This window comes from Erpetoichthys calabaricus, chromosome 5, assembly GCF_900747795.2.
Source record: "Erpetoichthys calabaricus chromosome 5, fErpCal1.3, whole genome shotgun sequence".
Classification (NCBI taxonomy): Eukaryota; Metazoa; Chordata; class Cladistia; order Polypteriformes; family Polypteridae; genus Erpetoichthys; species Erpetoichthys calabaricus.
In genome coordinates, this window is record NC_041398.2 from 19,369,518 (window position 1) to 19,513,696 (window position 144,179).

The window sequence follows — 144,179 nt, forward strand, 5'->3', positions numbered from 1 at the left end:
GTTTTAGCTGTCTCTCTACTGCCATCTAGTGCTGCTTCTTCTAATTCATTCGCGGACAAACAAAGATCAAGATCCAAATGAAGATTATATATAGAGATGGTAAGAAGATTTGGTCGTGATTGTGGTCAGTTTCATGAAATTTAATACACTCGGGTCCTTAAGTATTTGGACGGTGACACCATTGTCATAATTTTGGCTCTGTGTGCCACTACAATGGATTTGAAATGAAGAAATCGAGACGGGATTGGAGTGCAGACTTTCAGGTTTAATTTAAGGGATTCGACAAAAACAGTGTATGAGATGTTTAGAAAAGACAAGCCATTTTTATACATGGCCCCTTTATTTTCAGGGGCTCAGAAGTGTTTGGACAAGCTAACCGAATCCTAAATATAACGCTCATTGTCCATACTTGGTTGAAAGTCCTTTCCAGTCAATGACCACCTGAAGTCTGAACCCCTTGGCATCTCCAGTGCTGATGCTCTGCCAGGCCTTTACTGCCCGCTGTCTTCAGGTGCTGTTTGTTTGTTGGACTTTCTGCCTTCAGTTTTGTGTTCTGTAAGTGATCTGCATGTCCAGTTGTGTTGAGGTCAGTTGACTGACTTGGCCATTGATGAATATTCCACTACTTTGCGTTGTAAAGCCCCTGGTTTGCTGTCCCAGTGTGTTTTATCTCCTTGCCCGTCCGTACTGTGAAGTGTCGTCCTCTCAGTTTTGTAGCATTTGGCTGACTCCGAGCAGACAGTATAGCGCCCTCTACATTTCAGAATTCATCCTGCGACTTCTGCCAGCAGTCACATGATCAATAAACACCAGTGAGCGACTTCCATTGGCAGTCATGCTTGATCAGGTCATAACATGGCCTCCGCCATGTCTCACAGGTGATGTGGTGTTCATCAGATCGTGAGCCGTTTCTTCTCTTCTCTTTCCATAATTCTGGTCCATATTGATCTTAATTTCATTTGTCCAAAGAAAAGTGTCACAGAACTGGACAGGCTTTTAAAAATGTTTCTTGTCAAACACCAATCTGTCCTTCCCACGTTTGAGGCTCACCAGTGGTCTGCACCTTGTGGTAAACACTTTACTGTCATGTACAGTCGTGGGCAGATGTTTGGCGAATGACCCAAGTGTTGGTTTTCACACAGTTGGCTGCTTCAGTGTTTAGAGATCTTTGTTTCAGATGTTTCTCTGGTACACTGAAATAGAATGACGAGCCGTTCAGAAGTTTCAAAGGCTTTTATTGACAATTCCATGAAGTTTATTTGCAGTGTTGGAAATTCTTCCCTTTTTCAAGACCTCTGCAATTCACCCCGGCAGGCTGGCAATCAACTTCTGGGCCCAATCCTGACTGATGGCAGCTGCCCATTCTTGATAATCAGAATTGGTGGGATTGTGTTTGTCCACCCGCCTCTTGAGGACTGACCACAAGTTCTCAGGGGGGAGTTTCCTGGCCATGGACCCCAAAATTCGATGTTTTGTTCCCCGAGCCACTTTAGTTGTCACTTTTGCTCCACCATGCTGGACTGCATTGTTGGGTCACCAAACTGTTCTTGGGTGGTTGGGAGAATAATTAACCAATTTTCCTCCTTTGCAAAGTTCACCTCCATAATCATCAAGGATAACGGTGCCCCATCATGCTGGATTGTTCATTGTTGGTCACCAGACGGTTGGGAGAAGTTGCTCTCAGAAGAGGTTTTGGTCCCATTCTTTATTTAAGGTTCAGGACCGGGTGGTTTCACCACCCAGCTTTGCTCAGGAATGGCAGCAGGCAGGTGGGAGGGAGATGAAGACTTGTGGAGGATGGCCTGGTGGGTGTCAAGAAGGGCAGCCAAGAAGAACATCAGGGGCAGATTGATATTCTGAGATTGGACTGCTGGGGTCAAGTCATCTTTTCGGATGAATCCCCTTTCTGATTGGGAAAAAAGAAGAGTGGCACTACCATCAGTCCTGTGTGCCAACAGTAAAGCATCCTGAGACCATCCATCTCCGCCAATGCAGTGGGCTCACTAAGAACAGCAGCCATGGATAAAGAATGGGACCACAACCTCCTCCGAGAGCAACTTCTCCCAACCGTCTGGTGACCAACAATGAACAATCCAACATGATGGGGCACCGTTATCCTTGATGATTATGGAGGTGAACTTTGCAAAGGAGGAAAATTAAGACCTTCAGAGAAGCTTTCTTTCTTTTTATTTTGATCTAATGAATGAGCAGAACAAACTCTCTAAGTCCTTAGACCTTCTTCTGGGCTGACTGGTATGACACGACTCAGATTTGCCTTCTCTCTGCTCTGAAATGACTGCTTTGTGACTTAAATTAACTGAACAAGATGACCAAGCCAGAGGGGGCAATTGTAGAATACTGGATATTCCTTCAAACCCCGAGATGGGCAACATACTGTATGGTCTCAGTGGTCGCTCTGTGTCCCTCCCACCTTCTTAATTTCAAGCTCGAGGTCACGATGCCCACCGTATTATTAATAATTAAGTCCCCTGGGACTGTACAGTTTTCAAGGTGTTCTGACCCAACTGGTTGTTCCATAAGTGTATTATTGAAGGTCTCAAGATTGTGTTCTTTCTCAATTGTGGTACTAAAGTGATGTCCTAAAGCCATTAAGTCGGCAGTCAGACTTTTCCCATAAATCATGACAAAGTCCTCTTAACGACCACCGGCTACAGCAGCACATCTTCTATGGAGGTCCTCTGTACCTTCTCCTCGACTGGTACCTGACCCATACTACTGGCTAACACTTTCAGAACACCTCACTTTTTCTTCAAATTTCATCATTTGGAATGACCTGAAATGGTGAAAAGGCAGCAGTAAGCGGCCAGAGGTTTCAGATCTAAAGTTGGTTTGGAATGAGCAGGGCATTGGGATCCACAATCAGACCAACATCTCCTCCGGCAGCAGCAACCCCAAGCTTTTCCTAGATGGTCTCCCTGGCCAGGACTGACCTTACTTAGCTTCAGGTAAGATGACCTGTTCTGAAGTGCAGGTGCTATGGCTTCTGGCTGAAGTGTGTGTGTGTGTCTACATAGATGGACTGGCTGTGTAAGCCCGGGCTCCTGGAAACACTTCAAAGTGTCAGGAAAAAAACCGGAAATGTCGCGATGTCGGGTAATTAAAAGGAACTCCTCAGGGCGTCTCTCTCTGTCCTCGGAGGATTCATGTTGCTGATGTGCTCACCTCGCTCGTCTATCAGCGGCTAAGCGAGTTTGTCTTTCCTCTGCGGTTTCACTTTGGTGACTGAGTCTTTCAGCTTCATGCTGTAGCCTCGCACTTCCCAGACAGACAGGTGCAGACATTTTTCTATAAGACCAGCTGTGTAAGCCCCTGCTGTAAAAAGCCCGGGCTCCTAGACACTATTGAAATCATTGGAAAATAAAACTGAAATGCGGAGTCGGTGGTTTGGTTTTGTCGAATGTGCTTGCCTTGCTTGTATATTAGCGGCTAAGCGTGTTTGTCTTTTCTCGGCGGTTTCACTTTGGTTTCATGCTGTAGCCTTGCACTTCCAGGCCAGACAGACAGACTGACTGACTTCCTTCCACGCGTAAATGTTTATATATCACACTAGCTGTGTAAGCCCGTGCTGTAAAAAGCCTGGGCTCCTGGAAACTATTCGAATCATCAGAAAATAAAATTGAAATGCAGAGTCAGTAGTTTCGCTTTGCTGATTTGCTCGCCCCCCTCGTCTATCAGTGGCTAAGTGAGTTTGTCTTTCCTCAGCGGTTTCACTTTGGTGACTGAGTTGCTTTCTTTCAGCTTCATGCTGTAGCCTCACACTTCCCAGACAGACAGACACACAGACAGGTGCAGACGTTTTTATGTAAGACCAGCTGTGTAAGCCCCTGCTGTAAAAAGCCCGGGCTCCTAGACACTATTGAAATCATCAGAAAATAAAACTGAAATGCAGTCTCGGTGGTTTGGTTTTGTCGAGTGTGCTCGCCTTGCTTGTATATTAGCGGCTAAGCGTGTTTCACTTTGGTGACTGAGTTGGTTTCATGCTGTAGCCTTGCACTTCCAGGCCTGACTGACTGACTTACTGACTGACTGACTTACTTACTTCCACGCGTAGACATTTATATACAAGACCAGCTGTGTAAGCCCCTGCTGTAAAAAGCCTGGGGTCCTAGACCCTATTGAAATCATCAGAAAATAAAATTGAAATGCAGAGTCGGCAGTTGCGCTTTGCTGATGTGTTCACTTCGCTTGTCTATCAGCGGCTAAGCGAGTTTTGTCTTTCCTCGGCGGTTTCGCTTTGACAACAGAGTCGCTTTCTTTCAGCTTCATGCTGTAGCCTCGCACTTCCCAGACAGATGGGTGCAGACATTTTTATATAAGACTAGCTGTGTAAGCCCCTGCTGTAAAAAGCCTGGGCTCCTAGACACTATTGAAATCATCTATATAATAAAAGCCCAGCGCGGTGTCCGTGTCCGAGTCCGGGTTCCCTTTGGCTGTATAGCCGCCCCGTAGAAACGTGGTGTATGCAGGTTATGAGGTGTGATGCTAATTAACGCCCGTACTACAACAGATTATATTGTTGATATACTATTAACTATTTACAGGGATCAACTCTTTTGGGGAAGTTCATAACAAAAAAAAAAAATAATAATAAAATTATAAATAACATTTACACTTTGCTACATGTGCACTTCAGTATTTCGAGCCCCGTGTCTGAGTCTGTACGGAGGAGACCTTATCGAACAATGCCGAAACGAAAGGCAACTGAACCTGCTGCTGCGAGAGAGGACACATTACAGCGTGATCACAAAGCAAAGAGGCAAAGGCGTGCCAGTCGCTCGCAAGAAACGGACACTCAGCATTCACACAGATTAGCTCAACGACGCGTCTCTGCCGCACAACGAAAGGCAACTGAAACCCCTACAGAGAGAGATAAGACAGATTACGCCGTGATCACTAAAGCGTGCCAATGAGACACCCGACGAGAGGTCCTTACGATTGCAAAACAATCGTAATGTGTGATGAAGGACCCAGTTCACGACTGCCAGGCGCGTTTAAACAGGGAGTCCTTCAACTGTGGTCATCCAATGCGCAGCGTAGCGCGTGCCAAGTCGCTAGTTGGGAAATAAAATTGAAATGCAGAGTCGGCAGTTTCACTTTGCTGATGTGCTTGCCTTGCTTGTATATTAGTGGCTAAGCGTGTTCATCTTTTCTCGGCGGTTTCACTTTGGTGACTGAGTCGCTTTCTTTCAGCTTCATGCTGTAGCCTCGCACTTCCCAGACAGACAGAGAGGCAGACAGACGTTTTTATGTAAGACCAGCTGTGTAAGCCCCTGCTCCTAGACAATGTTGAAATCATCGGAAAATAAAATTGAAATGCAGAGTCGGCAGTTTTGCTTTGCTGATGTGCTCACCTCGCTTGTCTATCAGCGGCTAAGTGAGTTTGTCTTTCCTCTGCGGTTTCGCTTTGACAACAGAGTCACTTTCTTTCAGCTTCATGCTGTAGCCTCACACTTCCAGGCCGGCCAGACAGACTTCCACACGTAGACATTTATATATCACACCAGCTGTGTAAGCCTGGGCTCCTAGACACTATTGAAATCATCGGAAAATAAAACTGAAATGTAGAGTCAGGGGGTTTGGTTTTGTCGAATGTGCTTGCCTTGCTTGTATATTTGCGGCTAAGCGTGTTTGTCTTTTCTCGGCGGTTTCACTTTGGTTTCATGCTGTAGCCTTGCACTTCCAGGCCAGACAGACAGACTGACTGACTGACTGACTGACTGACTGACTGACTTCCTTCCACGCGTAAACGTTTATATATCACACTAGCTGTGTAAGCCCGTGCTGTAAAAAGCCTGGGCTCCTGGAAACTATTCAAATCATCAGAAAATAAAATTGAAATGCAGAGTCAATAGTTTCGCTTTGCTGATCTGCTCGCCCCCCTCGTCTATCAGCGGCTAAGCGAGTTTGTCTTTCCTCAGCGGTTTCACTTTGGTGACTGAGTCGCTTTCTTTCAGCTTCATGCTGTAGCCTCGCACTTCCCAGACAGACAGACACACAGACAGGTGCAGACGTTTTTATGTAAGACCAGCTGTGTAAGCCCCTGCTGTAAAAAGCCTGGGCTCCTAGACACTATTGAAATCATCGGAAAATAAAACTGAAATGCAGAGTCGGTGGTTTGGTTTTGTCGAATGTGCTTGCCTTGCTTGTATATTAGCGGCTAAGCGTGTTTGTCTTTTCTCGGCGGTTTCACTTTGGTGACTGAGTCGGTTTCATGCTGTAGCCTTGCACTTCCAGGACTGACTGACTGACTGACTTCCTTCCACGCGTAGACATTTATATAGAAGACCAGCCTTGTAAGCCTCTGCTGTAAAAAGCCCAGGCTCCTGGAAACTATTCAAATCATCAGAAAATAAAATTGAAATGCAGAGTCGGCCGTTTTGCTTTGCCGATGAGTTCGCCTCGCTTGTGTATCAGCGGCTAAGCGAGTTTCTCTCTCCTCAGAGGTTTCGCTTTGCCGATGTGCTCACCCCCCTCGTCTGTCAGCGGCTCAGCGAGTTTTGTCTCCGACTTGTTAATTTGGGGCCACCTTGCCGGCTCTTTGAGCTTCATTTCTGTAGCCTCGGACTGGAGAGACACACACACCCACACACTTCCACGCATAGACATTTTATATATATATATATATATATATATATATATATATATATATATAATTATTATTATTGTTATTTTTATATATTTTAAGCCCTTATAAACTCTCCCACACTCTTATAAACATTTCCCGCACAGTTATACAGCATAAACCCTTTATATTCTCTTAGATATTAGGTAAGATTTGTTGAAATTATGCGTGTAAACACACTGTATATATTATGATTTTTCCTTTAGTATTAGTATCATATTTCTAAAATACGAACACTGCAGTCATGTGCCATTTGCATTCTGGTAATGTTTACATTCTCAGCTGATTTCGGTTGGTAACATCCACACTACCGCCTTATTACATCCACTTACAACTCATTTCACGCCCTGGTTACTGCGGCCGTAGATCTTATTCTTTTCCTCCTTCTTATTATAATGAACTGTGGACTCATTGATGCCGTAATGGCGTCCCACAGCGGTGTAGCTGTTCCCTTCCTTCAACATATCCAAACCTTTTACCTTTTCGGCAATCGTTAGCATCTTCCATTGGCACTTGGGCACAGCCCTGAAGCAGTAGCAGATCGTTTTGGAGTCATAATGAAGCGCTTGACTACACACAATGATAAACACAAAGAGCACAAAAGTTAAGTCTTTACACAGCGAAACACGTTGATGCTGAATGAGCGAGATGAGATGCTGGCTAACGCAAAGCGGAATTGACTGCTGCTCTCCGTCAGTGAGCCAATCAACACCCAGGAACTTAACCGCGTGCTCTGATTGGGTAGCTTCTCAGCCATCCACCAATAGCTTCCCTTGTATGAAATCAACTGGGTAAACCAACTGAGGAAGCACGTGCCAGAAATAAAAAGACCTATTGTCCGCAGAAATCCGCGAACCAGCGAAAAATCTGCGATAGAGTGAAGCTGCGAAAGTCGAAGTGAGATATAGCGAGGGATTACTGTGTGTATATATATATATATATATATATATGAAAGAGAGAGAGAGCGTCTACCACCTCTGAAGATGAGGTGACTAGACATGTATAGCTGTTGTGACAATTAAGAGTCCAAGACATCATAAAGGTTTGGGGCAGCCACCCGTATATTGTTTTTCCCAGCTGCAAAAAGGTTTTAAATCAGAAGCACGATGTGCATATCACATCATAGTCCAAAACAGAACTGACTATAGCAGCCCAAGATGGAGGCTTTAAACGTCTGGAGAAGAACTTCTCATCAAAATGGCCGGAACCAGAAGTGATGTCAGTAAAGGGGCTGGCTTCGGAAATGATGTCAGCAAAGGGGCCGGCTTGGGAAGTGACATCAGAAAAGGGGCCAGCTTGGGAAGTGACATCAGAAAAGGGGCCGGCTTGAGAAGTGACGTCATCAAAGGGGCTGGCTTCGGGAGTGATGTCAGCAAAGGGGCCAGCTTTGGGAGTGATGTCAGCAAAGGGGCCGGCTTGGGAAGTGACATCAGAAAAGGGGCCGGCTTCAGGAGTGATGTCAGCAAAGGGGCCGGCTTGGGAAGTGACATCAGAAAAGGGGCCAGCTTGGGAAGTGACATCAGAAAAGGGGCCGGCTTGGGAAGTGACATCATCAAAGGGGCTGGCTTGGAAAGTGACGTCATCTAAGGGGCCGGCTTCGGGAGTGATGTCAGCAAAGGGGCCGGCTTGGGAAGTGACATCAGAAAAGGGGCCGGCTTCGGGAGTGATGTCAGCAAAGGGGCCGGCTTGGGAAGTGACATCAGAAAAGGGGCCGGCTTCGGGAGTGATGTCAGCAAAGAGGCTGGCTTGGGAAGTGATGTCAGAAAAGGGGCCGGCTTCGGGAGTGACATCTTCTGAGGCGCCAGAACCTTGCAGGATTTCCCAGGAATGGTGTGTAGGGAACTGAGAAAGACAGTCCGCGCACTCCGCCACCCCCTGGTCGGATGTTTTATTACACTTACTCAGACCCTTTAGCTGCCTCCTACTCGCACGTGTGTGACACTATGTATGAGTCCTAGTTGGCTGTGTCAAAGCTTCCCGGTGTCCATCCCGTTTGTCAGTTCCTACAATGGAGAAGCAATGATCGTACAGGGCTTTGTTATTAGAGGGGGCAGACACACAGCTAAGCTTCATTGACAGGGAGTCTCTTATGGTATGTTGCCTTCCTGGTGAAGAGGTGGGAGACAAATTCAAATTTAAGGAATTAGAGGCCAATAAAGGTGGTCTGAAATCTGCCTTTGCAATATGCCAGACCAGACAAGACTAGAGAGATCAGGTTTAATGTGTGGTGTAAAACAGAGTGGTGAAGGTTTATAGCAGTTTGGAGGAGATGGAGGTGGGCCTGCATATGAACCAGAGAGACCCTGATGTGTTGTGAAGGTGCATGGAGAGGCTAATCCACTTGAAAATGACAAGCCTGTAGGTAATACGCCAAATTAAACTCAGCCATACACTAAAATGTCTTCCTTCAAATCTAAAGGTATTGAAACACAAGCACAAAATACAATATTTACAAAAGACAAGTTGGCTATTTACTGCGGTGGGTTGGCACCCTGCCCGGGATTGGTTCCTGCCTTGTGCCCTGTGTTGGCTGGGATTGGCTCCACCAGACCCCCGTGACACTGTGTTCGGATTCAGCGGGTTGGAAAATGGATGGATGGATGGAAGTTGGCTATTTAAATAGGAGTCTACTTCAAACAGGAGCCACATCTTTAGAAGGATGTTGAGACTGGACTATAAATACAAAGGACATAGGCTGATATTGGAAGTGTTTAACACAGCCTTAGCACACGTGTACAAACGGTGATATGCGACATTTAATGCGATCAAAAAAGGAAGGGGAATGGAGAGCTTGGGAAATCCACGTGGTAAAGGAGCACATGGAGAGGATCCGATAGATGCAGACTCTGTTTTATACGCTGTATGCTGTAGGAGAAGCCTTTTCCCATTTTGGCATTTAGTAAAAACTCAAGATAGAAAAATAAGGGTAGATGTAAATGATCTTAATCAATAACAGTCACCACAGTTGGTGATTTGATATATTAAAACTAAAAAGTGCTACATTTCACTTTAGCAAGTTACATTTTCAACAAATGTTGCAAAGTCTAAAAGAAACAAGCTGGGTCGACCTGGTAAGACAGGAGATGCCCAAGATGCAAAGCAGTAGATATTAAAAGTAGATTACATATGATGGACAAGTTCGTCGTCGCATTTGTCATCAGTAGGAAATTTAAGAGAAACCATAGTGGATAAAAACGGAGCTCAGAGAGAAGTTACAAAAGAAACAGAAACACCCGAGCGTCAATGGCAGGAGGAACTGTAAGCGTTTGGATAACAAGAGGCAAAAAAACAAAACAAAAAAACAAGAGGAGTGTTAAAAGGTGTCTGACCTTGCTGGCAGCATTCTTCAATCCCTTCGTTTAGCAGTCGTGGTTTTCGGCTCCATGCGACTTTCTCGTATTTCCTTTCTGCGCTGTTGTTTTGCAAATTCTGTGTCTTTTGCCATGGCGAGTTTTTTACATGGTGGGAGAAGTGGGTTATTGGGTAATACCACTTAGGAACGATAGCTGGTTTGTTCAGGAACCGTCTCCAGTGGCTTCTTTACCATATCTTTACAGTTAGATAGATAGATAGATGGACAGATAGAACTGCAAGGCACTATATAATAGATAAATGTGGAAGGCACTATATGCTAGATAGATAGATAGATAGACAGATAGAACTGCAAGGCACTATATAATAGATAAATGTGGAAGGCACTATATGCTAGATAGATAGATAGATAGATAGATAGATAGATAGATAGATAGATAGATAGATAGATAGATAGATAGATAGATAGATAGATAGATAGATATGGAAGGCACTATATGATAGATAGATAGAACTGTAAGGCACTATATAATAGATAGATAGATGTGGAAGGCACTATATGCTAGATAGATAGATAGATAGATAGATAGATAGATAGATAGATAGATAGATAGATAGATAGATAGATAGATAGATAGATAGATAGATAGATAGATACTTTATTAATCCCATACTCCAGCAGCAGCATAGTGATACAAAAAAACAATATTAAATTAAAGAGTAATAAAAATGCAGGTAAAAACAGACAATAATTTTGAATAATGTTAACGTTTAGCCCCGGGTGGAATTGAATAGTTTGGGGGAGGAACGATCTTCTCAGTCTGTCAGTGGAGCAGGACGGTGACAGCAGTCTGTCTATAATAGCAGTTAGCCCTATCCTGGGGGTAGGGTGTTGCGATTTAATTTCACGACCTGCTCACATGGAGTGAGGCTTTCTAAAACACCCGGTGATGTGGGCCTTCAGAATCCCACCACCCTGCCCACTATGGCGGCATAGCTTCCACTTGAAGGCATAGCTTCCACTTGGCATACACTGGGCACAGCTCTCTCAAAGTTATCCTCAGTAATGTCCTAAAATGCAGAAAGAAGGCGTCACAAGAGAGAGGATAACCGTAAAACCCCTGGCTTTTACAGAGCAAGGCTACAGGAAATCTTTACAAAGGAGGATTTATTGAAAGAAAAGAAAACAAAAGGTTCAAAAGAGTATAAAAAGGAGTTGCTAAAGGCAAAACAATTAATAATAATAATCAATAAAACACCAAGCTGAATAAATGAGAAATTGTAAAAACGACACAACTTTCCAGACTTGAGCACATTGGAAATGAACCACAAACCCCCAGCTAGGGGGTGGTCCCTTAATGGTGATGGACAGGTGGCCCCGCCTCTTGAGAAGTCCCACACAAAACGCAGCAGGATAACAAATCGAACAATAAATAAACGGAAATTAAAAGTCAACACAAGTGAACAAAACAGGACAGTATTATCAAAATGGAAAACGATAATGTGAATAAACGAGATGAGGAGTCGGGGAGAAACGTTAAGACGCAAACGCCCGGGCCAGTGGGCACCTTCACGGTAGCAGCAGTTTGTCTCTTACCTCTCAGCGCCGGCTCTTTAGTTTGTTCTTCAAGTTTTGCCGATTCTTCCTCTCTCTGGGTGGTCCTGTCCACTGTTGTGAAGTCCATTGGACGTTTCTGGTTCTGCTGTATCTCCATTATGGTGTACAGGGGCTTTTTTTTATGAGCAAGAAATCCAAACCCGTTCAATGAAGGGCCAGTTCTGAGCTCAGTTTACTGCACAGTTCCCCCCCCCCCCCCCCAACTCTATTTATAAGCCATCATTTATCAGAAGGTCCTCTGTAGGCCAACTGAGGACTATCTGAACATCACCAACAGAAGCACGTCGGCCCACTCGTTTGACTCCCACGTTGTCCGCCATCTTTGTATGCCCTCCGCATCTGAACGTCCGGTAAACGCAGTCAGACTTGTAAGAGTTAAGCAGCCCCTGCCTCCGGTTCAGAACGTCCCATCATGGACAAGCAAACATCAACATTCCCTCACCTGCACCTGTCGTGTTTTACGGCTCGGGTTCACGTGCCGATTTCTGTGCCGATGAGGTCCAGGAGCTCCTTCGTCATTTCCCTGCATTCGTCGCCCTCTACTTCTCCTCGTCCCTGGCTGAGTTGCTCATTTGCGAGTCTGTGGAGTTTCCCTTTTCTCATTTAGACCAATCAAAAAATCATTGGGTTGGTATTGGCGATTTGGGGGCAGATGTTTCTGGAGTATTGGCTCCAGCAGACCCCCGTGACCCTGTAGTTAGGATATGGCGGGTTGGAGAATGGATGGATAGTTCTGGAGTTTGCCTGCTTTTGTGAAACTCCCACAGTTGCTCTCAAGGTCCACTTTTCAGGTACATTTTGGGGGTTTACTTTTGAATTTCTGTTCAAACGGCTCCATGTCCCCTGTTTGGAATCCAGCTGGCTAGAGTTGCTGCTGCTGCTGCTTTCACAACACAAAGTCCTCCTCTTCATCACAGGCCTTACTGCTCTCGTACCTGCTGGATTGGACTTCGTTTTTTGTATTGACCTCTTGGATTCCTCCTTTGTTACTCTAATCTCTCCTGACTTATTGCTTTCCATCTTTAACTAAAGAAACGTTAGGTTTGCAGCCGTCATCTAAGCCAGTCTGGGACTCGGCATTAACCTTCTGAGATTCCGATTGTGTCCAAAGCCTTGCTGGAGAATTTGGGATCTGCTGGGTAAAAAGTAGCAGAACATCATCTCTTCTAACTTCAGTTGACCACTGGAGTGAACACTTAGGTCGGGTTTAGATTTCACGGGACGCCAGTGGACGCTACTGGGCCGGGTTTAGACTTTAAACCCAGCCCAGTATCGTCCACTGGCGTACCATAGACTTCACAGGACGCCAGTGGACGCTACTGGGCCAGGTTTAGACTTTATGGTACGCCAGTGGACGCTACTGGGCCAGGTTTAGACTTCACAGGACGCCAGTGGACGCTACTGGGCCGGGTTTAGACTTTATGGTACGCCAGTGGACGATACTGGGCCAGGTTTAGACTTCACAGGACACCTGTGGACGCTACTGGGCTGGGTTTAGACTTAATGGTACGCCAGTGGACACTACTGGGCTGGGTTTAGACTTCACAGGACACCTGTGGACTCTACTCGGCCGAGTTTATACTTCATGGGACGCCAGTGGACGCTACTGGGCTGGGTTTAGACTTCACAGGACGCCAGTGGACGCTACTGGGCTGGGTTTAGACTTCACAGGACGCCAGTGGACGCTACTGGGCTGGGTTTAGACTTCACGGGACGCCAGTGGATGCTACTGGGCCGGGTTTAGACTTTATGGTATGCCAGTGGACGATACTGGGCCAGGTTTAGACTTCACAGGACGCCAGTGAACACTACTGGGCCAGGTTTAGACTTTAAGCAATGTGACGCATGCTCCTGCTATGCAAGTGTTGCACTGTTTACACTTGCACGCGTACTTTACGTAAATCTGGAAGAATCCACCAGGTGGCAGTGTGAGATATTATGACTGTGAGAACTGGTTCGGCTTTGCTGTGTTGTGAATTGTCTGGACCTGCCATTAAATTCCAAGGACACCTTACCACAATATCTCTGAAAAGGAAAAGATGTCATCCATCAAACTGGGGACCCACCTATTCCAGCAAGCAATCCCTGGACGGGGCATCAGCTCATCGTAAGGCGAATACAAGCACACACACACACACACACACACACACACACACACACACACACACACACACACGCACACCGCTTGCATCATTTTAGTGTCACCAAATCCCCAAACCTTCATATCTTTGTAAGGAAACCCAGCAGGAAAACATGCAAACTCCAGGTAGGGAACAGCAGGGATGCGACTCCCTACTGCGAGACAGTAAAGCCACCATGTGTGATTATTAACAATATTCATTATTTAAATGAAGTGAACGATTGATCTGTAAAATGTCACATACTTAAACGCATTTCATCATGAAAGTGATACCAAGTATAAATCTAAGGATTCTAAATATGCACAGAGCTGGAATATCACAAATGTAACGTGTTCTGTGTGGCAATCGCTTCCTACTGCTGCTGTTAGGTCAGGAGGAAGTCCCAGAAGCACACAGCGATTAACAACTGGGCCAGTTTTAAGATGACGTTTACGACGGTCTGCTTTAATCATAAACTACGAGGTTAAAGTGGACATTTCGAGATTAAAGCTGCAATTTCCACTGAAATCACAAATTAGGCCTTTCCATGGCGTCTCTAATTTTTTTCTCTGTGGCTCAAATATGCTGCCCTACATTCTGATGAAAAAACAAAGACGGCACAGAAGACGGTACATGTGAGACTTTTAAAATGTGTCATTACGTTGGGGAATATGCGACGCTTGAATATAAAAGCACCACGAATGCATTTGTATGGCAGCATTTTGCTTCACTACGTCAAACATCGCAGCACCGCACATTGACTTTCTGTCACGTGTCGATAGTAAAGAGAGACTCTGACGTCACGTTCCGACTTTTATCGCACTGTGCCCCCTCCTGACCTTTTCCCGGTACTGCAACTCGTCGCGTTCATTTCTGAGCACCCGTCAAATGACCGCTGAGAACGCATGGCAGCTGTGATTGTGCGCGTGAAGTATAAACCGACCCTTAATTTCTTGCACGAGGTAAGCTGATGTGGTGTTGTCTGTTCCATCACGGTGGGATTGGCGCCACTGCCCATCTGGACTGACATCGCTTTGGAGGTCTTGATCTGAAGATTGCTGGCACCATCACCTACCACAGCGCTGATGCAAAGGGTGTGCTCCTTTTATTCTGAGATAACTGTAATTTCAAACTAAGAAAGCAGTTTTGCATTGATGAGGTTTAGTTTAGAAATTATTGAACAAAGCCCACCACATGAAGGGAGCCCCCCATGACTTGAGCAACTAGGCAGGTGACTTTGACTCATTCTCCATCATCCCCTCTCTACTGTACGCCTCAAGGCTTCAATTCTCCTTAGAATCTATGAAGCCCATATAAAAATGAGAATCCTTTATCAAATCCAGCAATTACGTTTTCCCTGCTGTGTGTATTTTTGTATGTTTGCGAAAAGTGCTATTATGGGAAAAGCTTTTGCCACACACAGAGCAGCAATATGGCTTTTCTCCAGTATGCACTCGAGTGTGCTGTTTGAAATTGCTACTGTCAGAGAATTGTTTGCCACAGGCAGAACAGCTATACGGTTTTTCTCCAGTGTGGATTCTTTTGTGGCTCCGAAGATTGCTTAGTTGTGAAAATCGTTTGCCACACTCCAAGCAGCTATATGGCTTCTCTCCGGTATGAATGCGTATGTGCTGCCTGAGAGCGCTACTTTTAAAGAAGTGTTTGCCACATTCAGAACAGCAGTACGGGTTGTCGCCAGTGTGAACCCGTGTGTGCTGCTGGAGAGCGCTACTGTCAAAGAATCTCTGACCACATTCGGAACAGCAATACGGCTTTTCTCCAGTGTGGATTCTTTGGTGGCTCTGAAGATTGCTTACTTGTGAGAATTTTTTGCCACACTGAGAACAAGAGTATGGTTTCTCTCCAGTATGAATTCGTATATGCTTCTGAAGAGTGTTACTACGGGAGAAGCGTTTGCCACATTCAGAACACCCATATGGTCTTTCTCCAGTGTGGATTCTTTGGTGGGTGTAAAGATTGCTTATTCGTAAGAATCGTTTACCACATTCTAGACAGCAATGGGGTTTCTCTCCGGTATGAAGTATCACGTGAATGTTAAGGCTGGTGCTGTCTAAGAAACACTTGCCACATTCAGAACAGCAGTAAGGCTTTTCTCCAGTGTGGATTCTTGTATGACTCTGGAGATTGTGCTTTAGCGAAAATTGTTTGCCACATTCAGAACAGCAATATGGTTTCTCTCCAGTGTGGATTCTTGTGTGCCTCTGAAGATGGCTTACTCGTGAGAACTGTTTGCCACATTCTAAACAACAGTGGGGTTTCTCGGCACTGTGAATTCGGATGTGCTGATGCGCTTGTTGATCAGGGCTGATGGCTTCCCTCCTTCCAAGTTTGACATCAGAAAAAGAACCACACTGCAAAGAGGCTGCTGTCAAATTCTGCGACCCTTTTCTCAACTTCTTCACCCTCGCCTTGTCTTGTTTGTGTTGCAGTCTGCACTGGAAAGAAGTCCCCGCCGATGAAGATGTGGAGAAACTGCCCATGTCCAGTGAATCTGCAACAGCACAGACAGATTAGTTATGTCATTAAAGGGTATGTTTACTACTTTTCTAGTCAAAGTTACTTCTTCACAATCACCAAATAAATTTATTTGCCACATAAAATCTAAAGTGAAGCTTTTTTTTTTTTTTACACATTCAAAAATTCCTTGTCTATTCTTTATACTTACATAGGGATGAAGGGCACACAGATCCATAGGTGAATGAAAACACCTTACAACTTACAAAATAGGTCCACTTTGATGTGGCAAATGTTTCAATTTAAGAAGGCAAGCCTTCTGTGTTTATGAATGAAATTAGAGGTAATTATTTGATCACAGAGCCTTGGAACGGCCTTTCTTCAGGTAATACACTTCCCACTCGCTCGTCTTCTCACAGTTATGGCAACCTCAACAATCACCCAAGCACCAAGCTTTATTCTGTCTATTGTTCTAATCTAAACTCTTGCAGCTTTTATGTTCTGCCATGGCTTGTAATAAGAGGACGAGCAGCAGAGTGAAGTGCACAAGCAGGTGGTCTCCTTTAAAAAAGCAAATAACAATCCATACAATCAAAAGTCAAACTTGACAAAAACCAAAATTCAACCCCCACCACAAAAGAAAGGAGAGCCCGCCGACAAAGCAAACCTTTGAAGCAACAAGGAAGGAAGGAAGGAAGGAAGGAAGGAAGGAAGGAAGAGGGTCCTTATCCCCCCAGATATAGAAGCTAATTCTAAAATGTCATTGATTTGTTAAAACCTGGCAGGATCTAGAGTTTTGCACAGATCCTCTAAGTGACAATTTGATTTTTTCCAAATTCAGACAGTATAGAACAGGGGGTCCCCAACTCTGGTCCTGGAGGGCCACAGTGGCTGCAAGATTTCATTCTAACCCTTTTCTTAATTAGTGACCTGATTTTGCTGCTAATTGTACCAGTAATGGGATGTCAGGGCCAAAAGGGTTAATATCTAGGGGGTAAACGTCCCAAGCGAATATAAAGCTCTTTTTCAACAGAATTTTGCTGTCTGCACGGAAAAAATGAAACAAGATGTGAACGGCTGGACCACCCTCAGGTAGAACCAACACTGTTATGGTGATTCTCCATCCCAAGCTTCTTTTTCTGTTTCAAACCATCCCCATATACATTAACACGTCATTTTTTAAGAAATTAGATTCAATTGTAACCTCATTTATTTGGAATTCTAAACATACACCCATCCAACGGGCGACCCTACAAGGCCCTAAATCAGAAGGTGGCACAGCACTACCTGCCTGTCAGTTTAATTACTGGGCGGCAAACACACAGGGGGTCTCCAACTCCAGTCCTGGAGGGCCGCAGTGGCTGCAGGTTTTCATTCTAACCCTTTTCTTAATCAGTGACCCGATTTTGCTGCTAATAAACTCTTTGCCTTAATTTTAATTGATGCACATCTTAAGACATTTCTTTTATCCCTTAATTAGCAACCCAACAATATTAAGACACAAAATGAACCAACGCATTAACAACAACCTGCATCCATCACACAATAGCTGAAAATCAAGGATGGTGAAGGCCTCCTCAGTAGTGTTGATCTGCTCAGGTCCACAAAACATTTGGACAGCCAGCGCTGCTAAAAAAGAAAATCAACAGTTTTGGAAATGTTTGCCATGGCAGAATGAGCACCATGGACATAAATAACGGGTTTAATTAACAGCAACAAGAAATTGGCTTCAAACGGAGAAACCGAGTGAAGTGAAGTTGGTTGGAGTTTGAGGCCCCAAATTAGTTGCTCATCTGTTTGCTCACTTCACATCAAATTTATGGGAAAAGTCAATTAAAATAAAGAGAAATAGTTAATTAGCAGCAAAAAGATACCAGCTGTTTGTAGTGATGTACCTTATGGAGCCTGTTACAGATCTAAATAAGTAAAGGGACTTTCTGGATCCTTCATGTAGATGGGTCCTTTGGGGACCAAAAATGGTTCCCCTATGTCACTGTTCTGGAGGACCACTGTGGAACCTTTCATTTTAAGAGTGTGGAGGAGACCTCTGGGACAGTCCAACTTAGACTGTCGGCTGTGTGGGGTCAATGATCGTAGTTTAGTCTAAAAACACAACATGTGTTCTCATTTCAAATATCAATGGAATTTACTAAATAAAAGTCATTGAGCAACAGGCAATCTGTCATAAAAAACATCTGTTACTTAAAGACAGCAAACCCAGAGCCCTTAATAATAGGATGAAAGTCTGTCTGGGGACAAATAAAGTTCTATATATCGATAGATAGATGTGAAAGGTGTGATAGATAGATAGATAGATAGATAGATAGATAGATAGATAGATAGATAGATAGATAGATAGATAGATAGATAGATAGATAGATAGATAGATAGATAGATAGATAGATAGATAGATAGATAGATAGATAGATAGATAGATAGAGGCACTATATGAGATAGAGATAGAAAAGGCACTATATGACATACATACAGTGGTGTGAAAAACTATTTGCCCCCTTCCTGATTTCTTATTCTTTTGCATGTTTGTCACACAAAATGTTTCTGATCATCAAACACATTTAACCATTAGTCAAATATAACACAAGTAAACACAAAATGCAGTTTGTAAATGGTGGTTTTTATTATTTAGGGAGAAAAAAAAATCCAAACCTACATGGCCCTGTGTGAAAAAGTAATTGCCCCCTGAACCTAATAACTGGTTGGGCCACCCTTAGCAGCAATAACTGCAATCAAGCGTTTGCGATAACTTGCAATGAGTCTTTTACAGCGCTCTGAAGGAATTTTGGCCCACTCATCTTTGCAAAATTGTTGTAATTCAGCTTTATTTGAGGGTTTTCTAGCATGAACCGCCTTTTTAAGGTCATGCCATAGCATCTCAATTGGATTCAGGTCAGGACTTTGACTTGGCCACTCCAAAGTCTTCATTTTGTTTTTCTTCAGCCATTCAGAGGTGGATTTGCTGGTGTGTTTTGGGTCATTGTCCTGTTGCAGCACCCAAGATCGCTTCAGCTTGAGTTGACGAACAGATGGCCGGACATTCTCCTTCAGGATTTTTTGGTAGACAGTAGAATTCATGGTTCCATCTATCACAGCAAGCCTTCCAGGTCCTGAAGCAGCAAAACAACCCCAGACCATCACACTACCACCACCATATTTTACTGTTGGTATGATGTTCTTTTTCTGAAATGCTGTGTTCCTTTTACGCCAGATGTAACGGGACATTTGCCTTCCAAAAAGTTCAACTTTTGTCTCATCAGTCCACAAGGTATTTTCCCAAAAGTCTTGGCAATCATTGAGATGTTTCTTAGCAAAATTGAGACGAGCCCTAATGTTCTTTTTGCTTAACAGTGGTTTGCGTCTTGGAAATCTGCCATGCAGGCCGTTTTTGCCCAGTCTCTTTCTTATGGTGGAGTCGTGAACACTGACCTTAATTGAGGCAAGTGAGGCCTGCAGTTCTTTAGACGTTGTCCTGGGGTCTTTTGTGACCTCTCGGATGAGTCGTCTCTGCGCTCTTGGGGTAATTTTGGTCGGCCGGCCACTCCTGGGAAGGTTCACCACTGTTCCAAGTTTTTGCCATTTGTGGATAATGGCTCTCACTGTGGTTCGCTGGAGTCCCAAAGCTTTAGAAATGGCTTTATAACCTTTACCAGACTGATAGATCTCAATTACTTCTGTTCTCATTTGTTCCTGAATTTCTTTGGATCTTGGCATGATGTCTAGCGTTTGAGGTGCTTTTGGTCTACTTCTCTGTGTCAGGCAGCTCCTATTTAAGTGATTTCTTGATTGAAACAGGTGTGGCAGTAATCAGGCCTGGGGGTGGCTACGGAAATTGAACTCAGGTGTGATACACCACAGTTAGGTTATTTTTTAACAAGGGGGCAATTACTTTTTCACACAGGGCCATGTAGGTTTGGATTTTTTTTCTCCCTAAATAATAAAAACCATCATTTAAAAACTGCATTTTGTGTTTACTTGTGTTATATTTGACTAATGGTTAAATGTGTTTGATGATCAGAAACATGTTGTGTGACAAACATGCAAAAGAATAAGAAATCAGGAAGGGGGCAAATAGTTTTTCACACCACTGTAGATAGAGATAGAAAAGGCACTATATGAGCAGCATACTGATAAAGAAACAATAAATAGAAAACCTGCAGCCACTGTGACCAACAATGAACAATCCAGCATGATGGAGCACCAGGCCATAAGGCAAAAGTGACAACTAAGTGGCTCAGGGAGCAAAACATTGGAAATTTGGGGTCCATGGCCAGGAAACTCCCCATTGAGAACTTGTGGTCAATCCTCAAACAAAAACCTACCAATTCTGTCAAACTCCAAGCATTGATGATCAAGAATTGGCAGCTGCCATCAGTCAGGATTGGGCCCAGAATTTGATTGCCAGCTTGCCAGGGTGAATTGCAGAGGTCTGGAAAATGAAAGAAGGCCCAACACTGCAAATATTGACTCTATGCATAAACTTCATGGAATTGTCAATAAAAGCCTTTGAAACCTCTGAACTGCTCCCCATTCTACTTCAGTGTACCAGAGAAACATCTGACACAAAGATCTCAAAACACTGAAGCAGCATACTTGGTGAACACCAACATTTGGGTCATTCTCAGAACTGTGGGCCACGACTGTACTAAAAGAAAAGCAAACTGGGCATGGAGAGAACATTCAGAGTCCATGTGGACAATGAGTGGATGGAGGGTTAGACCCCAGGACATGGGCACCGTACAGCAACTGTGCTAACCACAACACCACCCTAATGCCAACACCACATTGTTATACCCTGTGCTCCAGTTTACTATGCAAGTGACGTATCAATAAGATTTCACTTAAACAAACGTTTGATTTTTACTTTTTCAATGAACATTCTTGCTTGTTTTGTGTCTCCCGTCCTTTTTAGGGAATCGGGATCTCAGACAGGTTTGTGAATTTGTTTGCCAATGGAAACCAATGGAGTGCTGTCTCTGAGGCTGTAAATCACCAGAAGTGACTCTGCTCTGCTCCTTTGGGCCCTTAACGTGCGATTCCTTTGTCCTGGGTGTGACGTTAATTTGCATCCAGCAGGTCCTCCAGTTTACAGGATTGGCACCCACCAGTAAGCACTACCAGATTTTCAACAGATAACTGGACTCGAAATGAATTGGAATACAAGGTGTGCTCTTTGGTGAAAACCAACACTTGGGTCATTCTCCGAACTTTTAGTCACTTGCATAAATAATCTGGAAAACAGTGTATAGACATACGAGGGGTTGGCATTAGGGTGGTGCTCTGGTTAGCACAGTTGCTCTACGGTGCCCGTGTCCTGGGGTCTAACCCTGCACACACTCATTGTCCGCGTGGACTCTGAATGTTCTCACCGTGCCCAGTTTGCTTTTCCTCAGTAGATTGTGGGTCTTCTCTCACTGTAAACTGGCCCGGTGTGGGTGGATGTACCCTGAGGTGGTCCGGCCTGGTGTCGGCCCCTTTTAAATGCTCAACTCTGCTGGGAGAGGTTCTGCTCTCCTTAACGTGACCATGGATTGGAGATCATGCAGAATTTCTGAACCTTCCCCTCACATTCTGTATGTGCCTCTTTACATCACGATCAGCGCATGGGAAGGACTGTGGATATGGATCTGCAAGTTCAGGAATCTGTGATATACAGTGCATCCAGAAAGTATTCACAGCGCATCACTTTCTCCACATTTTGTTATGTTACAGCCTTATTCCAAAATGGATTGAATTCATTTTTTTCCTCAGAATTCTACACACAACACCCCATAATGACAACGTGAAAAAAGTTTACTTGAGGTTTTTGCAAATTTATTAAAAATAAAAACATTGAGAAATCCCATGTCCATAAGTATTCACAGCCTTTGCTCAATACTTTGTCGATGCCCCTTTGGCAGCAATTCCAGCCTCAAGTCTTGTTCAATATGATGCCACAAGCTTGGCACACCTATCCTTGGCCAGTTTCGCCCATTCCTCTTTGCAGCACCTCTCAAGCTCCATCAGGTTGGATGCGAAGCGTCGGTGCACAGCCATTTTAAGATCTCTCCAGAGATGTTCAATCAGATTCAAGTCTGGGCTCTGGCTGGGCCACTCAAGGACATTCACAGAGTTGTCCTGAAGCCACTCCTTTGATATCTTGGCTGTGTGCTTAGGGTCGTTGTCCTGCTGAAAGATGAACCGTTGCCCCAGTCTGAGGTCAAGAGCGCTCTGGAGCAGGTTTTCATCCAGGATGTCTCTGTACATTGCTGCAGTCATCTTTCTCTTTATCCTGACTAGTCTCCCAGTCCCTGCCGCTGAAAAACATCCCCACAGCATGATGCTGTCACCACCATGCTTCACTGTAGGGATGGTATTGGCCTGGTGATGAGCGGTGCCTGGTTTCCTCCAAACGTGATGCCTGGCATTCACACCAAAGAGTTCAATCTTTGTCTCATCAGACCAGAGAATTTTCTTTCTCATGGTCCGAGAGTCCTTCAGGTGCCTTTTGGTAAACTCCAGGCGGGCTGCCATGTGCCTTTTACTAAGGAGTGGCTTCCGTCTGGCCACTCTACCATACAGGCCTGATTGGTGGATTGCTGCAGAGATGGTTGTCCTTCTGGAAGGTTCTCCTCTCTCCACAGAGGACCTCTGGAGCTCTGACAGAGTGACCATCGGGTTCTTGGTCACCTCCCTGACTAAGGCCCTTCTCCCCCGATTGCTCAGTTTAGATGGCCGGCCAGTTCTAGGAAGAGACCTGGTGGTTTTGAACTTCTTCCACTTACGGATGATGGAGGCCACTGTGCTCATTGGGACCTTCAAAGCAGCAGAAATTTTTCTGTAACCTTCCCCAGATTTGTGTCTCGAGACAATCCTGTCTCGGAGGTCTACAGACAATTCCTTTGACTTCATGCTTGGTTTGTGCTCTGACATGAACTGTCAACTGTGGGACCTTCTATAGACAGGTGTGTGCCTTTCCAAATCAGGTCCAGTCAACTGAATTTACCACAGGTGGACTCCAATGAAGCTGCAGAAACATCTCAAGGATGATCAGGAGAAACGGGATGCACCTGAGCTCAATTTGGACCTTCATGGCAAAGGCTGTGAATACTTATGTACATGTGCTTTCTCAATTTTTTTATTTTTAATAAATTTGTAAAAACCTCAAGTAAACTTTTTTCACGTTGTCATTATGGGGTGTTGTGTGTAGAATTCTGAGGAAAAAAAATGAATTTAATCCATTTTGGAATAAGGCTGTAACATAACAAAATGTGGAAAAAGTGATGCGCTGTGAATACTTTACGGATGCACTGTAGGACCCTAAAAGCGAGTCTCGCCATCCAAGGGCATCGCGGCACAGCACTGAAAATGACAGAAGTCGGCTGATTTGGGAATGAAAACACTCTCGTGGATTTTCGTTTTCTTGTGCACGTTCAGGCCTTACCTGGCGCTCCTCTCAACACAATAGGACTCTTGCTTCCCATTAAATAGAATACGACATTTCATTGCTAAAACTCACAACTTTATCTGGTGAGGGTCATTTTTTTTTGCGGGGTAGGGGGGATCACTAAAACCTTTTTGAATTCAGGTCAGTTATTCTTCGTCGTCTTTGTGCACCGGTGATCTTTACTTAACTTCATATCCTGTGGTGTCATCGACTGTTGAGTTCTGCTCTGTACTTGTAATATTTCTATTTCTATATTGTATTGAGGATTACTTCTGTTCTGTGTATTGTATTGACCCTTTTTTTTTTTTTTTTTTTGACACCCCCACCTACCCGGAAAGGGGTCTCTCTTTGAATTGCCTTTCCCAAGGTTACTTCTGTTTTATTTTTGAGAGTTTTTCTTGTCTTCTTAGAGAGTCAAGGCTGGTTTGGGGGGGCTGTCAAAATGCAGGGGCTGTTAAAAGCCCACTGTGGCACTCCTTGTGTGATTTTGGGGCTATACAAACAAATTGTAATGTACTGTAAATTAAATCAAATGCGTACCCCACATTTATTTCCACTGCAACACAACCACCATTAGAACTTGTGCTAAGTTTGACTTTCACCTTTGTCACAGGAGGCTGGGGGACAGACCCAGCCGGGACGCCTGGAAGGACCGGGAGGTGGCGTTTAACGTCCTCCGGGTCAGGAGGGGGCAACCGCCCTGGATCTGGAGAGGACCACGGGAGAGGAGCAAGGAGACTCCTCCTCACTTCCGCCACACCTAGGAAGATGGAAGAAGAGCCTTCCAGGGGACACCTGGAGTGCTTCCGGGTGCAAGAGCAACACTAGCACCACACCAGGAAGTGCTGCCAGAAGAGCGTCATCGAGCACCTCCAGGTGAACATAAAAAGGGGTCCGGCTTCATACAGTCGGGGAGCAGGACAAAGCTCCTGTGGAGGGAGGAAAAGGCGGCCCACGGACAGTGAGAGCAAGGCCCGTATTAGGGGTGGTTGGTGCTGGGAGCACAGTGTGCTGTGCGGGACTGTGGGTATTGAATAAACGTGGTGGTGGTGTCCGGGCATATCTCACACCTTGAAAGACATTACTTACTTATCCCAGCACTCCCAGTTGACTGCTGCTCTTCTCCACTTCTCCCATTTCCTTCGGTGACTTTCTCTTCAGACTCAGAAGACTCGGCTTTCAGCTCCACAGAACTCTGCTGGGCAGTCCAGTGTCCTGAATCAGTGAGCCCATGCTGGAAACTGGGGTGAGATGCTCCAGAAAGATCCTGCTTGACCACGTGCCCAGTTTCGGGTGTTTCAAGTTCAGGACTCGCCGACGACTCTTCTGTATCCTCGACTTTAACTTCGACAATCTCCTCCTCTTTAAAGCAGGAGATGCTGTGTTCGCAGTCCTCCTCCTTCAAAGTCAAATCCTCTGGGGCCCCCCATTCACAGTCCTCTTGTTTAATCCGTGCCGGCCGTTCATCCGTGCCATCCTCTCTGACTGAGGCCATTGCTTCGTGTAAAACTCTTCGCCTCCCCCCCACCAAAGTGTCTGCCCTTCTCTTCTAAGATTTTCTTCTCACATGGACCGCCTCGTCCCGAAGACCATTAGACGACTTTCACTGCATGGCCGTGGCAAATGGGAAAGGGGGGCTTGTTTTCAATCTGTCAAAAGAAAAGCGGTACAATTACTTTAAAAAAATCACAGAAATTAAATTTAGCACCCGGCAGAATGAACGTTCAGTTTTTAAACAAACACGACACTACCGACCAATTTTATTACGAGAGATCTGAAGTGTCGTGAACCCTCCATGTCAGCCAAAGAACGTCTCCATTTATTTGGAGTGAAAACCAACTTGAGACGGAGACCAAGTGACTGAGACAAAGCCAAGAGCAGAAGTGGACAAATTTGGGTTTTGTTCACCTGGCAGCACAGGTCTAATCTGGGGTGGCCCAAATATAACACTGCAAATATCCAAAAGCTGGAGACTTGACCGAAACGAAGACCACCATTTTAACACTTGAACTGCCAAGGTGGCATCTAAATGCTTTTGGCTCTCACTAAAGGCATCTTGATAACGCATCCTTATTGCTCCATCCAAAGAGCTGAATTGACCATCCCAGACTTGTACACTACATTCTGCCCCCCCCCCCCAAAAAAAAATAACACCCCCTGTCTGTAAATGAACTCTCTTCCTCACCCCTTCACCACTCTTCCTCACCCCTTCACCACCTAACAGGTGATGTGTGGTCAGCGTGCTGGCATAATAATGGCTGCCATCACCTCGTCCAGTTGGGTGCTTCACATCACTGGGGGCTGAAGTGCCCCCCCCCCCCCAATCTATGTAAAGCACTTTGAGTAGTGAGAAAAACGCTACATAAATATTATCATCATCATCATTATTATTATTAACAGTACTAATACTACTAATAATAATAGTGTTTAGTTATATTTTCACTTGGAATTTAGCGAATGCTTTCATTCAAAAGTGAATAACAAACAGGGATGTGCAGCTGCGGGGTAGAAAACCTGCTTCAGTGTGTTAGTGGAAAGAAAAACAACAATAAGTGGGGCACATAAAATATCGCCTTAATACTTGACATTGTTTTCCTTTTGTTATATTTTGTGTACATTCTCCAATCTTGCACTGCGTCTCTGAGCGAGAACAACCCGAGGGATGTTGTGCCAAGAGCGGCTTACTTTGATTCAGCATGAAACCACCTGGGTATTTATTCAACATATGGCATTAAATCAAAATGATGCGTTTTTTTTAAATTGAGGAAAGAGTTTATAAAAGGACAGCATCACGTAATATATTTTACAGATTAAGTCGGAAAATGGCAGGCAGCATGATGGACCGAGTCCAACACTGTCCACATCACCCGTCTGCACCCATTTTTGCAATCCGAGCGGCTCAAATATTAGAAGTGAGTGCACAGGATTCCCTTTTGCTTTGCCGAGCGGACGACTTCTCACTGCCTCTGCACTTTCTTAGCATACAGTGCATCCGGAAAGTATTCCCAGCGCGTCACTTTATCCACATTTTGTTATGTTACAGCCTTATTCCAAAATGGATTAAATTCATTTTTTTCCTCAGAATTCTACACACAACACCCCATAATGACAACGTGAAAAACGTTTACTTGAGGTTTTTGCAAATTTATTAAAAATGAAAAAATTAAGAAATCCCATCTACATAAGTATTCACAGCCTTTGCCATGAAGCTCGAAATTGAGCTCAGGTGCCTCCTGTTTCCCCTGATCATCCTAGAGATGTTTCTGCAGCTTCATTGGAGTCCACCTGTGGTAAATTCAGTTGACTGGACATGATTTAGAAAGGCACACACCTGTCTATATAAGGTCCCAAAGTTGACAGTTCATGTCAGAGCACAAACCAAGCATGAAGTCAAAGGAATTGTCTGTAGACCTCCGAGACAGGATTGTCTCGAGGCACAAATCTGGAGAAGGTTACAGAAAAATGTCTGCTGATTTGAAGGTCCCAATGAGCACAGTGGCCTCCATCATCCGTAAGTGGAAGAAGTTCAAAACCACCAGGACTCTTCCTAGAGCTGGCCGGCCATCTAAACTGAGTGATCGGGGGAGAAGGGCCTTAGTCAGAGGGGTGACCAAGAACCTGATGGTCACTCTGTTAGAGCTCCAGAGGTCCTCTGTGGAGAGAGGAGAACCTTCCAGAAGGACAACCATCTCTGCAGCAATCCACCAATCAGGCCTGTATGGTAGAGTGGCCAGACGGAAGCCACTCCTTAGTAAAAGGCACATGGCAGCCCGCCTGGAGTTTACCAAAAGGCACCTGAAGGACTCTCAGACCATGAGAAAGAAAATTCTCTGGTCTGATGAGACAAAGATTGAACTCTTTGGTGTGAATGCCAGGCGTCACGTTTGGAGGAAACCAGGCACCGCTCATCACCAGGCCAATACCATCCCTACAGTGAAGCATGGTGGTGGCAGCATCATGCTGTGGGGATGTTTTTCAGCGGCAGGGACTGGGAGACTAGTCAGGATAAAGGGAAAGATGACTGCAGCAATGTACAGAGACATCCTGGATGAAAACCTGCTCCAGAGCGCTCTTGACCTCAGACTGGGGCGACGGTTCATCTTTCAGCAGGACAACGACCCTAAGCACACAGCCAAGATATCAAAGGAGTGGCTTCAGGACAACTCTGTGAATGTCCTTGAGTGGCCCAGCCAGAGCCCAGACTTGAATCCGATTGAACATCTCTAGAGAGATCTTAAAATGGCTGTGCACCGACGCTTCCCATCCAACCTGATGGAGCTTGAGAGGTGCTGCAAAGAGGAATGGGCCAAACTGGCCAAGGATAGGTGTGCCAGGCTTGTGGCATCATATTCAACAAGACTTGAGGCTGGAATTGCTGCCAAAGGGGCATCGACAAAGTATTGAGCAAAGACTGTGAATACTTATGGACATGGGATTTCTCAGGTTTTTTATTTTTAATAAATTTGCAAAAACCTCAAGTAAACTTTTTTCATGTTGTCATTATGGGGTGTTGTGTGTAGAATTCTGAGGAAAAAAATGAATTTAATCCATTTTGGAATAAGGCTGTAACATAACAAAGTGTGGAAAAAGTGATGCGCTGTGAATACTTTCCGGATGCTCTGTATGTCTGTCTGCTTGAACAACTTTAAAGTATTTTCACAGCAGGCTGCAATCTCCCATCTTATTTTGTGTGCAGTTCAGTACAAAGCAGGCGCTGACTTCTGGGTAAGCTGTTTGTTTGCCATGCAAAGTCGTGCTGGAAGTTGAGTAAAATTAAAAAAAAAAAAAAAATTGACTGCGCTCCCTGTTGTGTCAGCTTCTTCATAATTCTCCTTCAGATAGATAGATAGATAGATAGATAGATAGATAGATAGATAGATAGATAGATAGATAGATAGATAGATAGATACTTTATTAATCCCAATGGGAAATTCACAATTCATATGTGATCGAGGAGAGCGTGTGTGGATATGTCCATCAGCTAGTTCAGAGTGCAATGTGAACATGTCCATTATGACAAGTGCTGGAAAGAACACGAATAAAGCACAGAAAGGGAAAGGCCAGCAACGAGGAAAGTGAGGTGTCAGCAGCAACAGCCTGCGTCACGTGGACTGTGAAAGGCTCACTGGTCACATCAACAGTCACACTGGGTATCGTGGGCAGTCCAGTGGGGTCTTTCTCAATAGCTGTCTATCTATAGAGATATATATAAATAGATATACATATATATACATATATATATATATATATACATATATACATATATATAGTCATGCACAAGCGCATGGGGAGCAGTTTAAGGACCCGATGAGCGCCACAAGTCGTGCCAGGGGACAATGACCTCTCTTTTTATGTTTCTCCAGAAAAAAACAAAGCACCACTGCCATATTCCCGGAAGACTGCTGATTCCACCCACTTCCAGGTTCCTTTCTTATCTCTCTCTGGTCCCCCCCACCCACCCCCCTGATGACGTCATTAACCCATCGATCACCACGGCTTCCCCATCATTTCATCACTTCCTGTCCACCCTTATAAATCGTCCGCTCCGCCATTTTTCCATTGTCTGCTGTACCGAGTCTGAAAACACTGACAAAACCTTATTGCTTTACAGCATACGGGGCCTAAAAACCCCAAACCTTAACGCTGTGTCTGTTATTTCTTTACAATATACATATAGATATATACTGTATATATCTATATATACATATTTTTTTATACAGTATCTCACAAAAGTGAGTACACCCCTCACATTTTTGTAAATAATTTATTATATCTTTTCATGGGACAACACTGGTGGCCGTTCCGAGTGTCAACTGGATGATAACATTCATACAAGACCGCAAGATTGTTAGACTGCTATATACAGTATATATGTATACCTGTTTGAGTCACAAAGACAGATTGAGTCCCAAAAATAGTTGGGAAGCCAACTTGATTTAATTTCAAAAGCAACAGGAGCGTGCGGCGTCGCTCAAACAAAGAGTACTGGCAGTCACCTCCACTTCGCCCTCTGGTGGCCGTTCTCTGTGTCAACTGGATGATAACGTGCATACATGACTGTAAGATTACCCACACACTACTCAGAAGGGGGTGGGTTAGGGCTGATTTCACCCCGCAGTATTTTTAGTCGACCAATGAGAAATGTGTACCAAGTTTCATGAAAATCGTTCCAGCTGTTCAGAAGTGATGCTGGAACATGTACATACATAGACTTTTAAATATATAGATGCAGCAAACAGAATGGTCCACTTGAATGATGGAGGTCCTTAAATTAAAAAGCTGGTGTCGAGGATTTCAGTTTTTTGCTGTGGAATCGAAAAGAACGGCAACATAGCAAAGCATAAATATCGATCAGTCATGATAAATAACCCAAACTGTAACACTCCTTCGGAACTTATGGGCATTGATACATGAGCCGGGTGTCTGTCCCCTAAGAGATTGTTTGTCTTTATTATTGCCGGATGAGATTGTTTTTGGTCGTTAGTTAAATAGCATTTGATGCGTCTCCATGTGTGTTTGTGTTCGGTGCTATTCCTGCTGGGTTCAGTAGATTGCAGAATGCATGGAAGTTAAGGCACGGGTGTCCAACTCCGGTCCACCGGTTTTCATTCTAACCCTTTTCTTAATTATTGACCTGATTTTGCCGCTAATTAACTCTTTGCCTTAATTTTAATTGATGCACATCTTAAGACTCAGGCCCCTTAATTATTTCTTCTTTTTCCTTAATTACCAGTTTTCACTGCTAATTAACTCCTTTTTCCTACATTTTAATAGCCAATTGTTTAAGGATTCGGTCCTCTGAATTGATTCTTTTCTTTATTAAATGGCAGCCAAACAGAAAAGAGATGTGAAGCGAGCCGACAGATGAATAGCTAAACTGGGGCTTCAAACTCCAACCAATCTCTTAATGAGAAGCCGATTCTTGCTGTTAATTAAAGCCGTTATTTAATTCTACAGCTTGTGCAGACATTTTCAAGACTGTTGATTTTTCTGTTTTTTTCTAATGTTTTGGTGAGCTGAGATCAACTTTACCGAGACCTTCACCTTTCTTTATTTTCAGATATTGTGTGACGGGCATAGGTGAGCTGGTCAGGTCAAGTGGCGGCTCGTTTTGTGTCTCACCTGCTAATTAAGGCAAAAGAGACAACCGCCGGGGGGGAGAGAGAGAGTCAAGTTAATTAGAACTAAGGTAAAATAAGTGAACTAGCAGCAAAAAGTGATCACTAATGAAGAAGATGGTTAAAATGAAAACCTGCAACCACTGCGGCCCACCAGGACCGGAGTTCAACACCCGTGAGTTAATGAAACAGTGGGATAACGGGACGGGATAATGTCACCGTCGTTTTTTTAATCTAACCATTTTAAAAGGCGTGCTACGTGCTGCTCGAACCGATTGACTACACCAGGGGTAGGCAACGTCGGTCCTGGAGTGCCACAGTATGTGCAGGTTTTTGTTCCAACCCAGTTCCTTAACGAGAACTCAATTATTGCTGATGAAGCACATATTGCTTAAGTGACATTTTAATGCTTCATTTTAGTGGTCTCGCTTGTTAAGGTTCTCCAACCTTAATTGCTTATTTCAGTCTTAAACTGCTGCATTCAGTGTTTTAATTGCTCCTTATTAGCAATAAGATGTAAAACAGGGGTAGGCAATGTCGGTCCTGGTGAGCCGCAGTGGCTACAGGTTTTCATTCAACCCAATTGCTTAATTAGAAACCAATCATTGCCAATCTCAGACCTTATTTAATTTTATGGCTTGTTAGTCTGTGCAATGTAAGGCTTTTATATCGTAGATTTTTTTCCTTTCCAAGGATATCATCCAAATGATTTGAAGCCTAAAACAGATCATTTTCAGTCTGTCACATTTTTCTATTAAGTGTTTTATTAAATCAAACCGTGCATGATGAATACACACAGATGTAATTGGAAAAAAGCTAGCTGGAGAACTGCTGGCTGCTTTGTCTTTTACATCTTATTGTTAATAAGGAGCAATTAAAACACTGAATGCAGCAGTTTAAGATTGAAATAAGCAATTAAGGGCGGGGAGACTTAACAAGCGAGACCACTAAAATGAAGCATTAAAATGTCACTTAAGCAATATGTGCTTCATCAGCAATAATTGAGTTCTCGTTAAGGAACTGGGTTGGAACAAAAACCTGCACATACTGTGGCACTCCAGGACCGACGTTGCCTACCCCTGGTCTACACAACAGAATGCTCAGGGGGGGCACCACAGAGTCTCAACCCGGCCCTGTCCACGACCCTCCGTATGCATACATGGGATTTCCGGCGGGTACACCAGCCCTTATACTGAAAACGATGTTCGGGAAAAGAGGCTTGTGAAATTTCCAACGCGGAATCTCGGATATTCGCGAATTTCTACGTACAAGAAACACGAGCGGAATTCAAATGACAAGCGAGCGGCTCACACGGCGGTCTGCGTGAATGGAACCGGAAGAGTGGAGGTGAGCAGCGTGCCGTCACCATCAACCCTGCAGCACCTCGGCAGACTTCCGCGGCTCTCTCTTCTTTTCCCCTGCCCATTCTCCCATTCAGTAACACTCATTCCTCTCCTCTTTCTCGCTCTCTCCAGATGTATCGTCCACGCGCTATTTTTCCTTTCTTTCTCTCTCGATCCTCAAACCCGCCAACATTCCTGCCCACTTCCTGCTCCACGTTCTTTACTCTCGTCTCCCGCCCCGATGCTCTCATTACTCACCCGCGCTCGTCATCCTCCTCCTCCTGTTTTTCTTTTTTCTCTTCTTCTGCTGCCCCCTCTCTCTCTCTCTCTCTGAAAGTCCAAACACGCGCCACTTTCGTCAGCCAGAGCTCGTCCGACGGAGGAAATCCAACAACGCAAAACAAAACGAGTCATCAACGAGCGACTCGGCCGAAAGAAGGCGGCTCTTCTGTTAACCACTGCCATCTACTGGACGGAGGGAGGATACTTCGTAAACCTCTTGTTTTCTGTGAGTATTCAAGACCTGTTTCAATTGTACACCGTATTACAATTTAATGATTCCGACTGCACGTGATGTTGCCAGGATGAGCTCCGGTGTACAGTGACCTTGAATTGGAGTAAGCGACTTTGAGGATGACGATGATGATTGCGGTGAACTTCTGTCTGTGTTAGGAGATGAGCTCTGGCAGACCACAACACTGAATTGGATTAGACTGGTTGGATGATGTCGGGTTCAAAGCATATAAATATTGTGACGTACTGTAATTAATGTTTTCTGTTTAGGGAAGGCTCAGCGTTTTTACAACTGCATAGGGAGAGGGAGGTGACAAGAAGGAAGGGGTGTGGGGGCAGTTGTGCATGGATGAGGAGAGAGAAAGACAGTCTCAAAGTCAACAGTGTATGACAAAACATATAGTGACATTGTGTTGCTTTTATAGGTGAGCCTAGCGACCCTAAACAGCGGCCGGGGGAAGTTTTATTGCCGTTCTGTTCAGTCAGGATATAACAGGTTGGATAATGACTGACTAACTACAGGGTCACGGGGGGTCTGCTGGAGCCAATCCCAGCCAGCACAGGGCGCAATGCAGGAACCAAACCCAGGCAGGGCGCCAACCCACCGTGGGACGGACACACACACACCCCAAGCACACACTAGGTACAATTTAGGATCGCCAATACACCTAACCTGCATGTCTTTGGGGTGTGGGAGGAAACCCATGTAGACACAGGGAGAAGATGCAAACTCCACGCAGGGAAGAGCCCGGGAAGCGAACCCAGACAGGTCTCCTAACTGCAAGGCAGCAGCGCTACCACTGCGCCACCGTGCCGCCCCTGTTCTGTTCAGATCTTGTATAATAAACTCAGCATCTTTGGAGCACCACGTTTTCCAGCACTTGTTTTGTGTCTCACCCTCCTTAGTTGCTACAATATATATATATACTAGCCAAACTGCGGCGTAGCATACGCTGCATAATTATGTATTGATGGGTGAACACTTCCTGAAAGACACAGTTGTCCAAATGTGGATGGTTTTGAGGATACGACTGTAGGTGAATGAAAAGATGTAACTCTGGAGAGGGCAACATACAATACAGCGTTTTACACGCTGCATACAGCGATTCACATCCGCGACAAATATGATTCTTCTTAGATGGTGCTGGCGCGTCCACCCTCGCTCTCGAAGCATACACACTGCCTGGTCATGTGCCAGCTCGCAAGAAAAACTCACAGAGACCCGCCCACCAACTCTAAGACCATGGCATGTAAAACAGTTTGCGATGGTGGACGTGGTTGTGCATCATAACCGAAAAAAATACAGTGGAACCTTGGTTCACAACTATAATTCATTCCAAAACTCTGGTCGTAAACCGATTTGGTTGTGAACCGAAGCAATTTCTCCCATAGGATTGTATGTAAATCCAATTAGTCAGTTCCAGACTGTACGAACTGTATGTAAATATATATTTTAAGTTTTTAAGCACAAATATAGTTAACTAAACCATAGAATGCACAGTGTAATAGTAAACTAAATGAAAAAACATTGAATAACAGAGAAAACTAACACTGCAATAGTTTGCGCTATAGCGCTACCAACCGCTAGCTAAAAACACTTTTTTTTTAATGAGTTTTAAGCACAGGGAAAAAATGAACATTTGAAAAAATCCATAATTTATCTCTTTTAGGGCTAATTTTTTTTTTGTTTCTTTTCTCCCAGGGCTGAATATTTTTCCAAAAACTAACATTTTTTTAAAAAGAACACAAAGCAATTGTTTAACATATCAAATCAACAAAAAATATTTCCTTTTGACAAATGTTACTGTCTTGCATGTTGTATGAGCCTGCATACTCTATGATTTCACATACATATCACATACATTTTACACAGCAAAGTCTGATCTCGCTCAAAGCAGCCAATTTCAGTCATTGCCACATTGCACTCCTTACAATATGTGTTGCTTTGGTGCCTACTTTTCAATTGTCTGTTGCTGCACTTTCTCACATATATTGTTAGTGTGTACTGTAGAGAGACAAGTCACCCATTTGCCATCGTGCCATGCCACTGCCACCAAGTTTTCTGCCTGCATGAAAACCGTATTGTCCCCTCTTTTCATCTTCTGAAACTTTATGAACTTTATGTATGGCATTATAGCCTGGCTCACCCCATGGGATTTGCTTCTGTTTATTACAGAAGTGAATAAAACTTTGCAGCAGCACGTACCTAAGCCACCAGGGGACAAAACACGTTTGGACCAATGCTCCCTGAAGTTATATCACCAGTTCTGTCCCATCTCTATTTGTAATGCCACAGCGCGCTTCATCTCGTCTTTTGTTGTGGGTTTCCACTTTGAAAAACGAGAATGCGATGCAAACGCAGCCCGCGATTCAAAAAAAATCTCTGCCTACCTGTTTGTCTCGTCTGACAGTAGCTGAAAAGCAGCATCAGGAGAGAGCAGCCTGAAGTACAGCAGCTGGTGATCTGTCGTGTCCAAAAGCAAGCCATGCCATCTTGTAAACTCCGGTAGCCAGATCGGCTCTCAACGGATCAATGTCTGTGTATTTATCCCATGTGAACCTTGCCGTAGATGCATCGGCTGCACGAAGGCACTCAACTGGCAGCAGATCCGCTGGCGCGGCATCGGCTGGTGTCCGATCAGCTGATGCCTGCTTCTCACTCTCTTGCTCGATCTCCTGATCACTGCCAATAAAGTCAGATTCTGAAAAATCAAGAGTCCGACTCCGCGATAATGCGCAAAACATCGTCTGCCGAATGTTTTCTTTTCTGCACTTGCTTCGCTGCCTTTTCACATGTCGGTGCCATCTTGCCTTTGTTTACATTTCGCAACTCACGCACACGCAAGGTTTAGTTGCCGAGTCAATGAGTCTAGCATTCCTCCAAGCACAGAGGGAATGCCTGTGACGTGACAGTGAGATTTGTCGCCATTAACAGCTGATTGTCGCCCCCTATCCCTGGATGTCGACTTTTGTCGACATTCGCCTTCAACCCCTCCTGTCAACAAAAGTCGACATCCGCCCTAAACCAACAAGAAAAGTAACATTGCAACAATGCACGCTATGAACCAATCGCTGTAAACAGAAGTGAAAACAAAATCAAGCCCAGTGCATTCTTTAACTGCCTTCCTACCTTATGAGTCCAGCCATCTCTCTCTGGCGCTGCCTGTGTGTGACCCGAGGTTCCACTGAGGTTGACTAATGAAAAGTCAACGTGGCTCAGAGGTGCATGTGGAGTCCAGCAGAGACGAACATGAATGACGCCCGGTGTTGTGAGTTGCTGCGTCCGAGTTGGTGGGCGTGGCTCTGCGAGTTGCCGTCGTATCCAATGGTCTTAGAGTTGGTGGGCGTGGCTGTCTTGCGTGCTTTCCATGGGTGGTTACTTGTCGGCGGCTTAGTGAATTATATATATAGATTATATAAAATATGAAGGAACAAAAGAGAGAGGCACATGTGTTTTATATATATAAATTCTATATAAATTGTCACGCATGAGCGCTTGTGGAGCAACTTAACGACCTATTTTGCATCATGACAAGTCCCGCAGGGGGACTATGGCAGTGTACTAATCTCTTTCTTTCTTTCTTTCTTTCTTTCTTTCTTCAGAAAGATCGGGACACCGCGGCCGTAAAGATCGCCTGGATGACTTTAAGAGACGCACACTTCTGGGTCCCTTTCTTCCCTGTCGCTACCCGATCTGCGCACGCAGGCGTATTGAAAGCCTAACATGCCGTAACGTGTTCACGCATGCGTTAAACAGATTGGGCAGCACCGTAAAGTGTGTGATGACGTAGCCTTTCAATACGCATGCGCACGCAGATCGGGCTGGCAACGGGAACCAGGTAGTGACACACACCACATGCGCTTAACGAAAAAATCCACTTTACGGCACGTCCCGATCGGAACTGTGCATGCAGTACAACTTGACATTATGGTATATTCATTTTAGTTCCACATTAGTTGATCATAATGAAAATATTCATCCTGCAAAATAAACGAAGCAGCCTGTATGTGGCTCCTATTGCTAGAAGGTTTCCTGTGTCTCTCAGCACAGTCTCAAGGGCATGGAGGAGATTCCAGGAGACAGACAGGCAGTTCCTCTAGGAGAGCTGGACAGGGCCCCTTGTAGAAGGTCCTTAACCCATCAGCAGGACCCACTGGTATCTGCTCCTTTGGGCAGGGAGGAACAGGATGAGCACTGCCAGAGCCTACAAAATGACCTCCAGCAGGGGGACAGACCACTGGTGTGAATGTCTCTGACCAAACAATCAGAAACAGACTTCATGAGGGTGGCCTGAGGGCCGACGTCCTCAAGTGGGTACCGTGGAGCGCGATTGACATTCGCCATAGAATACCAGAACTGGAAGGTCCACCGCTGTTGGCCTGTGCATTTCACAGATGAGAGCAGGTTCACCCTGAGCTCATGTGACAGATATAAAAGGGTCTGGAGAAGCCGTGGAGAACGTTATGCTGCCTGTGACATTGTTGAGCATGACCGGTTTGGTGGGTGGTCAGTGATGGTATATCTGAGGAGGCATATCCATGGAGGGACGCACAGACCTCTACAGGCTAGAAAATGGCACCTTGACTGCCATTAGGTATTGGGATGAAATCCTTGGACCCCTTGTCAGACCCTATGCTGGGGCAGTGGCTCCTGGGTTCCTCCTGGTGGACCACAATGCCTGGCCTCATGTGTCTGTGAGAGGAGACATCAATCCAATAGAACACCTCTGGGTGGGACATTATGTTTGAGTCCATCTGACCACTCAGATTGTCCAGGAACTCAGTGATGCCCTGGTCCAGATCTGGAAGGAGATCCCCCAGGACACCATCCACCATCTTATTAGGATGTTGTCAGGCAGGCATAAAAGCACATGGGGGGGGGGGGGCTTACAAACTACTGAGTACGATTTGGAGTTGCTGCAATGAAATTTCGGCAAAATGGACTCTCTTGCTTGCCTGTCACCTCATTTTTTCCCTTTGATTTTCGGGGTGTCTCTGAATTCAGCCCTCTGTCGGTTCATCATTTTCATTTCCATCGTTTCGTTCCTAACACATCACCATATCAGTCCATAGCAGTAGAGACAGCCAGCAGAATTTTTTCCCCTTTGAGATCTGATGTGTTCTGATCTGATATATATATATATACTGTCACAGATGGCCGGGGTCCTTGTCCGGCCGGGACATCTCTTTACTGAGGGCACCGGGGGAGCAAATATGGACAGAACAGTACCTCCCCTGGGATGCTAGATGGCAGCCCCCATGGACGGCAGTGGTACTTCAGATTCCCGCTGGGCTCAATGGGAGAAGGAGTTCTTTACAACCTGGTTGGGATCCAGGGGTGCTGCCAGGGGGTGCTGCAGTGTTTCCTGAACCCGTGTGGGTGGTTCTTCCTCCACACCCATAAGTGCAGTCAGAGATATGTCATCAAACATCTGGAGCACTTCCAGGTTAGGGTTATAAAAGGAGCCAGCAGCCACTACTCTGGGAGGAGGACTAAGATTGCTGGCGAGGAGAAAGAAGGAGAAAGTAAAGTATTGTTTAGCGGTGATATGGGCTTTGGACTGTGTTGTAGGCTCGAGGGGATGGGGAAGATGTTCCACACGAGCGAAGAAAAATAAAAAGCATCTTTGTTTTTATAAGTGTGCCTCCCGTGTCTGTGTTTCAGGTTAAGAGCTGGTATAGCGGGATTGTCACAATAAATATATATATATATATATATATATATATAATATTGTGATAAGGCGCTATATAGGCACCCGACCCGACAGACTGGCAACAGAGGCACGTGTAAAAATCAAAAAAAAGGTTTTCTTCTTCTTCTCCATGTGGGAATCGCCTTCCCTGTTTCCCACAAGCACACAAAAGCAAAACAGAAAACGCAACTAAAGTTTCTTCCTCCACTCATCCCAGGCAGCTTCCTCCTCCTCCTCCTCCTCCTGACTCTGGCGCCTTGAGTGGTGACTGCAGGCTCCTCTTATAGCCCACCAAGAAGTGCTCCAGGTGATGATTGAGCTAATTCAGGCTGCACTGCCTAGTTGGGGGGGGGGGGGGGGGGGGGGAGTTTAAGGAAGCCGTGCAGCTCCTCCTGGTGGTGTTCCACAAATGCGGCCCTGGTGCAACCCAGGGGGCTGCCACCAAGTGTTCCAGGGGGAAGTAATAAGCCTCCCATGGCTGCTCCCCCAATGCCAAGGGGGTGTCCCGGCTGGGCACGGGTCCCGGTTGTCCACCACAACAATATATATATATATATATATATATATATATATATATATATATATATATATATATATATATATATATATATAGTAAAGCTACAGTTCAAAAGATGGTCAATTCAGCAGAAATCCCATCAGCCACTACCACAGTCATGGCCGCCACTACTTGAAGTGCTTGTTCATTTATTTGTTGTCTGGATGGCAAAGATGTGGCACGTTGAAAACGCCCACCTGTGAGACATACCCACTTCTGAACCAGCTTTATGGCTGGAGTCTGAATCCTTATTGCTCTTTTCTCTACTGTAACAGGGTGGCGGTGGCCGTTTATTAGAAACAGAAGCCAAACAGCAAACCCCACAGAGCCCTTCGAGCGAGCGCGGGTAAGCATTCTGTCCACAGATAAAGCAGCCGTTATTAGAGTTGGTGAGGAAGATCAGGAAGATGTCTAAGAACTCTCGGAGTAGTAAGCTGTGTCCCTGTCTTTTCTATTTCTTTCTTTTTTTTTTTTGCTACATGTATGTCACCCTGCTGTGGTTGAGAAATTCGATGAAGGATCAATGTGTCTTATTATTAATTTTAGTGCTTTTAGCTATGAGTTTAGGCCTAAAAGGACCCCAAGCTGTGAGTCGAGGTCATCATCCGCTCTGAGGAAGCAAGCGGGCAGATTTTTGCTTTGAGAATGCAAGGAGCTGATAGAAGACCAAAGAGACTGCGTGTAGGGTCTGTGCCTGTGTGAGTGAGGGGCCGGCTCTGCCTGTAGACTACATGATGTTTCAGAAAGTCCACGGACAGCAGGGCCTTTCGCACGCAGGGCTACTGTAGAGAAGGACAGACAGCAACCGAAAGTAGTTGGGGTGTTGGTTTCAGACTTTTGATAATTCACGAGTGTGGCATTCTGTCGAGGGCCTTCTTAAAGTCCACACACAGGTCTCGACCCTTCTAGCAGAACTCCATTATAGTTTTATTTACCACTTGCTGATCTTTTGATTTGTGAGATCTTCTTTTTGTTCTCATGTTATGTTCACGTTGTTTTCGTTCTGTAGCACACGTGCGATTAGGAGGAAGCTGCGTGGACCAAGTGGAGGTAATGACCCACCAGGCCAGGGGGTGGTAGGGTGCACTACATCTACTTCTGTGATCTCTGCAGGCCAGATACGGGAAAACCTACCTGATTTATCATCGAGATGTGTCTCCTCTCATGTTTAGGATAATGCTAAGTGTGTGTTAATAATCCATCTGTTGGTCTTGATCTATCAGCTGAGTCACTTGGTCTCTCTGGTCACCTGGTGGCCTGTGGGCATTTTCTGTTTTTCCTTCATACTGCAATGCCTACACTCACACAGGACGACCTTGTGGTCATCCTGAACTTCTGGCAGGAACCCTCCTACTTTGGGGTGAGAATGTTCTTAATTTTGAAACCTTTCAGTAATCCCTAAAATGCCTGGCTGGAAGGCGTGACCCACTTCTGACATTACCAGAGTCTTTGTAAGAGCCAGAAATTAAATGGATTTTCATTTGCTTAACAGTCAGTGGAGTGGAGGCAGGTTGAGTTACTGGTCTGCCTGTAAGAGTTTTCCACTAACCTTAACTCTATACTGCCATTACCATGATTAGTAAGACCTCTGGCTACTTCAGTCCCGTATCTGAACATACTTTTGCCAGGTCATGCTTTATTATTCAGTTCTTCTGTCCAACTCTCCCCGCACTCTGAAGATAATAAGTGTCATGTAACAAGTTGAATTGCAAAATTCTTCCATGATTACTAACACAGACACAAATCCAATAGATTAGGATAAAATACAAAAATGGGGATCGGCCAATGCTTCAGTCTTGCTGTGTGCTATGTTTTATACATCCACAACATTTCAGAAGATATTACCACACTACAACTAAAACACCTGGTGGATTCAGGGGTTTGCTCAGTCACACTTTGATACATTTGGGTGTTGGGGGATGGCTGGGGGGTATGGTGATTCACAAGCAATGATCGATAAGCAAGGCAGGAGAGAAGAACTTTGCTCCTGGCCGGTGTGTCCCCGAACGCCCCACCACATTCTAAATCAGTACACAATCACGTCTGTGAATTCTGTTGCCCTCATTTTATTTGCTTCACTTTTGAAGATTTACTTTTACGTGTACTTGCTTAGCATACACTTTTATTAAAATGAGGTCAACATTAACATTAGGGAACAAAAAGGGTTTGTTACAGGATGAGGTCACAAAATTGATCACCACAATTGAAGAGTTTACAACAAAACACGAGTGAGTTACACTTCCTAGGCTACAAAAGCTAGCATATAATATCGGGTAGACAGAAATTCATCAAACAAGCGAGTCTTCAGACACTTCTTAAATACATTTCAAATTGAGGGGGGCAGCTCAATCCACCAGCCAGGGGCTACACATGAGATTTGAGCCCCCCTCACACTTGTGGCATCACCTGACGCCATTCATCAGCAGACCCGAGTGGTCAAGAAGGAGCAGAGCACCTGACAATTGTCTCCATATACGGAATTGCTGATCCACTGACTACTCTGGAGGCAAACATCAAGGATCTGAACTTCTCTGAAGACTCTGTCCTCCTTCCCGTAAGCGTTTTCACTGCTGATCCCCTCTCTCTGTCAATTATGGTCCCCCCGCTGTCTTTTCTGTTTTATTTTTTTGTCACCCTGCTGTGGTTGAGAATTTCGATGAAGGATCGATATGCCTTATTATTAGTTTCAGTGCTTTTAGCTATGAAAACGTCTAGGCCTAAAAGGACCCCATTGATTTGGTAAGAGTGGCTTCTTGTCTGCCTGTTCTTCTTACTTGCCTTGTTTTGTGTTTCTGTGAGTCGAGGTCATCATGTTCTCTGAGGAAGCAAGCGCGGAGATATTTGTTTTGAGAATGCAGGAGCTGATAGAAGACCAAAGAAACTGTGTGTAGGGCCATTGCTTGTGTGAGTGAGGGGCCGGCTCTGTCTGTAGACTACGTGACGTTTCAGAAAGTCCACGGACAGCAGGGCCTTTCACACGCAGGGCTACTGTAGAGAAGACAGACAGCAACCGGAAGTAGGAGATTCAGTTCCAGACTTTTGAAAATTCATGAGTGTGGTATTCTTGCCTTCTTATGGTCCACACACAGGTCTCGGCCCTTCTAACACAACTCCATTATGGTTTTATTTGCCTAATACAGTGGTTCTCAATCTGTGGGGTGCAAAGATGTGAAAAAAAGAAAACAAGAATCGAAAATATGAATAATACATCTATTGAAACCAAAACAAATGAACTTAAACTACATTCTGATACTAGAAAAATAAATACAGAGTTCGATAAATGTCGATAAAAGTTAAGTAGGCATAATAAAATGCATCTATGATATATCATTAATTAAAGAACAAATTGGTATTAGTGGGCTCCTTTCAAAAAAACGTTTTGTGATTAAAACTGTTATGAAAACTCGGGTCACAAATACTTAAAGGTTGAGAAACGCTGGCCTAATAGCTGATCTTTTGATTTGTGGGATATTTTTTTGCTGTTTTATTCAAACAATATTCAGATTTCTCTTGATGTATTGTGGTGTTATGGGTCCACAGCTCTTCCAGCAAAGGCCCGTTTTTGTTTTAAATAAATAATCACCGTGCTCGCGGCGAGGTAGCGTGGCTGAAGCGGTTCCCGGGTGGATTCGTGTTGCGGCCGTTTCTCACCTAAGTGCACAGGTGAGGGATGGTCCGCAGCGTAACTGTTCCCGGGAACTGTTGATTGCCACAGCTGCCACGTCCATTATATATAGAGAAGCCCGAGACGGTTAGGGGGGGAGGAAAAAAGTAAAGGAAAGAGAGAACGGAGGTTGCAGGAAGCAATGGAGAGAGAGAGAGAAAGCCGGTGCAGAAGAGTGTGCGAGCGAGCGAGCGAGTGCAGGCAGCCTGGGTGTTTGGCCGACACCCGGGGAAGTAGTAGAGATGGCCGCTCCCGCAGAGTTTGTTTTTACGAAGGGCGGAAGTGAAAGGAGGCGGTGACTCTCCGCTTAAGGGTGTGGGAGTCTGGACTTGGGACGAGGTGTCCCCAGCGTGGGAGCCTCGGTCATTGGGGAATCCCAAGTCGCTGTCTGGAGGAGCCGACCGGAGCCAAGGATCGGTGACGCAAGTCCTGACAGCAGAAGTAGGCAAAAGGAGGTCAGGTGCAGAGAGAGAGAGAGAGAGCATGTCGCCTGCTGCAGGGCCCTAACGGGAGAAGCAGGCGAGACGCTAGTTTAGAAGAAACACCGGGCTTGACATTGGGTTCTTTAGAAGACTTCTTCCTGCATTGTGTTTTAACCTCGTTTTAAAGGGATTGTGTTTTTCTATGATTTTAAACCTCCACAATAGCATTCGTTTTATATTGGATTGTTTATTGAACTTTAAATGCACTGCACTTACTTATTTGGACTCACTGTTTTGAATTATTGTAAATAAAAGCACTTTGCACTTTTTACATCATCCCCCTGATCTATTGTTACTGCCTCACTGTCTAGCTCATCTCGGTTATAACTATCGATGGTGTTGGGTTCAAGGGCGCCCTAATAGAAGATGGGAGCATGGAGCTGAATCCGCATCGTCACATGTATTTGCTTTCTTTCGTTAATAATTGTAATTTAGGATCTTAAGATCGCATCAGTCATCTTACCCAATTTTGGGGATCAACATTAATTTCTGAAGTTCCTATTTTGCACTAGTCCTCCTGGCAGATCCTGTAGTTGGAAATTCTAGATTTTTTACTTCTCTTCACAACAGTACTTGACCTCTTCTTTCACTTCCATTGACCACTGGACTGTGTTTGGTCCTCTTAATATTTTATTCCAGTTGTACTCTTTTGGTCTAATTTATTCCACTGTACATCTGTTTTCATCTGAAGATGCTGAACTACCCTAGTGTCGATCCTAGGGGTAGGAATCTTTTAATGTTGGGAGATATCCGCCAGTTATGAATGATTTGGATCATTAAATATTAATGAAACCCACCCCATGAAGGTACTCATCGGGACTTGAGTAGTTAGGTAGGTTCTTCCCTTTTAACTCAGTTCTTTTAAGGCTTCTGTCTCTCTAGTATACATTTGTATATGATGCTGAAAAGTGTTACTGTCAGAAAACTTTGCCACATTCAGAACAGCAATAAGGTTGTCCTTTGTAGTAAATTCTCAACAGTGCCTTGGTTGGCTTAGTTTCAACACAGGAATGACCCTCGCATTTGAATCATGAAGTTACATTTTCACTGCTACTGCTGTTATTTTATTTAGATTTGCTGCCAGGGCTCAGCCTAGTACTTATATAACCCTTAATGGTGCTTCCTTCTGTAATTAATATGGAGTGACGGTATTTGATCATTTTAACAGAAACTCTTTAGAGTCTGAAGACTGCTGGTATGGAAGATTTTTTTTTTTACTTCACAACAGCAATATAGTTTCTAGTTTCTGTGAATTCTTTGATGCCTTTGGAGCCGACTACTGACAGAAAAGTGTTTGCCACATTCAGAACAGCAATAAGGTTTTTCTCCTGTGTGGATTCTTGTGTGCCTCCGAAGACTGCATTTAAGTGTGAATCGTTTGCCACACTCTGAACAGCAATATGGTTTCTCTCCAGTGTGAGTTCTGGTGTGCCTCTGAAGATTGCTTAAATGGGAAAATCGCTTGCCACATTCAGAACAGCCATGAGGTTTTTCTTGAGTGTGGGTTTTTGTGTGGCTCCGAAGATGGCTTATATGCGAGAATCGCTTGCCACATTCCAAACAGCAACAAGGTTTCTCTCCAGTGTGGATTCTCATATGCCTAATACGGCTGCTGCTGTCTGAAAAATGCTTGCCACACTCGGGGCAGCCGTGAGGTTTCTCACCAGTATGAATTATTTTATGGCGCTGAAGGGCACTGTTGTTAAAGAATCGCTTACCACAATCAGGACAACAATAAGGTTTTTCTCCACTGTGAATTTTTCCATGCGCCAAAAGACTGCTAATATACAAAAATCTTTTGCCACATTCAGAACAACAATGAGGTTGCTCTTCAGTGTGAATTAGTTTGTGATTCTGAAGATTTCTATTGCAAGTAAATTTTTTGTTACATTCAGAACAGCAATATGGCTTCTCTCCAGTATGAATTAGTTTGTGCTTCTGAAGAGCACTCTTATCAGAGAATCGCTTCCCACAATCAGAGCAGCAATGAGGTTTTTCTCCGGTGTGGATTCTTGTGTGTCTATGAAGATGGCTAGTTTGTGAGAATCGTTTGCCACATTCTGAACAGCAAAATGGTTTCTCTCCAGTGTGGATTCTCATATGGCTAGTAAGACTGCTAATTTGTGAGAATCGTTTGCCACATTCTGAACAGCAATATGGTTTCTCTCCCTTGTGAATTCTCAGATGGTTAGTAAGACTGCTGTTGTCTAAGAAACACTTGCCACACTCTGAGCAGCTGTAAGGCTTTCCTATAGTGTGGTTTCTTTTGTGTTTGTAAAGGGAGCGACTCCTTGAGTAGAGTTTACCACATTCCGAACAGACATAGGGTTCCTTTCTTTTACAAGTAGCCTTATGATCTTTGGAGTCAGGAGCGTTTTTGAACATTTTCCTGCATTCACTGTAGGCCTGCAAGGACTCTTTGTCTGTATTATATAATTGTTCTTGCTCAGTGCTGATGGCTTCTCCCTGTGTTAGTTTAACAGTAGGAAGAAAGCTGCTGCTTTGAAGAGATGTCTGACCAACTGGACACGGACAGAAGTTGCCATTCTTCTGGTAATCTGTTTAAACAAAAAACAAACAAAAAAAAAAGTTTAGTTTTAATAAGGAAATTATAAAAAGGAGACGAGCAGTACACTGGTTGGTGTTGCTGCCTCACAATGAGGTCCTATTCCTGGTCTGCATGTTCTCCTGCTGTCTGTTCAATTTCTCCATCTTCCTCTCACATCCCACAGATGTGTCTGCTGTGTTAATCACCATCTGGTGTTCCAGTGTATGGATGCGTTCAGACTGACATCTATTCTAGGGTTGAGGTCTGTTTTATTTCAAAGCTGACCACAACGTGTAGAGTGCAAGTCACAGAAGGTTCTGCTCAAGCTTTATAACACACTGGTGAGGCCTCATCTAGAGTCCCGGGTGCAGTTTGGGTCTCTAAAAAGGACATAGCACCACAAGAAAAGGTCCAGAGAAGAGCGACTAGGCTGATTCAGGGCTACAGGGGATAAACAAAGAGGAATGACAGAAAGAGCTGAGCCTTTAGAGTTTAAGCAAAAGAAGATTAAGAGGAGACCCGAGTGAAGTGTTTAAAATTATGAAGGGAATTAGTCCAGTGGATCGAGACTGTGACTTAAACTTGTTAAGGGGAAATTTCAGACACACATTACGAAGTTTTTATTTACACAAAGAATGATAGACACTTGGAATAAGCGACCAAGTAGTGTGGTAGACAGGAAGACTTGAGGGACTTTCAAAAGTCGACTTGATGTGGATAGGACTGGCAAGATTTGTAGGGCTGAACGGCCTGTTCTCGTCCAGACTGTCCTAATGTTCCTAACTCTCAGTTAAGGAAATGAATGAATGGATGGATGAGTGGGATCTGACAACTGGAACCTTTTGAAGCATGCCTGTCATGAGGATTCAGCCAAACTCAAGTTCAAGCTCTTCCATGTCCTTGTGGTCACCACCGCTCCCTTACTCTGTTATTTCACTGCTCTTACAGATCCTCCTTTTCATGCTGTTCCTCTCATTCCTTTCCTTCTCATCTTTAACAGAGCCTTGCTATGGATGTGTCATGTTCAATGATGGACTCAGAGCCCCAGAGCTTTGTCTTATTCTGCTGACACCGTGCTGACAAGAGAGGGGCAAACGGCCTACAGAAATGGCAGCTGGGCACATGAATTAAAGTATTCTTTTCTTTTCTATGATTTATTTAATAAATTAATTTGTATTCAGAATCTGAAAATGCATAAGCACTTCTTAATGCAATCCTAGCACCAAGAAACGATGAAGTCAAACAAATTAACGTTAAAATTGTTGATTGGTTAAATGCGTGTCAATAGACTCTGCTGAAACAGTTGGTGGTGATGGTGCGGAAGATGAAAACAACTTACAATATCACGATAAATATCTACAACCATTAACACCGTCCAGTCTTCCACCGCATGAATTACTGTTGACAGAAGGATGTATCGTAATGTAATTGCGTAATTTATGTCTGAATGATGGACTATGCAATGGGACATGATTAGTTGTATTCAAAATTGGTCAAACAATTCTAACATGTACAAGTTTAACAGGCCACAAGAAAGGTAGTGTAGTACATCTTCAGGGGATAACATTAGATACCAAAGGAGATGTTGATATGCCATTCGTATTCAAAATGTTTACAGTTTCCCGTTAGAATAACTTTGGCAAAGACATTTAACAAATCACAGGGACATCGGAATCAAAATTCAATGCGATTTTGACAAAAGTTTAATTCCAAAAATTGTTTTTACTGAAGTTTTACAGTAAAAGTATTTGCGTGTTAATTTCAATGCCAAACAGAACAAAATCGAATAACACAATGAATAACGCAACATGAAACATAATTTACTTTCAATTTATTACGTTTTACTATTTTTTTTTTTACTATGGTTAATTACTCGCTGTAATGTAAAATGTTACATATAATTAATAGAACTAATTCCCATGAAAATAACAATGTGTTTAAATTGTACATCCACATCCCCACGCCAGTGGCAGAGCCGTGAAGTGGCTAGCACGTAGTGCAGACCTAGGGGGTTGGCGAGCGAAGCAAGCAGGGGGCAGAGCCCCCTAGTAGAGCTTAAAAAAAAAAAAAAAAAAAAAAGGTGCGGAATCTTTTTGAATGTCCCTCATATATATTTTGGTGGCAGAATTGGTACTCCAGCCACCATAAAACAACCTCCGACTGTTCCATTCCATCTGAAGCTGAGGTGTCACCCGTCGCATGGCTGCACTCGGGTCCTGATCTGGGATCCTGAGGTGGTTTGTCATGTGGTGGGTGTGGTGACGCCCTGTATCAGCACCTGCTCCTAACCTCTCCTCATACACTTTGGGAAAGGCAAATGTTCCTGTAATTGGTCAATAGCATGGGAGTCGGCTGTGCTTATCAAATGTGCCCCACTTGTCGTATACTGAAAGTCTTGGAAATCACGTGCGTGATTCCAGGGAATTTTTTTTGCTCTACAAGACGAGGTTATGTCGAACATCAAGGCGACGATGATTACGTTTTTCAACACTAACACAGTTAATCCCCAGACAGACTATCATCACACTGAGCTGCTGAGGTGTCTGTGGAAAAACATCAGGAAAGACGTCTTGAAACAGCGGTGTGGGCAAAACTGCACTTGGCACCATGTCAGCCCACCTGTTGTGAGTTTATCATTGTTGTAAGGTACACAAATCTGTACATTTTGGTTTATATTTCTGTTATAGTTTGTTCAAGACAAAACAACAGATGAAGAAAATTCAGGACACATCAAGGCATATCCTCTTCCTAGTTGTACCTCACTTTTATAACAGCTGTTCCAATAAAGAAAGGAAGACAGGCTGGAGCCTAAGGCTATCGATTAGTTCATAACCTGGGCATCTGGGACAACAAGTAGCTAAATTATTTTACAGCCTGGGAAAGGAAGACATGGCGACACCTCAGGCAACATCAAAAAAAAGTTTTATTGTTAGGGTAAACGGACAGTGAATTCAAATCTGCAAATCAGCATATCTAACAATCACATCATGCAAAACCCCACTCCCCCCCGGTAGAATTTTATAATAAATATGTCTCGTCTGAAGTGCGACATAGGAGGGAGGAAGAAGAAGGGACAAAGACGTCAGAAGAGGGCACCATCTGATAGGTCAGAAAAGCATCTCCTGAACAGCTTTGAGTGCTAAGATCAAAAGCCGCCTGCGACATTCCACCTTGTCATCTTTACTTTTTCGTAAGCTTTTTCTAAGGACTACACAGTATATCCAGACTTTACTGTCGGCCCTATTTTCTAGAGTACATTAGTACATTCGAGGGTCAGCTCAAGTTGGAGAGTTGGGAGACAAAGTCAGAGAGGCCAGATTGCATTGGTTTGGACATGTGCAGAGAAGAGATGCTGAGTATAATGAGAGAAGGGTGCTAAGGATAGAGCTGACAGGCAAGGGGAGAAGAGGAACAGAGGACGGCCTAAGAGAGGGTTTATGGAGGACATGCAGGTGATGGGTGTGACAGAGCAAGATGCAGAGGAGAGAAAGATATGGAAGAAGATGATCTGCTGTGGCAACCCCTAATTGGAGCAGCTGAAAGAAGAAGAAGACTATCAGTCCTATTGCTCCACTGGTGTTATTATTATTATTTCTGTAATAATTACCATGCTGCTTTTAACTTTCTATGCTTTTCCTTCATGTCTAGAGTGATTAAGGTAGTAATGAGGTAGATTTCTTTGAGCACCTGGTGCAGCCGGAGGTTTGCCATACACTCTGATCTGCAAGGTTTATTAAGGCTGAGGGTGAGAGCTCCACCCAATAGTAGGGAACAGGATGTAAAGTAAGGCATTCTTGGCTGATAAATGGCATATAGTTAAGGGTGCCGAGCCTTTGTATGTTTAAATGTATTCTTGGAGACCAAAAGTAATATTTAGGTCTGAGATATCACTAAAACATCGTATGTTGTTCGTGCCGATAATAAGTAAGTCTCTTGAAGTGCTGAGTGACAGGCTGTGTTATTCCTAAAGCACTTGTGTGGTTTAACGTCCTAGAGATTAACCAGCTGTGTGTGTGTCATTCATAGGGCACTGTTGAGAGTCTGTGTGTATGTGGTATAGCTATGTGTGTGTGTGTGTGTGTGTGTTAATCTTAAGGTACAACAGTAGATCTTTGTATGTTTGAATATATTCTTGGAGACCTAGATCAGAGATATATCTAAGACATCGCACATTGTTGGTGCCTATGATAAGTAAGTCTCTTGGAGTACTAGGGAAGGTGGATTGTGCATGTGTTATTCATATGGTACTTGTGTGGTTTAATGTGCTAGGCAATAATGTGTCTTTGTATACGTCTTTCATACGGTACTTTTATGGTTAGGGTCTGTGTGTATGTGTGTGTATTAATCTTAAGGTGCAACAGGAGATCAACCTGGTTACGAACTGGATGAGTACACTTACCCCTAGGTAAGGCTAAGTAGAGGGGAATACCACAATAATACAATCACCAAACTCTATGTGGTTGTTGTTTCACACCTCCCTTATTAACTAGATCTCAGTTCCTGTGACTTTCACCTACACCTTCCCCTCCAGCCCCGAAATTAAAACAAAGGCAGAAGAGAGGACAATTTGCTACCATGCTGAAATCTCATGATAAAAACTGTAGCAGGTGCTGGACAAGCAAACAAAAGGTGAGTACTGGAAATGTTTCAGGGAATGGAAGAAGTGTATTGGATCTCACAGGGAAGAATTTGGATGGTGACAAAAAGAGAATTGTTGTAAATTGAATTTAACAATTCCAGGAATTTTTGGGTACCCCCGCCTTGTCTATTACCATCCTAAATGCATACTGAATCACTGTATTTTCCCCACACATTCAAAATGTGTATATTATATAAACAGCACTGTAAGTAAGAGTGTGTGAGGATGTGAATCTGTGAAGACAATTTCCTCAGTTGAAATCAAATTTACCACAGCAAGTCTGACAATCCTGAAAAAAAAACAAAATCTCTCTGGTAGATTAAACTAAACAGATGTTCAGATTGACTTTTTTTTGCATAATTTATTTCTTAACTGTAGCAAAACTGAGGAAAAAATATTTTCAATAATTTTTTTAATTAAGTAGAACACAATATTTAATTGTTAAAATCAGAACTTTATGTGCGGAAAGTCCAATGCTGGACATTTTGAATCAGACCAGCTTTTCCAATGTATTATTTGTGAGGTTTAGCTATTGTTAAGCGTCAACTTCAAAGAAACACATATCCTGCTACCATTTTAGACCTCCTAAAAATGCCAAGACAACCACGGTTAGAACCTGTACATGTTACTATTTTCCCTCTCGTTTGTATTTCATCCCATTACTTACTCATTCCAACGCTCCAAGATGACGGCTGCTTTTGTTCATCTTCTTCTCTCTTGATTTTCTCTTCAAACTCCATTAACTCCGATTTCAGTTCCATGCAATTCTGCTCGGTAGCCACTTGTCCAAATGTAGTGTCCCAAGACTGTAAACTGGAATGAGAGTTCTCACAATTACCTTCCAGTCTCTCAGATTTAATGTCAGCAACGTGGTCCTTGGAATCCTCCTCTTTAAAAACTGAAATTCCTCCTTCACAATTCTCCAGTTTGATATAGAAAGGCTCTGGTGCACCCCATTCACAGTCCTCTTGCTTAATGTGGGCCAGTTTTTCATACATGACATGCTCTTCCACCGAGGCCATGTTCTGTGTTAAACTCTTCTTTTCTCCTCAAGTGTCTGGTCTGCTCTTCTAGGATTCCTTGCTTACATGGACAGCCCTGGCCTGGAGACCATCACACACACACCTCGCTGCACGGTCATGGGAACTGGGAAAATAAATAAAAGGGCCAGAATTACTTCATCAAGTCACAGAAAGCAACATGAGTGCAAGCAATTTAACCAAAATACAGAAAACCACCAACTCAGTTGTATGTGAGATTTGTAATGCTTTAATCATCCATGTTAGCCCAAGAAGTGAAAAGAAAACCTGCCTGCGAAAGATATAAAGTCCTACTGATCAAGACAAAGTCGAGGGCACTTCGAACCATCGAACAGCAGCAGCACAGGCCTAATCAAAGCAATGCTGAAAAATCCAAAGGTCGGGTTAGTCCTAAACTAAGACCACCATTTTAAAGAGACTCGGACTGTGATACATCGATACAGTTGGGTCCATAAATATATGGACGGTGACACAATTTTCATAATTTTGGCTCTTTGTGCCACCACAATGGATTTGAAATGAAGCAATCAAGATGTGATTTTAATTCAAGGGGGGTTAACAAAAATACCGTATGAGCAATTTAGGGTTTCAGAGGAGCGATTGCGTCTCATTGGGGTGCGTTCTGCCCCCCTCTTCGCAACATGAGTAGCAGAGACAGGCCGGGGGGGTTGGCAAGCGAAGCAAGCAGGGGGTAAGCCCCCTAGTTATTATTATTATAATTTGCATCATTCTTATACTTTCTACACTTCTGACTTTGTCCTTTTTGTGTTTTGCATGTTTTACAGTACAGAGATGAAATTTCATAAATACGCCATTTTTTTTTTTCAGCCCAAAAAAAAATGCAACGCTTTTTAACGAAAAAATGTAAGGTTAAGGAGGCTACAGGATGAGGAGTGATCGTGACACCCAGCCTCAGTATCTTACGAGATTCATGTTACTGCGTTCCCAAAATGTGTAGCCTAGTGAAGCTGGAGCTAAATGGCTCTCGCTCTCCGTACCTTCTGGACAACATTAAACGAGGTAAACGCGAGTGATGAGAAGATCTTCAGCTAAATTATTGGATGAGTGATGAACACAGAACTGGAGCGTAGGGCCGAGTTTCACTGTCTTTCCGAGATACCAGTTGAAAGGCCCTTTTCCCAGCATTCCCTAGGATCTCTGAAGGGTGGATTTTTCTGAATTATTTAAATTCACGCTCTCTTTCTTAAATAGCCCGCATACTGTAGGCCCATTCCAGGATTGAACTCCCAACAGACCCCCGACCTTTACAAAAGGTAATTTGGTACAGCTTTTCTAGTTTTCAAACGTCTTCTGTATAAATTTGGGTCCTAATCTGGGATCCTGAGGTGGTTTGTCACGTGGTGGGTGCAGCAAACACGCCGTATCAGCGTATGCTCCTAACCTCTGTTTAAATGGAACTGTAGTCACTTATCTACAGAACGTGCATGACCTGCGGACAGCTGACGTCTGCTCTAAATCAGCTTTGTATATTTAGAATGGTCAAATGTGATTTGTCATAATTATTAATTAACCTGGGACTTTTAAAATGCCCCTCCAGTTCCTCAGTATGTTGTAAGTCCAGTACATGTGCACATTATCCATGCCTCATTTTTCCAATACAGTCAGGCTGCAGACAGGCCAGTTTTAGGCCTCCTCGGACAGATTCAGCCACCAGAGACATTCTGAGGCCTCTGTCAGCTGCATCTCTTTTGACTCCTCCCACTTTCCACGCCCCCACCCTCGTGTTTAAGGTACACTTCTCTGTGGTGATCTATTGCTGCTGGACACTGCTGTCAGGTCAGGAGGAAGCCCCAGAAGCACATAGCGATTAACAACTGGGTCGGTTTGAAGATGACGTTTACGACAGTCTACTTTAATAATAAACAAGGAGGGCTCCGCCCCCTGCTCGCTTCGCTCGCCTACCCCCGGCGTTGGGTATCCTGAAATACATTGGTCGAGCTCGTTCGTCTTGGAGCCGTGCCCGCTTTGCTTGCGGCATTTCAGATGCGCGTTGTAGGCGCCTGCGTTCATTGATTTTATCCAGGCGGGCTCGTGTTTGTATATCCGTCAGTCGAGCTCGTTCGTTTTGAACCCGTGCCTGCTTTGCTTCCGCAGTTTCAGACGCGCGTTGTAGGCGCCTGCGTTCATTGATCTTATCCAGGTGGGCTCGTGTTTGTATCGTTGAGCTGTATTGTGTTTGAAATCGGTGTAAAGCGTTCAGTGGTTTGTACAATCCCAAGCAGCACATTATTCCTAACTTCACTCCGCAGTAGTGCCACTCACAATATGGCGGTGACGCCTGCGCCCTCCGTAGTAGTGCCACTCACAATATGGCGGTGACACCTGCGCCTTCTGTACTATCATTGTGGACCTGTGGGGCCGCCATAGCCTCTTCTGTTTGAATCTGGGCTGCAGTGCAGAATCCTCTTTTTTGTGTGGCTGTGTCGTTAGTCGTTAGCTATGGGCTCGTTGTTGCTTCATGTCTCATTCACGTCAGTTGAGCTCTTTTGTTTTTGGGGCGTGACTCCTTTGTTCGCGGTGGATACGACTTCACTTGCGGTTTATGAGACGCGCGCTGTACGCGCATGCGCAGTACGTCTCATGGTCCCATCACCGTGTACCTGCGTCCATGCCATCCGGTTTACCATTCTCGGTTAGTAATCTGGATAAACTACGAGGTTAAAGTGGACATTTCGAGATTAAAGCCGAGATTTCCCCTAAAATCAAAAAATGAGACCTTTCACTGTGTCCGTAAGTTTTTTTTCCCTCAGTGGCTCAAATGATGCCGGCGTACATTCTGATGTTGTTTTGAAAAAGATGGCACAGAAGATGGTATGTGAGACTTTAAAATGTATTATGTCATTACGCTAAATAAATATGAAAGCTCCCCGAATGCATTTGTATGTTGGCATTTTGCTTCACCACATCGAACCATTCATCAAACATCGCAGCGCGCACGTCGATCCACAGAGCGGCTTTCTGTCACGTGTCGATAGTAAACAGAGACTCTGACGTCACGTTCCGACTTGAGCCCAATGTGCCCCTCCCCCGAATGTTTGCTGGCACTGCAACTCGCGCACGCGTCATGTTAATTTCTGAGGACGCGTCAAATGAATGCCAGGAATGCGTTGCAACCATGATGAGTGCGCGTTCTGAGCGTGAAGTATAAGGCCGGGTTTAGAATTCATGGACCCTCCTGCTACGCAAGCGTTGTACTGTCTATACTTGCACGTATCTTCTTCTTCTTTCAGCTGTTCCCGTTAGGGGTCGCCACAGTGGATCATCTTCTTCCAGATCTTTCTGTCCTGTGCATCTTGTTCTGTCACACCCATCACCTGCATGTCCTCTCTCACCACACCCATAAACCTTCTCTTAGGTCTTCCTCTTTTCCTCTTCACTGGCAGCTCTATCCTTAGCACCCTTCTCCCAATATACCCAGCATCTCTCCTCTTCACATGTCTAAACCAACATAATCTCGCCTCTCTGACTTTGTCTCCAAACCGTCCAACCTGAGCTGACCCTCAAATGTCCTCATTTCTAATCCTGTCCATCCTCGTCACACCCAATGCAAATCTTAACATCTTTAACTCTGCCACCTCCAGCTCTGTCTCCTGCTTTCTGGTCAGTGCCACCGTCTCCAGCCCATATAACATAGCTGGTCTCACTACCATCCTGAAGACCTTCCATTTCACTATTCCTGATACCCGTCTGTCACAAATCACTCCTGACACTCTTCTCCACCCTGTCTGCACACTCTTCTTCACTTCTCTTCCACAATCCCCATTACTCTGTACTGTTGATCCCAAGTATTTAAACTCATCCACCTTCACCAACTCTACTCCCTGCATCCTCACCACTCCACTGACCTCCCTCTCATTTAAACACATTTATTCTGTCTTGGTGGTCTTACTGACCTTCATTCCTATCCTCTCTAGACATATCTCCACCTCTCCAGGGTCTCCTCAACCTGCTCCCTACTATTGGTACAGATCACAATGTCATCAGCAAACATCACAGTCCACGGGAACTCCTGTCTGATCTCATCTGTCAACCTGTCCATCAACATTGCAAACAAGAAAGAGCTCAGAGCCAATCCCTGATGTAATCCCACCTCCGTCACTCCTACCGCAGACCTCACCACTGTCACACTTCTCTTGTACATATCCTGTACAACTCTTACATACTTCTCTATCACTCCCGACTTCCTCATACAATGCCACAGCTCCTCTCAGTCACCCTGTCATAGGCTTTCTCCAGGTCCAAAAAGACGCAATACAACTCCTTCTGGCCTTCTCTGTGCTTCTCCATCAACATCCTCAGATTAAACATCTCATCTGTGGTGCTCTTTCTTGGCATTAAACCATCCTGCTGCTCACTAATCATCACCTCACTTCTTAACTGAGCTTCCACTACTCTTTCCCATAACTTCATGCTGTGGCTCATCAATTTTATCCCCCTGTAGTTACTGCAGTCCTGCACATCCCCCTTATTCTTAAGTATCGGCACCAGTACACTTCTTCTCCACTCCTCAGGCATCCTCTCACTTTCCAAGATTCCATTAAACAATCTGGTTACAAACTCCACTGCCATCTCTCCTAAACACCTCCATGCTTCCTCAGGTATGTCATCTGGACCAACGGTCTTTCCATTCTTCATCCTCTTCATCGCTGTCCTTACTTCCTCCTTGCTAATCCGTTGCACTTCCTGATTCACTATCTCCACATCATCCAACCTCTTCTCTCTCGTTCTCTTCATTCATCAGCCTCTCAAAATACTCTTTCCATCTGCTCACCACACTCTCCTCACTTGTTTCCATCTTTATCCTTTATCACCCTAACCTGCTGCACATCTTTCCCATCTCTGCCCCTCTGTTTAGCCCACCGGTCCTTTTCTCCCTCTTTAGTGTCCAACCTCTCATACAACTTATCATACGCCTTTTCTTTAACCTTTGCCACCACTCTCTTCACCTTGTGCCTTATCTCCTTGTATTCTTGTCTACTTTCTTCATCTCTCTGACTATCCCACTTCTTCTTCACCATCCTCTTCCTCTGTATATTCTCCTGTATTTCCTCATTCCACCACCAGGTTTCCTTTTCCTCCTTCCTCTTTCCAGATGTCATACTAAGCACCTTCTTGCTGTCACCTTTACTACATCTGCTGTAGTGGCCCAGCTGTCTGGTGACTCTTCATTGCCACCCACTGCCTGTCTCACCTCCTCCCTAAACTCAACCTTGCAGTCTTCCTTTTTCAACTTCCACCATTTGATCCTTGGCTCTGCCCTCACTCTCCTCCTCTTCTTGATCTCCAACGTCATCCTACAGACCACCATCCTATGCTGCTTAACTACAATTTCCCCTGCCACCACTTTGTGGTCTTTAATCTCCTTCTGATCAACTCTTCTGCATAGGAGGTAATCTACCAGTGGGCATCTTCCTCCACTCTTGTACGTCACCCTATGTTCCTCCATCTTCTTAAAATACGCATTCACCACAGCAATGTCCATCCACTATCATCTGACCTTCTTCATTCCTCACCTTGACACCATACTTACCCATCACCTCCTTGTCTCCACTGTTCCCTTCTCCAACATGTCCATTGAAATCCTCTCCAATAGCCACTTTCTGTCCCTTGGCTACACTGATCACTTCATACAACTCAGTCCAGAAATCTTCTTTCTCATCCATCGCACACCCAACTTGTGGTGCATATGCACTAACAACATTCATCATCACACCTCCAATTTCCAGCTTCATAATCATTACTCTGTCTGACACTCTTTTCACCTCCTAAACACTCTTGACATGCTGTTCCTTCAGAATAACTCCTATGCCATTTCTCCTCCCATCCACACCATGATAGAACAATTTGAATCCATCTTCGATCCACCTGGCCTTACTCCCCTTCCATTTAGTCTCTTGCACGCACAATATATCAACCTTCCTTCTCTCCATCATATCTGCTAACTCTCTCCCCTTACCAGTCATACTGCCAACTTTCAAAGTTCCTACCCTCAGTTCCACTCTCTTTCACTTTCCTCTTCTCCTTTTTCCTCCAAACATGACTTCCCCCTCCTCTTCTTCTCCTTCGGCCAACAGTAGCCCAATTTCCATCAGCACCCTGTTGGCTAACAATACTGGTGGCGGTCGTTGTTAACCCGGGGCTCGACTGATCCGGTATGGAAATCTGTATTGTGGTCCGCATATTGATTTGACAAAATTTTACACCGGGTGCCCTTCCTGACGTAACCCTCCCCATTTATCCTGGCTTGGGACTGGCACAAAGAAACACACTGGTTTGTGCATCCCCCTATACTTGCACGTATGCTGTACGTAAATCTGGAAGATTCCACCAGGGTGGCAGTGCGAGATATCATCACAGTGAGAACAGGCTCGGCTTCACTGTGTTGTGAATTGAAATGTCTATCAAATTCCTAGGACACCTTGTCACAATATCTCTGAAGTTTAATTAGTAAATCCATCAATCCAGGGATGCGCCAATTCTGGTAAGCATCGGGCGCGAGGCAGAAACAAAATCCTTGGACGGGGCATCAGCTCATCGCAAGGTGAACACCAGCACTCACACACACACACTCAAATCATTTTTGTGTCACCCAATCTCCAAACCTTCATGTCTTTGGAAGGAAAACCACCAGGAAAACATGAAAACTCCAGGCTGGGACCACCAGGGCTGTGACTTCATACTGTGAGGCAGCAGAACAACCACTCCACCACTGTGTGTAATTATTATCAGTATTCATTATTTAAATGAAGTGAACGACTTATCTGTGAAACGTAATATTCCCAGTTTAATGCATTTCATCATGAAAGTGATATCAAGTATAAATCTAAGAATTCTAAATTTGCAGAGACCTGGAATATCATAAATGTAACGTGTTCTGTGTGTAGCGATTGCTGCTGTCAGTTCAGGAGGAAGCCTCAAAAGCACATAGTGATTAACAGCTGGGTCGGTTTTAAGGTGACGTTTACGACGGTCTACTTTAATTATAAAGTAAACTATGAGGTTAAAGTGGACATTTAGAGATTAAAGCTGAGATTTCTACTTACAGTAAATCACAAATGATTTTCACTGTGTCCCTAACATTTTTTCTCTGTGGTTCAAATACAATGCCGTACAAAAAAAAACAAAGATGGTACAGTATGTGAGACCTTTAAACCGTATCGTGTCATTCATTACGTTGGGGAATATGCGACGCTTGAATCTAAAAGCACCATGAATGCATTTGTACGTCGACATTGTGCTTCACCACATGGAACCATTCATCAAACATCGCAGCACCACACATCGATCCTGATCCACACAGCGGCTTTCTGTCACACGTGTCGATAGTAAACAGAGATTCTGACGTCACGCTCCGACTGGCTCGCACTGTTTGCTGGTACTGCAATTGAGAAGGGTATTGCTGCAGACCGGAGACATTATGGGCAAATCTAAAGGCGGGATATCTGTGAAACAAATTCAACTTCAGCAAATCATAGTGCGCTAATTCAGAACTTTAACGAATGAGATCGTTGTTAGTGTATGACAATCAAAAACTCACCTGTCCAGTTATCAACGTTTGAAGTTGTCTATCAGGTGTAACTTTAACCAATCGTTTCACAGTTCGTGATCCCTAACTCTTTGAGGTTCCACCTTGTCGAGTCTCCTCTTCAATAACCTGCTGTTGCAACACGCGACAAAACTCCTTTAAACGAAAGGAGACAGAAAAAGAAGCTGCGGCGACGAAACTCCATTAGACAAAAGAAGAAGAAGCGACGAAACTCATTGCTCGTTATTTTTGACAATGGAAGTAAGTGTGCCTCGAAATTAAAATGTTTGAAATTTGCATTTGCACAGTTTTCTTCTTATTTTTAACCAGTAAACCCCCGATTCTCTAAAGGATCGCAAATGCAAGAATAGCAATTACTTTCTGTTCCCTCCAATCTTTGAAGGGATGTAATATCATGGAGGGTGGGAGCGTCCTGGGAAGGTTTTCATTTAATGAAATAAATATATTTGTAGTAAAGCTGTTTCTCTTTGGAGCCATGACTCGTTTGGTTCTGGTGTTTGAGAAGCACGTTGTAGGCGCCTTCGTTCATTGTTTTTATCCATGCAGTCTCGTGTTTGTTTTTCTATGGGTGTGTTGTTAGCTAGAAGTCGTTTGCTGCTAGGAATCATAATTGAACCCCTGACCGCAGGCACTGTGGAGTAGCTGACCGCTGGCACTGTCAGTAGTCACCACTACCTCAAGTTTAAATACATACACATATATAGATAGACGCCACATTCACTGTGTTTCCCAGTAGACACGATACGTCAGCCATATTGCGAGTGGCAAAAGTGCCATTTAAACTAATGCAGGTAGACGTGGAAACTGGGTTTTCTGATGAAAAAACAATAACGTTTAAAACAGTATCTTTTACATACAACACATTTTGGTGAATCGTTTAAATGCAATTATTTATATCCATTTATACACTAATAATGGTAATTATTAAATAATAATAATTATAATTATTATTATTATTAACCATTCCTCCCATATAAGTAACATTTCGGGGACTGCCTTCTTCTATCTTTGAAACATTTCCAGACTTTGTCCTTTTCTTACGCAAAACACAGTACTGAAGTATTGGTTAATGCCTGAGTCACCTCACGTATAGATTACTGTAATGCTATACTATCTGGCATCCCACAAAAACTTATCAATCGCTTAGAACTTCTTCAAAATTCTGCTGCCCAGATAATAACCTCCATCCATCCATTTTCCAACCCGCTGAATCCGAACACAGGGTCACGGGGGTCTGCTGGAGCCAATCCCAGCCAACACAGGGCACACAAGGCAGGGAACCAATCCCGGGCAGGGTGCCAACCCACCGCAGGACACACACAAATACACCCACACACCAAGCACACACTAGGGCCAATTTAGAATCACCAATCCACCTAACCTGCATGTCTTTGGACTGTGGGAGGAAACCGGAGCGCCCGGAGGAAACCCACGCAGACACGGGGAGAACATGCAAACTCCGCGCAGGGAGGACCCGGGAAGCGAACCCGGGTCTCCTAACTGCGAGGCAGCAGCGCTACCACTGCGCCACCGTGCCGCCCCAGATAATAACCTGTTGTTGTAAATCCACTGAACATATTACACCGATTCTCCCTCAACTTCACTGGCTCCCTGTTAACTACCGATTACAATACTAAATACCGCTCTTAACATTTAAAGCTCTCCATAACCTCACTGATCTTCTCCAGACTGACACTCCTCTCGCTCACTCAGATCTTGTAATTTGAGAGTATTCAGTCTGGCAATATGGTGCAGCCTTAGTTTGTGGAAGACAGACACAACTAAAGACATGAGCATCAAATGATGGTTGTCAATTTCAAACTGTGTTTCCTCAATGTGCTCCTTGAGAAAAAACATCATCAAGTTTGAGAAATGTTAACAGCTAACAACAATCTACATAGTTAGTGACTAAATACGTTTAGCCAAAACTTGAGCACATAAATGCATAGCTTTGCTAGTGGCGTAGCTAAAGTTAAGATTATAAAACAGGATTTTCTAATGGCCAAATATAACCAAAACAATTGTTCAGCCTTACCTATGAAATGTAATCCCCCGGAATCTGGTTTGGAGCGTACAGCGGTTTGTACAATCCCAAGCAGCACATTATTCATTACTTCACTCCACAGCAGTGCCACTCACAATATGGCGGCGACATTGACGTACGATTCTGCAAGTCATGAGGCGTCTAGTTATTCTATGTCAATGTTTAAATATGTCACCATGGTAACCTGATAGCGTACACGCTTTATGTCAAGTTTAGTTTACAGGTTGTGTTGTGTTGTTTGGGTGCCACTTACTGACTTTGGGAAGCCACTGGGTTTGACTGTTGGGCGCTGTGCGAGTGCGCTTTTGGCACGGGTTGCGTCTGGCATCCGTTCATATATACAACCTTCATAAACATAAAACCTTCGTTTAGTAATATGCGGTGGTGTGCGCGTTCGGGCGGCGGTTGTATTGTGACCTGAAGTTTAGTTTACAGGTTGTGTTGTGTGGTTTGGGCGCTACCTACTGAGTCTGGGAAGCCGCTGGGTTTGACTCTGGGGCGCTGAGTTGCAGTGCGCGTGCGCTTCGATGCATCCTGCGTCCGTGCATATATATAACTGTCGTTTAGTAATATAGATAACTGTTTTGCATGGTTATCTTTGTACCATGAACCTTTATGTTTGTATTAGTAATTGATTTATATTCAGTGCTTGAAGTGGACCGGCACTCAGCGGTACCGGCAACTCTTCAAATTCCACAAGGCAAGTTTCACGAGAACTCCTTGACTGTGCGTGGAAGACGAAAAAAAATTTTACAAGCATCTAGGAAACGCTTGATCAGTTATTCTATGGTGAAGCAGGCTTTTGACAAAGTTCAGATTGACTACAGTGGTGCACGATATTACCTTTTTTTTCTTTTCAGTTTAGTTCCTTATGTTGGAGTAATGTGTCTAAATTGTAATACCAAATAATCTGCAATGTTTTATACCGTCAATTTTAATAGAATTTCATGGCAGTTTTGTGCAGATGATGCCTGCCATTTCTAAATTGTTAAAGACTTTCCTGCAGTGGACAGTGCGCCACTAAACTGTATGTGAGTCAGACTGGCAGTCTGATATACTGGGAGAAGGGTGCTAAGGATAGAGCTGCCAGGGAAGGGGAAAAAGAGGAAGGCCTAAGAGAAGGTTTATGGATGTGGTGGTAGAGGACATGCAGGTGATGGGGGTAACAGAACAAGATGACGAGGAGAGAAAGATATGGAAGAAGATGATCCACTGTGACAACCCCTAACGGGAACAGCCAAATCAGGAAGATCTGTACCTGCCAAGATGCCCATTTCTTCAGCTATTCGGGAAACACCTTAATTTGTCTGTGACAGAGCAAGATGAGGAGGACAGGAAGAGATGGAAAAAGATGATCTGCTGTGGTGAACCCTTAATGGAAGCAGCTGAAAGAGGAAGAAGTGGATTAAAACTATGTAACATCTCTCCTCCCCTTCCTGACAACCTCACCCAATTGTAGAAGGTGGAGGAGAAAAAGTGGGTTTTGAACCAAGTCTTATAAACCTCAGTCGAAGGAGCAGATCTGATATGGAGCAGGAGATCATTCCAAAGTCTCGGAGCAACAACTGAAAAAGCCCTGTCACCCTTAAACTTTAGCCACGATGTAGGAACTGCAAGAGGTGACTGACAAGATGACCTCAAATCTCTTGTTACTGAGAGGGGATGAAGGAGATCGCAGAGTTAAAGATATTAAGTTTTGCATTGGGTGTGAGGAGGATGTACTCATTTCTAAATCTTTTCCATTAGAGGGTCAGTTCAGGTTTGGAGACGAAGTCAGAGAAGGGAGATTGTGTTGGTTTGGACAGAGGAGAGATGCCAAGTACAATGAGTGAAGGGTGCTAAGGATAGAGCTGACAGGGAAGAGGAACAGAGGAAGGCCTAAGAGAAGGTTTATGGATGTGGTGAGAAAGGACATGCAGGTGATGGGGGTAACAGAACAAGATGACGAGGAGAGAAAGATATGGAAGAAGATGATCCACTGTGGCGACCCCTAACGGGAACAGCCAAATCAGGAAGAAGTCTTTCCAAACTGTACCTGCCAAGATGCCCATTTCTTCAGCTATTCGGGGAAAACCTTAATTTGTCTGTGACAGAGCAAGATGAGGAGGACAGGAAGAGATAGAAAAAGATGATCTGCTGTGGTGAACCCTTAATGGAAGCAGCTGAAAGAGGAAGAAGTGGATTAAAACTATGTAACATCTCTCCTCCCCTTCCTGACAACCTCACCCAATTGTAGAAGGTGGAGGAGAAAAAGTGGGTTTTGAACCGAGTCTTATAAACCTCAGTCAAAGGAGCAGATCTGATATGGAGCAGGAGATCATTCCAAAGTCTCGGAGCAACAACTGAAAAAGCCCTGTCACCCTTAAACTTTAGCCACGATGTAGGAACTGCAAGAGGTGACTGACAAGATGACCTCAAATCTCTTGTTACTGAGAGGGGATGAAGGAGATCGCAGAGTTAAAGATATTAAGTTTTGCATTGGGTGTGAGGAGGATGTACTCATTTCTAAATCTTGTCCATTAGAGGGTCAGTTCAGGTTTGGAGACGAAGTCAGAGAGGCGAGATTGTGTTGGTTTGGACAGAGGAGAGATGCCAAGTACAATGAGTGAAGGGTGCTAAGGATAGAGCTGACAGGTAAGAGGAACAGAGGAAGGCCTAAGAGAAGGTTTATGGATGTGGTGAGAGAGGACATGCAGGTGATGGGGGTAACAGAAAGATGATATGGAAGAAGATGATCCGCTGTAGCGACCCCTAACGGGAGCAGCCGAAAGAAGAAGAAGAAGTCTGTTTGTTAAATGAATCTTCTTTGTCCATTCTTTGTTTCAATACAACTGAGCCATCATTATTGTTCATTGTAAATGTTTCTTGAAATGGTTGTACAATTTATACGGAATAATTATTAATAAAATTTTGTTTTTTGGTAGTGACAATGCTGAGTGTTTTAATTCGTGCTGGCCCAATCAACTCATACGTATTAACACAACTAGAATTGATAGATTTGAGCAAAGCCTTCACTCGTATCAACACCGTCTACAAATGGCACTTTGTTGGACTCGCCGGTAATCCCACAGCTTGGAAACTGAGCATCCTGATGAAGACTTTGCTGTTCACTTTGTGGGATATGGCCGGCCATTCATCCCGGCCAATACCCCCAGGCCGCTAGGTGGAGCCCTCCCTGTAGCGTGGAGGTTCCCCGAATGCCAGCAGAGAATTATGGACTTTTAAATCACAGCCCTGCTGGATACCGTGGGGGCCACCAGAGAACGCTGCAGGGAGGAGTAAGGACTAGTTTCCCTACACCCCGGAAGTACGTCCCAGTCACACGGACAGAAGAAATGACGTGCTTCTTGGATGAAAAAAAGAAGAGTTCTGATCTAACCCGGAAGTGCTAGGAAGTCACATGGACTGAGGGTTCAGAAGCACTTCCGGGTCAAGGACTATAAAAAGAACTGTGGGAAATCCCAGACGTCGAGCGGAGCTGTGTGGAAGGGTGGCAACGTGTCTGGGAGATTGATTACTATTGAGTATAGTGGAGTGGTGGTGCTTTGTGCACTTTATTATTATAATAAATATTCATCTTTGGACTTTTACCTGGTGTCTGGTGTGTGGTCTGAGGGTTCAAGGGAGCGAGAGTGCCCTTATTTGTCACAACTTACAAACATAGTCTACAACAATACGGTTCTTACCTTCTTGTTTGGGAGTAATATTTTCAATAAAACTTGCCGTTTTTAACTAAAAATGCATCTTTTACATATAGGAACAAAATTAAAGGAAAAGGATTGAAGAAGTTCATCTTCTTTTGGCGGCTCCCATTACTGGTTACCACAGCAGATGATCTTCTTCCATATCTTACTGTCCTCGTCATCTTGTTCTGTTACTCCCATCACCTGCATGTCCTCTCTCACCACATCCATAAACCTTTGCTTAGGCCTTCCTCTTCTCCTCTTACTTGGTAGCTCTATCCTCTCTGATTTTGTCTCCATCCAACCTGAGCTGACCCTGTAATGTTCTCATCTCTAATCCTGTCCATCCTCGTCACACCCAATGCAAATCTTAACATCTTTAACTCTGCCACCTCCAGCTCTGTCTCCTAGATTGTATACTCTTGATAAATAGAGAGTCAAAACTTTTGAAGCTCAGTATTCTAAAACCATGACTCACAGCTAGAACCTTGTTACTTAATGTCCAGACCTTAGAATATGTGTCTGTGGTATGGGAGGCAGCTAAAGGCCTTGAGTGAGGGCAGTTCCAAGTCATACCGGGATGTGGCAGAGTGCACCGACTCCTTTTCTCCCTTTCCTGTAGACCACTCATGGGAGATTCCACCTGGCCCTCTTGACGTCACTTCTGGGACCAAGCCTATGGAAGGAGACCTTGCCGGCAACCTATGGCTGAAGACCTTCATAAGCCTGACCCCTTTGACCTCACTTCCTGTCTTCCCCTTTAAAAGCCTCCACCTTTTCCCCATTCCCCCAGTTCTGTTTTGGACTCGGTTTTGTGCACAGCAGTGCTATCACTTAAATGACGATTTGCAGCCAGGAAACCAAATATATGGGTGGCTGCCCCAAACCTTGCTATGGCTCTTTGTGGCTTTTGTGACAATATATATACAGTGGGGCAAAAAAAGTATTTAGTCAGCCACCAATTGTGCAAGTTCTCCCACTTAAAAATATGAGAGAGGCCTGTAGTTTTCATCATAGGTATACCTCAACTATGAGACATAAAATGAGAAAAAAAAATCCAGAAAATCACATTGTCCGATTTTTAAAGAATTTATTTGTAAATTATGGTGGAAAGTAAGTATTTGGTCACCTACAAACAAGCAAGATTTCTGTCTCTCCCAGACCTGTAGCTTCTTCTGTAAGAGGCTCCTCTGTCCTCCACTCGTCACCTGTATTAATGGCACTTGTTTGAACTCGTTCTCAATATAAAAGACACCTGTCCACAACCTCAAACAGTCACACTCCAAACTCCACTATGGCCAAGACCAAAGAGCTGTCAAAGGACACCAGAAACAAAATTGTAGACCTGCACCAGGCTGGGAAGACTGAATCTGCAATAGGTAAGCAGCTTGGTGTGAAGAAATCAACTGTGGGAGCAATTATTAGAAAATGGAAGACATACAAGACCACTGATAATCTCCCTCGATCTGGGGCTCCACGCAAGATCTCACCCCGTGGGGTCAAAATGATCACAAGAACGATGAGCAAAAATCTCAGAACCACACGGGGGGACCTAGTGAATGACCTGCAGAGAGCTGGGACCAAAGTAACAAAGGCTACCATCAGTAACACACTACGCCGCCAGGGACTCAAATCCTGCAGTGCCAGACGTGTCCCCCTGCTTAAGCCAGTACATGTGCAGGCCCGTCTGAAGTTTGCTAGAGAGCATTTGGATGATCCAGAAGAGGATTGGGAGAATGTCATATGGTCAGATGAAAAAAAACTCTACTCGTCGTGTTTGGAGGAGAAAGAATGCTGAGTTGCATCCAAAGAACACCATACCTACTGTAAAGCATGGGGGTGGACACATCATGCTTTGGGGCTGTTTTTCTGCAAAGGGACCAGGACGACTGATCCGTGTAAAGGACAGAATGAATGGGGCCATGTATCGTCAGATTTGGAGTGAAAACCTCCTTCCATCAGCAAGGGCATTGAAGATGAAACGTGGCTGGGTCTTTCAGCATGACAATGATCCCAAACACACCGCCCGGGTAACGAAGGAGTGGCTTCGTAAGAAGCATTTCAAGGTCCTGGAGTGGCCTAGCCAGTCTCCACATCTCAACCCCATAGAAAATCTTTGGAGGGAGTTGAAAGTCCATGTTGCCCAGCGACAGCCCCAAAACATCACTGCTCTAGAGGAGATCTGCAAATACCAGCAAACAGTGTGTGAAAACCTTGTGAAGACTTACAGAAAACGTTTGACCTCTGTCATTGCGAACAAAGGGTATATGACAAAGTATTGAGATGAACTTTTGTTATTGACCAAATACTTTTTCCCCACCATAATTTGCAAATAAATTCTTTAAAAATCAGACAATGTGATTTTTTTTCTCATTTTGTCTCTCATAGTTGAGGTCTACCTATGATGAAAATTACAGGCCTCTCTCATCTTTTTAAGTGGGAGAACTTGCACAATTGGTGGCTGACTAAATACTTTTTTGCCCCACTGTATATATTTCCTATAGAAAACTAAATTGATGTAAACTGGTTTTTCAGTATAAACCTACAACAAGCGAGAAGAAAAAAATGCCTTACCAGAAATATCATTGCCAAAATAAATTCCCAGCTGTTCAGATTGAATTATTTAATGGCTATGACTTGACAGACTCAGTGTGGTGTGTGCTAAAATAACCAGTAAAGTGGAGTTGTTTACAGCTCTACAGGTTGTTATGTCAGGGCCATATTGGAGTATACAGACTCTGTGTGCTCTTAATATGCCGTTTGCTTGGATAGTCATATAGGATGATGCCCAACTGAACTATCTGCCATCTCTAACTTGTTACCAGTCGTGATGCTGATGCCCATCAGTGCCTGCTGTACAGTTGGACTCCTGGCCTCCTCCAGTCTCTGAGACCCTAAAGACAGGCCAATGTCTTCAGCACCCCACTAGGACCTGATGGAGTCAAATGAGATATGAACTACAAACAAACATCTGTCATGTTTTAATCTCTAAATGTAACTTTTACATAAATAATATGTATTATAATAAACATGAATTTGATGATCTTAAAGAGGCAGTAAAAATCCCAAAAGCAATAAAGGTCCGATTAAGTCAACTAATTGAGTAGCCTGATTAACAGGTGCACAGTCACAAAAACTGCAAAATTATTACTCTTTTTAAGGCATAATATTTGCTCTTCACAGATCGTTTAACATAGTAAACTTCATTATAAAAAATAATAATTGAGATAGATAGATAGATAGATAGATAGATAGATAGATAGATAGATAGATAGATAGATAGATAGATAGATACTCCAGCAGCAAAAAATATTAAATTAAAGAGTAATAAAAAATGCAGGTAAAAAAACAGACAATAACTTGAATAATGTTCAACGTTTACCCCCTCTGGTGGAATTGAAGAGTCACATAGTTTGGGGGACTCTATGATAACTGTGTTTCTTACATTTGATAAAATGTAGAGACAGCCAATGGATTCTTTCAATTCACAATTTTATTGCCAGCTTTCTTAACGTTGTCTCTTCCCTGATACCTGACCGTGAGAGTGTCAAGTATGTGATTTGTAATATTCTGTAATCATAATACAGCTAAAAAAAACCAAACTTGACTACGAGATCCACAGGCAAGAAACTCACTGGAGCTGCTGGTATGTTGAGAACAGACATGAAGAGCGCAGAATATTTGACAGACATCAGCAAACAAAGAACAGAGGCTGATCTGCGGGCAGAACGGGGGACAATGGAATACAGTCGACCCTCGATATACGACCGGCCTGACATGCGAACAACTCAATTTACGACCAAAATTTTTGTTTTGAATTACGATCAACATCTTGCGTTACGACCCGAATGCGGTCACGTGTATCCACTTGCGCAATTGTGAACAAACAGCCGAGAGCCCAGATACGTGTGTTTGTGGACGTAATTTCAGTCAGTGCAGTGATTTATATAATTTTTTTCGATCATTGCTAAGGAAGGAAGAGAAAGTAACGAAGGTAAAGAAAACGATCACAATCGGAACGAAGAAGGAAATTGTGCGGAAATATGAGAGTGCCGTCCGTGTGACCGATCTCGCCAATATGTACAGCATGTCAAAATCCACCATCTCGACAATTTTACAAAGAAAAGATTTGCACAAGGAGGCTCCTTCCAAACAATAACCACCTTCCATTTCATTCTCCTCCTCCTCCCTTCCTGCAAGCCAAAGATGTCAACTTAAAATGGTGAGTACAGTATGAAATTGTCATTTCTGGTAGGCTAGGCACTTTTTATAACTTTTTGGTTAGTACATTAGAAAAATTATTGGTGTTTTTGGTAAATTATACAACCATTTTTTTTATTATGAAAAGGTTAAGTAAGTGTTGCTGTGGGAGGTTCGGAATGCATTATGGGTATTTCCATTATTTCTTATGGGAAAAATAGTCTTGACTTACAACCAACTTGAGTTACAACCAGCCCTCGCGAACGAATTGAGTTCGTAAGTCAAGGGTCCACTGTATTAGGAATACTTAAATAAATAAACGTTGATAAATAGTAATGAAAGTAATAAAACACATTTTAGGGTTGTGTATTATAGAAGTAAAAATTCAACTCTGATGATTTATTCAAAGGTTAAAATGGTAATACGTTTATAGCCCGTCTTTAAGGTGACTTGTTAAATGTTGGCGACTATTTCATTTGTACATTCGAGTAAACAACAACAACAGTCAAACATTTGTTTTAATCTGACTGACTCAATCAAGTAGAGCCCACGCTTAAGTCTACGTCCATTAAAATTAGGCGGACACAAATTTGTATCGTATCCTCTTAGATCCGAGTGCCTCATTTGATACCATTGATCACAATATTCTTAGAAATCGCCTTAGTTAGTGGGTGGGCCTCTCTGGCAGGGTCTTCAATTGGTTTGAATTCTACCTGGCAAGTAGAAAATTCTTTGTAAGTTGCAGTGATTATACTTCAAAGACCCCCAATATTCTATATGGTGTTCCACAAGGCTCTATCCTGGGTCCGCTGCTCTTTTCGATTTACATGCTTCCGTTAGTTCAGATTATCTCGGGGCATAACGTGAGTTACCACAGCTGTGCTGACGACACACAACTGTATTTATCAATAGCACCTGATGGCCCCGACTCTGTTGTTTCACTAACACAATGTCTTACTTACTTACTGAATGGATGAGCAGTAATTTTCTCAAACTAAATAAGAAGAAAACAGAAATTTTAGTGATTGGCAATAATGGATATAATGAGGTTATTAGAAATAAACTTGGTGCATTAGGATTACAAGTCAAGACGGAAGTAAAGAACTTAGGGGTAACTGTTGACTCTGGCCTGAATTTTAAGTCACATCTTAGTCAGATTACTAGGACGGCATTTTTTCATTTAAGAAATATAGAAAAAGTTGGACGTCTTATAACATTGCAAGATGCTGAGAAGTGAGTTCACGCTTTTGTTTTCAGTCAGCTAGATTCCTGTAACGCACTCCTCTCAGGACCACCCAAAAAAAAGACATCAATCGATTACAACGAGTGCAGAATGGAGCTGCCAGAATCTTAACTAGGAAAAGAAAATCCGAGCACATCACTCCAGTCTTAGTGTCACCACACTGGTTACCAGTGTCGTTTAGAATTGACTTTAAAATACTGCTGATGGTTTACAAAGCCTTCAATAATCTCAGATTGTGGAATGTCTGTCACCTGACACTCCAAATTGTAACCTTAGATCTTCAAATGAGGGTCTGCTTAGAATTCCAAGAGCTAAACTTAAAAGAAGTGGCGAGGCGGCCTTCTGCTGTTACGCACCTAAAATCTGGAATAGCTGACTGATAGAAATTCATCAGGCTAAGACAGTGGAGCACTTTAACAAACTCATTACTGTAACATGGCTTTCTCATTTTAGTGTAACCCTGATATTATGTATGTGCACTGACTTATTTTCATCAAGGCTCCATAATCCGTACTAACCCCTATTTATTTCTGCTGTTCTTTTTCAGGTTATATGTGATGCTGATCTGCGCCCCCACCACCTGATCAAAGCACCGCGATGTCCCTACATTGATGGATTAAAGGCCAGAAGTCCACATGACCGTCATCATCAAGTTCTTCCATGTGAACCCTGAATACAATGAGGACTGATTGAGGTCATTTTATGTTAAGTAGAATGCCTAGAGGGGGATTGGTGGTCTTAGAACCCCAGCAGGTTTTGTTTTTTTTTTTGTTGTCCAGCCCTCTGGAGTTTTTGTTTGTTTGTTTTATTCTGCCCTCCCCGGCCATCTGACCTTACTTTATTCTTTGTTACTTAGTATTGCCTAAACTTATTTTTAGATTTTTCTTTCTTCATTATGTAAATCACTTTGAGCTACATCGTTTGTTTGAAAACATGCTATAGAAATAAATGCTGTTGTTACTTCTCCCCAAAGCCCGCCCGCCCACCCACCCATGGGAGTGGTCGACCAACAAAAGGATTTGTCTATGAGGTCACAAAAGAACCAAGTGACTGGTTAATGTTAATCTTCATGAGTCCACCATCAGGAGAACACTGAACAACAGAGAACTACCGTTTGCTGAAGAGCATGTGGACAAGCCTGAAAGCTACTGAAGTAACAGTTTATGGACAGCCGAGACCAAAATAGAACCTTTTGGTTCAAATGAGACGCGTTCGGTCTTAGAGAAAGAAAAACACTGCATGAGACCCTCATCCCATCGGTGAGACAAGGTGGCGGTACTATCAAGCTTTGGGCCAGTTTTGCTACATCTGGGCCAGGACAGCTCGCCATTGTGGACAGGAAAAATGAATTCTGAATTATGCACACGAATTCTAAACAAATATTTCAGGACTTCTGTCCGTGGATGACATCTCAAGAGACATCTCATCACACAAGCCGTTCTACCAAAGCAAAGAGTGGTTGAAGAAGAATAAACTTAAAGTTTCTGGAATGGCCAAGTCAAAGTCCTGACCTTAACCCAATAGAAATGTCGTGGAAGGAAGTGAAGCCGACGTGCAGGACTGGTTAAGACCTACCAGTTATGGAGGTCCACACCAAATACTAAAAGCAAAGGTTCACATATTTTTGCCACTCACAGTTTATGGCATCGGGTTATTTCCTTTATACATAAATGGCCCAGTATGAAAGGAGTTTCGTCTCATTTGTTCAATTGTGTTCTCTTCACCTAGTTTTAGGCCAAGTGTGTCAATCTGACGATGCTCTAGGACTCATTTATTAAGGCATACGGAAAATTCTAAAGGGCTCACTAACTTTAAAGCACCATCGTATTTCGACTTTTACTCAACTATCATTTCCGAGTGCTCCTTACAAGTCTGCCCGCCATGTTATCTGACCTCCTCGGTGTCATTTCTTCCTTATTCAATATGAACTTCTAACACTTCTTTTTTTTTCTGTTTTACCTTCAATAAAGTCTTTTGGATGTCTCCAAGAATCAATTCCTCTTTATAGAAGTGCAATCAACCAGGAACGTGGGGTGAGTTATAACTGCGCACATTAAACGTGGGCTGAATAACAGTCAGGGGACGGGGCGAGCGAGCGGCTCATGACGACAACCTCCAGACCCGGACCAGTGTGAACATAAACGAATGAGTAAAAACTAAAACTGCTGGACTTTTGCTTACTGTCATTTCCATTCTCCCTTTCTCCAGATTCATCGCCCCGTGCCGCTGTTGTTTTCCCGACATTCCTGCCTCTGTTCTTCCCCCCTTTAGTTTCTTTTCGTCTCCCATAATTATTAATCTCACCCCCGCTCGATTATCCCGTTACTCACCGGCACTCTTCGGCCTACTCGACGCTCTTTTCTCTCTTGTCTTCCTTTTTTCCGGACACGCGAATCGAGTAGCGACAGGAAATCGCGAGTCCTCGTCGCATATCGATGACGTCACGCGCGGCGCTTTGTTTTCGTTCTTCTCGGGAGTATTCGGCTGCAGATCCTTCTCTTTCTTCCAGGATTTGAACCACGTGTTCGGACTTCTTTCCGACCTCAAAAGCAAATAAACGTTTGCGGAAGGTGAGACAAAGACAGACACGCGACTCTGGTATGTATGGGTGGGAATCAGAGCAGGGCGACAGGCCGAGGAGCTCCAGATTTATGGAAGGTGCCTGACGCCGGGCTGTCACGGCGGTTTGATGGAGGCAGACAGTTTCTCCTTCGTGAGTTTACTGCTAACTGCTCTCGGTATTCACTTCCAGTGTCCCGGCTCGGTGTTGGTGTGTTCTGTAGATAATAAGCCGCCAGTGGTGTTGACCTCTTCTTGCTCGTGCACTTTTGCCCGCCGTTTCTCCTGCTGATTTGACGCCGTCTTGCCTGTATGGGTCTCGTGCACGCGCAGCTCGCTCGCTCTGCTGTTCGCTCAGTCACCGCGCGCCGCCGCCGTCGTCGTCCTCACATCCGCGCTCTGATTTGTGATATGATGGGGTCGGTACCCTGCATGTGGAGCTCCGAGCCCGTTCGCAGTGGAGGGGTCACTCGTTTCCACGGCCGGCCCCTTGCTGTGGTAATGTGGACACGACTGCCCCCCGCAAAATGAACACTGAATACATAGAATTGTGCTCAGTTCAGTTAATAAGTATATAGACAGCTTTTTATAACACTTTGTTCTCCTCTGTGAGCCATCAACAAATCTGCAAGAGGGGGCATTCATTTCTGTGGCTGCTTGCAAGATGAGTACTGGAAGAACACAATTGGCCTCATTCTCTTTAAAAAAAACTTACATACAATCGTCAATGGAATTTATTTTTTATTTTATTCTGTCTGCTGGATAACATATGGATTTTACATGGCTGGGCATTTGCTATGGAAGTGTGTGTCCCCTGTCCGGTAGTTTCCAGTTACTCATCAATAATTGCAAATGCATGTAAAAACGGCAACAACCAACCATCCGGAACACGTCGCCGTGCACAAGAAGGCCAAGACAAAAGCCCACATTAGGCAGAGGATGCTGCACTTTACACGTCTTGCTGTGCAGTGACATTAATTGGCATGGAGTGGGGGGCATTGTGAGCAGAAGGGTCCTTGCAGGCCGCCGTCTTTCTGTAACCAGCTTCCTCCGTAACTGTGGGCCTTCTACAATAAGCCCACCTGAACTTGTAAAAGAATTCAAGGTGACAGAGCAGTGCTCCCATAAGACCCGTCCACTTGAATACTCCAGAAAGTTCCATGTATTTATTTAGACACTTGGCTGCTTAGTGAACCCTGGACAGATAAAGTTGTCCAACATTTATGTACAAAGATTGTAGGAGAGTCTCCTAAGTCACGTTTGTGTCTGCTGTGCCCCAAGGTGTCTTTTCACACTGGAGAGGACATTCATTTTACGACTGGACCTTTGCTAACGTATTGCAAATGGAATACTGGATGTACAAAATGATCTTGACCGCAATATTTAATAGTATACTATGGACACCAGGGGCTGCCACAGACAGACAATTTGCCACACAACACACGTTTATTTGCAGCTGGTTAGGTGCTTGGGTTTTGATCCCCATAACGCATCAGCAAAGTACACAGTCCCTTGTTCTTCTTCATTGTCTTCTCCGTCCTCTTCCTCCTCGGTTAGAGTGAGGTGCCTCCTTTTATGTTACCCCACGGAGGGCTGTAGGCAGCCAATCGGGATTAACTGGCACCACTCCCGGGTGAGGCTGGGGATCTCTGATTCAAATCCCATGAATGCCAGAAGTGAGTCTGCTCTGTTGGGCACAGCCCTTCACTTGCAATGGCTCCATCCTGGGTATGACGTTCATCTACATCCAGCCCCTCCAAGCAGATTGTTGAAGCAGGTTGACACGGCACGGGCTCCCTCAGCCCCACGAAGAAGGAGGGCAGGCAACAGAATTGAGATTTAATTGTACGACGTACAGACTTCGTTCCAAAAGGGATTGAGCAAACAACTAAAAGCAACTCTTACATTTATTACAATTCTTATCACACAAGTTATTATTAACCCTCATCTGACTCCTCAATATTTCACTGCTTAAGTTCCACCCCTTAATTAATCTTCCATTATCTCTCGGGCTGGGTGGGTGTTAAACTCTTCTCTGTCCATCATATCTGTCTGACAAGCCCCTACTTGCACTCCCCTTGTTTCCTAGCGCTTGCCAACTATTTACAACCCAAGAGTTTACTCTCCCTTTCTTATCAAGGGGCCCATCTCTTCCAAACTCCTTCCTGCACATTCAGACTTGAACTTTGAGAGATAATGGTGGTCTGTGGCTTATACAGGGTAATAAACTGCTCAAAAAAAATGAAAGGAACACTTTGAAAACACATCAGATCTCAGTGGGGAAACAAAATCCTGCTGACTCTCTCTACTGATATGGTAATGTGTTAGGAACAACTGCAGCACTGCCTGGCGGTGTCCCGGGATCCCAACAGGGGTTGTAGAGAACTCCATCTCCTATGGAGCCCAGCGGGAATCTGAGGCACCACTGCCACCCATGGGGCTGCCTTTAGGCGTCCCAGGGGAGAAACTGTTCTGTCCATGCTTGCTCCCCCCCGGTCCCCTCGGTGAAGAGGCATCCCTTCTGGTCATCTGTGACAATATATACAGTACTGTGCAAAAGTTTTAGGCAGGTGTGAAAAAATGCTGTAAACAAAGAATGCTTTCAGAAATATAAATAATGATTGTTTATTGTTATCAATTTACAAAATGCAAAGTGAGCGAACAAAAGAGAAATCTAAATCAAATCAATATTTGGTGTTACAACCTTTTGTCTTCAAACCAGCATCAATTCTTATAGGTCCACTTGCACAAAGTCAGGGGTTTTGTAGGATTCTAGTCAGGTGTTTGATCAACCAATTCTACCAAACAGGTGCTAATGATCATCAATGTCACACGGAGGTTGAAACACAGTCATTAACTGAAACAGAAACAGCTGTGTAGGAGGCTTCAAACTGGGTGAGGAACAGCCAAACTCTGCTACCAAGGTGAGTTTGTTTGACAGTTTCATGTCATGGCAAGATTGAGCACAGCAACAAGACACAAGGTAGTTCTACTTCATCAGCAAGGTCTCTCCCAGACAAAGATTTCAAAGCAGACTGGGGTTTCAAGATGTGCTGTTCAAGCTCTTTTGAAGAAGCACAAAGAAACGGGCAACGTTGAGGATCGTAGACGCAGTGGTCAGCCAAGGAAACTTGATGAATGACACATCAAGCTTATTAACCTTCGAAATCGGAAGATGTCCAGCAGTGCCATCAGCTCAGAACTGGCAGACACCAGTGGGACCCAGGTACACTCATCTACTGTCCGGAGAAGTCTGGCCAGAAGTGGTCTTCATGGAAGAGTTGCAGCCAAAAAGCCATACCTCCGATGTGGAAACAAGGCCAAGCGACTCAAGTATGCATGAAAACATAGAAACTGGGGTGCAGGAAAATGTCAGCAGGTGCTCTGGACTGATGAGTCAAAATTTGAAATATTTGGCTGTAGCAGAAGGCAGTTTGTTCGTCGAAGGGCTGGGGAGCGGTACAATAATGAGTGTCTGCAGGCAACAGTGAAGCATGGTGGAGGTTCTTTGAACGTTTGGGGCTGCATTTCTGCAAATGGAGTTGGAGATTTGGTCAGGATTAATGGTGTTCTCAATGCTGAGAAATACAGGCAGATACTTATCCATCATGCAGTACCATCAGGGAGGCGTATGATTGGCCCCAAATTTATTCAGCAGCAGGACAACGACCCCAAACATACAGTCAAAGTCATTAAGAACTATCATCAGCATAAAGAAGAACAAGAAGTCCTGGAAGTGATGGTATGGCCCCCACAGAGCCCTGATCTCAACATCATCGAGTGTGTCTGGGATTACATGAAGAGACAGAAGGATGTGAGGAAGCCTACATGAATTGTGAATTTCCCATTGGGATTAATAAAGTATCTATCTATCTATCTATCTATCTATCTATCTATCTATCTATCTATCTATCTATCTATCTATCTATCTATCTATCTATCTATCTATCTATCTACATCCACAGAAGATCTGTGCTTAGTTCTCCAAGATGTTTGGAACAACCTACCAGCCGAGTTCCTTCAAAAACTGTGTGCAAGTGTACCTAGAAGAATTGATGCTGTTTTGAAGGCAAAGGGTGGTCACACCAAATGATTTGATTTAGATTTCTCTTTTGTTCATTCACTGCATTTTGTTGATTGATGAAAATAAATGATTAACACTTCCATTTTTGAAAGCATTCTTTGTTTACAGCATTTTTTCACACCTGCCTAAAACTTTTGCAAAATACTGTACATGTATGTCAGATCTGTATGGGGAAAAAAATCCTGCTGGCTCTCTCTACTGCTATGGACTGATATGGTGATGTGTTAGGAATGAAAGGATGGAAATGAAAATGATGAACCAACAGGGAGAGGGCAGAATTCAGAGACACCCCAAAAATCAAAGGGACAAAATGAGGTGACAGGCAGGCGAGTCCATTTTGCCGAAATGTCATTGCAGCAACTCCAAATCGTACTCAGTAGTTTGTACACCAAAAGCCCCCCCCCCCATCCCCCCCCCCCCCAGATGAGACAACAGATGGTGTCCTGGGGATCTCCTCCCAGATCTGGACCAGGGCATCACTGAGCTCCTGGACAGGCTGAGGTGTCGGATGGACCCAAACATAATGTCCCACCCAGAGGTGTTCTGTTGTTTTGAGGTCAGGCGAGTGAGCGGGTGGGCCACTCAGTGGTGTCAATTCCTTCCTCCTCTCACAAACACATGAAGCTGGACATTGTTGTGCACCAGGAGGATCCAGGAGCCACTGCACCAGCATAGGGTCTGACAAGGGGTCCAAGGATTTCATCCCGATACCTAATGGCAGTCAAGGTGCCGTTGTCTAGCCCAGGGGTGGCGAACTCCAGGCCTCGAGTGCCACAGTGGCTGCAGGTTTTCATTCTTACCGTCTTCTTAATTAGTGACCAGGGACTAGCTTTTGCTGCTGATTACCTCTTTTAATTCACTTGACTCAGGCCCCATAGTTGTTTTTTTTTTCTTTAATTAGCAGCCAAACAATAATGAGACACAAAACAAGCCACCACGTGACCAGATCCCCTGTTCCCATCACACAATATCTGAAATTAAAGAGAGGTGATGGTCTTGGTAAGGTTGATCTCTCAGGTCACCAAAACATTTTGACGGTGCTCTTAGAAAGAAGAGAAAAACAACAGTTTTCGAAGAATGAGAGCAGCAACAAGCCATGGAATTAAATAACGGGTTTAATTAACAGCAAGAATTGGCTTCTCATTAAGAAAGTGATTGGAGTTTGAAGCCCCAGTTGAGCTGGTCATCTGTTAGCTCGTTTCACATCTCATTTCTGCTTGGCTGTCATTTAATGAAGAAAGGAATCCATTCAGACGGCTGCACTCTTTTGACAGGGCTATTAAAATGGAATGTAAAAGGAGTTAATTAGCAGTGAAAACTGGTCACTGATTAGGAAAAGGGTTAGAATGAAAATCTGTAGCTACCCCTGGTCTGGCCTGTAGAGGTCTGTGCGTCCCTCCAGCAGACTTTGTGAAAACCAATACTTGGGTCATTTTTCAAAACTTTTGGCCACGACTGTACTTTTTGTGGTGAAAAATCATCATGGGGGTGTTGAGAAGAGGTGGGCTTGTGTACCCCTGTAGTAAACACGTGGTTTGTTGGCTGAGCAGAACGCCTTCGTTATTCTGAGAACTAGAAGAGGCCATGGAGATGATGCGCGGCTTCACATGCACATACAGGTGAGGTGCTTCCGTGTGTGGTGATAATCGAGCCTTGACACGATAAAGAGGTCCGGGGCAGCCTCCCGTATAGTTGAGAATTGGCTGCTGATTGCAAGAAAAAGGTTGATGCAGAGGTCTTTACAGATGAGAGTCCCCAACGGAACTGAATAGGTCAGTAAACATGGCGGATATATAGTTAAAAAGCAGGAAGAGGAAGGGACCGGAACTGGAAATGAGGTCATCGGGCTACGCCTTCTTGGGATATGGAAATTAAGTCATTAGGAGGTGGGCTCCTCTGTTGGCCTGGAAGTGACGTTGTCCTGAGAGCCAGGTGGAATTTCCCACACGTGGACTGTGGGGAGATAAAAGAAGGAATTAGTGCACTCTGTCACCTCCTGGTCTGACCCGGGAATTACCTTCTTCTGAGCCCGTTAGCTTCCTCCTATATGTGCACGTGTGTGGCCAGAGTCATTTAGATGGCAGACCAGCCTTTATTAGATTCGTACTGCCTGTATAAAATGGTTGAAAGTGGGGGGCGGTGGAAAACGCATTTTGAAATGTTCTCCCCTTTCCCAGTTCTTGGTTTTGTCTCGAACACCTTGGGCTTTGTGTTTGTCTTCAGTTGGCTTTCACTTCAATTCTGCTGAGAGCTTCTTAGTCTGGCATGGAGGGCTCACAGTATTTCTAATCTCCCGTGAAAACTTAGTAGTTTTTGTCTGTGTTTGATAAAACTGGCTTGAAATGTTTTGACGTTTTCTCGGTGACCGCATGAAGTAATTCTACCACATTTATATTCGCTAGGTATAAAGGAGCCTCCCTCCCCCTGGTCCCAAGGCCATGCAGCAAGGTGTCTAACATTGTAAAGCGCCGCCCATGTGAGAAGAGAATCCTAGAAGAAACGAGGAGACACTTCAGAGGTGCGAAGAGTTTCCCACGGAGCCATGGCCTCCACCAGAGAGGAGGTCGAGGATGAAAGACTGCAACACCTTAAACAAGAGGACTGTGAATGGGGCACACCGGAGGATGTGTGTGTGAAACGGGAGGATTGCGAAGGACAAATTTCAGATTTTAAAGAGGAAGAGTCCAAGGGGGAGTGCGTTGAGATGAAAGTCGAGGAGTTAGAAGGCTTGTCCCTTGGTCTAGAACAGCAAAAGCACGAAAGGGGGAACATTTTCAAGTTAGATATTTGCAAAGAATCTCATTCCGGTTTACAGCCCTGGTCCAGTAATTCAGGACAACTGGCTCACCAGCAGAACCCTATGGAGCTGAAATCTGAGATTTCGGAGTCTGAAGAGAAACTGATTAAAGGAAACCGGAGAGAAGAAGAAGAAGAAGAGCAAAAGTCATCGGAGAGTGTTGGAATAAGTAAGTAATCGGGGAAAAAATGTAAAAAAAAAAAAAATCGGGAGTGGTCTCCCCTCGACTTTGTCTTATACTCAGAGTAGCTGTACCCCGTGGCATCACCCACATAGTAATGAAAACATTGAACACCAATAGACGTTGGCACCGTATTTGATCGTGTTCAGCTCTGACGAGAGAGCGTCCCCCGCGTGGGGAGAAAAGCACATGACCGTGATATCTCTGGCAATCAGCAGCTACCCTCTAAAATATACGTACCTCTGATCTCTCTCTCAAAAACGTCAAATGTTACTACTTAACAATCTGTAGACGATTATGTCTGCTGAACAAACTGGTATCGCTAGCTAAGTGGAGGCGAGGTGCGCTCCAACATGTGGTGAGACTAGCCCCGCCCCCCTGCTCTCAGCCCACAGCCACTCTCTTGGATTGGCATAAATACATCGGCACCTCAAGCAAACTCTGGTACTTAGTCACAAAATCAACCGGAAAGTTCAAACCAATCATAGAAAACATAGTAATTCTCTAGTGAACAGCAGACAGACATACAGACAGAACGCACTTGGACCACAAAATTTTTCAAACCGTTTTCTTAGCGAGCACCCATGAGCCAAGGGTAACCTACATTCCAAATTTCAAGTACTTATGGTTCAGGAGATTTTGTGATGAGCGAATCCGCAATATTTGGCTTTTATACAGTGCATCCAGAAAGTATTCACAGCGCATCACTTTTTCCACATTTTGTTATGTTACAGCCTTATTCCAAAATGGATTGAATTCATTTTTTTCCTCAGAATTCTACACACAACACCCCATAATGACAACGTGAAAAAAGTTTACTTGAGGTTTTTGCAAATTTATTAAAAATAAAAAAACTAAGAAATCCCATGTCCATAAGTATTCACAGCCTTTGCTCAATACTTTGTCGATGCACCTTTGGCAGCAATTCCAGCCTCAAGTCTTGTTGAATATGATGCCACAAGCTTGGCACACCTATCCTTGGCCAGTTTGGCCCATTCCTCTTTGCAGCACCTCTCAAGCTCCATCAGGTTGGATGGGAAGCGTCGGTGCACAGCCATTTTAAGATCTCTCCAGAGATGTTCAATGGGATTCAAGTCTGGGCTCTGGCTGGGCCACTCAAGGAAATTCACAGAGTTGTCCTGAAGCCACTCCTTTGATATCTTGGCTGTGTGCTTAGGGTCGTTGTCCTGCTGAAAGATGAACCGTCGCCCCAGTCTGAGGTCAAGAGCGCTCTGGAGCAGGTTTTCATCCAGGATGTCTCTGTACATTGCTGCAGTCATCTTTCCCTTTATCCTGACTAGTCTCCCAGTCCCTGCCACTGAAAAACATCCCCACAGCATGATGCTACACCACCATGCTTCACTGTAGGGATGGTATTGGCTTGGTGATGAGCGGTGCCTGGTTTCCTCCAATCGTGACGCCTGGCATTCACACCAAAGAGTTCAATCTTTGTCTCATCAGACCAGAGAATTTTCTTTCTCATGGTCTGAGAGTCCTTCAGGTGCCTTTTGGTAAACTCCAGGTGGGCTGCCATGTGCCTTTTACTAAGGAGTGGCTTCCGTCTGGCCACTCTACCATACAGGCCTGATTGGTGGATTGCTGCAGAGATGGTTGTCCTTTTGGAAGGTTCTCCTCTCTCCACAGAGGACCTCTGGAGCTCTGACAAAGTGACCATTGGGTTCTTGGTCACCTCCCTGACTAAGGCCCTTCTCCCCCGATCGCTCAGTTTAGATGGACGGCCAGCTCTAGGAACTTCTTCCAATTATGGATGATGGAGGCCACTGTGCTCATTGGGACCTTCAAAGCAGCAGAAATTTTTCTGTAACCTTCCCCAGATTTATGCCTCGAGACAATCCTGTCTCGTAGGTCTACAGACAATTCCTTTGACTTCATGCTTGGTTTGTGCTCTGACATGAACTGTCAACTGTAAGACCTTATACAGACAGGTGTGTGCCTTTCCAAATCATGTCCAGTCAACTGAATTTACCACAAGGTGGACTCCAATGAAGCTGCAGAAACATCTCAAGGATGATCAGGGGAAACAGGAGGCACCTGAGCTCAATTTTGAGCTTCATGGCAAAGGCTGTGAATACTTATGTACATGTGCTTTCTCAACTTTTTTATTTTTAATAAATTTGCAAAAACCTCAAGTAAACTTTTTTCACGTTGTCATTATGGGGTGTTGTGTGTAGAATTCGGAGGAAAAAAATGAATTTAATCCATTTTGGAATAAGGCTGTAACATAACAAAATGTGGAAAAAGTGATGAAGCGCTGTGAATACTTTCTGGATGCACTGTATATATAGATAGATTTGGGGATGGATATTTGAGGAGTAAACTGCTTATATTTTTATTTTCTGTACATTAACTCTTTCAGGGCGGATGTCGACTTCTGTTGAAATTCCGGGGTAGAGGACGGTAATCGGCTGTAAGCTGTGACTAATCTCGCCGTTAATATTTTAATTTACTAGATTTTCTCAAACCCCATCATAACTAATGGAGCACATTAAATGCTTTGTGTTAAGTGTTCCTCGCCCCCGTTGTTAATCTTAAACCGACTTCCTCTGGCACTTAGAGGAGCCGCAGGCAGCGATCGCCACGCAGAGTACACTCATTTCATGATACGCCAGCTCTCTAAACATTTAGAATGCTAAGATAAATACCTGATATCATTTTCATGATGAAATGCATTTAAGTGTGTATATTAAATATTAATTTTAAGATGAAGTTTAGTTTACAACATTCTACGAGAATAAAGTCGACATGTTGACTTTATTCTCAACATATATATTTTTTTTTTTCTTCACTGTGCCCCCAATACACTCCCATACGGTCGAGAGCTTCACGTGCCATCAGAATAATATGTTTGCACTATTAGCTGGTACACCTCTTGGGGTAGGACTTTGGGCTGAAAGGAAAAGAATTCAAAGTGAAAGAGTCAGAAATCACGTGACGGAGCGGAGAGGAGAGGCAGTGGGAGATTGGCGGAGTCGAGCACATGAAGACCACCCGCAGTCAGCACTTGTGGTGTGAGCTGGCAAAGGAAAGGTGCGGATCAGAACCGCAAACTTCACATACATTGAAGAAATGGCCAAAAACTGAGCGGGTGCAGAAAAGATTCGAAAAAAATAGATGGCAATCACTTAAAACGGTTCAAATATCATTCATAGTTAAAATGCACGGCAGGTCAAAACTCTTTAGAGATGCGTGAGGCCCGGTGCCTCCTCCTTGGAACGAACGTCTCCCCGGTTTACCCTCAACACGAGGAGACGTCCCGCCGACTGGCACAGCCAACCCCTCTAAAACAGGCTCGGCTCTCGGCTGGATGCAGGCACCAAACAGGGATCCCAAATCTGAGCTTCGCCTCGTCCCATCCATCTCCTGCTGCCTACCCCCGGACTTACGGGGGAGCCCACGGTGAGGATTGGGTCACTCCAGCTTCTAGTAATACTTAGACCCTATTGGGCCCCCCCTCGAGTGTTCATCCTTCGCTACCCTTAGGGCTCCACACCTCCATCTTATTTCATTGGCTTGCACACCTCCTGCCGCCCTCCATCATCTCTTCTTGCATTGCAGCCTCCATTCCCTGCAGTGGCCCCCTCTGTTCTTTGTTCTCTTTATTTCTTTCCGTCTGTTCTTCCCCTTCGGCTGTGCAGGCTCCTCTTATCTCACCCCCCTGACTGGGTGCAGGTGTGACACACCACTACCTCTGAGGCACGAGTGACCCTCGCATTCACACGTGTATGTGCACCATCATCCAGGAGCCCCACTGGACCTGAGAATTTATTTAAAATCCGCTCTCTACCACGGACCACTTAAGACACGGTGGTGCTGCAGTTAAGGCACAAATGTGGACAGAGAAAATACAAAATCTTCACCTCTGCACAGTTGGAGCTACTGGAAAGGTTCTGGTCAAAGAGTTCTGTCTTAGAGTTTTATTCAGACCGAGTGGGTGTCACGTCCACAAACTCCGATTCTCGCACACAGATAGACGGATTTCTAAAAACTGTGAACCTGTCCTCCTTTAGCCCACCTCACATTGCTTTTTATACATTTATGTAATGTACACATACACAATATTAGGTGAACTCTGATAAATCAGTATGCACTTAGGACATTAACATACCACAAATCATACCATAATATTGTCAAACTAAAAAAAGCCAGGGCCTATCCCGGCAGTGTCAGACGCCAACCCTATAGGGGGTGCCAGTCCATCCCAGGCCTCTTCACCCCCCACTCTAATTGGGCCAATTTAGAATCACCAGCTCACCTGACTTGAAAACTTTTGGAGATTTCAAAGTAGAACTGGAGTGATAATAACTGATGACATTTATATTGCACTTTTTCTCACCACTCAAAGTGTTACCACACAGGGAGGACCCAGACGTCAACCCGTGATCGCCTTACTACAAGGCATTAGTGCTATCACAATGCCACCTGTGACCCCCAAAGGAAAATGTGGGCAGACATACAGGGAACATGTAAAGTCCAACTGGACAACAACGGGGTACAGAAATACACCTCTGAGCTCTGGAATCATGCGACAGCTGTGCTAAACGCTTCACAGCCATTCCACCCTAATTCAAGTGTATGTATCTATCTATCTATCTATCTATCTATCTATCTATCTATCTATCTATCTATCTATCTATCTATCTATCTATCTATCTATCTATCTATCTATCTATCTATCTATCTATCTATCTATCTATCTATCTATCTATCTATCTATCTATCTATGAGAGAGAGAGATAGATATAAATATATATACATAGATAGATATATTATGGCACTAACAGACATACCAGCCACCCTACCTTGCACATACAGACACAGAAGGCATGAGTTCAAATCGCATAAGCTTTTTATTTTCTTTTTCTCCCACATGACCGGCATCATCACGTCCTTCCATGAGAACCCTGAATACACTGAGGACTGATCATTTAGGTTAGGTAGAATGCCTGGAGGGGGCTGGGTGGTCTCATGGCCTGGAACCCCTGCAGATTTTACTTTTTCTCCAGCTGTCTGGAGTTTTTTTTTTTTTGGTTTTTTTTGTCCTCCCTGGCCATCGGACCTTACTCATATTCAATGTTAATTAGTGTTCTCTTATTTTAATTCTTTTTTTGTCTTTTTTCTCTTTCTTCATCATGTAAAGCACTTTGAGCTACATTATTTGTATGAAAATGTGCTATAGAAATAAATGTTGTTGTTGTGGGAAACGTTTTCCCCATCTCCCACAAGTCTAGCACAGTCCCAAAAGCCCAAGCACAATTCCACGCAAATTCTTCTTTGTCTTCTCTTTCTCTATTTTCCTGCCACCTCCACTCCTCTCCTTGCAAACTCTGTCCTGCACCTCCCGACCCTGGCTCCCAGAGTAGCGGTTGTTGGCCCCTTTTATAAAGCAACTGGAAGTGCTCCAGGTTTGGAGGAAGAACTACCCATGAAGGCACAGCAGTTGCTGTAGCACCCCCTGGCAGTGCTCATGGACCCCAACAGGGCTGTACCAAAATCCAATTCCCATGGAGCCCTGTGTGAGTCTAAAGCACCGCGGCAACCCAGGGGGGCTGCCATCTGGTGCTCCGGGGGAGGTAACACTCTGGCCATGCTTGCTCCCCCAGTCTGTATACAGTCATATGAAAAAGTTTGGTACCCCCTCTTAATTCTTTGGATTTTTGTTTCTCATTGGTTGAGCTTTCAAAGTAGCAACTTCCTTTTAATATACGACATGCCTTATAGACACAGTAGTATTTCAGCAGTGACATTAAGTTTATTGGATTAACAGAAAATATGCAACATGCATCATAACAAAATTAGACAGGTGCATAAATGTGGGCACCCCAACAGAGATATGACATCAATACTCAGTTGAGCCTCCTTTTGCTAATCTAACAGCCTCTAGACGCTGTCCTCCTGTAGCCTCTGAGGAGTGTCTGATTCTGGATGGAGGTATTGTTGACCATTCTTCATACAAAATCTCTCCAGTTCAGTTCAATTTGATGGACAGCCTGCTTCAAATCATCCCATAGATTTTCAATGATCTTCAAGTCAGGGGACTGTGACGGCCATTCCAGAACATTGTACTTCTCCCTCTGCATGAATGCCTTTGTTGATTTCCAGCTGTGTTTTGGGTCATCGTCTTGTTGGAATATCCAACCCCAGCATAACTTCAACTTTGTGACTGATGCTTGAACAATATCCTGAAGAATTTGTTGATATTGGGTTGAATTCATCTGACCCTCAACTTTAACAAGGGCCCCAGTCCCTGAACTAGCTGCACAGCCCCACAGCATGATGGAACCTCCACCAAATTTGACAGGAGGTAGCAGATGTTTTTCTTGGAATGCGGTGTTCTTCTTCCACCATGCAAAACACTTTTTGTTCTGACCAAATAACTCCATTTTTGTCTCATCAGTCCAAAGCACTTTGTTCCAAAATGAATCTGGCTTGTCTAAATGAGCATTGGCATACAACAAGCGACTCTGTTTGTGACGTGAGTGCAGAAAAGGGCTTCTTTCTCATCACCCTGCCATACAGATGTTCTTTGTGCAAATTGCGCTGAATTGTAGAACGATGTCCAGATACACCATCTGCAGCCAGATGTTCTTGCAGGTCTTTGGAGGTGATCTGTGGGTTGTCTGTAACCATTCTCACAATCCTGCTCATATGCCGCTCTTGTATTTGTCTTGGCCTGCCAGACCTGCTGGGTTTAACAGCAACTGTGCCTGTGGCCTTCCATTTCCTGATTCCATTCCTTACAGTTACAGAAACTGACAGTTTAAACCTCTGAGATGGCTTTTTGTAGCTTTCCCCTAAACCAGGAGACTCAACAATCTTTGTTTTCAGATCTTTGGAGAGTTGCTTTGAGGATCCCATGATGTCTGTCACTCTTCAGAGGAGAGTCAAAGGGAAGGAAGCACAACTTGTAATTGACCACCTTAAATACCTTTATATCTCAGGATTGGACACACTGGTCTATGAAGGGTTAACGAGCTCATCACACCAATTTGGTGTTGTAAGTAATCAGCATTGAGCAGTGACAGGCATTCAAATCAGCACAATGACAAGGGGTCCCACATTTGTACCCAGCCAGTTTTTCACATTTGATTTCATTTCATACAACTAAATACTGTGTCACTAAAAATCTTTGTTCGGAAAACACCGCAGTACTCTGATGTTCCTAGGAAATGAAAGACAGACCACTGTTATCTTTTTTGTTGAAAGGAGAGTCAATTATTATGCAGGCTGAGAGGGGTTCCCAAACTTTTTCATATGACTGTGATGGATAGATAAGTATAAACTTGGTTCTTCTCCCATCATAAATTATGAATTAAACTACATGGCAGAAGAGAAAATCCAGATTCACATCCCAAAGACTGCCATTGGGGTCAGTCATCTGCCCACCCAGCCCCTTCCCGCTACTCCACAATGCATCACAATGGAGGTGAATTTTAAAAGTTATGGAGGAATAAGACAAAAATCTGAGACTGGGTCCATCATTGAAGAAGTCGCATCCACTGCAGGGTCCTGTTAAAGATTAGGAGGACAGAAATGAGAGGAACAACAAAAGAATGAGACTTAGTAAGAACAGACAGGTGACGATTGTGACCATTGGACACAGAGGGCATTGAATTTGAGTGTGGTGGCATTCACATAAAAATCCTACTTCATCAGCTTCACTTTTCAAGTCCTGTTCATCCATTTTCTTCACCTGGGGTCACAAGCAGTTTTCGAAGTACGGCAGACTCTAACCCGAGAATGGATGCCAATCCATCGCAGGGCACACTGGCACACATATCCACACTTAGTTGCATCAGACAGTGATTAATACAGCTGACACATCAAAAAAGATGAAGATGGAAAAACTGAGAGACAGCTAGAGAACATGAAGAGTCCACTCACAGTGGCCAGACCTGGGTTGGAGCTGAGGGGAGAGACAGCAACACCAACTAGTGTGATTGTTAAGTGTTTTATACTAATTTATTTACAAACACACAAAAATGCTAAACTGTTGTATTATTACAGATTTCCAGGAGAATGGCAGCCTCTCCCCAACTTCATTTCCTGAGACATCTCTTCAGTGCAGACTGAAGAACAAACAGGACAAGGGGAAGATGAAGAAATCAACAAGAGGATCGGAGCGTTTGATAGCAGCCTCTTTCCAGTATAGTTCTCTTACTGGTGAAACACTAACAAAAACAGAAGCCATCCACCCTGATGAACAAACAGTGCATAATACTGATCTAGAGGCCCTGTATGCCAGTGGAAAATGTGGAAAAACATCTAAGAACAAACCGGACTGTAAAGATAAGTCAGTTCATACAAGTCAGAAGCCATATGCTTGTTCTGAATGTGGCAAATTATTTCTGCATATAAACAGCCTATACAGGCATAAAAGAATTCACAATGAGGAAACCCCCCCTTGCTGTCCAGAGTGTGGCAAGAAATTCCGCCGTAACAATGCTCTTCAGTGGCACTTATGTCTTCACAGTGGAGAGAAGCCATATAGCTGTGTCGAATGTGGTAAAAGGTTTTCTCATAAAAGGAGTCTTCAAAATCATACAAAAATTCACACTGGAGACAAGCCTTACTGCTGTTCTGAATGCGGCAAAGGATTCTCACTTTTAGGTAACTTTCATAACCACTTAAGAATTCACAGTGGAGAGAAGCCTTATTGTTGTAGTGAATGTGGCAAACGATTCACACAAAGAAGCACCCTACGGAGGCACATCAGAATTCACACTGGAGAGAAACCTCACTGTTGTTCAGAATGTGGCAAACGATTCTCACAAATAAGCAGTCTTCAGAGGCACAGACGAATTCACACCGGAGAGAAGCCGTATAGCTGTACGGAATGTGGCAAACAATTCTCTAACAGTAGCCATCTTCAGAGGCACACACAAATTCACACTGGAGAAAAGCCATAAAACTGTTTGGGATGTAGCAAAGGATTCTCTCACCATGGCTGTTTTCAGGAGCACACACAAATGTTTGTAGAGGAGAGAAGCTGAATATGGTAAATGATTTTCCACTTGGAATTAGCTGGCAACTATAGACCTCACATAAACCTGTACATTGTGGAGTCAACTCACCGCAGCAAACGCCTGACTTTTGCACAGACCTTTTGAATTAATTCTCCGATTACCAGATGCATTTCCATTTTGTGTTATTATAGACCAGTAACGGCGTACTGCATGATAATGTGCAGTGAATCCACTTGACTTGAGCATTCCTAGTTTTCATCCTCTTTCTCTGAACGTTTATCATTCATTTGCTCAGAGGTTGATACGCTTGCTCCTTCCTGAGCAGCTCTTCTTTTTTCCACCCTAGCGGCCCGCTTCTCTTCTTTCGTCGGCATCTTTTTGCGTTAAAACTAATTAAGTCCGTATTTGTGTTGCAATTACTTAGTACGTTTTCCTTAATATTTTTCACTTAAGCTGGCACTTAAATCTTCAATCTGCCTCAGGAATAATTTAAGATATGAAGAGATAGAGGAAGTGATGGTGAAGGTGGGAAGGATGAGAACGGCGCCCTTACACATACGCTGCACGGCTGCTGCCGAGAATTGATTCTACTATAAAATAAAAAGAATAAGCGGAACAACCTTGGAGCTCAATCATCACCCCTAAAGCAGATAGTAGAGGTCACGTAGTATATGTGTACTAAATTTCAGGTGAACAGTTCAAACAGTTTGCGAGCTACAGATGATTTAAAATCCTGGACAGACAAATGGAGAGCCACGGTAGTGTATTATATATAAAGATCGAGTGTTACTTGTTGTTCAACTGCTGAAAAGACCACCACTGTCTTTGTTACATGTTTGTCTACTGTTTAACAATTAAATAAAAATCTAAACTTTTCCAAGATGCAGATTTATTACGGACAATGTAAATTTCCTAACTCATCAGATCTTCAAGGAATGGCCATATCATGGATGGTTCTACAGGGTTGTTGAAAGAAACGTATCTACAGGATGAGGACCAGCGCAGAAGTGACCGTTTTTATAATGAGGGTTTCTGTTTTACTGATATATCCTGTAGAGAAAAGCCAAGCAAAATGACCCCTTTTATTGGCTAACTAAAAAGATTACAATATGCAAGCTTTCGAGGCAACTCAGGCCCCTTCTTCAGGCAAAGATGTAATCCAGAAACTGGAGTTCCCTGTGTTTATATACACACTCTAGGACAAGAAACAACATTGGTAAATCTTTAAATGAGAAATTTTAAATGTAAAAAAATAATAGATTCATTCAGGCTAGGGTTCATTTAACAGGAGAGAGCAGAACAATGTATGGTCAAGATCTCTGGATAAGATAACTGTCCACCAAAGTCTTTTGAAGTTTCTGATGAGTTTTTCAAAACAATGTGCGTCTGTAGACAGGTTGTCTGTCAGTCTGAGAGATGTAAACAATCCTCATATCTGGCCATAAAACTCTTGTCTCTATTCAATCCATGTTGTAATGTATTAAATTTTAGCATGAGTTTAACTTCCCATTCTTTTCTCTCTTGCTGTGTTTTGCAGTTGCCCATAAGCACTGTGACTTTAAAGTCCTTCTCACAGTGTCCATGGCTGTTGAAGTGGGCCGCTACAGGAACATCTGTGTTGCCACCTTTAATGTGGAACCTGTGTAAATTCATTCTCTGGCGGAGTGTTTGTCCAGTTTCTCCCACATAGAGTGCTGTGTCAGGACATTTCATGCAGAAAATTAGGTAGACTACATTAGATGATCTGCAGGAAAATGATCTCATTATGTGATGTTCTAGTCGGCAGTGTGGTATAACTATACGGTCTGTATCATAGATGTGGGCACATGTTTTACATCTTTTCTGTAGGCATGGAGATGTGCCATTTTCTGTTGGTTCACTTAGGGAGCCTCGGACAATTAGTTGATGAAGGTTTGGTAGTTGTCTCTATGCCAGGAGGGGAGGTTCAGGAAATACTAAACAATGACCAAACACTGAAAAATGTATCGGCTGAAGTTCTTTTATAATTTTTTTTGAAGTGTTTCAAGATGTGGGTTGTAGGTGACAACAAGGGGGATGCGGTTCTTGTTGTCTTTGTTTTTATATTCCAGAAGGTTGTCTCTGGGTATGGCAGTAGCTCTTCTTATTTGAGTGTCAGTTGTTTTGGGGGTGTAACCTTGTCTGATGAAATCTTGTCTGAGCTCCTGCAGTTGTTGATCCCGGTCTGTTGGGTCTGAGCAAATACGATTGTACCGTATTGCTTGGCTGAAAATAATGGAGCGCCTTATATGCTTGGGGTGGAAGCTATCACTTCTCAGGTAGGTCAGTCTGTCTGTCGGTTTGTGAAAAATAGAAGTTACAAGGGTGTTGTCTCTCAGTTGAACGGCGGTGTCAAGGAAGCTGACTTCTGTTTTTGAGTAATTCAACTTCATGTTGGGGTGAAAAGAATTAAATTCATTATGAAAATGGAGGAGGTCCTTCTCACTGGCAGTCCAGATTATGAAGATGTCATCTATGTAACGGAGATACAACATTGGTTTTACGATGCACATTGACATGAAATCTTCCTCCAATTTTGCCATAAATAGGTTTGCATAGTGAGGTGCAAACCGACATCCCATTGCAGTCCCCATTTGTTGCAAGTAGCAATCCTGTCCAAAAGAGAATAGATTATGTGTCAGAGTGAATTTTATCATTTCTATTACTGACTTTGTGGGTAAATCATGTTGTTTGAAGAACATTTCACATGCCAATATGCCATCATCATGGGGGATGTTTGTGTAAAGTGCCTCAACATCCATTGTAGCCAGTAAGGTTCCCTCAGGTAAGGGGGCTTTTTTTTTAATGACGTCAGTGGTGTCCTAGATGTAGCTGGTTGTATTACGGGTGAGGGGTTTAAGGATCTGCTCCACCCAACCTGAAACATTTTCTGTAAGGGAGTCAATTCCTGAGATTGTAGGCCTTCCTGGGTTCCCTTCTTTGTGGATTTTAGGAAGCATGTAGAAGTAACCCATTTTGGGGTTCTCAGGAATTAAACTGTTTCTCTTATCCAGAGATCTTGACAATTCATTGTTCTGCTCTCTCCTGTTAAATTAACCCTAGCCTGAATGAATCTATTAATTTTTTACATTTAGAACTTCTCATTTAAATATTTACCAATATTGTTTCTTGTCCTAGTGTGTATATAAACACAGGGAACTCCAGTTTCTGTATTACATTTTGCCTGAAGAAGGGGTCTGAGTTGCCTCGAAAGCTTGCATATTGTAATCTTTTTATTTGGCCAATAAAAGGGGTCATTTTGCTTGGCTTCATTCTACATTCATAATGGCTAACACGGTACAACACCCTAGTACTACTGATATATCCTCAAATTCGCACATACTGAGGTCTGTCTGTAAGATAGTCCACGATCCATGCCACCAGGTATGAATCTACTCCCATCTCTGTCAGCTTGTCCCTAAGGAGCAGAGGTTGGATGGTGTTGAAGGTGCTAGAGAAGTCCAGAAACATAATTCTTACAGCACCACTGCCTCTGTCCAAGTGGGAGAGGGATTGGTGTAGCATGTAGATGATGGCATCCTCCGTTTTTAATATCTTAAATCTGTGAAAAAATATATGGACTACTATAAAATCATATAGAGGTATTGTATGAGGAAGTCGGGAGTGGCAGAGAAGTACATAAGAGTTGTACAGGATATGTACGAGGGAAGTGTGACAGTGGTGAGGTCTGCGGTAGGAGTGACGGAGGTGGGATTACATCAGGGATCGGCTCTGAGCCCTTTCTTATTTGCAATGGTGATGGACAGGTTGACAGACGAGATTAGACAGGAGTCCCCATGGACTGTGATGTTTGCTGATGACATTGTGATCTGTAGCAAGAGTAGGGGAGCAGGTTGAGGAGACCCTGGAGAGGTGGAGAAAGCATATGGCATTGTGACTTGAGAGGAGATGTGGTATTGTATGAGGAAGTCAGGAGTGGCAGAGAAGTACGTAAGAATTGTACAGGATATGTACGAGGGAAGTGTGACAGTGGTGAGGTCTGAGGTGGGATTACATCGGGGATCGGCTCTGAGCCCTTTCTTATTTGCAATGGTGATGGACAGGCTGACAGACGAGATTAGACAGGAGTCCCTGTGGACTGTGATGTTTGCTGATGACATTGTGATCTGTAGTGATAGTAGGGAGCAGGTTGAGGAGATCCTGGAGAGGTGGAGATCTGCTCTAGAGAGGAGAGGAATGAAGGTCAGTAGGACCACCAATGCAGAATACATGTGTGTGAATGAGAGGGAGGTCAGTGTAGTGGTGAGGATGGAGGGAGTAGAGTTGGCGAAGGTGGATGAGTTTAAATACTTGGGATCAACAGTACAGAGTAATGGGGATTGTGGAAGAGAAGTGAAGAAGAGACTGCAGGCAGGGTGGAGTGGGTGGAGAAGAGTGACAGGAGTGATTTGTGATAGACGGGTATCAGCAAGAGTGAAAGGGAAGGTCTATATGACGGTAGTGAGACCAGCTATGTTATATGGGTTGGAGATGGTGGCACTGACCAGAAAGCAGGAGACAGAGCTGGAGGTGGCAGAGTTAAAGATGTGAAGATTTGCATTGGGTGTGACGAGGATGGACAGGATTAGAAATGAGGACATTAGAGGGTCAGCTCAGGTGGGGAGACAAAGTCAGAGAGGCAAGATTGCACTGGTTTGGACATGTGCAGAGGAGAGAGAGATGTTGGGTATATTGGGAGAAGGGTGCTAAGGATAGAGCTGACAGGGAAGAGGAAAAGAGGAAGGCCCAAGAGAAGGCTTATGGATGTGGTGAGAGAGGACATGCAGGTGATGGGTGTAACAGAACAAGATGCAGAGGACAGAAAGAGATGCAAACAGATGATCCGTTGCTGGTTACTCTTTATGGGAGCAGCCGAAAGATGATGAAGAAGATAACAATAATACAGAGGATGGATTCTTTGCTATGGAAGTGTACAAATCAATCTATTTGTCACTCTGTTATTATGACACAACATACATACATACATTCAGAATCGGATCCCATTCCAGAACTGGAAGTGTCAAACTGTTTTCACGTCCTTGTGGAGTGAACGGTGATTCTGAAAACTCTTAAGGTGGCAGGCAGGCATGAGGATCCTCAACAGCAAACCTCAAAATCCATCCCCAGAAAGAGAAAGGCTGTGATAAAGTGGGGACTTGGTCATTATGGGCAAATGAAGCACAGTTTTGCTCCACAGATAGACAGTCTAACATGGTGTGTTATCTTCTGGGTGGACATGTTTGCTCTTCCTTCTATAGTCCCTCTGTGTTCTGAGACCACTCCAACCTGTCATTAATGTGAACCCCCAAGTACCTGTAGGAGTGGACCACCTCTGCATTCACTTCCTGAATAGTCACCAGATACAGAGGCTCTTTGGTCAATAAGCAGCTCCTTGGTGTTGCTGATGTTAGGTTGCAGACAGTTCTCTTTCCACCTAGAAACAAAGTTTGTTCCCCAATCGACTATTCTGCTTTGTCTCATCCCCTTTATCAAAACATCCCATCATCATCCCATCATTGAGTGCAGAATCATCTCAAACTTTCTGCAGATGACCTGACTGACCCACTGCTACATGTCTAGTCTGAGGTGTCCTGAGTGAAGACAAAAGCAGACAGGCATGTTCCTCGTGGTGCTCCAGAGTTGCTCACACAGTCCTTGAGTCTGACATACTGTCGTCTGTCCAACACATAGTCCACCATCAGTACACCACAGGCTCATCCACTTGTATATCTCTATGCCAGGGGTGGGCAAAGTCAGTCCAAGGGGGGCCGCAGTAGCTGCGGGTTTTTGCTCCAACCCAGTAGCTTAATTAGAGTGCAATCCTTGACAATAATTTAATGTCATGGCTTGTTTGTGCTTTAACTCTGCCACGTCAGGTCCGTCTCATATCCTAGAGTGTTAGAGGGAATGGATTTGGGGATTATTGGTGTGAGGGTCCCACTACTCACTCATCTTCTCATAAGCCTCAGAGAAACTGACAAAAGAGCCTGGTGAGAAACTAATGAGAGGAGCACAAGGGAAATTCTGACTGCTTGCTGTTGAGAAAACAACTGTAGACCAGCGTCACAAATGAGTGACAAAACCAGAGCTGAGCTCCAGCGTGAGGGTGGGCTCAAAACGTACACACGGCAATCCCAGAGCCCTTTACTAATAGGATCAGATTCCCCCTGGGGTCTATCTATCTATCTATCTATCTATCTATCTATCTATCTATCTATCTATCTATCTATCTATCTATCTATCTATCTATCTATCTATCCTGTCTTACTGTTACTCTGTGTGTCGATTGCTTTGGTCTGGAGTGGGAGTGGCCTTTGTGCTAGCAGGAGAGTTAGTGTAGCTTTTTCTTTTTTTCCTTTTTTTTATTTTATTCTTTTTTTTTCTTCTCTCTAGTCATTTCTCTAAATTTTTAGCTGTGTTATTTATATATAGTTATTATTTCAAGTTTATATAGTATTTTGTTTTTAAAAAGAAGTGGCTAGGATGGCTGTGTCCCGAGGGATACAGCCAGGCCTTTTGCCACATGGCTTTGAAAATCTTAGCAGAAGAAATGGCATCAAGTTGATTGTTGATCCAGTAGTTTCAGTAGAGAAGTGTGTTACTGAAATTGGAAAAATACTTGGATGTAAAAACATTATTTCTGCTTCACGAATGAATAAGGCAGTTGTGGTATTTCTAAATGAGGAGGCCTTAGTTCACCAACTGGTTCAGGAAGGCCTAGTTATTAATGGAACCCTCATTTCTGTTTTGCCGCTTTCAACTCCTGCAAAGAGGATTATAATCTCTAATGTTCCTCCTTTCTTGAAGAATGAACTGCTACGTAATGAATTGCGCAGGTATGGCGAGATTATTTCTGATATTACTTTGATTCCTTTGGGGTGTAAACAGCCAGAATTAAAGCATGTGGTTTCATTTAGGAGACAGGTTTTTATGCTCCTCAACAGAGGTTACAATGAGTTAGATGTTGCTCTGAAATTCAAAGTTGATGGATGTGATTATGAAGTTTCCTTCATCGTGTGGGTGGGCTAGGGTTTGATAAAGCACTTTTGGTAATAAATCCACAAAAAATGGACCTTTCTGTGTTGCCAAAATTTTACAGAGGTGTCCTATTAACTTGGCACTTGGTGTTCAGGAGGAATTTTAACACAACTGGCTGGCTACAAAATGAGCCTTTAATTTTTAATTCTGTCTTTTCATGCCCTCTCTTGCATAGTGAGAGTTTTGTTTCAGTTCTTATTAAGCATCAGGTACTGACACTGGCACAGATTTATGATGCCAATACCAAGTTATTTATTGATGCTGAAATCTTGGCTTCTCTTCTTGAAGTAAATTCAGTCAGGACGATTCAGCACCTTCTCTCCTCTGTTGCTAATGACTATCACTTGCTAAATGACTCCATCAGCTCCACTGGTAATAGTTTGGATGTTTGCCCCGCTGTGGACCTCTCATTACTGCCAGACCATTCAGTTGTTAAGTTCACCAAAGGAACAGTGGTGGGCTTTGACTCACTGACCAAGAGAGAGCTTTATGAGTACTGCATTAAGGTGACTCACTTCCATGCATTGGTGTCTGTGCTGAACACTCCATGGAGGAAGAAGCTGGGAGTGGAAGGGCACAGGGGGCCTGCATGGAGGGAGCTCTACAAGCCACCAAGCAACAAAAGAACTGCAGATTTGCAGTGGAGAATTGGGCACGGGATCATTGCCACCGACTCCTTTTTAAACGTTATTAAAGAAGCGGAAAATGATTCTTGCATATTCTGTGGACAAAAAGAAACAATTTTTCATTTGTTTTTGTATTGTAATCGACTTGCGGGTTTCTTCAGATTCTTTGAAGCTTTGTGTACCAATTTGATATGAACTTTTAATGAAGTCCTGTTCATTTTTGGAAGTAAATATAATAAGAAAACTCGATGCAGGATTCAGCTGTTAACTTTCTGTTAGGTGAAGCAAAGCTGGCCATTCTCAAAAGTCGAAATAATAAGCAATGTGGGTCAGAACCGACGGATATTTGTTTAATTTTTAAGTTGAATGTTTATTCAAGAATAAGACTGGAGTTTGCTTTTTATAAACAGATGAATAGAATTGGGGTGTTTGAAAATGTGTGGGGGGTGAATGGGGTGCTGTGCTCAGTCGAAGAAGGGGAGCTGAAAATGAATTTCTGATTTCACTGTGGTGGGCAAGAGAAAGAAATGGTGGGCATCAATACCACGTGATTATTAATGTGCGGAGTTGGAGGAGCGTAAAGGGGGAGTTATGGTGGTCTTTGCGTTATAATGAATTATTAACTGTTGCTTTTGTTATTAATGTGCAGAGTAGGGGGAGTGTAAAGGGGGAGTAATAGGGGTCTGATGTATGGCTCTGTTGTTTATTCTGAAATTTGGTTTTCTTTTCTATTGATTGTGTATGTTTATGTTTGAGTTGTTTGCTTATGTTTACAATAAAGGTTACTTTAAAAACTAAAAAACCTATCTATCTATCTATCTATCTATCTATCTATCTATCTATCTATCTATCTATCTATCTATCTATCTATCTATCAGATAGTGCCTTTCAGATCTATCTATCTATCTATCTATCTATCTATCTATCTATCTATCTATCTATCTATCTATCTATCTATCTATCTATCTATCTATCTATCTATCTATCTATCTATCTATCTATCTATCTATCTATCAGATAGTGCCTTTCAGATCTATCTATCTATCTATCTATCTATCTATCTATCTATCTATCTATCTATCTATCTATCTATCTATCTATCTATCTATCATATAGTGCCTTTCAGATCTATCTATCTATCTATCTATCTATCTATCTATCTATCTATCTATCTATCTATCTATCTATCTATCTATCTATCTATCTATCAGTGCCTTTCAGATCTATCTAGCTATCTGCTATATAGTGCCTTTCAGATCTGTCTATCTAGCATGACTCCTCAGGTCCTTTCACAGCTCCCCATAGAAGCACCCACAGCACCCAACAGGGCTGAGAAACCGAACTCCAAGTCCCAGGATGCCCTGCGGGAATCTGGGGAACTGCTATATTCCAGGGGAGCTGCCATCTAGCGTTTTGGGGGAGGCAGTGTACACAAGTATCTGCCTTCCCCCATCCTCCCATTTCAGGGACGTCCTGGACAGGCTGGACTGCCGGTCGGCTCTCACAAGTGCCTTTCATATCTATCTATTAGGCGGAGTGGTGGCTCTGAGGCCAAGGATCTGCACTGGCAATCGGAATGTTGCCGGTTCGAATCCCGTAAATGCCAAAAAAGGGACTCTGCTATGTTGGTCCCTTTAGCAAGGCCCTTAACCTGCAATTGCTGGTCGCTTTGAGTAGTGAGAAAAGCTCTATATAAATGCAAAGAATTATCTATCTATCTATCTATCTATCTATCTATCTATCTATCTATCTATCTATCTATCTATCTATCTATCTATCTATCTATCTATCTATCTATCTATCTGTCAAATGACAATTCATGCATTTAAAATTTTACTAACACTAAACCATGTCAACAGATTTCTAGATAAAAGGCAAATGGGAGTTCAACAGACAGAGAGAGAGAGAGAAGAGGACTATTGCATTGTGGACTTATGACAAGAAACATTACTTTGAAACTGGCTGTCCATCCTCAGACCCTCCTAATCCAGTTCAGGACAGTCTGAGTCAGATCCTGTCTCTTAGTGTTGGGCACCAATGTACTTGGGTGGTCATTTGGCCTTTGAATACCTAGAGGTGTTGTAGATTTTTTTTTCCAGCCGTGTAACTGAAGCTAATGCTGTTAAATCAGACTTTCACTTTAACTAATCACTTTAACCACTGGAGAGTTAAAAAAAACCTCTAATTTCAATTCTCTTAATTTTGATTCATCTTTATTAGAGATGCTTCTATTTCCATTTCTTTTGTAAATTTAACTTTTGTGTTGCTGTTTGTGTAGCACTTTGAGTCACACTTACTCTACATATTAAAATGCTCTACAGAAATGAATGTGTCATTAGTCGTCTTTTCCAAACCTGTTTCAGTCAGATCAAGATCAATGTTTCGTAGCCTGCATCGGCAGAACTGGTTCAAAGTCGGGGCCATCGCAGGATTTTCTCGTTAAGTTGCATTTCCATTTTCTCAAGAAGCTCGTCCTGTGGATGAAGAACAGTCTGACTAATAATTCTAGCGGCGCACACTAGATGGCAGCATTCCCCTAATTATTGTGACGCTCGCCTCGGCCGGTCTCTCCCCCCCGTGTCGCTCGTTGATGACTCGTTTTGTTTTTCTTTATTTCATCCCTTTGCGGACGGCTGCCTGAGACTGCCATGCGAGGCTCGAGTTTGCACTTACAAAGACAAAAGGAAGTTGAAGGAGAGACAGGAAAGAGCGGCCATCAGGAGGAATGGAGGTAAGCAACGGGAGCATCAGGACGAGGTGGGGGTCTGTGGGTGGTTCTTCAGCCGGTTGTGCAAGCTGTCCCCGTCCACTCGCCCGAGGCTCAGACTGCACTCTAAACCACTCGATCGTGCCGTCCCAGTTCAGTACAACGGCTTTCACGAAAACTGGAGAACTCGTCTCACTAGAACATTCTGCGCAGTGGCGAGGGTAGGACGAGTAATCGGAGGTTTATTTATTTATTTATTTATTATTGGTTAATGCATGCTTATAATATTTGAACGGTGCATCTTCATATCAGCAAATGCGAATGAGAGAATTCCAACAGTAAGTCGCTCCTTCTGGCATAGCGCGCGTGTCTTCGGGATGAAGGAGGAAAAGACAGACAGACAGACAGATATAGGGGGACTGTCCAGACCGCCACTTGAAACTGCGCCGGACGGATGAATAGACATAACAGGTCAGGTCAGGTTGGGGAGCATACACTGGTACAGGGCGTTGCTGCACCCCCCACAAGACGAAACAGCTTGGTAACCCCGCAGACAGACGCGCAATTCTGTCCCGCCCTCCGGAATCGACCCCCTATCTGCTACAGGCAGATGTTACGTGGGCGTCCCCTTGGCCTGCTCCTCAACAATGAGGGTCCTCAACAATCGCGGCACATGGCCATAACTGATGCTCCCTCACAATGCAGGTCTCTTTGAGCAACACAAAGTCAAACCGGTGGGACCCAAGGATCCTCCGGAGAGACACAGGAGTCCAGTCTTCATCTCGGGTCTCTGGATAGCGTCCATGTCTCGCAAACAGGAGGCACCAGGACTCTAAAGACTTGGACCTTCGTCCTTTTGCATAGATATCAGGAGCGCCACACACCCCTTTCCAGCGACATCATGACCCCCTATGCTCTCTCAATCCGTCTACTGACTTCATAGGAAGAGTCACCAGAGTCATGAATGTCACTGTCAAGGTAAGTAAACCTCTCGATGAAGTCGACACTCTCTGCACAGACAGACACACTGCTGATGGCCGTGCCCAAGAGGTCAGTAAAGGCCTGGCTCTTGGTTTTTAACACAAACCCAGACCCTCAGACTCTTGAGAGCCCCCATCAGAGCCTCCATTGAAGATCACAGCATCATCAGCAAAGTCAAGATCAGTGAATCTCACATAACAGACAGATGACCCCCAGCTGCTGGACCCCTTGACCTTGCCCAACACCCAGTTCATGCAAGCATTGAACAGAGTAGGAGCAAAAAGAGACCACTGACGAACCTCAGAATGAACTGGGAAAAACACAGAGGATCTACCTCCACTCACAGTACCAGTGGACAGGCCGGCCATGACATTCAGCAACCTTGAGGGAATGTCACAAAGTCTCAGGATGTCCCACAGGGCAGCTCGATCAACTGAGTTGACATAACAGAACTTCTGAAAAACAAAAGGCAGCAGAGCAGCAGATACCCTGCAGATCATTACAGTCACAGCGAGACGAGTTAAGTGCAGGTGCCATCCCTCCCTCTGTCTGACTGTCTGTCTGTCTGACTGTTTCAGCCTCACGCACGAATGGCTGGTCATATTTAATGACCCTGCACTATAACAAATCCTGCCTCTTTAATGGCACTTTATGCTTCCTTACTGGCCTGACAAAGCACCATTTTATTCTGGAAAGGGCTTTCTGCATATGAAGTTGGATTTCTGTGCTTTGAAAAACGTTCTTATTTGATAAAAAAATGAAATCTTTAATGTAAGGTAGGCTACCTATCAGGACACTAACTAATAAGGAAAACCAGGACTTCGCCTGTGAGAGAGTCCTTTAAAAATCAGGACTTAATGGTATTTCACAAACCTGTTACCAGCTGTTTGTGATTATGTACCTTATGGAGCCTGTTACAGATCTAAATAAGTAAAGGGCCTTTCTGGAACCTTCATGTAGATGGGTCCTTTGGGGACCAAAAATAGTTCCTCTATGTCACTGTTCTGGAGGACCGCTGTGGAACCTTTCATTTTAAGAGTGTGGAGGAGACCTCTGGGACAGTCCAACTTAGACCGTCGGCTGTGTGGGGTCAATGATCGTAGTTTATTCTAAACACAACACGTGTTCTCATTTCAAATATCAATGGAATTTACTAAATAATAGTCATTGAGCAACAGGCAATCTGTCATAAAAAACACCTGTCACTTAAAGACAGCAAACCCAGAGCCCTTAATAATAGGATGAAAGTCTGTCTGGGGACAAATAAAGTTCTATCTATCTATCTATCTATCTATCTATCTATCTATCTATCTATCTATCTATCTATCTATCTATCTATCTATCTATCTATCTATCTATCTATCTATCTATCTATCATATAGTGCCTTTTCTATCTATCTATCTATCTATCTATCTATCTATCTATCTATCTATCTATCTATCTATCTATATATCTATCTATCTATCTATCTATCTATCTATCATATAGTGCCTTTTCTATCTATCTATCTATCTATCTATCTATCTATCTATCTATCTATCTATCTATCTATCTATCTATCTATCTATCTATCTATCTATCATATAGTGCCTTTTCTATCTATCTATCTATCTATCTATCTATCTATCTATCTATCTATCTATCTATCTATCTATCTATCTATCTATCATATAGTGCCTTTTCTATCTATATATCTATCTATCTATTATATAGTGCCGTTCAGATCTATCTATCTATCTATCTATCTATCTATCTATCTATCTATCTATCTATCTATCTATCTATCTATCTATCTATCTATCTATCTATCTATCTATCTGATAGATAGATAGATAGATAGATAGATAGATAGATAGATCTGAAAGGCACTATATGATAGATAGATATATAGATAGAAAAGGCACTATATGATATATAGATAGATAGATCTGAAAGGCACTATATAATAGATAGATAGATAAGCTCCTGGATCTTCTGTGATCACCAGCCCAGCTCGTCCTCATGTGTCTAGTCAGAAGTCAGATATAATAAACACGCGATAAGAATACGAGTGTCAGCAGATCTGTGAAACACTAATAAAGACACAGCAGATCATCCTGTGACCCACCTGCTCAGGGTATTGGGGGTCCATCACAGTCGGGTCAGTTTTTGAGTCGCCATTCAGCCTTAATCCACAAACAGACACAGGGAGAACAATTCATATCTGTTAAACACAAAGACATAACTCATGTAGAAGCATTTATAATTGTTACCTAAATTAAAAATAAATTAAACACTTTAAGCATTGATCAGTCTGACGCAGTCTGAAGGTTTGTTTTAACAATAACCAGTCACTTTGAAATATTTATTTTGTTATTTCCTACAGATTTCAAGGACTGGCAGTCGACAGCACCACCCAATTCCCAGACTTTACCTTTATGCACTGATGTTCATAATTTCTTTTCCTCATTCAGCCTGGGACCAGGGACCTCACATATAAACAATGCGTACACACAAAAATGTTGCATACGCCCGTTTCCTTGTTCACTTTCAAGATGTTTAATAACTACACTTGGCTTAAAGCCACGCACATTTTCACAGCAGACTCACACCGCACATAACATCTGTCTGTCTGTCTGTCTATATGTCTGTCTGTCTGTCTGTTTCATATTCATATATATATCAATATCCATGACATGGGACTTATCAAATACACCAAAATTAACTGCATATCAATTACAAATGTAATTCACTTGACTGTAATCACTCTGTAACAATATAATGGTGCACAGAATACCCAATCTATTCCGACTGCCATGGCTGCTTTAGCGTTGTTAGAAGACATCTCAGATGGAAGAATTAGAAGGGAGTGCATATTTAGAAATGGTGATGACGACTGGCTTGTAAGTCGATGTCCCAGAGCTCTTCTCTTGGCGCTGTGTGCTGAACTGGCGCCCGCTTTAGAAACACAGACTTTGAGGAGTTGTGCTCCACCTGCTCCATTGCAAGTTCTGTCCACTCTCAGGAGCTTTTCAACGTGAACTGGCTGACTGATCAGGTATTTCACGATCATCACCGAGTCGCGTCATGCCGGCTGTATAGGATGGCATTATCCGCTGGTCATCCAGATAGATAAGATTTCCTTACACTGTGCTTGAACTGACACACATTAAAGCGCCATTCGCAGCAACATCCAGTTTTCCATCGGAGCGGACAGCTGCACACACTGCTGTCACAATGGTGCTGGACAAGTTAATCAGCTAGTGATCAATCGCTAAAAGAATGAGCTGCCATTACATCATCTATAGCAGGAGAGCCCACATGACAGAACTGCACCATTGCAGGTGCTTTATCAAACTTGTGCGGCCAAAGGCAAGCAGTCCTTTTAAGAATAGCGGGTCACCTCAAAGAGCAGAGAATTGAACCGTTGTGGTGCTCGATGGTGACACTACACTATAAAGGCGCCTTCAGAGAATGAATTTGGTTATGTAAGTAGAAAGCATTTCCACTCTGTTAATGTGCTGCTCGATAGTCCACAGAAAGTGTGTCACATTGTGAATCAGACAGCGTGACAACTTTGTTTGAATGTAATTAGCAGAATGTGAAAACAGGTAATCAGACAGAGCATTTATTTTTGTAACCAATTCATTTAATTTGTGGTTGGTGTCATATTCCTTAGCTCATTGGCCACATCTCTTACAACCTTTAAGTATCTGCGACCCGAGTTTTCATAACAGTTTTAATCGCGCCCCCCCCCTAACGTTTTTTTGAAACCCTAATAAAATTTATTCCTGTATTTTTTGCTGCTGATACACCGCTACAAGTTTAAAATTTCCCTACTAATAGCGAAATTACGCCACATATGGCAACATTCGCGTCCCCTTTTTTATTACTTGGGGGGCGCGACCAACAGTTTGAGAACCACTGTCTTACAGCATCCACTATGGCAGTTTGTGACTCGGACACAGCCAGATGGGCACCCAGCAGTTTCCTGAGGACGAGGTGTGTGTGCAGCAGCACCATCAATGTGTAGATTCAAGTCTTCAGCATGGGGGTCAGCTATTGTCTGAAACAGAATAAACAGAAGGTGGGCTGCGACTCACTTTTCTCATTGACTTTCATACCTGCCCACCTCATTTTTTTTTTTTTTTTATTTTGGGCACCGTGCGACTTTCTGAACTTGAACTTCCGAGTTTCTTCGCCACGCTGTATCACTCCAACTTTGTTGTTTATACCACTGCTTAAGCCAACAAATAGTACATTTTTCCTTGCCTCCACTTCGCATTCGCTGAAATTCTTGTTTTCACATGCTTTTGCCATTGTCTTTTAACAGAACACTGAATGGAAAGTGGTGGGGTGCTGGCTCTGAGGCTAGGGATCTGCACTGGCAATTGGAAGATTGCTGGTTCGAATCCCGTAAAATGCCAAAAGGGACTCTACTCTGCTGGGCCCTTGAGCAAGGCCCTTAACCTGCAATTGCTAAGCGCTTTGAGTAGTGAGAAAAGCGCTATATAAATGCAAAGAATTATTATTATTTATATTGATGTGCATATTAAAACATGCAAACTTCTGGGAGAAGTCAGGGTGGGGCGTCAGGCGCATGCATGTGTGTTACATTTCACGCTGACCGGGATTTTTGGAGCTGAAGTGCGTGGAAGTTGGCTTACGCACGGTTTTATACATCTGAATTATTCTGTGCATACACACATTTCCACTTTTGATTGTACGCCGTGTTTTAGTGCGAGTTCTACCCACATTGTTATACATGAGGCCTCTGGTCTGAGACTAGCAGTCTTAAATCCTACCTCTGCCACCAAACTGTAGAGGCATTTCAAATTATTACCAGTATGAAAATCTATCAGACACTTTAAGCATTGATCAGTCTGAAGCAAGCGTTTACAACGAGACACACACCAACGCCCCGCACCCTACTGCAGCTCCTAAGATGTCGTGTGTGGCTTGTTGCATTGAGCAGCAGGCTGCTTTTATAAGTTCACACACACATCATCATTTATCTCTTATCAAGTGTTGTTTCTCTGAAAGATCTTAAAAACTAACAGGAAGGCAAATTTTGAAACCAGCACCATAGGTGGCTTTGTTAGCACAAACCATAGAAATAAACGTACAGTAAGAGTCTAAACATTGCTGCTAAACATTGTCCTAAGTCATGTATAAGCAAAGATAATAGACAGAAATAAGCAAACGTGAGCTAAACCAGTTACGAGCGAATACAAATATGAGCTCGAATAAAATATAAGTCAAGACTACAGCATGGTTAGAAAGAAACAATTTAACACTTAGGCCTCATCCTTCAAGAGTTTAACACCCCAGAACTTCACCAAATCCTACACCTCAAAGACACGTAATCCATTCAACGTCACAGGATGCTGTAACCAGGAGATGAAGGAGGAATTAGCCCTGAACGATGCACCGGTCCATCACAGAGCCCACTCACATCAGGTCCCCATTTAGAGTGGACCTGCTTACCTTTGGGATGCGAGAGCCAAAGCCACACCAGCACTGAGAGAACATGCAGAGTGTCCGGGCCAGCGTGGAAAAATGGGACCAAGCTGCAGGGTGGACATGGGATAAGTGAACGAGATGTGGAAATACAAAACTGCAAATATCCAAAAAACAAGAGTCCAACCAAATATAGGATGCTGAGAGTGTGTGGTTTAGTCCAGTATACCAGTTCACACCGCTGTTCTTATTGAACTGGGTCAGCTTTTGCCATTTGTTGCATTAACGTCTCACCTGCTTGTCCATCCTGAGACTCTGAGCATTTGATTTGAAGCCACAGTGAGTCCGATTCTCCACAACAGGAGTATCTCCACAGCAACGAGGCCCTGTAAATTAAAGCCATTATTGTATTAATCCTTGGAATTTGAAGATAGCCGGCACCTTGAGATCTCAGTGTGCACTGTGGTTTGCAAGTAAAGTTTGCATAGTAATCATTAAACCTCGACACCAACCGCCTCGTACAAACAAGAGGATTGCAATTCTGTCAAACATGCAGGTCAGAATTGAGTAGCCCGCAGTCTGCGGCCAGTCTGCATGTTTGTGACTTTTATTGTTTAGCACTTGTTATATTTACTGTTAAAACAGCACCAACCACCAAAGTGACTAAACAAATACACAAGGCTGGCAGTTGGCTGTGGGTTGCAAATGTCATTTACTTTTAAGTCAGAGATATACAGATTTAGTTGAACAATGGTAAGTAAGTTGGGAAAAGCTGAGCACAGGGAATACTGTAAAAGAAAATTTGAATTAGCTATCAGGAAATTAGGAGTTTGAGAAGGGTAAGTTGTTGACAGATTTTAAAACAGGCATAAAAAAAAGTCAGGCAAGAAACAAAGCGTTAAAGTACAGTGCATCCGGAAAGTATTCCCAGCGCATCACTTTTTCCACATTGTGTTATGTTACAGCCTTATTCCAAAATGGATTAAATTCATTTTTTTTCCTCAGAATTCTACACACAACACCCCATAATGACAACATGAAAAAAGTTTACTTGAGGTTTTTGCAAATTTATTAAAAATAAAAAAACTGAGAAATCCCATGTCCATAAGTATTCACAGCCTTTGCTCAATACTTTGTCGATGCACCTTTGGCAGCAATTCCAGCCTCAAGTCTTGTTGAATATGATGCCACAAGCTTGGCACACCTATCCTTGGCCAGTCTCGCCCATTCCTCTTTGCAGCACCTCTCAAGCTCCATCAGGTTGGATGGGAAGCGTTGGTGCACAGCCATTTTAAGATCTCTCCAGAGATGTTCAATCGAATTCAAGTCTGGGCTCTGGCTGGGCCACTCAAGGACATTCACAGAGTTGTCCTGAAGCCACTCCTTTGATATCTTGGCTGTGTGCTTAGGGTCGTTGTCCTGCTGAAAGATGAACCGTCGCCCCAGTCTGAGGTCAAGAGCGCTCTGGAGCAGGTTTTCATCCAGGATGTTTCTGTACATTGCTGCAGTCATCTTTCCCTTTATCCTGACTAGTCTCCCAGTCCCTGCCGCTGAATAACATCCCCACAGCATGATGCTGCCACCATCATGCTTCACTGTAGGGATGGTATTGGCCTGGTGATGAGCGGTGCCTGGTTTCCTCCAAATGTGACGTCTGGCATTCACACCAAAGAGTTCAATCTTTGTCTCATCAGACCAGAGAATTTTCTTTCTCATGGTCTGAGAGTCCTTCAGGTGCCTTTTGGCAAACTCCAGGTGGGCTGCCATGTGCCTTTTACTAAGGAGTGGCTTCCGTCTGGCCACTCTACCATACAGGCCTGATTGGTGGATTGCTGCAGAGATGGTTATCCTTCTGGAAGGTTCTCCTCTCTCCACATAGGACCTCTGGAGCTCTGACAGAGTGACCATCGGGTTCTTGGTCACCTCCCTGACTAAGGCCCTTCTCCCCCAATCGCTCAGTTTAGATGGCCGGCCAGCTCTAGGAAGAGTCCTGGTGGTTTCGAACTTCTTCCACTTACAGATGATGGAGGCCACTGTGCTCATTGGGACCTTCAAAGCAGCAGAAATTTTTCTGTAACCTTCCCCAGATTTGTGCCTCGAGACAATCCTGTCTCGGAGGTCTACAGACAATTCCTTTGACTTCATGCTTGGTTTGTGCTCTGACATGAACTGTCAACTATGGGACCTTCTATAGACAGGTGTGTGCCTTTCCAAATCATGTCCAGTCAACTGAATTTACCACAGGTGGACTCCAATGAAGCTGCAGAAACATCTCAAGGATGATCAGGGGAAACAGGAGGCTCCTGAGCTCAATTTGGAGCTTCATGGCAAAGGCTGTGAATATTTATGTACATGGGCTTTCTCCATTTTTTATTTTTAATAAATTTGCAAAAACCTCAAGTAAACTTTTTTCATGTTGTTATTATGGGGTGTTGTGTGTAGAATTCTGAGGAAAAAAATGAATTTAATCCATTTTGGAATAAGGCTGTAACATAACAAAATGTGGAAAAAGTGATGAAGCGCTGTGAATACTTTCTGGATGCACTGTATATAATGAAAGACAAGAAATGAAAAACAAAGAGATGAGCAAAAGTCCTGAACCCAGGTTTGTGGCCATTCCTTGTCTAATGAGTGAAACTTGGATAAGAGGCAGTGTGCACTGCCATCTTAAACAGCAATGGCCCTAAATTGTAAGCCTCCAGCCCAGTAGGTGGCAGTGCAGTCCGAATCTGGAGAGATTGGGACACTGTGCCCTCTGTCAAGTCAAATCCAGCCTTGATTAGACCTGTGCTGCCAGTATTAAATGGATCAAAGTGAAAAACGAATGAAGGTTTAAATGTTTTCTCCGCTTTTCACCATTCTCTGTTTTGAATGAATCAGCAGGTCTTTGTCGTCATATGAAATCAAATTTCACTCCAAATCTGCTGGGAACATCTTAGTCCAATGTGGCTAACCTAGTTGGTAGTTTTAGTGTTTGCTGGGAACTGTACGTTTACACTGAAGGGTGCTCTAGTTATTCCCGATGGCTTTAGGAAGTAATTCAATCGCTTTTATTTTCACAGCTAAAAATGAGCCTCCTTCCCAATTCAAACAACCATGCAGTGAGGGGTCTGTTGACCCCCAGGTCTGAGCTGTCCACTTGACAAGCAAGTCTTTGAGGAGAAAAGCAGACACATGAAGGGAGAGAAAAGATTTGCATGGAACATGGCCTCCGTCAAAGAGGATGACATGAATGAAAGACTGGAACACCTTAAACAAGAGGACTGTGAGTGGGGCGCACCAGAGGAGGTGTGTGTGAAGCTGGAGGACTGTGAAGGAAGAATCTTATGTTTTAAAGAGAAGGAAACCAAGGGAGAGACCGCTGAAGTTAAAGTTGAAGATTCTGAACATTTGTCAGTTAGTCCTGCACTGCAAAACCATGAAAGTGGGAATAATTTCAAGCAGCATGTTTTTGAAGATGCTCATTTTAGTTTACAGCCCTCGGTCACAAATACGGGACAACTGGCTACCAGGCAGAGTTCTATGGAACTTAAATCAGAGTTGTCGGAGTTTGACGAGAAAATCAATGAAAAAAACAAGAGAGAAGAAGAAGAAGTACAACAGTCACCTAGGAGGGTAGGAATTAGTAAGTAATGTGAATATACGTAAAAGAAAATATGACTGATTACATCTCCAAATTCTGTCTTTGGCTCTTTTGTTATTTTTAGTAGGAAGAAATTAGAGTGGCTGAATCTGTGTAGAGACCTGATGCTTGGTTAGCTGCCCCAACATACATAAAGCTGTGATTTTTAGTAGTTTTATGTTAGTGAAATGAAAGAATCACACATATTGACCCCTAGACATGGAGGGGCTTGAATGTAAGTTTAGCTTTTTGCCTCACTTCTTTAGCTGCACTTGTCAGATTTCATTCTATTCCACTCCTCCATTTTCTTCACCTGGGGTCACAGGTGGCTTTTGATGTATGGCAGATTTCAGGCTGACAGGCAGGCCATGCTGACTTACATATCCACACTTAATCACACCAGACGGTGACTAACACAGGAAACACGTGTGCGGGTATGAGATGAAGATGGAGAAGCTGAACAGAGAGCAGGAGAACATGCAAAATCCACACACATAGTGGATACAGCAGGAATGTGAGGTCACAGAATGAATGAGTGTGTCACACATATCTTTTCATAATTCATCAAAACAAATTCTCACTTTCTGTTATATAATGCCTTTCATATCTATCTATCTTTCTAGTATATAGTGCTTTTCACATCTACCTATCTATCTTTCTATTATATAGTGCCTTTCACATCTATTATATAATGCCTTTCACATCTATCTATTTCTCTATTATATAGTGCCTTTCACATCTATCTGTCTATCTATCTATTATATAGTGCCTTTCACATCTATCTATCTATTATATAGTGCCATTCACATCTATCTATCTATTATTTAGTACCTTTTACATCTATCTATTATATAGTGTCTTTCACATCTATCTGTCTATCTCTCTATTATATAGTGCCTTTCACATCTATTATATAGTGCCTTTCACATCTATCTATCTGTCTATCTATCTCTCTATTATATAGTGCCTTTCACATCTATTATATAGTGCCTTTCACATCTATCTCTCTATTATATAGTGCCTTTCAGGTCTATCTATCGGTTATATAGAGCCTTTCACATCTATCTATCTGTCTATCTATCTCTCTATTATATAGTGCCTTTCACATCTATTATATAGTGCCTTTCACATCTATCTATCTGTCTATCTCTCTATTACATAGTGCCTTTCACATCTATTATATAGTGCCTTTCACATCTATCTCTCTATTATATAGTGCCTTTCACATCTATCTATCTGTCTATCTATCTCTCTATTATATAGTGCCTTTCACATCTATCTCTCTATTATATAGTGCCTTTCACATCTATCTATCTGTCTATCTATCTCTCTATTATATAGTGCCTTTCACATCTATTATATAGTGCCTTTCACATCTATCTATCTATCTATCTATCTATCTATCTATCTATCTATCTATCTATCTATCTATCTATCTATCTATCTATCTATCTATCTATCTATCTATCTATTATATAGTGTCTTTCACATCTATCTGTCTATCTATCTCTCTGTTATATAGTGCCTTTCACATCTATCAATCATATAGTGCCTTTCACATCTATCTATCTGTCTAAACCTTTTGTTTTTACAGTTTTCCAGGAGGCTGACAGCTTCTTATCCTCTTCATTTGCTGAGACTTCTCTACAGCTCAGACTACAGCACAAACAGGACAAGGAGAAGGTAGAAAAATCAACAGGAGAATCAGAGAATTTGACCCCAGCCTTTCTCCAATGCAGCTCTTATCCTGCTGCCAGACAAACTATGATAGAAGCCATCATCACTGACCAACAAAAAGTTCATAATACAGATCAAGAAGCTCAGTACAGAGAGTGCAGAAAAATGTCCAAAAACATTCCTGACTGTACAGATCGCAAGCTGATTCATATGAGACAGAAGCCATATGCCTGTTCTGAATGTGGGAAAATGTTCTCACGCAGCCAAAATCTTCACATTCACAAAATAATTCACACTGGAGAGAAACCCCACTGCTGTTCTGAATGTGGCAAACGATTCTCACAAATTGGTGGTCTTCAAAGGCACACAAGAATCCACACTGGAGAAAAACCTTATTGCTGTTCTGAATGTGGCAAGCGATTCTCTGACAGCAGCGCTCTTCAGAAGCACACAAGAATTCATACTGGAGAGAAGCCATATTGCTGTTCTGAATGTGGCAAAAAATTCACCCATAGTAGCAGTTTTCGCATACACAAACAAATTCACAGTGTAGAAAAACCTTACTGCTGTTCTGAATGTGGGAAAAGATTCCTACAAATATTTAAACTGCATCGACATATGAGAATTCATATTAAAAAAAATATTTGTTGTCCTGAATGTGGTAAACATTTTTCTAACAGTAGTGGTCTTTGTAGTCACGGAAGAATTCATATAGGTGAGAAGTGTCCTAGCTGTTCTGGATGTGACAAGCATTTATCAGACAATAGCAGTTGTAAAAGGCAGAAGAGAATTCACACAGAAGAGAAACCATATTGCTGCCCAGAATGTGACAAACAATTTTCACTTAAATATAGTCTTCAGAGGCACAGACGAATTCACACTGGAGAGAAACCTTATAGCTGCACTGAATGTGGCAAGTGTTTCCTTGAAAAGAGAAGTCTGAATAGCCACATGACATTACATACTGGAGAGAAGCCATATTGCTGTACTGACTGTGGCAAACGATTCTCAATGAAAGACAGTGTTCAGAGGCACAAAAGAATCCACACTGGAGAAAAACCGTACACCTGCTCAGAATGTAACAAGCGATTCTCGGACAGTGGCACATTTTGGCGGCACACAAGAATCCACAGCAGAGAGAAGCCATATTATTGTCCTGAATGTGGAAAAGGATTCAACCATAACTGCAATCTTCAGAAACATATAAACATTCACACCGGAGAGAAAGAGAGCGGGAAAGAGACCTCACTGCAAATTTAAAAGAGTAAGAGTTGCAGCAGTCCATGTGAATTCTCATAACTGAAGCATGAGACTTATTGCGGTCTCGATAGTAAGCACAATAAGATAACTCAGTAAGACAACCCTGAAAAATATGATAGTAAAGAACTAGAATGATTATGCAAATTACAGAAAGCCATTGAAAACACCAATAAAGGGAATGGAAAGACCTGAGGTAACCACTGGAGAAATGCAAATGACAAATTAGATTAGCTACTAACTGTGAAAAACCTGGTGGAGACCCCAAACTAACCTTCTGGCTTAAACAACTAAAAATGTGCTAATGCAACAAATTCAGATGACACTCGATTGACACTCAGTCTATCGATCAATCTAATCCTACCCAATATACTCAAATTAAATTCTTTCTATCTATCTATGTAATCTTGCCTACAATACTAAAATTGAATTCTATCTATCTGCCTATTTATCTATGTAATCCTATCTATTATACTAAAATTAAATTCTATCTATTGTGGCGGGTGGCCAGGACACCCCTTTGGCACTGAATCCGGGGGAACAGCCATGGGCTGTGCACACTACACTGCCAGAAAGCTTGGTGGCAGCCCCTGGGTTACATCAGGGCCACTAGCATGGACCACCGGAGCTCAACCTGTTGGGCTTCATGGCCACCGCCAAGGGGAGCTGCACAGCTTCCTGAGCCCGTGTGGGCGGTGATGCAGCCACACCCAGAAGTGCAACCTGAAGTAGGTCAATCATCACCTGGAGCACTTCTGGATGGGCTATAAGAGGAGCCAGCAGCCACTACTCTAAGCGCCAGAGTCAGGAGAAGGAGGACAAAGCTGCCTGGGATGAGTGGAGGAAGAAGAGTGTGTTTTAGGTGTTTTCTTTATGTGTGTTTTTGGGGACTGTGTAAGGCCTGTGGGGCACGGGGAAGAAGTGTCCCATGGCTAAAGAAACAATACATTTTTGTTACCCTTTTGAAATGCCTCCGTTGTCAGTCTGTGTTGGGTCGGCGCTGTTATAGCACTTTATTCCACATTATCTATCTATCTATCTATCTATCTATCTATCTATCTATCTATCTATCTATCTATCTATCTATCTATCTATCTATCTATCTATCTATCTATCTATCTATCTATCTATCTATCTATCTATCTATCTATCTATCTATCTATCTATGTAATCCTGCCTACTATACTATAATTAAATTCAATCTATTGTGAAAGAATGAGTCTCAACACACTGGAAAGGTCTGGGACAGCCACCCGTATATTGTCCCTAGCTGCAAAAGTTTTAATGAACACAAGTTGTGGTCAGGTTGAGTTCCAGGATTGAACTGACAAGGCTTTGGAAACTGGTGGCTTTATAAGCCATGAACCGGAAGTGATGTCATCTAGCCAGAACCGGAAGTGGCATCAGTCTGTGCGCCGGAAAAGAAAGTGATTAGGCAGGTTTTCCTGTATTTGGTATGTAGAAAAAACAGAGGTAGGTTTAGTGCACCCTGCCACCCCCTGGCCTGGTGGGTAATTACCTCCACTTGGTCCACTCAGCTCCTTCCTAGTTGCATGTGTGTGACACGGTCCTCCCCTCAGCCCAGACCCATCGGGTCGGGCATACCTGTCTGTGAGGTCGTGGCACCAGGAAAGGGCATCAGCATTGGCCTGCAGTACACCACAAAGAGAAATGACTGAATACTTGTAAGGCTGTAGGTCTAAAAACCACCACATGACTTGTGGATTCATAGCCACTGTAAAGGTGCATGGTCAGTCACCAGGATGAACTCACGTCCCAAGAGGTAGTACCTCAGCTGAGTAATCACCCATTTAATCGCCAAAGCCTCCTCTCCACCACCACTTCCCTGGTCTCCCAGTCCAACAGTTTCCGGCTCAGGTACATTACGGGGTGTTCTACTCCATCGATACTCTGGCTCAGCATGGCACCAAGACCTGTGTCCGAAGCATCTGTCTGGAGAATGAAAGGCAAAGAAAAATCAGGTGCTTTCAAAATAGGAGCTGACGTAAGAGCCTGCTTAAGGTCACTAAATGCAGCATCTGTAGCATCATCCCATACCATGTGATTAGATTTCCTCATTTTTGTAAGATTTGTCAAGGGAGTGGCTGTCTCGGAAAACCGGGGTACAAACTTGCGATAGTAACCTGCCAAGCTGAGAAATGCTTGTACCTGCCTCTTGGTTATTGGGCAGGGCCAATTCACAGTGGCATCTATCTTAGAACATTGTGGTTTGACCATACCTCGGCCCACTAGGTAACCTAAATATTTGGCTTCGACCAATCCAAAGTAGCATTTCTCCAGACTGATACAAAGACCGGTATTTGCTAGTGTCCATAACCTGCTGTAGGTGTTCCTTCCAGGTTCTGGAATAGATGACAACATCATCCAAGTAGGCAGCACTATATGACTTATAGGGTCAGAGCACTTTGTCCACCAGATGCTGGAAGGTAGTGGGAGAACTCCAAGTAATCTGAATGGAAGTACACGATACTGCCAATGTCTGCTAGGGGTGCTAAACTCTGTCTTTTCCTTTGCAGAGTCTGTTAACGGAACCTGCCAGTACCCTTTTGTCATATCAAGGGTAGTCAAAAATTTGGCATGTCCTAGCTACTTGAGGAGGTCATCCACTTGTGGCATAGGATAGGCATTGAATTGGGATTCTTGGTTAAGCTGACAGAAATCATTGCAAAACCTCCAATTTCCATCAGGCTTTTTGACCAACACGATGGGACTGGACCAGGGACTATAACTCTCCTCTATCACACCTAGATCCAGCATATGTTTGATCTCCAACTCCACTTCTGCCTTTTTTGCTTCGGGAATCCAAGAAGGGTGTTCTCTGACTATAACCCTGGGTTTCATCACGAAGTCATGAGCAACCAGAGAGGTTCGTCCGGGCTTTTCGTTCACTACCTCTGGAACAGACAGGATAGCTGCTTCAAGTTCCTGTCACTGTAGGCAAGTCAAATTATCACCGAAGTTAAAGTTCAATTTATGAGTAAAGATTAACAGGGCTGTCCGGAGAAGGGACCGGGATTCCTCTCCTTCCACAGTTTCAGCAAATTAACATGATAAATCCGCTCTCTGGGTCGATAATTAGGTTGGATAACTAAATAATTGACCAAACCCTTTCTTTCCTTAACTTCATATGGGCCTTACCAATGAGCCAACAATTTGGAATGTGAGGTAGGAACTAATACTATGACTCAATCCCCCGGGCGGAACTCCCAAAGGGATGTACCACGGTTATAACAACGAGCCTGGGCTGTTTGCACCTTTTCCATGTGATTTTTTAAGATGGGTCTAATTATTGCACACTTGTGCAATATACTTAACTATATTTACAGAGGGAAGGGCCTCCTCCTCCTCCCAGCCTTCTTTTAGTATATCCAATATGCCTCATTGGACATATATAAACGAAAGACCTGTGTATGTGTGTGTGTGTGTGTATGTATGGAGCAGTCTGCTCTGCTCTGCTCACACTCACCCACAGCGACATGAGAGTTTGGATGAATTCTTCGGTAGATGTAGAAGCTTATACAAATGTGACTTGTAACTGTACTCGGAGAGATGCCGCATGCCTGAACTTTTAATTTGTTTCAGCGCTTCCGTGCACCTCAGTTCTCATTACGAAAGACCTGTGTGTGTGTGTGTGTGTGTATGTATGGAGCAGTCCGCTCTGCTCATGCTCAACCACAGCGACAAGAGAGTTGGTATTAATTCTAGGAAAGATGTAGAAGCTTATACAGGCGTGACTTGTACTTGGTGAGATGGCGCATGCCTGCACTTTTATGCGTGCACCTCAGTTCTCATTACGAAAGGCTTACTTATGGCGTGTGCTTGTATGGAGCAGTCTGCTCTGCTCACGCTCAACCACATCGACATGAAAGTTTGGAAGATAGATAGATAGATAGATAGATAGATAGATAGATAGATAGATAGATAGATAGATAGATAGATAGATAGATAGATAGATAGATAGATAGATAGATAGATAGATAGATAGATCTGAAAGGCACTATATGACAGATAGATAGATAGATAGATAGATAGATAGATAGATAGATAGATAGATAGATAGATAGATAGATAGATAGATAGATAGATAGATAGATAGATAGATAGATAGATAGATAGATAGATAGATAGATAGATAGATACTTTATTAATCCCAATGGGAAATTCACATTCTCCAGCAGCAGCATAATGATACAATAAATAATATTAAATTAAAGATTGATAATAATGCAGGTGAAAAACAGACAATAACTTTGTATAAAGTTAAATGTTAACGTTTACCCCCCCGGGTGGAATTGAAGAGTCGCATAGTTTTGGGGGAGGAACGATCTCCTCAATCTGTCAGTGGAGCAGGACGGTGACAGCAGTCTGTCACTGAAGCTGCTCTTCTGTCTGGAGATGATCCTATTAAGTGGATGCAGTGGATTCTCCATGATTGATAGGAGCCTGCTCAGCGCCCTTCGCTCTGCCGCAGATGTTAAACTGTCCAGCTCCATGCCAACAATAGAGCCTGCCTTCCTCACCAGTTTGTCCAGGCATGAGGCGTCTTTCCTCTTAATGCTGCCTCCCCAGCACACCACCGTGTAAAAGAGGGCGCTCGCCACAACTGTCTGATAGAACATCTGCAGCATCTTATTGCAGATGTTGAAGGACGCCAGCCTTCTAAGGAAATATAACCGGCTCTGTCCTTTCTTGCACAGAGCATCAGTATTGGCAGTCCAGTCTAATTTATCATCCAGCTGCACTCCCAGGTATTTATAGGTCTGCACCATCTGCACACAGTCACCTCTGATGATCACGGGGTCTATGAGGGGTCTGGGCCTCCTAAAATCCACCACCAGCTCCTTGGTTTTGCTGGTGTTCAGTTGTAGGTGGTTTGAGTCGCACCATTTAACAAAGTCCTTAATTAGGTCCCTATACTCCTCCTCCAGCCCACTCCTTATGCAGCCCACGATAGCAGTGTCATCAGCGAACTTTTGCACATGGCAGGACTCCGAGTTGTATTGGAAGTCTGATGTCTATAGGCTGAACAGGTTTGGAGAAAGTACAGTCCCTTGTGGCACTCCTGTGTTGCTGACCACAATTTCAGATGTGCAGTTCCCAAGATGCACATACTGAGGTCTGTCTTTAAGATAGTCCACGATCCATGCCACCAGATATGAATCTACTCCCATCTCTGTCAGCTTGTCCCTAAGGAGCAGAGGTTGGATTGTGTTGAAGGCGCTAGAGAAGTCTAGAAACATAATTCTTACAGCGCCTCTGCCTCTGTCCAAGTGAGAGAGGGATCGGTGTAGCATATAGATGATGGCATCCTCCGCTCCCACCTTCTCCTGATATGCAAACTGCAGAATGTCAAGGTCGTGTTGAACCTGTGGCCTAAGGTGGTGAAGCAGCAGCCTCTCCATGGTCTTCATGTCATGTGACATCAGAGTGACAGGCCAGAAGTCATTCAGCTCACTAGGACGTGATACCTTTGGGACTGGGGTGATGCAAGATGTTTTCCAAAGCCTCGGGACTCTCCCCTGTTCCAGGCTCAGGTTGAAGATGTGCTGTAGAGGACCCCCCAGCTCTGATGCACAGACCTTCAGCAGTCGTGGCGATACTCCATCTGGACCCGCTGCTTTACTGGCACGAAGTCTCCTCAGCTCTCTGCTCTCCTGCGCTGTTGTAATTATGGGTGGGGATGTCTCTTCTATGCTGGTATCAGCAGAAGGATGTGTGGAGGGTGCAGTACTCCAAGGTGAGAGTGAGAGTGGGTTAGGGTGGTCAAACCTGTTAAAGAAGTTGTTCATTTGGTTTGCTCTCTTCACATCTCTCTCGATGGAGCAGTCCGCTCTGCTCACGCTCAACCACAGCAACATGAGAGTTGGTATTAATTCTAGGAAAGAATCTTATACATGCGTGACTTGTACATGGTGAGATGGCGCATGCCTGCACTTTTATGCGTGCACCTCAGTTCTCATTACGAAAGGGTTACTTATGTGCATGCACTTGTATGGAGCAGTCTGCTCTGCTCACGCTCAACCACAGCGACATGAGAGTTTGGATGAATTCTTCGGTAGATGTAGAAGCTTATACAAATGTGACGTGTAACTAAACTCGGAGAGGTGGCGCATGCTTGCACTTTTAATTTGTTTCAGGCGCTTGCATGCACAGTGGGTGTGAATTCTTCGGAAGATGTAGAAGCTTGTGCAAGTGTGACTTGTGCATGCACTTTTACATATTTTCGGCGCTTGCGTGTACCTCATTTTTCATTCAACCCAAGCAGACAAACTCAGATTTGTGGTACATGCACACTGTACGTTCACGCAGCAAGTTACCTACCACATGTTTGCCTGAGACAGATTTCAGTCTGTCCCGGTCAGTTCGTGCCACATGTTCACTCGACTTCACGACTACCAGCTGTGCCAGCCCAGTTAGCTGACGTCTCTGCAGGTTCACCAACATAACAGTAGCTGCTAGAGCAGTGTTTCCCAAACTCGGTCCTGAGAAACCCCTTGTGGCTGCGGGTTTTTGTTCCAACCAGCTTCTGTTTTTAATTGAACTCCTGGGCTAATTAAGTGAACTGATATTTCCCAAGTTCTGTGTTTAGGGAACAATATAGAAATTACAAAACTAAGTTTGCTAAAAAAAAAAAAAAAAAAAAAAGTTAAAATGTACCAAGCAGTTATATAGGAATAATGTATTTTTTTCTTTTTAACTGTATTTTCATCTTGATTTTCATTCTACTTTTCTAGGTCTTCTAATTGTTTAATTAATGTATTATTTAGCAATAGTACTTGCAGCCTTTGATTATTTAATGTTGTTTGCCAGCATGTCTGCTCTGCTCGTTTTAAATTGTCATTATTAAGATACAGCAAAGGGGGAAAAACTGCACAATGAAAGGGCAATGTATAATAAAATCGGGTGGCACGGTGGCGCAGTGGGTAGCGCTGCTGCCTCACAGTTGGGAGACCTGGGGAACCCAGGTTCGCTTCCCGGGTCCTCCCTGCGTGGAGTTTGCATGTTCTCCCCGTGTCTGCGTGGGTTTCCTCCCACAGTCCAAAGACATGCATGTTAGGTGGACTGGCGATTCTAAATTGGCCCTAGTGTGTGCTTGGTGTGTGGGTGTGTTTGTGTGTGTCCTGCGGTGGGTTGGCACCCTGCCCGGGATTGGTTCCTGCCTTGTGCCCTGTGTTGGCTGGGATTGGGCCCAGCAGACCCCCGTGACCCTGTGTTCGGATTCAGCGGGTTGGAAAATGGATGGATGGATGGATGTATAATAAAATCAACAAAAGAGAGTTGAGCATTTAAATCTATAGCAAAAGCAGAAATATTTCTAAATGTCTTCTAAATGTAAAAATCATGCTGCTATGCTTTTCTGAATGTCGAATAAAAGAAAAAAAATACCAGCTAATTAAATGAGATGAGTGCTATCAGGTGTTGTCACTGATTAGGAATCCGGTTGGAACAAAAACCTGCAGCCACAGGGGTTCACCAGGACTGAGTTTGGGAAACACTGTGCTAGAGAGTCTTCGGGGATTTTGGTCCTGAACACCACACACAGCTAGTCCTTTAATAATAGAGGAAAAGAAATAATCCTCCCTCCGTCCAGTAGATGGCACTGTACACCCGGTTGGTCTCACTTTTCTTACAACGTTTCGTTGAGTCCCTCCTTGCTGTCTCCTTTAGTTTCTATGTTTATTTCTTCAGGCAGGTTGCCTTAGAAGACACGTGTCTGCATTTCACAGACTAAAGCAAACAGAGGAAAGAGAGAAACGAGGAGAGAAAGAGTGGCGAAGAGGAGGAGTGTAGGTAAGCAACGAGAGCGTAGGGGGGCGTGGGCAGGAATGTTGTGGGCTTGAAAAACTAGGACAGCGTGAGGGCGACGAATCATGGGGGGGGGAGAGAGAAAGTGAAGAGGAAAGCAAAATAGAACGAGTGAGAATCGCGGCAGTTTGTTTATTTCAGCTTTGGGGCTTCACGGCCCGCCGCCCACGCTCACGCCGAGTCTCCAGGCTGCCGTGTACTGTGAGTCGCCCGCTCCCTGCTCAGGGGACTGAGCGCCAAAGATCAGACACTTGAGTTCCCGAAGAAGAGGGGGGCAGAAGACCTAATACAGGCGTCTTGAACTTGCAGTCTGCCCCAGTGAATCTCACAGATGCGGCTGTAATGGCAGGCGGTGATTCCGTAGCGCAGGTCACCTGAAAAGCTTTATTCTGCCATATTGTACCCACAGCGACATTCATTATTTCACATAAGCGTGCTCGGTTATTCTTGAAACAATAATTTTATACCATTAATGGCGTACTGCACGATAAATCCACTTGACTTCTAGTTTTCCTCCTTTTTCTCTGTACGTTCATCGTTCGTTTGCTCAGAGGTTGATGCGCTTGCTGCTTCCTGAGCAGCTCTTCTTTACTCCACCCTAGCGGCCCACTTTTTCTCTCATTCGTCGGCATCTTTTCGCATTAAAACTGATTGTGTTGCAATTACTTAGTACGTTGTCTTTAATTTTTCACGTAAGCTAGCACACAAGTCTTCAATGTGCCTCAAGAATGATTTAAGATATGAAGAGTTAGAGGAAGGGAAAGCGAAGATGGTAGGGAATGAGAACGGCGCCCGTACGCATGCGCTGCACGGCCGCCCGCTGCCGAGAGCTGATTCAACAATTCAATAAAATAAAAGCAGGAATAACCTTGGAGGTCAATCACCACCCCGAAAGCGAATAGTAGACTTAGCGTAGTATATGTGTACCAAATTTCAGGTCAATCGTTCAAACGGTTTGTGAGCTATAGGTGATTTAAAACCCTGGACAGACAAACGGTCAGCCACGGTAGGGTATTATATAAGACCGGGGTGCCCAACTCCAGTCCTGCTGGGCCGCAGTGGCTGCAGGTTTTCATTCTAACCCCTTTCTTAAGTAGTGACCTGTTTTTGCTGCTAATTAACTTCTTTTGAATTCATTTTAATTGACTTGCTCTTGAAGACTCAGACCCCTCAATTGTTTTTTTTCCTTAATTAGCAGCCTAACAATAATATGATACAGAATGAGCCAAAACAGGACCAGCAAACTGTGACCATCATACAATATCTGAAAATAAAGGCGAAGGTCTCAGGAATGCTGATCTGCTCTTAGAAAAGAAAAAATCCACAATTTCGGAAATGTCTGCTATTGCACAATGAAAGCAGCAACAAGCCATGGAATTAAAGAACGGGTTTAATTAAAGACAAGACTCAGCGCCTCATTAAGGAACTGGTTGGAGTGAAATTGGTTGGAGTTTGAGGCCCTGACTTAATGTTGGCTCACTCACTTCACATTTCACTTTTCTTTGGGTGCCATTTAAGGAAAGAAATGAAGCAATTCAGAGGAATGATGAAGAAATTTAGGGAAACATTTCTCAAAAACCAAGTCAAGTAAAATTAATTCAAAAGAAGTTAATTAGCAGCAAAAACAGATCACTAATTAGGAAAAGAGTTAAAATGAAAACCTGCAGCCACTGCGGCCCTCCAGGACTGGAGTTGGGCACCCCTGATATAAGACGATACTTGGCAGTGAAGATGGAAAAGTGGCTTACGTTAAAAAATAATAAACAAGAGAAGCATTACATGTCATCTTTAAGTAGCAAACGTTGATTGGAATGCTTTAAATAAATGTTAGGAAAAGGTAAAGCGCTTAACAGAAAAGCGAAGGCTGCTTTCCTGCAGTGTGGCCTTACATGCTCTCTTGCAGAAGATGAGCTCTTATTCACGGAATGCTTTATGCTCAGAATTTCTATGAAATGTATTACACGACTTTTTTTTTTTTTAAAAAAACAAGGTGTTCGCACATTTCCTAAAAAAAATCTAATTCTGTCACCGTAAGGACAGCAAGTTACACGGTTATGGGGAAATCAAAAATAAAGGAATATTTCTAATGAATTACAGATGGTGGACTTAATAGCCAACTGCTAAAAGCCTCGTGTGAATGTTGAGAGCCTACTTTGTCCAGTAGCCATAGATAGCAATAAGTAAAGTTCTGCACGATACGACTGTTTGATTATCAGCTTGAAATAACACACACACACAACACCTTCTATTTGATACGGCTGGGCAGAACATGGATGAGCTGACACACTACATGACAAGAAGACATTTTTTCCAGTTAAAAATCCATCCATCCATCCATTTTCCAACCCGCTGAATCCGAACACAGGGTCACGGGTGTCTGCTGGAGCCAATCCCAGCCAACACAGGGCACGAGGCAGGAACCAATCCCGGGCAGGGTGCCAACCCACCGCAGGACAAACACACCCACATACCAGGGCCAATTTAGAATCGCCAATCCACCTAACCTGCATGTCTTCGGACTGTGGGAGGAAACCTACGCAGACACGGGGAGAACATGCAAACTCCATGCAAGGAGGACCCGGGAAGTGAACCCAGGCCCCCAGGTCTCCCAACTGCAAGGCATCAGCGCTACCCACTGTGCCACCCCAGTTAAGAATCATTTCAATAAATCGGCCCTTTCCTTTGTTCTGCTGATTTGGATAAAAAAGCCCTTCATGCTCTCGTTTTTCTTCCCGTCTTGACTATTGTAACTCACTGTCCAGGGGTGTCACTCAATGGCTTCTCTCTCGCTGGCAGTTGGTCCAAAACTCTTAACGTGGGTCACGTGAGCGTGAGCACATCACTCTTATTTTGGCTTCACTTCATTGGCTCCCCGTCAGACGATTTGAAAATTGATTTTACAATTTTATTGTGCACTTTTAAATGTGTGTTCTCACCGTGTCTGCGTGGGTTTCCTCCCACAGTCCAAAGACATGCAGGTTAGGTGCATTGGCGATCTTAAATTGTCCGTAGTGTGTGTGTGTGCCCTGTGGTGAGCTGGCGCCCTGCCCGGGGTTTGTTCCTGCCTTGCACCCTGTGTTGGTTGGGGTTGACTCCAGTGGACCCCTGTGACCCTGTGGTTAGGATATAGCGGGTTGGATGATGACTGACTGCCTTTGAAATGTTTCAGTGGTCTGGTCCCGGCGCTTCGGTCTGACCTTTTTGTCTGTTTTGTCCCTTCTTGCTCTCAGTGGCTACTGGCCTTTCCACGGTCAAGATGAAAGAAACAGGGTGGGGTGGGGGGGTCGGTCGTGCTCTGGAACAGCCCACCACTTCAGATAAGAGCAACTCCAACCCTGTCAATTACTATATCTTTGCTGAAAACACATTTTTGTTGTGGCTCTTGTTCAGAAAGCGGACGCCACTTGTTTTTACGATTAGGCACCGTTACACTATTTTATGATTAGGCCAGGGGTAGGCAACGTCGGTCCTGGTGAGCCGCAGTGGCTACAGGTTTTCATTCCAACCCAATTGCTTAATTAGAAACCAATCATTGCCAATCTCAGACCTTATTTAATTTTATGGCTTGTTAGTCTGTGCAATGTAAGGCTCTTATATCGTAGATTTTTTTCCTTTCCAAGGATAACATCCAAATGATATGAAGCCTAAAACAGATCATTTTCAGTCTGTCACATTTTTCTATTAAGTGTTTTATTAAATCAAACCGTGCATGATGAACACACACAGATGTAATTGGAAAAAAGCTAGCTGGAGAACTGCTGGCTGCTTTGTCTTTTACATCTTATTGCTAATAAGGAGCAATTAAAACACTGAATGCAGCAGTTTAAGATTGAAATAAGCAATTAAGGTTGGAGAACCTTAACAAGCGAGACCACTAAAATGAAGCATCAAAATGTCACTTAAGCAATATGTGCTTCATCAGCAATAATTGAGTTCTCGTTAAGGAACTGGGTTGGAACAAAAACCTGCACTTACTGCGGCACTCCAGGACCGACGTTGCCTACCCCTGGATTAGACGCCTACTCTAAAATTTTAAGATTAGGGGCCGTGGTGTACCCGGCCTTACCCCCACGAACCTTAAGTTCAGGGTTTGTAGTTAGGGGTAGGCCAGTGGAAAACAAACAAGAAGGAGGAGATGGCGTCCTCTTTCTGAACAAGACCCTTTGTTTTTTCTACCTGGCTTTTAGTCACTCGCAATGAGTTTTTATGTGCTGCTAGTATGTTATTTGTCAAATATTTATTGTTTTTATTATTCATTTATCAGTCTTTGAGTTTATTGATCTATTTTCATGTAAAGCACTTTGACCGTAACTCTTTCAGGGCTAATTGTTTTTTTTTTTTTCATTTTGAATATTTTTCCACAAAAACAAAGCAAACACTATATGCCTTTAACATTAAACATTGGCTTTCTAAGATCGGCTGTCACACTGCTTACATACTTCCTACATACCTGTTTGTCTAACCATTTATACTCTGAAGCAGGGGTCGTCAACTCCGGTGGCCGCAGGTTTTCATGCTAACCCTTTTCTTCAGAATATCAGAATCTCTTTATTGTCATTGTAACAAATACAATGAAATTAGGTGCAGTTCCTGCGGTGTCAAAATATAAATAAATATAATTAGACAAGGATAAGAAGAAATGAGGTAGAACACAAACATTCAACATAAGACCTTATTGCACATGAACACTATTGCACAAGATGGCATCTATTGCACTGCTGCACTGGCAGTGATGAGGTGGCATTCAGTGCTCTAATAGCAGCAGGGTAGTAACTGTCATTCAGTCTCTTAGTCTTTGTTTTCATGCTCCTCTATCTTTTACCTGTTGGCAACTGTTGAAACATGTCATGGGGGGGGGGGGGGGGGGTGTGAGGAGTCTTAGTCTTTGTTTTGATGCTCCTCTATCTTGTTGGAACATGTCATGAGTGGGGTGTGAGGAGTCTTTCAAGATGTTTTCCGCTTTCCTGAGGCAGCGAGAGCAGTGCAGTTCATCCAGAGAGAGTAAAAAGCAAGATGATCTGCTGGCCAGTCTTTACAGTCCGCTGAAGTGTCTTCCTCTGCGCTGTTGTGCAGCTGTAAAGCCCCACGCCGAGACAGCACAGGATACTCTCGATAGAAGGACACTTGCAGTTTTTGGAAGATGTTATTCTAACTGAGGACTCTCTGCTGAGCCGCCTTTGCCAGCTCAGCTGTGTTCCCACCCCAGGACAGGTCTTCCATGATGTGGACTCCCAGGAAACGGAAGTCACCCTCTCCACACAGTCCCCTCCGATGTAGAGTGGTTTGATGTCCGTTTTCTTTTTCCTGAAGTCCACAACATGAGCTCCTTGGTCAGGAGCAGGTTGTTGTCAGTGTGGACGAAGGTTCGAGGCAAACAGCAGGCAGAGAGCAGATGTAGAGTAAAAAAGCAATTTCTTTATTCTTGGTGAGCAGAGAGACCACTGCAGCCCCTGTCAGCTTGTGTTACTGACAGTTACCAGCAAATAGCCCAGTCTTGCGGGGGTTGAGTTCCCTTTTATAATTGAGACAGCTTATCATGAGACAAGGTTACACAATTCTTTGGGAGGGTTCAGTAATATGCCCAAAAATTACAACACATTTGTTCAAATCTTCAGCTCTCTCTGGATCGGTTCGCAGCCGAGTGTGAAGCGGCTGGGATGAGAATCAGCACCTCCAAATCCGAGACCATGGTCCTCAGCCGGAAAAGGGTGGAGTGCCCTCTCAGGGTTGGTAGCGAGATCCTGCCTCAAGTGGAGGAGTTCAAGTATCTCGGGGTCTTGTTCACGAGTGAGGGAAGGGAAGAATGGAGCGTGAGATCGACAGGCGGATCGGTGCGGCATCCGCAGTAATGCGGGCATTGCATCGGTCTGTCGTGGTGAAAAAGGAGCTGAGCCGCAAGGCGAAGCTCTCAATTTACCAGTCGATCTATGTTCCTACCCTCACCTATGGTCATGAGCTATGGGTAGTGACCGAAAGAACGAGATCGCGAATACAAGCGGCTGAAATGAGTTTCCTCCGCAGGGTGTCTGGGCTTTCCCTTAAAGATAGGGTGAGAAGCTCAGTCATCCGGGAGGGGCTCAGAGTAGAGCCGCTGCTCCTCCGCATCGAGAGGAGTCAGATGAGGTGGCTCGGGCATCTGATCAGGATGCCTCCTGGACGCCTCCCTGGTGAGGTGTTCCGGGCACGTCCAACCGGGAGGAGGCCCCGGGGAAGACCCAGGACACGCTGGAGGGACTATGTCTCTCGACTGGCCTGGGAACGCCTTGGGATTCTCCCGGAAGAGCTAGAAGAAGTGGCCGGGGAGAGGGAAGTCTGGGCATCTCTGCTCAAGCTGCTGCCCCCGCGACCCGACCTCGGATAAGCGGGAGACAATGGATGGATGGATGGATTTGTTCAAAACAACTTAAGAAGAAGTGAAAAAGCCTGTTGCTGCTGATTTTACAATCCTAGATGTTTAAGATTAACAGTTTCCTGAGTACAGACTAAAAGGTCAGCAGTTTGACTGAAATGTTGCAAGTTTATTCTTTTAGCTTTTGCACGTAAACACTTTGATATGGAAGTCTTATTAGAAGCAATTAATCCATAGCTTATTAATACAAACTAGTAATATACATATACTGTTAAAATGATTATACAGGTAATAGTTTTTCTCATTCTCATCAGTGCACCACACTGTCAGCCGCTCCACTTTGTCCCTGTAGGCGGACTCATCCTCCCCAGAGATGAGCCCCACCACAGTGGTGTGTCGTCTGCAAATTTGATGATGATGTTGCTGTGGTGGGCGAGGGAGCAGTCATGTGTACAGCTTGAAGAGCAGAGGGCTCAGCACCCAGCCCTGAGGAGAGCCGATGCTGATGGCCGAGGAGATGTGAGGGCCCACCCTAACCCTTTGTGTGCGGTCTGTCAGGATGTCTTTAATCCATAGACGGGTGGAATACGGGAGTCGCTGGGCTAGCAGCTTGCACACCAATCTGTGAGGGAGGATGGTGTTAAAAGCAGAGCTAAAATCAATAAAGAGGAGACGTGCGGAGCTCCCCTGGTGCTCCAGATGGGACAGGGTAGCATGGAGAGCAGCAGCAACAGTAGACCTGTTAGCCCTGTAACCAAACTGGTGTGCATCCAAGGTGGGAGGGATGAAGGACATGATATGACTCTGGACCAGTCTCTCAAAACACTTCATCAACACCGGGGTGAGCGCTACTGGCCGATAGTCATTCAGGCAGGTTATGGGGGATTTTTTTTTTTGGTAAAGGGAGTAAGATGGAGGATTTCAGACAGGGAGGAACTGAGGCCTGGGACAGGTAAAGACCCCAGCCAGCTGCTCTGCACAGCTCCTCAACACACCTCCTGTTTTTGCTGCTAATTAACTTCTTTTGAATTAATTTTATTTGACTTGCTGTTGAGGACTCAGACCCCTTAATTCAGGGATCTCAGACTCCGGTCCTGGAGGACCACCATGGCTGCAGGTTTTCATTCTCACCCTTAATGAGTGACCTGTTTTTGCTGCTAATTAACTCCTTTTACATTCCTTTTAATTAACTTGGTCTTGAAGACTCAGACCCCTTTATTGTTTCTTTTTCCTTAATTAGCAGCCAAACAATAATGAGATACAAAATGAGGCAAAAACAACTGGTGACCATCACACAATATCTGAAAAGAAAGAAAGGTGAAGGTCTCAGGAATGTCGATCTGCTCAGGTCCACCAAACATTTTAATGCTGCTCTTAAAAAGGAGAAAATCGACAATTTCGGAAATGTCTGCTATTGCACAATTAGAGCAGCAATAAGCCACAAAATTAAAGAGCGGGTTTAATTAATGACAGGAATCGGTGTCTAATGAGGCAACTGGTTGGAGTTTGAGGCCCTGACTTAGGTGGTCTTCTGTTGGCTCCCTCACTTCACATTTGAATGTGAATTTCCCCTTGGGATTAATAATATCTATCTATCATTTCAGTTTGGGTGCCTTTTAAGGAAAGAAATGAAGCAACTCAGAGCAACGATGAAAAGAAATTCAGGGGAACAAATCTTACAAAAGCAATTCAATTAAAATGAATTTGCAAGAAGTCAATTAGCAGCACAAACAGGGCACTCATTAAAAAAAAAAGGGTTAGAATGAAAACCTGCAGCCATGGTGGTCCTCCAGGACCGGACTTGGCGACCCCTGCTCTAAAACACATGGAGCTCCGATCTCTCCCAGTATCCTAAATTCTGAGATATTTGTTGAGAGTGTCTTGTCAAATGCATTTACCCATCCATCCTTCCATTTTCCAAACCTCTTGCCCTGCCCTGCCCTGAGTTGGTTTAGCAGATTGTCAGATGGATTCTGAGCGAGTACGCCGGGTGAGAGGCCTTCAGGTGCAGACAGTGGGTTCCCCTCTGCTCCAGAGAAGTCATTTTGAGGCAGGGCTGGAATGTGGGGATAATGCCTGAACTTCTGTATTTGAATTTGATACCAGTGACATTTCACAGTCCTCGATGCCTGTTCAGTATCACGCCAAAAAACGAAAATCCCATTTTATTAGAAGTGCCTGCATTACTCAGGTGAAAAAATTGTTTTTCTATAATATATAAAATATACTGCTCGAAAAAATGAAAGGCCCACTTTTGAATGAGAGTATAGCATCAAGTTAATGAAACTTGTGGGCTACTGATCTGGTCAGTTAAGTAGCAGAGGGGCTCATTCATCGGTTTCAGCTGCTTTGTTGCACTAGAGGGGCAACAATGAGACGACCCCCAAAACAGGAATGAATAATTTCACAGGTGGAGGGAGGCCACTGACATTTTTCCCTCCTCATCTGTCATTTTGCATTGTCTACAGTCAGTGTCACTACTGGTAGCATGAGGCCATACCCGGACCCTACAGAGTTTGGTGGCACAGGTAGTCCAACTTCTCCAGGATGGCAGGCACATCAATACGTGCCTCCCATTGCCAGAAGATTTGCTACGTCTCCCAGCACAGTCTCAAGGGCATGGAGGAGATTCCAGGAGACACAAGCAGTTACTTGAGGAGAGCTGGACAGGGCCCCTCGTAGAAGGTCCTTAACCCATCAGCAGGACCCACCGGTATCTGCTCGTTTGGGCAAGGAGGAACAGGATGAACACTGGCAGAGCCTACAAAATGACCTCCAGCAGGCAGGCAGAACAATGGGGTGAATATGTCTGTGCAAACAATCAGAAACAGACTTCATGAGGGTGGCCTGAGGGCCCGACATCTTCTAGTGGGCACCGTGGAGCCATAGAATACCAGAATTGGCAGATCCACCACTGGCAGGCACCCTGTGCTTTTCACAGATGAGAGAGCAGGTTCACCCTGAGCACATGTGACAGACGTGAAAGGGTCTGGAGAAGCCGTGGAGAATGTTATGCTGCCTTTGACATCGTTCAGCTTGACCGCTTTGGTGGTGGGTCAGTGATGGGTATATCTGGGGAGGGAGGCATATCCATGGAGGGACGCACAGACCTCTACAGGCTAGACAATGGCACCTTGACTGCCATTAGGTATCGGAATGAAATCCTTGGACCCCTTGTCAGACCCTATGCTGGTGCAGTGGCTCCTGGGTTCTTCCTGGTGCACCACAATGCCGGGCCTCATGTGTTTGTGAGAGGGTGAAGGAATTGATCCCATTGACTGGCCCCCCCACGCTCACTCGCCTGACCTCAAGCCAATAGAACACCTCTGGGTGGGACATTATGTTTCGGTCTATCCACCACCTCAGACTATCCAGGAGCTCAGTGATGCCCAGATCTGGGAGGAGATGCCCCAGGACACCATCTGTCGTCTCATTAGGATGTTGTCAGACAGGCATACAAACACGTGGGGTACGATCGCACGATTGTACGATTTGCATTTGCTGCATTGAAATTTCAGAAAAATGGACTCACCTGCCTGCCACCTCATTTTTTCCCTTTGATTTTCGGGGTGTCTTTGAATTCAGCCCTCTGTCTGTCGGTTCTTCATTTTCATTTCCATCCTTTCATTTCTAACACATCACCATATCAGTCCATAGCAGTAGAGACAGCCAGCAGGATTTTTTCCACATTTTGATTCGATGTGTTTTCAAAGTGTTCCTTTAATTTTTTTGATCTGTGTATGTGTGTGTGTGTGTGTGTGTGTGTGTGTATATATGTATGTATGTATGTATGTATGTATGTATATATATATATATATATATATATATATATATATATATAATATATTTATATTTATATTACAGGTCAAATTCCATTATAATGAACTCCCAGGGACCTAAAAAATATTTCGATATAACGAAAATTTTGTTGTAATGAGATTCTGTATTTGTTACTATAGTGCTTTCTTTAACTTGCGCCCAGGCGTTTGCGATCCTTTCAGTAGCTTCTTTTGTGTTCATTTTAATCTCCTCCTGCCTACAAGTTATGCTGACGAGAATTTTTCTCAGCATTTCCTTGCGAGAATACACTTTCCCGAAACGCGGTTGCAGCGTCTGTTGAAGATTGAGTGTCCGTTTGCCGGAGGCAGGGCAAAAACAGGCTTATAGCGCTGCAGTGAAGTGACACAGATGCAAATCATAAAAGATCGGGGTCGTGCTAGAAGTCCTTGTCTTGCACCCCAAAACATGAGGCTGAGTCTCCGTACTTTAGGAAAACCATCCATCCATCCATTTTCCAACCCGCTGAATCCGAACACAGGGTCACGGGGGTCTGCTGGAGCCAATCCCAGCCAACACAGGGCACACAGCAGGAACCAATCCCGGGCAGGGTGCCAACCCACCGCAGTTAGGAAAACCAACTTATTCAGATTGAAACAGGAACAGCACAGTTATTTATTGTAGCGGGATCTGCCACTCTGCTATACACAGACACAGCAGTCGGGCTGCATCACCCATCGATATCTTTTCTGTTTGCTTTGGCAGAGAGATGCAGAATATCTGTGAGATAGCTGTTGCCCTGGCAACAGATAAACAGTCTTCCATAGAGGCGGAGATCGGGCTGAGCGACGCTCTTCGGCTTGCTGTCTAGTTATGGGAGGTCCCAAGAGAGTTTACAAACCTCACATTTTCTTGAATGAGTGCCACATTAATAGGAATATTTCTTGAACGAGCATCACTGAACCACATCAAAACGACTTTTTCGACGCCTTCAAATGCAGCAGTTCCCATACGTTTGCAGCCCAAGATTTTTCTTCTTTATTTGCTCGGTCTTTCAAGAAAGTTGACAGCGTCGATGGCGAAATTCTGAATTCACTGGCAATGTCTTTTTTTTATGCCGCAATCGAGAGCTGCAAAAATGTAAAGTTTTTTTTCTAATATGAACTGTTATCATTTTTTCGTGTCTGCCGTTTTCTATAGCAGCATGACAATGAGTTATATTCCAATGGATGTTTTTTTTTAAATGTTGATGAGCAACAAGCAAAAGGTATCGCTGAAAACCACAGGAAACAAAAAGAGCAAAAAAAAAAAAATAAACCAGTACAAGGAAAGTTCGAAGAAAGAAAAAATAAATGACAGTGTTTCTGTTTGGGGATCGTTGTGCACAACTGAGCTGCGGCCACTGAACTAACTGCTCTGTGGATGATTCATTCAGGCATTTCAAGGTCTTTTGGGCACTTCGTTATAATGAAGGTATCTGCTGAATGTACTTCATAGTAACGAGATTTCTATAGACTCGTGTCATATATGGAAGCTGTCAGGACCATAAAAACACTTCGTTGTAATGAAAATTTCATTATAACAGAATTTGACTTGTGTGTACTGTATAATATACAGTATATGTGTATATAATATATAGTAGCCATGGAAACTGCTTTACAATCCTGGTATATAAATGGAGTAAACTAGTGTTGTCATTCATAAATATCCAAATGCAATTAACTTTTAATAAACAATTAACATTTCAATTAACAAAACGGTTTAAAATTTGCACAGTCTTACAAGGATGTTTGTTGTCTCCAGCTTTGTTCCATGATTTCAAAACAGCGTTACAAGATATGCACCATGGAATCAAAATTGCTCGCTCGATGCCTGATGCTGCTGATTTGGTACTAATCTGTGAAAGCGAAGAAGCGTTGAACCGATGCATGACGAGATTAGCGCAATCCACACAGGAGCGGCACTCAACCATATGCATTATAAAAAAAAACACAAACTCCATGTGAATGTTCGCACAGATATGGGGAAGAACAGGAAATAAGAGGTGAAAGGGTCGAGAGAGTCTCGGGAGTTGGTGTATTTTGGGAAGTCTACTTACAGAAGACGGGAAATGTACAGAAGAAATCAATCACCAGATTGGTTTGGGTTGCTGTTAGGTTCCGGCAATTGCAGGAATCTGTCTGGGATCAACCAAGTGGTGCTGCTGGGAGGTAAGGCAGGGTCAAGCATGGGTCAAACGCAGGCCAAAAGGAGCTTCTCAGTCCAAAAACTTTGTGTATAAAGGTTTAGTGGAAATTCAAAGCAAATAAGCCACTCAAGAAAAAAGGATGTTGCACTCGTAAAATAAAAGGCAAAAAAATAGAAAAAAAGTCTCTTGTCTAAACGTAGCTTTTCTTGTCAAACTTCACGTGTTTCTATACTTAGATACTTACCTTCAGTACACTCTAAACGTACGGCAGTGCACCTTCAACAGAGCATATTGCATTACATACCATGGGGCACGTTGAGGCTCGGTTTGAAACCATGTGCCTTCCATGCCTAAAACACGGCAAAGCAGGTAACTAACCGAGACTAATCGATAATCAGAGTGACAAGAAATAGTTAGAATATACCAATTCAATTCAGCTTGTACGGGTTATCGAAACCTCCCATACACTGTGCTCTTTTTTACTGTTGTATACGGAAAGTATTGGAATTGTCCAAAAATCTGATGTCGAGAATTTGACGAATCTCGACGTTTTAGACCTCCCTCTTTTGCATAAAAAACATAGGGAAAGTATTGGAATTGTCCAAAGTTTCGATGTCGAGAATTCAATGAATCTCAACGTTTTAGACCTCCCTCTCTTGTATATGAAGGATAGGGAAAATATTGGAATCCTCCAAAAAATTCATTTTCGGGACTTTGATGTATTTCAACGTTTTAGACCTCCCTGGGTCCGAAAATACCATTTTTGGAATTCTGCGTGCGTGCGTGTGTGTGTGTGTAAACATGATAACTTAAGTTCGCTTTCACTTTGGTCAAACAAATTTTGCATACAAGTATTAGGTACAAAACGTAGATTTCTATCAACTTTTGAGCTATTTCTGTTAACCAGAAGTGGTACTTTACCTTTTATTTTATAGGCAAACATTTAACATAGCTAAGGAAATACTTCTGTCTACTTGACATAATCTAAATAACTAGCAAATGGCTCTCACAATAAGCTAAAAACCCAAAGTAAGCACATATAAATCGACGGTGCTTGAAACGGTGCTGAATAGAGCCGAAACGTGGACACGCGCTCAAAGTGAGTACAGTAATCCCTCCTCCATCGCGGGGGTTGCGTTCCAGAGCCACCCGCGAAATAAGAAAATCCGCGAAGTAGAAACCATATGTTTATATGGTTATTTTTATATTGTCATGCTTGGGTCACAGATTTGCGCAGAAACACAGGAGGTTGTAGAGAGGCAGGAACGTTATTCAAACACTGCAAACAAACATTTGTCTCTTTTTCAAAAGTTTAAACTGTGCTCCATGACAAGACAGAGATGACAGTTCTGTCTCACAATTAAAAGAATGCAAACATATCTTCCTCTTCAAAGGAGTGCGCGTCAGGATCAGAGACAGTCAGGAGAGAGAGGAGCAAACAAATCAATAGGGCTGTTTGGCTTTTAAGTATGCGAAGCACCGCCGGTACAAAGCTGTTGAAGGCGGCAGCTCACACCCCCTCCGTCAAGAGCACAGAGAGAGAGAGAGAGAGACAGAGAAAAACAAACAAGCAAAAATCAATACGTGCCCTTCGAGCTTTTAAGTATGCGAAGCACCATGCAGCATGTCCTTCAGGAAGCAGCTGCACACAGAAGGTAGCAACGTGAAGATAATCTTTCAGCATTTTTAGAGAGCGTCCGTATCGTCTAGGTGTGCGAACAGCCCCCCTGCTCACACCCCCTACGTCAGGATCAGAGAAAGTCAGCGCGAGAGAGAGAGAAAGTAAGTTGGGTAGCTTCTCAGCCATCTGCCAATAGCATCCCTTGTATGAAATCAACTGGGCAAACCAACTGAGGAAGCATGTACCAGAAATTAAAAGACCCATTGTCCTCAGAAATCCGCGAACCAGCAAAAAATCCGCGATATATATTTAAATATGCTTACATATAAAATCCGCGATGGAGTGAAGCCGCGAAAGGCGAAGCGCGATATAGCGAGGGATCACTGTATTCAAAGCTTATTGCTTTCAACACAAGACGACAAAGACGTCTCAATGGGCAAAAGTGTACAGATATCCACAGCGATGAACTGTACAGGATTAGTGGCGGGCCACCATTGGATTGGATAATTAGAAAGTAGCGTCTAATGGGGGGGACACGTCAGAAGAATGATTATAGGCTACCAAAGAAGATTAGGGTTTGGTAAGGTTGTTGAAGGGGAACATAAACACCAGGAAAGCCACCGATTGATTGTATGGAATGTCTTAAAGAAGACGGTTCTCTTACTGACCCTCAGATACCACGTGGACAGCGGGAAATGAAATCAAAGGATGGACCCAAATGGTGTTCAGCTCTCTTGTTCCTAGCCTCAAAAAAACAAAGACTTAATAATAATGCAGGGCTGGAACTATAATGTGAGATGGACCCGGGGGGGGTTCCACCAGTCGGACTGGGATGTTATAAGCTTAGGTGGATTTCAACATCAGGTTTATAAAGAAGTCTAGGGGGCTCTGCCCACTGCTCATTTTGCTCACCAGCCTCCAGTGGGCGGGCACAGAGCTGCACGAAGGGTGTCGGGGCGCCCCTCTGTTGGAGAAAGCTAAAGAAGAGCATGCGGGGCGCGGGAGAAAGACGGTTTGGTGCTTAGTTATTCTAGATTGAAAAATCAGTTACTTGAGTACTTCACTACAGCGGTCTATTTTAAGTACCAACAAATAATAAAAATAGTAAAAGTAGAAATAAATAAAACAATAAAATTAAATTACTTTAACACCTTGTTCCAATTGACTTTATCCTCTAACTTCTATAAACATTGCTTTTTTGGATTTCTGTCCGGGATTTCTTTTGTCATTGGTCGATTTCTCTTTGTTCTTGATTTTTATTATATTCAGCCGTTTTTTGTTCATTTTCTTTCTTTCGACCTTCCTTATCAGCTCCTGTCGCTCTTTTTCATCTCAATCTCAATCTAAAACTCAACGTTCTTGAGTAGATCATTTGCTTCTCTGCCCTGCCGTTGTAACCGACTGCGTTGAAAGGCGAGTTAGCAGCACTGAGAGTGTCGCAGGGTGGGATGTAGAGAGGATGTGCAGTAGTAGAAGTAACGATTGGGTGAGCGGTGTGGAGGGGGCATGGTCAAGACTGCATAACGCGGGCACAACGGAAAACTCTTATTAATAGAGAGGTTAATAGAGCTGTGGACGAGTGGGACCCTGCGCTGTATACGCCAGTTAGAAAATGAATGGACATCTGTAGACGCGCTGACAGCGATCACAGAATGAAAGTGAAGCCTCTGTTCCTTTATTGGGTCTGCGTAGGACGCGGTACTAAAAAATGATTAATATCGCCCTCCCGTCATCTTGTCTTACAACAACATTCATTTCTCTGTTGCATTTTCATACAAATGATGTCACTCAAAGTGCTTTACAAGATGAAGAAAAAATATATAAAACTGGGCAATGCTAATTAACAAAGAATAAAGTAAGGTCCTATGGCCAGTGAGGACAGAAGAAAATAAACAAGTTTCCCACTGTGTCCCTGTGTTCTTGATGAACTCATTTTAAAGTCACCGTCTCGATCCACTGGACTAACTCCCTTCATAACTTTAAACACTTCACTCAGGTCTCCTCTTAATCTTCTTTTGCTTAAACTATAAAGGCTCAGCTCTTTCTGTCATTCCTCTTTGTTTATCCCCTGTAGCCCTGAATCAGCCTAGTTGCTCTCCTCTGGACCTTTTCTAGTGCTGCTATGTCCTTTTTGGAGATCAAAACTGCAACCAGGACTCCAGATGAGGCCTCACCAGTGTGTTATAAAGCTTGAGCAGAACCTCCTGTGACTTGTACTGCACACATCAAGGCGCTATATAACCTGACATTCTGTTAGCCTTCTTAATGGCTTCTGAACAACACTGTCTGGCAGTGGATAGCTTACGAGTTCACTACGACTCCTAAATCCTTCTCATAAGGTGGACTCTCGATTTTCCGACCACCCATTGTGTACTCAAACCTCACATTTTTCCTTCCTACATGTAATACTTTACATTTACTGACATTAAATTTCATCGTCCACAAATCTGCCCAAGCCAGTCTGCTGTCCAAGTCCTTCTGTGATGATGTAATGGATTCCATATCATCTGCCAATCCACCTATCTTGGTATCATCTGCAAACTTAATCAGCTTGTCACTTATATCCATCTATTCATTGTCCAACCCGCTATATCCTAACACAGGGTCACGGGGGTCCACTGGAGCCAATCCCAGCCAACACAGGGGGCAAGGCAGGAACAAATACCGGGCAGGGCGCCAGTCCACTGCAGGGTCCTATCTAAACCATTTCTATATATTAAAAATAGCAGCGGCCCCAGCACTGACCCCTGTGGAACACCAAGTCTTAACATCAGCCAATTCAATTACAACTCGCACCTTATCGGTCACAACATTGTGTTCTCAAAGCCCCCATGAATCTACTTCCGAACGAATTCTCCATAATGAGATAAAACTGGCAATAACAAAAGCTTTTGTGCGTGTTCTGCCATTTTTCTTTAAATAAGAACAATTCTTGCAAGCACGCACTGACATTCTCCTGCCTCAAGCATTCTGCTGTTTTTCTTTTTGACGTGTGTTGATGTGGTGTCGTTGCGAGCCATTTCCATATTTAGTTTTCCCTCACATTTCTCTCATACAGGTGCTGGGTATAAAATTAGAATATCATGACAAAGTTGATTTATTTCAGTAATTCCATTCAAAAAGTGAAACTTGTATATTAGATTCATTCATTACACACAGACTGACGTATTTCAAATGTTTATTTCTTTTAATGTTGATGATTATAACTGACAACTAATCAAAGTCCCAAATTCAGTATCTCGGAAAATTAGAATATCAATTAAGACCAATGCAAAAAAAGGATTTTTAGAAATGTTGGCCAACTGAAAGGTATGAACATGAAAAGTATGAGCATGTACAGCACTCAATATGTAGTTGGGGCTCCTTTGGCCTGGATTACTGCAGCAATGCCGCGTGGCATGGAGTCGATCAGTCTGTGGCACTGCTCAGGTGTTATGAGAGCCCATGTTGCTCTGATAGTGGTCTTCAGCTCTTCTGAATTGTTGGTCTGGCGTATTGCATCTTCCTCTTCACAATACCCCATAGATTTTCTATGGGGTTAAGGTCAGGCGAGTTTGCTGGCCAATCAAGAACAGGGATACCATGGTCCTTAAACCAGGTACTGGTAGCTTTGGCACTGTGTGCAGGTGCCAGGTGCTGTTGGAAAATGAAATCTGCATCTCCATAAAGTTCGTCAGCAGCAAGAAGCATGAAGTGCTCTAAAACTTCCTGGTAGACGGCTGCATTGACCTTGGACCTCAGAAAACACAATGGACCAACACCAGCAGATGACATGGCACCCCAAACCATCACTGACTGTGGAAACTTTACACTGGACCTCACGCAACGTGGATTCTGTGCCTCTCCTCTCTTCCTCCAGACTCTGGGACCTTGATTTCCAAAGGAAATGCAAAATTTACTTTCATCAGAGAACATAACTTTGGACCACTCAGCAGCAGTCTAAAGGCGAGACGCTTCTGATGCTGTCTTTTGTTCAAGAGTGGCTTGACACAAGGAATGCGACAGCTGAAACCCATGTCTTGCATACGTCTGTGTGTGGTGGTTCTTGAAGCACTGACTCCAGCTGCAGTCCACTCTTTGTGAATCTCCCCCACATTTTTCAATGGGTTTTGTTTCACAATCCTCTCCAGGGTGCGGTTATCCCTATTGCTTGTCCACTTTTTTCTACCACATCTTGTCCTTCCCTTCGCCTCTCTATTAATGTGCTTGGACACAGAGCTCTGTGAACAGCCAGCCTCTTTAGCAATGACCTTTTGTATCTTGCCCTCCTCCTTGTGCAAGGTGTCAATGGTCGTCTTTTGGACAACTGTCAAGTCAGCAGTCTTCCCCATGATTGTGTAGCCTACAGAACTCGACTGAGAGACCATTTAAAGGCTTTTGCAGGTGTTTGGAGTTAATTAGCTGATTAGAGTGTGGCACCAGGTGTCTTCAATATTGAACCTTTTCACAATATTCTAATTTTCCGAGATACTGAATTTGGGACTTTCATTAGTTGTCAGTTATAATCATCAACATTAAAAGAAATAAACATCTGAAATACATCAGTCTGTGTGTAATGAATGAATCTAATATACAAGTTTCACTTTTTGAATGGAATTACTGAAATAAATCAACTTTGTCATGATATTCTAATTTTATGACCAGCACCTGTATATGGTAGCGTCTTCTCCAGTAATTTGTCTACTTTCAGCCAAGCAGGAGTGCAGTAGTGAATTTCAGACAGTACTACTAATGCTGAAAAAAACAAAACAAAGTGAGTACTGATACGTTTCCAGAGGTGATATTTTTGTTACCATTGTATCAGTTCTTGTGACATTCCTAGCTGGAAGTGACATCTGAGTCGCCTCCCTGACAGAATGATAAACAGGCGAGAGAGAGCAAGAAAAGAAGGAGTGAGAGGAGGAGTGCTTTTGAGTGTGGAGCAGTGAGCTGGTGAAAGAGCCAACCCCCTCCTAACAAACATGGTGGTCTGGGTGGGATTAACAGCCAGTTAGACAGGTAGACCACTGAAGCTATAGGTGGGCTTACTAATGTTGTTAGTGGCTGGAAAACGTGACTCAATATGTGTTGTGCTGAACACACTGTCTTCAGTGTCAGTATCTGTTGGTTTCACTGTAATTGATGTGTGACTTATTAATACACCCAAGGCTAAGTCTCTTTGAAATGATGTTCTTCATTTAGGCCAAATCCAGACCCCGGATCTGTCTCTCTTACATTTTGACCAGACCTGTGTAGACGTGTGCTGCCAGCGTGAAATGTTTCCAAACAAAAAGTCCAGAATTTGTAAATGTCGCCTTTCTTTTTGTCTTTGCTTTGCCTTGGCCAGCTAGGATCTTTGTCTACTGTCAAATCTGTTTTCCCTCCAAATCTGCGGAGATCTTCTTAGGCTGACATGGAGGGTCCCCCAGCATTTTGTATCTCACATAAAACTTAGCTGGAAATTGTATGTGTGTTGTTAAAATTTGGAAGTGACCCTGAAACATGCTCAAGTTATTTTAGGTGACTGTATGAATTAATTCTATCAATTTAATTGTTGACAGATAAAAATGAACCTCCTTCCCAGTTCCCAAGGCCATGCAGAGCAGTGTGGAATGGTCTCCAGTCCAGTATCTGTGCATGTGAGAAGATAATCTTAGAAGAGGAAAAGAGTTTCACACGCAGCAATGGCCTCGACTAACACTGAAAGCATGGCTGAAAGGCTAGCACACATTAAACAGGAGGATTGTGAGTGGGGCACAGCAGAAGAAGATGTGTACGTGAAGCTGGAGGATTGTGAAGGCAGCGTTTCTGTGTTTAAAGAGGAGGAGTGCAAGGGGGAGATTGTGGAAGTCAAAGTTATGGATTTGGAAGATTTGTCAGTTAGCCTTGAATTGCAAAAGCACGAAACTGGGACCATTTTCAAGCAAGATTTTTGTGAAGACTCCCACTCTAGTTTGCAGCCCTGGGTCACAGACATGGGACAACTGGCTCCCCAGCAGAATTCTATGGAACTGAAATCTGAGTTTGAAGAGAAAATCGGTGACGGAAACTGGAGAGGAGAAGAAGGAGAACAGAAGTCCTCTAGCAATGTGGGAAATAGTAAGTGATGTGGTTAAACGTGAAAGAAAGTGACAGCTAAACATTTACATGCTCTACCACTGTTTGTCTTGTCTTTAGTAGGTGGAAATTTGAGTGAAAGGCACAGCTAGAGATGAGGAGCTCGAGTGCATAACGACTATCAAATAATAAACTGTGAAATTGTCTGAAAGCTCCGAAAAGTTGAATGAGTCCAACACATAGCTTTCCCATATACATTTTAATCATAAAATAACATGAAAATTTCATTTCATAAATTATAATACTCATATTTTCTTAAAAATATGTTCCAATTGGGAAACAAATGTGCCAAAAAAAAATAAAAATGACAGTCATTCCATGCAGCTAAGTCTACTGGAGTGACTTTGGTTCAAACGCTTCTGTCCTTTGTAATGCCGTGCCATGTTTTGTGCAGATGGAGTGACTTGTTTGTGCCAGTCACGTCCACAGACGCTCATCCTCACAGACGTTTTTTTTTTACTATGAAAGTCAATTCCTAAATCTTGTAAGCCTGTCTACCTTTTTGATGAGATCACAGCCCTGACCTTACTCAGATTATTATAAAATATACACTTGTGCCCAAAAGCTGTGAGAATGACACAACTATGAATTGTCACAAAGTTTGCTGCCTCAGTGTTTATGCTGGCAATTTGCATTGACTCCAGAATGTTCTGAAGAGTGATCCAATGAATTGCCAAGTGCCTGTTTGCCATGAAAATGAACTTCATCTCAAAAAAAAAAAAAAAAAACCTTTCCACTGCCACAAAAGGACCATCATTGCTTTGCACAAAAAGGGCTTCACAGGCAAGGCTATTGCTGCTAGGAAGATTGCACCTAAATCAACCATTTATCAGATCATCAAGAACTTCTAGGAGAGAGAGACAGAGAGAGAGGTTCATGTGTTATGAAAGTTTCAGGGCACCCAAGAAAATCCAGTAAGTGCCAGAACTGTCTCCTAAAGCTGATAAAGCTGGTATTGGACTGCTTGGGGAAAGTCCTGTTCTCTAATGATAATCTGATTGGAAAAAAGAAAAAGTGAGTAGCACTACCATCCATCTGTGTCATGTACGCCAACAGTACAGCATCCTGAGGGATGGGCTCACTCACAATTTGGCCTAAGAACACAGCCATGAATAAAGAATGGGACCCAAACCTCCTCCGAAAGCAACTTGTCCCAACCATCCAAGAACAGTTTGGTGACCAACAGTGAACAATCCAGCATGATGGAGCACCGGGCCATAAGCCAAAAGTGACAACTAAGTAGCTTGGGGAACAGAACATCGGAAATTTAGGGAAACTCCCCATTGAGAACTTCTTGTCAGTCCTCAAACAACCCCCCCCCCCCCCCCCCCCCCCAATTCTGACAAACTCCAAGCATTGATGATCAAGAATGAGCAGCTGCCATAAGTCAGGATTGGGCTCAGAAGTTGATTGCCAGCCTGCCAGGGTGAATTGCAGAGGTCTTGAAAAAGAAAGAATTTCCAACACTGCAAATATTGACTCTGTGCATAAACTTAATGGGATTGTCAATAAAAGCCTTTGAAACTTCTGAACTGCTCGTCATTCTACTTCAGTTTACCAGAGAAACATCTGCCACAAAGATCTCAAAACACTGAAGCAGCAGACTTGGTGAAAACTACCACTTGGGTCATTCTCAGAACTTTTGGCCATGGCTGTAGACCTGCAGAATATGTGGGAAAGAGTCTGTAGTACTAGGGCAGGGGTGGGCAAAATCATTCTTGGAGGGCCGCAGTGGCTGCAGGTTTTTGTTCCAACCCAATTGTTTAATAAGAAGCACGTATTGCTCTAGAAACACTTCTGCTTCACTTTAGTTGTCTCCCTTATTAAGATTATGAACCCTTATTGCTTATTTTAGTCTTAAACAGCTGCATTCTCGGTTTTTAATTGCTCCTCATTAGCAATAAGATGCAAATGACAAAAGAAACCAGCAGTTATCCATTTTGCTTGTTACCCTTTACACCTGTGTGTATTTCTCGTGCACTATTTGGTTTAATTAAATACAGTGAAGGATTGAGAATTACCTGTCCGTTTTACACGTCAAAGTATTTGGATGGTATCCTTAGAATGGAAAAAACATCTAGGATATAAGAATGACTCGACATAGCACAGTTAAAAGCACTAACAAGCCATGAAATGTAATTATTGGCAAGGATTGTTTTCTAATTAAGCAACTGGGTTGGAACAAAAACCCGCGGCCCTTCAGGAATGACTCTGCCCACCCCTGCACTAGGATGTTGTAACATGTTAGCCAGTATGGAGGAAGTGAGAAGTCAAGCAAAGTGACACGTTTATTTGGCTCAACTAAAAAGATTAGAGTGTACACTTAGGAGTTTGAACCAGATGTGACATCCCATAATATTCTCAAGCACTGTTCATTCAATTCAGGGTTCCATAGGGTAGTTTAGCAGTACCATCAGACAGCTGGACTGTAGGGAGTGTTAGTCCAATCCGAGCTCCTTCATCCCTACTAACAAACTGTGGACGCTTGAGGCGCTGTTGCCCCGCTAAACCCACCATACAGATGTCCAAGACACACTTATAAAAAGCACCAAGAAGAATCTCTAATAATTTTTTTTCAATAAGTGCACAAAGCACCACACATTCCACAATTCTCCAATAATAATAAACAATAATCACTAATCACAATCCTCCACTCCTCCCAGCAACTCCGTCACTCTACCACCCAACTCCGGCTTCCCCTGCTGGGTTTTGACCAGTCCTTTAAATAGTCCATGACCCGGAAGTTTTCCTTCTCCGGGTCAAACGCCACATCATCCTTCAAGTAGCCCGGAAGTACTGCGGGCTTCCGTCCTCATGCCTCCGAGTTGTCATAACAGTAGGAGTCCCCAGGTTCCTTGTGAGCTCCCTCTGGTGGCACCCACAGCACTCAACAGGGCTGAGGAAACTGACTCCATGTCCCATGATACCCTGAGGGAATCCGGGGAACCCTTTCCGTCTGGGACGAGCTGCCACCTAGCATCCCGGGGAATGCAGTGCCCTGAAAAGCCTGCTCTTCCTCCTTTTTTTCTGTTCAGGGACATTCCGGACAGACTGAAACGCCGGCCGTCCATCACAAAGCTTAAAAGTCCCCAGGCTACCTGACCTGCATATTCTTTTAGAATGTGATAGAAGGACTGGAGTCTGTCAAGTAAAACTGAGGCAGGCAACATGTGAAGGCCATGTGGACAACATCAGCCGAGAATGCTGTACCCCCTGAGTCGGCAGATAAAGCCAACGGACCTGCCAGATTCCCATTTCTGTTGGTCTGCTGTCCCAACCCCAAGTCACTCTATGGTTACACCATAAAGCATTGAGTTGGAGCCATGAGTGGCTGTGCTAACCACTGAGCCTCACTAACGGAAGAGAAGGTGAAGCTCTATTTATTTTTGTTTTAATTTAGGTTTTAAAATCATCTAAATGTTAGCAAAGAAGTCAAACAATTAAGGAAAAGCCAAATTTTACCTCCCAGATTGCCATTCCTGTTGGTCATCTGTCCAGTCGGCCCCTCTCTCTTTTATTAATTACGGTGGAGGTGAATGACAACAGAATAAGACAAGGCTCTGGGGCTGATTCCATCACTGAAGATGATCCGTTCACTGGAGAGTCCTGTTAAAAATTAACAATATAAATGAGAGGAACACTAAAATAAGTGAGGGGGCAATAGTGTTATGGAGGGGTTTGAACTTGAGTTTTACTTGACCAAAATGCACTTTGTCAGCTCCACTTGCCAGATCCCACTCATCCATTTTCTTAACCTTAGGTCACCAGCATCTTTGGAGTAAGGTAGGCATCAACCTGAGAATGGATGCCAGTCCCCTGCAGGGCACCACACTGGCATACACACACACATTCACACTCCATTACACCAGGTGGTAATTAGCACAGCGGACAGATCTGAGGGATAGGAGGGGAAGATAGAGAAACTGAACAGACACCAAGAGAACATGCAAAGTCCAAACACACAATAGGCAGAGCCAGGAACTCGGTGTGAGGCAGCAGCACCAGTCCAGTCCATGTGACAGATACAGCTTTCACAATGATCTATTAAAATAAAGTGTTTGTATTATTGCAGATTTCCTGGAGAATTGCAGCTTCTCTGTGTCTTCGTTTCATCAGCGCCCCCTTCAGCGTGGACTACGGCAGGAGCAGGTCAAGGAGAAGATGAAGAAATCAAAAAGAGAATCGGAGAAGTTGACCTCGGCATCTTTGTTGTGCAGTTCTTTTACTGCTGACAATCCGACACCGACAAAATCCATCAACACTGACCGACGACAAGTCCATAACACAGATCAAGAAATTTTACACACCAGGCACAAACGTGGAAAAACTTTAAAAAAAAAATCTGCCTGTAAAGATAAGTCGATTCATTCAGTTAAGAAGCCGTTTGCCTGTTCAGAATGTGGCAGAC

General features: G+C 43.7%; 4 protein-coding genes and 1 long non-coding RNA gene across 6 annotated transcripts in view; 4 read left to right on the top strand and 1 right to left on the bottom strand.

Moving 5' to 3' along the window:
• Positions 1–12,490: 12,490 nt before the first annotated feature.
• Positions 12,491–13,403, top strand: LOC127527782 (uncharacterized). 2 transcript variants are annotated; one of them, XR_007934902.1, is made up of 3 exons: positions 12,491–12,819; positions 12,902–13,065; positions 13,353–13,403. It is a non-coding gene; the product is annotated as an uncharacterized LOC127527782 (long non-coding RNA). The 2 variants fall into 2 exon arrangements; XR_007934901.1 differs by having other exon boundaries at positions 12,495–12,819; positions 12,902–13,024.
• Positions 13,404–14,028: 625 nt separating this feature from the next.
• On the bottom strand, positions 14,029–72,382 carry LOC114641655 (zinc finger protein 420-like). The gene is made up of 5 exons (XM_028790679.2): positions 72,273–72,382; positions 50,833–51,311; positions 44,224–45,536; positions 24,699–25,155; positions 14,029–16,205 (listed from the first exon to the last, which is right to left on the bottom strand). The coding sequence occupies exons 2-5, from the start codon at positions 51,185–51,187 to the stop codon at positions 15,040–15,042; spliced, it is 3,291 nt and encodes a 1,096-aa protein (XP_028646512.1). The 5' UTR covers positions 51,188–51,311; positions 72,273–72,382; the 3' UTR covers positions 14,029–15,039.
• A 15-nt stretch (positions 72,383–72,397) lies between these two features.
• LOC114641698 (zinc finger protein OZF-like) lies at positions 72,398–89,548 on the top strand. Its single transcript, XM_028790725.2, has 3 exons — positions 72,398–72,512; positions 78,988–79,551; positions 87,589–89,548. Exons 2-3 carry the CDS (start codon positions 79,128–79,130, stop codon positions 88,488–88,490), a joined length of 1,326 nt encoding a protein of 441 aa, XP_028646558.1. The 5' UTR covers positions 72,398–72,512; positions 78,988–79,127; the 3' UTR covers positions 88,491–89,548.
• Positions 89,549–98,860: 9,312 nt separating this feature from the next.
• Positions 98,861–112,271, top strand: LOC114641677 (gastrula zinc finger protein XlCGF57.1-like). The gene is made up of 3 exons (XM_051927455.1): positions 98,861–98,960; positions 108,420–108,982; positions 110,574–112,271. Exons 2-3 carry the CDS (start codon positions 108,532–108,534, stop codon positions 111,914–111,916), a joined length of 1,794 nt encoding a protein of 597 aa, XP_051783415.1. The 5' UTR covers positions 98,861–98,960; positions 108,420–108,531; the 3' UTR covers positions 111,917–112,271.
• A 7,322-nt stretch (positions 112,272–119,593) lies between these two features.
• LOC114641696 (zinc finger protein 501-like) overlaps positions 119,594–144,179 on the top strand; it is a 28,682-nt gene continuing 4,096 nt past the window's right edge. Inside the window, exons 1-3 of the mRNA XM_028790724.2 lie at positions 119,594–119,725; positions 139,216–139,753; positions 143,844–144,179. The exon at positions 143,844–144,179 is cut by the window's right edge and continues 4,096 nt beyond it. Of these exons, the coding sequence (XP_028646557.1) occupies positions 139,339–139,753; positions 143,844–144,179 (751 nt within the window). The 5' untranslated portion in view covers positions 119,594–119,725; positions 139,216–139,338. The remainder of the gene's footprint in view (positions 119,726–139,215; positions 139,754–143,843) is intronic.

Bases quoted from the DNA above. Each gene is read 5' to 3' on its own strand.
- LOC114641655 (XM_028790679.2), bottom strand. From the start codon at position 51,187: ATGGCCTCGGTGGAAGAGCATGTCATGTATGAAAAACTGGCCCACATT. The intron at 45,537-50,832 runs GTAAGTAATGGG...TTGTTTAAACAG, and splicing joins ATCTTGGAGCGTTGGAATGA to ATTACCAGAAGAATGGCAAC. The intron at 16,206-24,698 runs GTAAGTAATGTC...GTGCTGTTGCAG, and splicing joins AACTGGGAGTGCTGGGATAA to ATTCACTGGACATGGGCAGT.
- LOC114641698 (XM_028790725.2), top strand. From the start codon at position 79,128: ATGGCCTCCACCAGAGAGGAGGTCGAGGATGAAAGACTGCAACACCTT. The intron at 79,552-87,588 runs GTAAGTAATCGG...GTATTATTACAG, and splicing joins ATCGGAGAGTGTTGGAATAA to ATTTCCAGGAGAATGGCAGC.
- LOC114641677 (XM_051927455.1), top strand. From the start codon at position 108,532: ATGAAGGGAGAGAAAAGATTTGCATGGAACATGGCCTCCGTCAAAGAG. The intron at 108,983-110,573 runs GTAAGTAATGTG...TTGTTTTTACAG, and splicing joins ACCTAGGAGGGTAGGAATTA to TTTTCCAGGAGGCTGACAGC.